This window comes from Tasmannia lanceolata, unplaced genomic scaffold (genome assembly GCF_043159265.1).
Source record: "Tasmannia lanceolata isolate RefF3 unplaced genomic scaffold, GAP_Taslan_0.1 ptg000013l, whole genome shotgun sequence".
Classification (NCBI taxonomy): domain Eukaryota; kingdom Viridiplantae; phylum Streptophyta; class Magnoliopsida; order Canellales; family Winteraceae; genus Tasmannia; species Tasmannia lanceolata.
In genome coordinates this window covers 28275981-28420159 of record NW_027518690.1, presented here as the reverse complement: position 1 = coordinate 28420159, position 144179 = coordinate 28275981, and the positions used below count along the sequence as shown (strand labels likewise).

At 38.7% G+C, this 144179-nt stretch overlaps 5 protein-coding genes and 1 long non-coding RNA gene across 40 annotated transcripts in view; 2 read left to right on the top strand and 4 right to left on the bottom strand.

Moving 5' to 3' along the window:
• Positions 1 to 5169: 5169 nt before the first annotated feature.
• On the top strand, positions 5170 to 32297 carry LOC143889993 (paramyosin). The gene is made up of 6 exons (XM_077394458.1): positions 5170 to 5708; positions 6727 to 7944; positions 8058 to 8134; positions 24925 to 25036; positions 25225 to 25341; positions 31825 to 32297. Exons 1-6 carry the CDS (start codon positions 5523 to 5525, stop codon positions 32167 to 32169), a joined length of 2055 nt encoding a protein of 684 aa, XP_077250573.1. The 5' UTR covers positions 5170 to 5522; the 3' UTR covers positions 32170 to 32297.
• A 4345-nt stretch (positions 32298 to 36642) lies between these two features.
• Positions 36643 to 96957, top strand: LOC143889992 (Rhodanese/Cell cycle control phosphatase superfamily protein). The gene is made up of 10 exons (XM_077394457.1): positions 36643 to 36958; positions 37063 to 37158; positions 53085 to 53192; positions 53783 to 53879; positions 81527 to 81566; positions 81667 to 81741; positions 92489 to 92576; positions 92697 to 92764; positions 93518 to 93590; positions 96561 to 96957. The coding sequence occupies exons 1-10, from the start codon at positions 36800 to 36802 to the stop codon at positions 96642 to 96644; spliced, it is 888 nt and encodes a 295-aa protein (XP_077250572.1). The 5' UTR covers positions 36643 to 36799; the 3' UTR covers positions 96645 to 96957.
• On the bottom strand, positions 73172 to 76571 carry LOC143889989 (uncharacterized). Its single transcript, XM_077394433.1, has 2 exons — positions 76204 to 76571; positions 73172 to 75869 (listed from the first exon to the last, which is right to left on the bottom strand). Exon 2 carries the CDS (start codon positions 74606 to 74608, stop codon positions 73403 to 73405), a length of 1206 nt encoding a protein of 401 aa, XP_077250548.1. The 5' UTR covers positions 74609 to 75869; positions 76204 to 76571; the 3' UTR covers positions 73172 to 73402.
• Positions 96958 to 98228: 1271 nt separating the features above from the next.
• LOC143889990 (uncharacterized) lies at positions 98229 to 105970 on the bottom strand. 22 transcript variants are annotated; one of them, XM_077394449.1, is made up of 13 exons: positions 105633 to 105968; positions 105403 to 105446; positions 102865 to 102977; positions 101979 to 102498; positions 101687 to 101872; positions 101513 to 101605; positions 101330 to 101431; positions 100902 to 101243; positions 100745 to 100819; positions 100421 to 100608; positions 100211 to 100336; positions 100057 to 100096; positions 98231 to 98611 (listed from the first exon to the last, which is right to left on the bottom strand). In XM_077394449.1, the coding sequence occupies exons 4-10, from the start codon at positions 102090 to 102092 to the stop codon at positions 100588 to 100590; spliced, it is 933 nt and encodes a 310-aa protein (XP_077250564.1). In that variant the 5' UTR covers positions 102093 to 102498; positions 102865 to 102977; positions 105403 to 105446; positions 105633 to 105968; the 3' UTR covers positions 98231 to 98611; positions 100057 to 100096; positions 100211 to 100336; positions 100421 to 100587. The 22 variants fall into 22 exon arrangements, with proteins under 22 accessions (XP_077250567.1, XP_077250568.1, XP_077250564.1 ...); XM_077394448.1 differs by lacking the exon at positions 98231 to 98611 and adding an exon at positions 98818 to 99921; XM_077394452.1 differs by lacking the exon at positions 100057 to 100096 and having other exon boundaries at positions 98229 to 98611; positions 100211 to 100287.
• A 678-nt stretch (positions 105971 to 106648) lies between these two features.
• On the bottom strand, positions 106649 to 111199 carry LOC143891388 (cytochrome P450 71A9-like). The gene is made up of 2 exons (XM_077395962.1): positions 110327 to 111199; positions 106649 to 107568 (listed from the first exon to the last, which is right to left on the bottom strand). The coding sequence occupies exons 1-2, from the start codon at positions 111197 to 111199 to the stop codon at positions 106933 to 106935; spliced, it is 1509 nt and encodes a 502-aa protein (XP_077252077.1). The 3' UTR covers positions 106649 to 106932.
• A 28192-nt stretch (positions 111200 to 139391) lies between these two features.
• Positions 139392 to 144179, bottom strand: part of LOC143889987 (uncharacterized) — a 7558-nt gene continuing 2770 nt past the window's right edge. For 3 of the 14 annotated variants that reach the window (XR_013255079.1, XR_013255076.1, XR_013255088.1), the window contains 7 exons: positions 143972 to 144084; positions 142801 to 143605; positions 142627 to 142719; positions 142444 to 142545; positions 142016 to 142357; positions 141535 to 141933; positions 141045 to 141450 (listed from right to left, as the gene is read on the bottom strand). This is a non-coding gene — a long non-coding RNA (uncharacterized LOC143889987). The other 11 variants (XR_013255089.1, XR_013255085.1, XR_013255087.1 and 8 more) reach the window with 9 other exon arrangements.

Below are 144179 nucleotides of genomic sequence, written 5' to 3'. Positions count from 1 at the left end.
CGAAGAATCAAGGGAACCACAAGTTCGAGATCAACTTTGAAGACTATCTCAAGACTAGAAGAAAACCATGCAAGCAATAAAAAAGATTGAAGCAAGAGAAGACTCAAAGGTTTATATAATTTAGATTGCTTTGGAGTCCTCTTGGCATTTAGTGTTTGCATCCGTTAGTGTTTCCAAATTCCATAGAAAATCATTTTTACATATCCTAAATGATATTTGAAAACATATATCTAAAGCCTAAAGACCTTGGCCCAAAGTCCCTTAGATTAAACTTTTAAAACCATGTTTTTAACACAGGGCCGGTTGACCGGGATATGCCGGGCGACCTCGAGATGATACCTGGAATTCCAAGATCAACCGAATTTAAGCGGCCCGGTCGACCGGGGCATGCCATTCGACCTCGAATGGAGTCTCTGAAAAGTCAGAAACCATCCAGGGAGGTCTTGGCGGGCGACCCTATAGGTTCGGTCGACCGCGTAAGCTCGGTCGACCGCGCCATGTTTTTAAGCTTAAATGTTAATCGGACAGGTAGCCCTCTACTGGCGACCGCAGACACCTCGGTAGACCGTGGATGTTCGAAATTCAAAAATAAAAAGGAGCGCCCGATAAGGGCGGGCGACCGCTTTAGCCCGGTCGACCTCCCCGGTCTGGTAAAAGAGCCGTTGGGGCCTGCGCAGGCTAGGTGCACGTAACACAGAAATTACAGTTTTGCCCGCAGACGGTCATAAACTTGTTAAGGCTCTATAAACCCCATTAAAGACCTTCAATATAACCTTTTAAAACATCATTTATCAAATCCAAGTGCTTTAATCTTCAAAAATCAAAAGGAATCATCTTCTACCACTTGTGCATTTGAACTTGCATTCATTACTTGTCAAGATGATCTCCATGAGCTTTTAGTTTTAATCATTTGAAAACTTTGTGAGCTTGAGAGTTGTTTTTGCCTATCAAGAGGCTTGAGAGTGTTTATTTATTTCTTCCTTCCATTTTTGTAAAAACGGTTTTACGCTTCAACCCTATAGAAAAAGAAGCTTGCTTGTAGAAGGGGTTTCACGCTTCGGCCCTTGAGAAAGGAGAAGCTCGTGTGTAAGGGGTTTTAGCCTTCGGCCCTTGAGAAAGGAGAAGCTTGGCTGTAAAGGGTCTTACACTTCGGCCCAAGAAAGCATAAGCTTGATCATTGTAATCGGCTATTGATTCAGCCAGTTGAAGGAGGATCGGGATAGTGGAACTTGCGTGCTGACGTGAAGAGTGGAGTAGGTCTTGTGATGGACTGAACCACTATAAATCTCGTGTTCATTGTCTCTCTCTCCTTTGTGCAACAATTGTGGTAATATATTTCACTTGTTTATTTATTAATTAACAAGGTCTAGTTGCACTTTAAATTTCTAGGGCTTAAACAAATTGCATTGTAGAGATTTTTAAATTAGACCCAATTCACCCCCCCTTGGTTTGCCCATTGGGATTTCAGTGAGAATTGTAAAAAGAAGGGATAAAATTGTACGAAATTGGAGAGAATAAGGTGGAAGAAAATTGGTAGAGAGAAGAAAAATAAAAAGTGAAAATAAGAGGAGGGAATAGATGGACGAAAATTTAAAAGACAGGAGAGATTCTTGGCAAAAAAATTGGAGAGAAGACTCATCTTTATTACCAAGCCCTAGTCTTTGTATATATGCCAATTCCAAGAAAATTTCCAAAATTTCCATGCATAGAGAAAAGAGGTATTGCTGAATGGTTTCCCTTTAAAACATGGAAACCTTCCAAATTCGTGAGAGAAATTCTAATTGTAGTGTTGCCAAAACGTTTTTCCATGTCCAAATAGGAAAGAAATCCCATTAAACTTTTGTATATTCTAGAAGTGGGTCCCATCTTCTAGAATATAAGAGATATATGTATACGATATCTTGCATGGTTTCTTTGTTTCAAGAATGGCATATACGCTTTTATTCTTAGACGCCCCATACAATTACTATTCTTGATGAGCATTTCCTAATATATAATCCCATATGGATTGGGCTAACACAATGTGGACGCATGGTGGGTCCAGTAAATTGCTGCAATTTACTTTTCGTGGAATTTGAGAGAGAGAGAGAGAGAGAGAGAACATTCTGAGATGATCCAACCGTCCATATAATTGCCCAAAATTTGAATATTTTCTTCTCCTTTAGATATTGCCAACGAAATAGGAAAGATACCAATAAAATAAGATACAGGGCCATCGAAGTAGGAAAAGCAAGTTTCCAAACCAAAAATTTTGCCCAATCCAATTGGATAAAAGAGAGGAGGGAGTCGGTTAGCCATCATGGGGTGATCCAACCCATCCATATGATAGTCTATCACACACCCATCGAAATAGGAAATTTCCTACAAATTAAGTACTAAAATGGAGAGACAACCATCGAATTAGGGAAGCTCCCATCAAACCGATTCTATAAGGTGATCCAAACCGGTCATACGATTGGGCCACAATATCCAACGAAATAGGAAAAAGGGTTGGGCGGCTAAAATTTTGGAGACTAAAATATGGATTTTGCTATTTTGGTGGAAGTTGAAGACGAATTAGGAGAGAGAGAGAGAGAGAGAGAGAGAGAGAGAGAGAGAGAGAAACATCCAAGGGAGAGAGGGAGAGACGGTTTAGGGGGTGTAAGAGAGAAAATCAAAATAGGGGGAGAGATGATCGGTTGTGCTTTCTTCCCATATTTTTCCTCTTTATTGCTTCGTGAAACGACCAAGTTATCCCCACTTTTTCAATGAATTACAACCATGTCACATATTTTCGCAAATGACAAATCTACCATTCTTTTGTAGTGCACATAAAACAACTAATAATCTCCTTCTCCCCTCTTGATCTCCAAGGAACGATACAAGCCGTCCAATTGACGGTCCATCATGTAATATAATTGCACCACTAAACCATTCCGAGGAGATGATCCGAACCGTTGAATTAATGGATTCCAATGTGAATTTTGACTTTACCAATGGTCGCACCTCTTGCATCATTTTTGTGGGCTGATCTTAACCATTCAATTGATGGTCAACAAATGTGAAGTAATTGCACCTCGCAATCCACTGCCACAGGTTGATCTAGGTTGTTCAATCGATGGGCAATAATACAAATTAGTTGTACTCCACAAATTATTTCTCAAAGCTTATCCGAACCAACCAATTGGTGAGCCATAGATGATCTAAACCCTTCAAATGATGGGCCACAATGGTGGTGATCTCATAGTTGTTCTCACACTTGAATTTTTCCTTGGAATTTCATCTCTTTAGCTCCATTTTCCATGAAAATTCAAAAATATCCCTGAAACACCAAAAACAAGCAAAATACCTTACTACTATCGCTTTAAATATGAAATATGCATGTTTTCCCTACCTGTAATTCACACATAAATAAGCATACAACTTATCTATGATGCCAATATGAGGCAAAAATAAAGAGAAATCATGTGGATTTTCATGGTTCACTTCTAAAGGAAGCTATGCAAGATGAAGCTAAGAAATTGAATTGTGAGAAAATTGTCCACAACAAATCGACGTAGAAAATTTGAATTGGAAGAATCAGTCTAGGGTTGATTGTGACGTTATTTTCGAAATTTTATTAGAAGGGGAGAAATCAGGAGATGAGCTGAGGGCTTTGCGAACTGGAGTAAAATAAAATAAAAATCTTTTGGGTTCATTGGATTTGCCTTAGAAAGTTGAGTAAAAATATAAATTCTTTTGGGTTCATTTTGGATGTGGTTTGCAAAGTCAGATAAAAATAAATAAATTCTTTTGGGTTCATTCCAAACAGATGTTCAAGTCCTAGGGTTTTAGAGATTTGTATGGGTTTTCTAGGGTTTGCAAAGCACACACAAATCTCTCATTTTGGATGTGCTTTGCAAAGTCTCCCGTTTTTGGAGACTCATTGGATTTTCAGAAACCCCATTTGTTTTTCAGAAATACCGTGCTTTAACTAAAAAATTAGAGAAATAAGAAAGGAGGAAATAATGGAGGAGTAAACAAACCTTTGAAGAGGTAGAAAATCATAAATCTACTCATCTTTCCATCAGTTCATTCTCTTCTCATTTCCCCTTCTTAGTGCCCTTTCCATTCTAAAACCCTAACTCTATTTGACATGTTATCGGGAAAAAAATGAGAGAATGAGAGAGGGACCACTTTAGTAGGTAAAAATTAAAAGGAAATGTGCTGTGTACGTCACTTTAACGTTTTTCATTACGGCTTCGTCAGGGGGATAGCCTAGGGGGGATATCAGCGCCTTAAAATTTTCCTTCGAAACCCTACCAAAGATCACCAAACTGCCCCCTTTTTTTCCTTGATCAAGAAACCATCTACCCTCTTTAAACACAATTAAAATCTTAGTATAAAAAAATGAGTTAGGGCACTTACTTGAAGACGAAAACCCAATTCGACGAAAACCCTAGATCTTTCTTTCCTTTTCTCTTTTTATATTCTTCTTCATCTCCTCTTCCTCTTTCTTACCCTCTTTCCCTCTTCCTCTTTTTCTCTTCTTTCTTTTATTTTGTGTTTTCCTAGTTTATTTCAAATTAGAAGCACGTTTCCAATTCTAAGTCTAAAAGATTTTGTGTTTTCCTAGTTTATTTCAAATTAGAAGTACGTTTCCAATTCTAAGTCTAAAAGATTTTGTGTTTTCCTAGTTTATTTCAAATTAGAAGCACGTTTTCAATTCTAAGTCTAAAAGAATTGGTAAGTGTCACTTCTATTTAAGTCTCTTAGTTCTTATCTTTTATTTAAGTGAAATAAAAGAGAAAATTCAATTTGAGTCAACATGCGGCCCACTTACTATTTGTAGTAAAAACATAATTTACTATTTATAGTAAGTTCAAACTTACTATTCATAGTAAGTGCAAATCCGACGGTCCAAAAGACTCCAATCGAAGATCTAAACAGTTGATTGGGGAATCTACAACTGAGATTTAGTTAAAATTATTCACTTTTCCCGACCCTCGGTGTGGTCGGGTGTTACAGAGAGATACCGGCTCCACCGGTTCCGGCTTTCGAGAGAGAGAGAGAGTAGCAGCTCGTAGTCGTACCGGTTCCGGCACCACTTTCGTCTTTAAAAGGGGCTGAATTTCTCGTGGGAGGGCCCTTTCGTAAAATACGAGTGTACCATTTGTTCCAGGATATAAGGGTTAATTTGTTCATTTTCTTATAATACGGGCACGGGTACGAACGGACCCTACTCTAACTCGTTTTTATCGTAAGGGGAGAGAGACTGGTAGGTAAGTCGTCTCTCGATTTGCCGTGCCCGTTCGTTCTCCTTTTATCAATCGCAATTGGATTTCTCAAATTGGTTACATCAATTTTCATTTCTTCTCCTTCAATCAATCGTCTTTTTCACAAGAGAAACTGTCAATCTCTTCTCTCAGGCTTTCTATTTCCTCTCAAAAACAAATTCTAGGGTTTCTATTCTAATACGCGCCCTCTCCCATCATACAAACATAGAGAATCAGATTTAATGGAAAGGGTTTTGATCGGTGTTTAAAACCAGTCAGGTTTGCGTAATGGATGAAGACACAGAGGCTGTTCTCAGTGACGTGGAAGACGAAGATCCTGTTGTTCCAATTGTGATAGGAAATTCCTCTTCTCAAGAAGAAATCTCCATTGACAGATTCCATGAAATTCTCGCCGAGCTAGAACGGGAGCGAAAAGCCCGAGAAACGGCCGAGACGGCAAAATCAGACCTCCAGGTTGTTACAATTATGTTTTTCTTATTTAGATGATTTCCATATAACTAGATTTCCATATTGCAGTAGGGTTAGGTTTCCGTTTGGAAAATGATATCAGCACAACCATGTCTTGATATTTGTACTAACTACAGTTCCCAAGAGCTCTCACATTATAGAGTTGGGCTGGCATTTTCTTGGGTTGAGATTGCATTTTCTAGGGTTGGGAAAAGCCAACCCTTTTCCTAACCCGATTTAATTTCAGGTTGGGCTAGGGTTGAGGCCTTGGCAACCTGACCCGAACCCGACCTCTGTCCTCTAGTTTTCTCATGTTTTGCTAGGATTATGCTTTTTTTCCTTATATTTTTCTATTTGGCCCGAGATGTACCCGAACCCAACCCGACCCGATTTGGAAGCGGGTTGGGTTAGGATTGACCATCCTCAACCCGAGGTTTGGGTTGGGTTGGGTTAGGGTTGAGAGAATGCAATCTTGGGTTGGGTTAGGGTTGGCCTCAACGCTACCCAATCCGACCTGAGTTGCACCCCTATCTCAAAACCAATTAAAAAAAGAAATGACAACCTGGTTTTGTGCAAGTAGGAAAACATGCTTGTGTTGATATCATTTCCTTCAATTTTCTCTTTTTCCTGCTGATTTATGTTTTCTATTTGTGCTCCCTATTTTCTATAACTTGTAGATGCCGTATGGCTATTCGGCAAGTAATAATTACGTTTAGTTTGGAGGTTGAGTTTCCTCGAATTAACTCACTGTTTTCTCCATTTTTCTCCTACTCTATTTTTCTTCTTCTTCTTCGTCTTCTTTAATTTCTGTTTTGATAGAACCATGTTCTATTACGTTTTCTGTTCATTTTGAAATTACTGGGAAATTCCGATGGGAGTGGGTTTGATTGTTTTTAGGTTTTCCCGAGATGATGAAGGCTTTTGTAAGGTTGGAAATTGTTCTTTGTTTTCTGGTTTCTATGTAGCCTTTTCCTACTTTATTCTTCTTTATTTTTTGTTTTGATAGGACTGTGTTCTATCACAGGTTTCGTTTAATCGCCTGAAAGTGCTTGCACACGAGGCAATTAAGAAACGGGATGAGAGTGGGCGGCAACGAGACGAAGCATTGCGCGAGAAGGAAGAGGCTCTGAAATCAATTGAAAAGTTATCTGGGGAATTGGCGGAAGCTATTAAACTTAAGGATGATTTTTCGAACCAAAGGGAAGAGAATTCTCGGCAACTGGACGAACTGGTTAAGGCGAGGGATTCGTCTAGGTCAGAGATTGAATCTACAGCTCAAATGCTTGTGACGGGAATTGAGAAGATATCTGGTAAGGTCAGTAATTTCAAGAATTTTGGAGGGGGTCTTCCAAGATCTCAAAAGTACTCTGGATTGCCCGCCGTTGGTTATGGAATCATAAAGAGAACAAATGAAATTGTTGAAGAGCTTCTTAAGCAGATTGATATGGCAACAAAGTCTAGGAATGATGCAAGGGAACAGATGGAACAAAGGAATTATGAAATCGCCATCGAAGTTTCTCAGCTCGAAGCGACAATTAATGGGTTGAGGGAAGACGTCGCTAAGAAGACCTCGGAAGCTGAGAATTTGGAGAAAGCAGTTGCTGATAAAGACGCGAAGATTGCTGAGATGGATAGAGAGATGGCGGAGAAGAAAAAGGAATCGGATGAGCTGAGGCAAATTGGGGAGGAGTATGATGATAAGTTGAGGAGTTTGGAAGCGAAGGTGGATTCACAGAGGCCATTACTGATTGATCAGTTGAATTATATATCTAAAGCCCATGACCAGCTTTGTGAAATTATTAAGATGGTTGATGTTAACTACTTAGATCAGACGGACTTGTCGGATTGTTTGTTTCTGCCGAATGAAATGGATGTGGATGAGAATTTACGGACTTCCTTGGCGGGAATGATGTCTGTTTATGAGTTGTCAAAGGTTGCTGTGGAAAAAGTAAGTGTCGGATTGGAAGAAAGGGGCAATGAAGTGAAAGATCTAAATAACACAGTTGCTCGATTGGTGACGGAGAGACAACATATCGGTACCTTGCTTAGAAGTGCTCTGTTAGGAAAGATGACATCAGATACTTCATTTAAAACTAGTGAGGTCCTTCAAGTTGCAGAAAATGGCATAAGGAATGTGGGTATAGACTTCAGATTTGACAAACTTCTTGGGAATGGTGAAAATATGGCTGCCCATGATAAAACAGGTGTGGTGGAGATAGAGGAGGATGAAGTTTATACGTTGGTAAGTATTTCTTTTCATGGCGGTGCTTCTATTATTCTGAATGAATTTAGGTTTTGATTTGGCTTTTATTCCTCAAACATTTAATCTTATAAAGATTGTTGAATTTTACTTAGGCTGGTGCTTTGGAAAAGAATGTCAAGGCATCTCAGCTTGAGATCATTGAGCTCCAGCATTCTGTAGAAGCACTAAGGTATCTTCGTATTGTTTGGAAATATCTGTGCAAGATAACATACACACATGTTGAGACATTTATGATGCTAGCAATGGGTCACTTCCCTCATGTTGCTTTTGTTTTCTTTTCTTCTTTCTTGCTTTTATTCCTTAACTTGGTTAGTTTTTAACTGCCAGAATGGTTAGCGTTTTATCTTACCAAGGTAGGTATAGGTATGCCATGGTTATGCCAATATATAGAAAATAGGAGTATATGTGTAATGCCTAAATTTTTTTAGGTACTTATATGGTTCTTGTGTTAGATAGTGTTGATATTTGCATCCTTGTTTTGACATCTACGGGCCCTCTATTTATTTTAAACATCTTTGATTCATTAAAACAACTCATTGGAAATTGTTATAGTTGCAGCCATAGGAAGAGAAGAGAAGAGTTTATATGCTGGTCGATATTAGTCGACTGCCCACAATGAATCTCCACCTCTTATTTTCTTTATTTATTTTTGAGGCTCTATTTATAACAATGTGATTATGTAGTAAATCTAATGGTTGTGGTTATAGTTTCCTCACATACATGAATGAGAGGAAGTGAGAGAGTTCTATTGGGAATAAAAGAGAGTAGTGAGTGAGAAGGACTGTATGGGAGCTATAGAGAGGGATTTTGGGGATTGATTAGGTATTGGATTGGTCAGAAAATACATGGTAATCTTTAGGCTTTACCGTGGTCATGGTGGTACTTAGATTCTTTAGGCTTTACCATGGTCATGATACATATTGTATCGTGAGGGACAAATCGACCATTCATCATTGGAGATTGTTAGAATTAATGAAACTGCTACAGAAAATCCATTGTAATCTTGAGGCTTTACCATACTCATGGTGGTACTTAGATCTATATTGTATTGCGAGGGTCAAATCGACTATTCATCATGGGAAATTGTCAGAAATATAAAAAATGCTAAAAAACAAAGGGTTTCAAACATCTTTGACTGATTATAACGACTCATTGGAAATTGTTAGAATTAATGAAAAAACATTAAAATGAAAAGGAAGAGGGTGAGTATATAAGAAAAAGGTGTGAAAATACTAAGTTTGAAAATACTGTGTCCTATATTAGAGAACCTTAATATACTAAGTTTGAAAATATTTGAAAATTTTAATTATTCTTCTTAGTCGCTAAATGCTATAGGTTCGTCTTATGTGTTCTAAATCATTAGTCAAAAGCTTAAATTTAATCATCATGCTACAACTTAAGATAAAGTAAATACTAATCTTACTGTGAGTATTTTAAATTGATAATGTGCACTGCCTTTAGAACTTGTTTATTTACGGACAAGATTTTTTTTATATATTTATTTTATTTACTTAGGCCCATAGTTATCAATTCCGTTCCGTTCCGGCTGGAATGGATTGGAATTCCGGTTCCGGCTCGGAATCCGGAACAGTTTGGGCATATTTTCTGTCCCGGCAGGAATTCCGGTCCATTCCGGCCGGAATTCCGGACGAAACAGGCGGAATGCCCTGTTTCGCCCAGAATTGATTGAAAATGCACAAATTTTTCAAAAAAAAAATGGCAATGCCATTATAGCTGTTGGGATTGCTTTTTGACCCTTGTACCTTCATTTTATTATCGTTTATGACCATTTTATGGCCGTTGGAAGGGTATTTTTAATGAATATGCCTTTTGGGACACATATTTTGGACTATTTATTAGTTTTTTATCCTTTTCTATTGATTTTTGATTTTTTGGGATTTTTCGCATATTTTTTAATATTTTTTTGTGTGACCAAAAAGTTTCGACCGGAATGCACCGGAATGACCAAAATCCCACCGAAATTTCGTTTCGGTGACCAAAACGGCCAAAACGGAATGGCCACCGAAACGGAATTTACAACTATGCTTAGGCCTTATTTAGGGTTATAATTCATATGTCCGCTGGAGCATATGACCCTCCTTTCTCACCATTTTCTTCCAAAGACCTACCATCACTTAAACCCTTTTAAAACCTTTCAAAACCCTTTCTTTATTCCTATTGGCCAGCCCCTTAGGCCCACAACTGATCCCATTTAAACTAATACTCCCTACTTATAGATATCCCTTGCTCCATTTAGAAACCCTAATTTTTGGAAATTGAATAATACAAACCCTCTTGCAATTGCTTTCCGGTCTCCTCTTCCCCCATCTCGACTTCTCTCTCTCAACAGCTTTTTCTTGCCCCCGTCTCACCTCTTCCTCTCCATTCTTTCTCGTTCCTCATCTTTTCTTGGTCCTATCCCCTCACCTTCCTCACTGCTCTCCTTATCCTTCTCCTTTCTCACATGCTTTTCACTTCTCTTTCTCATCACCTGACTCTCACCCCCCATGTTCGGGTTTATAAGCCACCCCTTTCTACCACTATCTGTCTCCTTGATCTTGATTCCTTTCTTGATCTTGACTTCTTTCTTGATCTTGATTCATTTCTTGATCTTGATTTATCCCCTATGATATATCCCCTATCTATCTTCTCACCTCCACGGTTGGGTTTCTAAGCCACCCCTTTCTACCCCTAACAGTCTCCTTGATCTTGATACCTTTCTTCCTTTCTTGATCTTGACGCCTTTCTTGATCTTGAATCATTTCTTGATCTTGATTCTCTATTTTTTTTTCTCTCTTCATCTTGGCTGTGAACAACCCTTCTTTCCCTCTTTCTCTTCTCCGACACTGCCTGTAGCAGATGATCAAGGCACGAAGCTCGGCACACCCTCCCAGGTATTGATTCTATTTCCCCTTTACATCTTATAACCTATTACACTGCCAATCTCACCCTTTGAACTGCTTCCTTTCTTTTCCGCGTATCCAAATCTTTTTCCATCAGTACATCCCAATTTAACCCAATTGTCTTATCATTGCGATCCATATACTCTTTCCTGATCCTTTCATCACCCCCTTATTTTCGTACCCTATAAGCACTGTTTGGTCCTTTGTTAGGTATTTTCTTTACTGATATGATTTTCTAGGAAAGATTTGACTGAGATCCCGATTTTGATTCACTAGATAGCAGTTTCTCTTTCGGCTCCTTATATTCCCTACCTCTTTCCCTTCTCCTCTCTCATATCCTTATCACTTCTCTTTCTCACCTCCTCTCTCTCACCCATGGTTGGGTTTATAAGCTACCCCCCTTCTACCCCTATCTGTCTTCTTGATCTTGATTCCTTCCTTGATCTTGATTTCTTTCTTGATCTTGATCCCTCTTGATTTTGACTTTTTTTTATCTTGATTCTCTATTCTTTTCTCTCTCTTTATCTTGGCTGTGAACAACTGTTCTTGCTTCTCTTTCTGTTTGTTTTGGATTTTGAGAACCGATTGTGAGTTAAAAACTGATTATTGGTGACTCACTATTGGTTCCCAAAATCCAAAACAACCCGGCTTGAGTTGAGGTGGTCAACAATTGGTGCCATGTCAAATTGGGTCAACCCGACCCAACCCAGCCCGAATTGGAAATCGGGTTGGGTCGGGTTGAGGAAATTGCAAATCGGGTTGGGTTGGGTTGAACCCAGCCAGGTTGGAAATCGGGTTGGGTCGGGTTGGGTTGGAAAAATGGGTTCCTCGGGTTGGCCTCAACCCGACCCGAGTTACACCCCTAACGATGACGAAAAAACTACTTTTCCTTATTCACTATGTGAGGGTCAAATTACGGAAAGTTTGATATTACGAATGCAGGACACCTGTAAAAATATTGACGAATTCCGGGCACCTTAAGAGGAACAACAATTATGGAAACCTCTATAGATTGAAGGGCTAGGATCAGCCTATGGAAATGATTTTACGGGCACAACCTATTTATGTTGTGTGTTCCATCACATGGACGGTTTGGATCAACCTATGATGTGGTCTGTACAATTCTTTGTCAGCCCGTGCATCGCACGGGGCCCTTGCCTTCAATGCTGCAATGCCCCTACCATTTCACTAAGTCGGATTTGTCTAGGGTACTTTCGCCATTTCACTGCTGCAATGTCCCTGCCATTTGCCATGTTATTTGTGGGAATTCTTATTTCTGTATATTTTTTTATTTCTCAGTCGGAAATCCTGATCAAGTGCCTATGGTTTTCAAAAGAAAATCCGTATAGACTGTATAAAATCTATTCTAAATTGATTTACATTTTATTTTTATCAATCTTAGTAGGTAAAATTGTTACTAAGAGCCCAGTCTCTCCGATGGATCAAAAGCTTCGGGAAGAGTTGTGCGTGTTCTGCTGATGTTTTGAAATATATGGTTTGGAGATTTTTATCATGCTTTTTGTTCTTTAGTTCTTAGAAACCGCTAGATAGCGAGATCTTGTTCGGTGGTGGAAGCTGGCAATTGGAGAATTGCATGTTGATAGGTTGCTGAAATGATAGAATTAGGCTCTGCTGGAACTATCATTATGATTTGATTTTTTATAGATTCGAAACTTGATGTAGATTTGCTTAGGTTTGTGATATGTATATGATACGTTTACAGTCTTATCTCTCTGCCTCTCAAACACTCTCTCCTCCTTGCAAAAAAATATCCCTTTTCTTTCAAGAAGAATGCTGAATTGAAGGGAGCCTCTGGAAAAACTCAGTTTCAGGCAAACATTCGATCCATGCCACCCCACAACATTTATTTCTTCCTCCAATAAATCAGAGAAGTTTATTTGTTCTTTCAAAGAAATTTTTTCCCTGTTTCTTCTACTAATTGATCATGTTGCCATTTCTTTGATTATTCTAATATAAAATTTCTTCTGAAATTAACAATAATTACGTAGTAATATTGAACAATATTTGAACAATATTTTTAAAAAGTTATACTAATTCATTAATAAATATTGAAATAAACAAATTGTAAAATACCTTAGTGGCACGTGCATATTTTACTAGTACAAGAAATCCAAATCAAAGTAATGTTGATCTCTTCGAAAGGGCAAGAGCTAAACCCAATGAGGCCATCCTACAGGAAGAGATTTTTTGAGGCAGAAATCAAAAGAAAAGTGGCTCAAAGAGGGGATTAAAACTCAAAATTCTCCAATGCTTCTAGGAAGTATGGAGGGATATGAAAGATATGGTAAGAGGATGAATGGGTTGGAGATCCTATGAACATAAGACCGATGGCAATGGACTTCTTTCAATGGATGAGGGAGTTGTTAAAGATGAAGAGATGCTAGATTTGATACCAAGCTTGATTTCAGAAGAGGAGAGCCACATGCTTTTAGAGTCTCCCTCTGAAGAGGAAGTTGAAAAAGCCATCTTTAGTAGTCTGACTGAGAGTGCTCCGGGGCCCGGATGGGTTTATTCTACCCTAGTTATTGGGAAACTATCAAGGAAGATGTGAGGGCTGCGGCAGAGGTTGTCTTCGAGGAGATAGTCTAACAAGACATTACTCTTCTACTTTTCTATCTATAATTCCAAAAGTGGGAAGTCCAAAAGACTTTTTCAAAAAAGGACTTATCAGAGTAAAGACCTATCAGCCTATGTAATTTTTGTTATAAAATTTTTCTAAGTTTGTTAGATCAAGACATGCAAAAGTCTCATCTAACCTGATTTCTCCAGAGCAAGATGCTTTTGTGAAGGACATGTTCATTACTGATAATATGATGGCAGGGTTGGGAAAGAAAGTGAGAGGTGGAACTACCATTCAAAAAAAAAAAGAAAAAAGAAAAAAGTGAGAGGTGGAACTGTGAGCTTTAGATCGATATGCCTAAAGGATATGAAAGGCTGAGCTTGGGATTTCTTCAACAAGTTATCCCTAGATTTGGATTTTCTTAGAAGTGGAGGAGTTTAGTCAGTGAAGCAACTCAGAAATGTTCTCTGTGATATTGAATGGGGAACCCTCTGCCAATTTCAAATCGTCGAGAAAGTTGAGGCAAGGAGACCACCTATCTCCTTGTCTATTCATAATAGCCGAAGAAGTTCTAATCAGAGGGATCTCCAATCTATTTCAATGAGGGAGTGCCACTTTGGGAGATCTGAGCCAGCATCTCTATTACTCATTGTCTCCATAAAGATGCTACAGTGATTTTTTCTAATGGGGGCGAAAACATCTTCTCAATCAGATTATGGGCTTCCTATTAAGATATGATAGCATGTCTTGCAACTTGTCAATAAAGGAAAGAGGAGTTCTACCACTTCAGAGAAAACACTTATTTTTCGTCTTTCTAATTTCTGGAAATGTTCCCTGGGTGGGTAGTCCAGAAGTTCCAGGCCTGTTGATACCCAGATCTGTCTTTAGCTTCGCAAGTCTACACTTCAGTTGCTTTTGACGCAGGGAACTGACATGCCAAGAAGGTTGTTTATTTCTTCTAGACCCTCTCTTAGTAGGTTCCGATATCGTGGGGAGGGGGCAGAGTAGACTAGGAAGATTTGACAATCCCAATGCCGTATCGCTTCATAGGAAGGGATAGAAAGGAGGGAGATGCAATACCCTGCAAGTGACCTGACGCTGCTGTCAGGTGATGAAATTTCAAATTTGAATTCGTGGGCTCCATAGGGTCAACGGTCTCCCTACCAGAGTTTTTGAGCAATGTGATAACATCGTCCCTGGCACCGTCGGTATCATTTCCGGATTTTGAGTACCAATCTTCGAGGGGTCAAATTCCAGAAGTGGAGGAGCCTTTCCAGATTGAGGATTTTGATTTACGGTTTCAGCACTCAACTGACATCTATTACTCCGAATTTCAACTCCAAAGTTAATCCATGTCGCCTCCATACCTTGGACATACTCTGTACTCCAGGTAGAGAGAGAATGCAATTTGCTATCCCACGCCTCCATTCCTTTGGCCAAGATCATAGCGGCTTCCTCCTCCGACTCAAACATAAACAAAACCTCATTCTTTGATAAGTCGCATGGACAGGAAAGAGAAGGGATATTCCAGGATCTCTTAGCCCACTGCCAAAGATCATCAAGGGATTCATATGTATTCTTCTTCTTCCCGATGAGGCAATTTTTAAGGGTATCCAGTCTTGTTTCCACTTCCTTTCCCGAGATGGTTAAGGACGGAGTACCCCCTTCAATCAGAGAAGAGATCGTCCCCGAATTAGGCCATCGATCGGCTTCCTTATTGGCATTATCCATAGTGGCATCCTGGTTGGTTTTTTTCTCACCAGAGGAGAGAGTACCCTCCATTCTAGTCAAATGGCACCTCCGGCATTTGTCCCTCCATCTGAAATTGAGATAGTTACAGGATGAACAATTCCAATCCCCGGATCTCCAGTTTGAATTCTCCTTGTTTCTTCTTTTCCTTAACCCTCTTCGTGGATATGGGATTGTACCTCTAGGTAGGTGGTCCCGATTGTTTTGCTTACACCATCGACAACAACGCCGCCATTTGAAGTTCCAGTAAGCACAGGCTAAGCAGAACTAATCCTCCGCCATATTTCCCAACAACTTCCCAACTTCTGGAGAAGATTCACTGTTCGGATTTGGCCGAGGGATGCCACCATTCACCAATGTACCTTTGCTGAGATTTCTGCTTGTTCGCAGCAGCTCGAATATAGATGCCGAAGCTTTGTGCAAGGAAAATGCTAGATGGATTTTGGGGGAATGAGATATCGGTGTTTTGACTGACATATGAATTAGCAATAGTCCTTTGATTGAACATACCGAAAACAGGAAGGCGCTAGAGGTGAACACTAGATTAAAACATATGACTCTTCCTGAGGGTGGTTGGAAGATGGATATGATCATGCAACACCTACCTGTGGCCCGGAAAGAGATTTTGAACAGCTTTCAAATAAGGCTGACACCGGTCAAAGACAAGCTTATTTGGAGTCCAACTACTTAGGTCTTTTTTCTTCTCTGTCAGAATGGAACTCTTGCAGAACCCGAAGTGAGAAGGTTGTTTGGGTTGTGAGGGCATATGGGGATCCACTCCAGCCAAGATAGGCTGTTTCTGATGGAAAATTTTCCAAAACATTGTGAGCGTGGATGACAAAGTGAAGACCGTGTCTATGCAGTGTGTGTATGTTGTGCAAACATTAAAGAGGAAATCATCAATCATCTGTTCGTAAACAACGACCTGAGCTAGAAGACTGTGGTCTGCCTTTACCAATATTTGGGATGTGAAGATGTATATCAATTTCAAGAAGGCAACAAAAAACTTTATCAAAAAAGATGTAAATCAATTTCAACGAGTGAAAGGCCAGATCCTTGCGTGGTTCGACTAAGGGTGCAAAAGGAGATCCCAATCAGGTTTTCTCTCAAGCATCGATACCTATGTTCATTGTATGGGAAATATAGAAGGAGCGATGCCCGTTCAGAATGGAGGGTTGGGCTAATACTAAGTGGCTGCTGAACTATGTTGTGGGGGGAATTAGAAATACAAGAGTTCTTTGCAGCCCGAAAAAGGATGCTGATTTGTTAAATCGCCTAGCTCTAGACAACTTGGGTATGAAAGCCTGTAGACCTAAAATACAATGAGCCATTTAGGTTTGGTGGAAAAGACATGAAAGAGGGATGCTAAAACTTAAAATGGACGGGGCATTCAAAAGAAATCCAGGTGAGTCCGGAGTAGGAGGCGTAATGAGAGATGTGAATTCGAGGGTGATTTTTGCATTTTCAAAACTGCTAATGTAAAAGTTCCAACATGATTGTGGAAACGAGGGATCTCCTAGATGGTATTCACTTATGCTTAGCCTACAAGGTGAGGCAAGTCGTCATTGAGTCGGACAGTAAGGTCTTAGTTGATTTACTATCAAGAAGAGCCGTTCATGGTTGATCAGCTATCATTGTCGGGAAATCGATGAGTTTCTTGCTTGCATCAATCTTCTATTACAACATCAGTAACACTGTGGCCGATGCTCTTGCAAACGGTGCAGTTTCCTCAAAGCCAATTCCATGTTCAGATCTTGGAGGGAAATGCCCAAAGCAGCTAGAGCGGCTGCGGGATGTGATGCGTTGAGCTTCTCCAATCTTCACTCGGACAAATGAGAGTTATATGTTTGTAGGGGGTGGGGGCTCTGGTGTTCTATCTAAGGGATTTATGATTTATCCCCTGTTTTGTTGCAGAGGCAAGGCAGTTAGTCCTCAGTTGGTTTTCTATATTTATATCATTTGTGGTCCACTCCGGGGCCGCATTCCTCTTCGGGTTAAAGAAACATGTGGATTGGACATTCGTAAGTACTTGATGGGTGGACGGAACTTTGGTTTGACATGAAGGGCATGGAAGAAGGAATTAGCCACCTTCAATTCGCGAGGACAAATTAATTTTCTGCAACGCAAACTGTGATCAGCTGAAAAAATTAAGGATAATTTCTTAATGGTTTGAAGTGACAACCAGTCTTAAGATCAACCTTGGAAAAGCCTCCCATTATTGGGTGCAATGTAGACGATGAGTGAACGTCTTCTTTCTCAATTATTATGGATGTAAACATGAGAACCTCCCAGTTACCTAAATTGGTCTCCCACTCAGATATGGCAACACCCAAAATCCCTTTGGTCTCCGATCTTAGATCGCATGGAGAGGGAATCAGCGGGATGGAAGAAGTCTTATCTCTCTTTTGGTGGAAGAATTGCACTGATTAAAGTGACTCTTGCCAATTTCCCAAACTATTATATGTTGCTGTTTAAAATCCCGGTTGAAGTGGCAAAAAGAATTGAAAGGCTCTGAAAAAACATTCTTTGATAAGACAACAAAGACAGGAAAGGCTTAAACACTTCGTGAATTGGAAGACAGTTTATAAAGATAAACTAAAGGGGTCATAGGTCTTGGAAATATCATGACGAGGAACAAAGCCTTGTTAGGAAAATGGCATTGGCTGTTTGGGACGAAAAAGAAGCCCTATGGAGAAAATTGAGGGGGCTGGGAGTACAAAGTAATGGGGGTAGAGAGCAAGGATTATATGTGTGAAAATCTCTCCCCAAATCAAAGAAGCCTTGCTTGGTATAAAGGGGTCATAGGTCATGGAAATATCATGACGAGGAACAAAGCCTTGTTAGGAAATTGGCATTGGCTGTTCGGGACGAAAAAAGAAGCCCTATGGAGAAAATTGAGGGGGCTGGGAGTACAAAGTAATGGGTAGAGACTAGAGAGCGAGGATTATGTGTGTGAAAATCTATCTCCCAAATCAAAGAAGCCTTGTTTGGTAATACAATTACGGTTTTGGTTTCTATATGCATTTTGGTTTTTGTATGCATTTCAGTGGGGATGAAAACATAAATATTTTAGTTGTTTCGTATCGATTTCAGTGGAAATTTAAAACAATGCTAGCCAAATGGTAGTGGAGACCAAGGTTACCGGAAACTCCCCCGGAAAGTGGGAAGTGCGCTTCCCCGAATTGCGTTTCGGAAGCGGGAAACTCGGCGCTTCCCCATAACTGGAGAAGCACGTTTCCGATTCGTGTGGGAAGCTAGTTCCCATGTCTTGGGAATTGTGATTCCCAAAATTTTATTTTCTTTTTTTGTTTGTTTGGTATTTTTTTCATCACTTTTTTTTTCTTTTCTGCTTATTTTTTGCCATTCTTTTTATATAATTTTTTTCTATTAAATCAATAATATTCATTTGTGAAAATTTGTAATTTCTTGATTGATTCATTTTTCGCTTCCCGCCCTGGCAACTATGGCGGAGACTGCTCTTCAACAATAAGGAGTTATGAGCTAGTATAATTCTTGAGGTATTATATGTCGTCTGGAAAATGCCTTAGATTAGACTAATGGATTGGTGATGGTTCTTCCATGTTGGATAATTTGAAACAAGTATATTACCTTTTAGAGTGTACATTAATCCAATTGTCTGTAATGGAGTAAATTTTTTTCCTTGCTCAATAAGTGGAGTGGGACTCCACTTTACCTTCAGATTTTCCAAATGTATATATTAAGGCATTGAATTCTTGGATTGTAATCTGACTAAACAGACCAAGTTGGACTTAATATTGCAATTAATCCAATATTATCATTGAGGGCATCAAATGAATTTATCCCTATCCCATAGGTTGAGGTCATTGTTCTTGTCAATGAAGGGATTCAATGTTGTAATTGAATCCATGAGCAAATAGGTCAATATTTGGTTAAATCCGAATATTCTCTGTAAATGCCATCTTCCTTGAAGACCAAGTTTCTTAATATCTTGAGTTCCCTTGCCTCTCCTTGAGCTGTTGGCCTGTTGCATTTTTAAGGGCTGGCATTGCATATAAAAATTCTTACTGGCAACCACATGTTTAAGGGGAAATTTTTTGACGGGTTTTGGTATGCATGCTTTGTGGTTCACAAAGCTTGGTCTGCCGTCTGCCCTAATCTAGAGCTATTTTTATTTATTTGATGTTTGTCAATAGTTTACTTAAAATTAGTGATTTTTGTTTCTAGTAGCATAGACCAATGTGCAATTGAAGGCTGATATGTTTGTGGAATCCTTTTCCCCCTAACGTTTTGGCTTCTATATAGAATGAGATATTGTGCTTTTATAGTAAAGCGGAAAAGCATAGGTAAGGTTGCATAATTATTGAAGCCTCATAATGAACTTCTAAATCCAGCTGATTTGCAAGGGTCCTGTTCAAGATTAATTTACTATTGGATCTTAATTTTCATAGATTTCAGTTCAACTATCAGATCCCTAGATGTTTGGCTAGCCCTCTCTAGTGGTTGGCTTAAATTCAATTTTGCCAAGAGCGAATAAGTACCATTTGTTGATTGATGAAATCCGTAATGATATTATAGGGGGGGATTGTTTCAGACACTATTGATAGGGTTGTTTTGGCTCTTATTGGCCTTTGTGGGGAGAGTGATGCTATTGAGGCTGAGGTTAAGGCTGCATGGTGCAAAATCAAGTAGTTGGCAATATTTGGCATCAACAAAGTTTGGTTTGAAGGCTACTCTGTCAGTACCATGAGATAGCTAAACAACGAAGATTCCTATCCTTCTTGACGATTGAGAAGATATTTTAGAGAGTTGAAAGGAATTTTGCTGAGTTTCTATACTGCTAACATCTTAGCTAATTTTGGAGTTCCTCCTACAAATTTTGTAGTTTGGTATTTTATACTAAAGTTTTTATTCTTTTTCGTCCTCCTGTTCTGTTTTTGTTTGCCTTTGGTCAACCATCATTTGTTTCAGCTTTTTTTAATGAATTATTTGTTCAAGAAAAAGAATTAGGTTTCCATGGAGACTTTTTTCTTTTTTCTTTTTTACGTCCGTTTGACACAGTAACCAATTATCAGTAGCTTCCAAAGCAATGTATACACAATTAGTTAGAACATCAGATGTCTCATATGTTGACTGTATTTTATTAATGGAAGCCTTACTTTACTAGTCTTTCCTTGAATCATTCTTAGAACGACATACTTCATTTTCACCTAATGTATCCACTTGCACTAATGGTTGCTTGTTCTGGACCAAAGGAAATTTTTTCCGGGTTTGATTTTGAGCAAGGGCTTGAAGTTTCCTCTATTTTAGGCCCTACTACCACAAAATTTTGGGTATCATGCCATTTTAAACTCTGAAATTCTTTGTAAAATCATAATACACAATATATGATGTATGGAAGAGAAGAAAAGGAGAATAGAGAAAGAAAGTTGTGGGAGAGCAATCTAACATCATTTCATTAAATCAGAATATGAGCCTTTTAATGTAATATAGCCTAATATGCAAAACTAAAAATTGTAGTAATACCCTTAATGAAGGGTATTCAACCCTATCTGACACTCCCCATCAAGCTGAAGCATTCCACGGAACATTCTCCGCTTTTCAATGGAACCAATATGTGGATCAGTACCAAGTCCCTTCGCAAACACATTTGCAATCTGATCACGGCTAGGTACATGAATGGGAAACACCTCACCACTCTCTACCTTCTCTTGAATGAAATGGTAGTCAATATCAATATGGTTGGTTCCAGAATTAAATACTGGATTTTGTGTCATCTTAATCGTACTTTGATTGCACAAAGTAGAGTGGTAGTGTTAAGATGTAAGCTGTTACTCCCGCAGTTAATGTCTAGTCAATGTTAGTTGACCTAGCTCTTTTATGGTTGAAGCCATAGCCCTTTTGTTTTTGAAATGGCGCGATATATTAAATAAAAAACGGAACCGAGATGGTCCACCAAGTACAGAGAAGCAAAGATAAAAATACAAATACAATATAAGATATAAATCAAGGTGGTAAATAGTCGAACCACTCCAAGCGCTGCCTATTCACTCCAGATTTTGCTAGAACATCAGCTTCTTCATTAGCTGATCTTCTAACATGATAGAAGGAGATCGATGAATCAGACACCCAATCAGCAATTTCGTTAAAAAAACTAAGAAATCTTCGACGGGGGGGTGGTGAACCAGCTAGCCATCTACAACATTCGAAGAGTCCCCATCCACTATCACCTTATCCAAAATATTTCTTTCCACATGAAGGATACCGAAATAAGCTGCTTTCACTTCAACCTCCAAAGAATCATATATTCCATTTGGTCCGGAAAAGGCCCACTTCACAACACCATCATGGTCTCTCATCAGACCACCAAAACCCGAGGAGCCAGGGTTTCCGAAGGAGGCCCCATCAACATTTAACTTACAGAATCCCTCAGGAGGCTGAACCCACTTTTGCATTACCTTGGACCTACACACCCCTTCCATACAGATTATTTCCCACCTCTCCCATAAATCATAAGCTGACACGAATCTCAACAATGGGGTGCTCTTTGCCCTTTGAATAGATAGAGCAATGATTCTCTGGAAGATGGAGAAAACAGAATTGGCTTTTCCTTCATAGACTCTTCCATTTCTTTCCTTCCAAACTGACCACCAAAGAGCTAGAAGGCAAATTCTCCACAATACCTTTCCTTTCTTCTTCCAAGGAACAAAATCCCAGCTTTCCAACAGAAGGGGGATCGACTGAGGAAAAACCCAATTAATGCCAAACCTCACAAAAATTAAACCCCAGATTTCCCTTACGATTTTACAATGAAGGAACAAATGATCTATGGATTCACCATCCTCTAAACAAAGAGGACAATGATCAATAGTTCTCGATCTATCAATGATTCTCTGGTTGAAGCCATAGCCCTGTACTAATCTTTTGTTCTCGATCTATCAATGATACACTACTTTTCACAGCTCCAAGATACTAACTAACCATTTACTAACATGCAAAATCCTGTTACTGATCTCCTGATGTAATGATCACCTTCCCAATCTCATCAATGTATCCTTCTACCTTAATGTACTAACCTCCTGGTATAATGATCACCTTCCCAATATACATCAGTGTGTCCCTATGTCAAAAAATTTCTCGGATATTTTCAAAACATACTGATTTTATCATGACATTTTGATAAAACGACAAAATCCCGAGATTTAAAAAAATTAGCGATATTTTCATTTTAATCATTTATCATGATATTTTTATTCTTAAATTATATATTTTTAAATATTTTTATTTTTATCATTGTTTTCTCAGCATAAACCTAGAAAAAAATTTAAAAAAAAAATATCCCGAGAGTTTCCCTTGCCGTGAAATACCCGAGAATGATATTTGTTACTTAGGTGTGTCTTTATGCCTTATTGTTTATCCCTTTGTTTTCCATAATAGAAGCCGTAATCAATAGTGCCCTTGATGTACCTCATCAATCTTTTGGCTGCGTGCAAGTATTCTTCTCTAGCGTCATAAAAGTGCTGGTGAACGTCATTTACTTCATATTTAATGTCATAGGTGAGAAATGTAAGGATTTTGAAGAGCCCAAGTTCGGAGCAGAAAGTTGCTATTTTCAGCAAGAGTTTGTAGTTGATTTGGTTTTGAAACCTGTTATCATTGTTTATTAACGAATTATATGCTAGTAAAGAGGTCATGCATACTGTTTCCATTTAAAGAAACCCTACTTTTATCAATTATACGCTAGTAAAGAGGTCTAACAATTGAGGAAGGTTGGTGGGGCATGCATTTTGTTTCCGTTTAAAGAAAACCAACTTTATCACCTAAATTTTCTGAGTTCAATTGATTTCTTCCCTCCATAGGCTGTATGAACAGCTCTAGCATTTATTCCCTCTTTTTTCTTCTTTTCTATAGGGTTTTCTGTTAGGACTTGCTTATTATATACCATTTGTTACATAAACATCTCAACTCGGGATCTAGTAACTGACACTTTTTCCAAGTTACTTATTGGAGCTTATCATAACTATTTTATTATTTTTAAAAATGATTATCTTCATAAATCTATTGGCAACCTGTCATTGTTTTATTGAAATATGTCATTTGAAGTGGTGTGTTAAAGGTAGATGACGTACGCTTCTATTATAACAATTTGTTTGCATTTTGACGTAGACACATAGTACATATATGTAGGTAATTGGATCATCATAATTAGCACTGGAAAGTTCTCTATTTCTTTTTTTTGTTGTTTAATGGCAGAAAATTCTCTATTTCTGTATTAAACTTGTTTCATCTTTCCACATAATCAAATACAAATTGGAAGGTCTTTCAAGAGTGTATAGTCCAGATAATCTCAAAGATAAATTGCGGTAATAAAGATAAAGATTTGGAATTGGTTGAGGAACTGGTATACTGAGTACAGCCTGCAGCATCACAAACCAAACTATAAATATTCTCACTTGCGCCCTGCAATAACCCAAATGAACTACTAATGAAGGATCTGATCTAGGAGTCAAATCAGAACAGAATACAAAATTACAAGGGCAGTAAAATAGTATTCAAGATTTTTTACTTAGCTTGTGGTCAATTTTTATTTTTTAACCAAATGACATGAACCACATCCGAAAATTGCCAGACTAGAAAGTGGAAACTCCTTCTAAAGCTCAAGATGTAACTGAAATCAGGAACTTAGATCAAAATAAAAGTGTAAAGGTTTCAATTTTTTGAATTTCATGTTGTGAGTCTGGTAACTCACATCAAACAATGTTGAAATTGCAACAAAAACATCATTAATCTTAATAAACCATGATGTATCATCATAGTTCAACAAATCCTGATTATATAGTTTGTAGGTAGTGTTGCACTGCTAATGTCAGCAGGAGGGCTGCAATACTGACATCAAATAGAAAAATTCCATTTGAACTGGAATATTTTTACCTCTGATCTCAAGTTCAACTAAGCAATGAAAATGATTCAATCAGTGAATTATATCACCCTAATGAATATCTCTGGTGCTAAAGCCTAGATTAGGCCTACCCATGAAAATTAGATTTCAATAATCCCTCAAAGGTTAAAACTGTATTTGTGGCTCGTTTTTGGTCAAGGAAAATTCACAAATATATAATGGATGAAACTTCTCATAATGATGACAAATGACCTAATTACTCTTGAGATAGGTGTAAATACTAAATGTGATGTGCTAATATAAATAAAAGCACAAAATCTATCGTATGCACAACAGTAGTACACTACTTAAAAAATACCTTGAAGTTTGGATGTAATGAAATCTCCAAGTCATGTTTTGTTAGGAATTTATATTCTTTTCTTTTTGGGAAGCGATATATTCTCCCCTTCTTCTTCCCTGGGCCAGCCCCATCTAGTGTATTTATGACTTCCGCTTTACACTACAAGCGGGTGGCCCAAGGAAGAAAAAAGGGCTAATATATCATTTCCCTTAGTAAATATATTTCCCGTGGTTTTTCTCCAATTCAGGAGAAACGGAAGCAGAGGAAAATCAGGTGGATACACCCTCTGCAGAGTCATATTGGCCAGAACCCACATGTTGGCAACTGTGCTGTCATATCTGTCATTTGGTTTTCCAGTTTTTTTTTATTATTATTATTTTATTTTTTGAATGGTACATTGTTCTGATTTGGTTTTCCAGTTGACCTCTGCTTGTTAGAGTTTGTTTTGCATATCGCTTTATTAACTTAAGGACCTCTGCTGAGCACTGTTTATTTTTACTGGATTAAGGGCAGAGTCAAATTTACTTAAAGCACATGTGGAGGCTCAAGCAAAAGACCTCAGCCAAAGAAAGCAGCACATTAAGGAACTTGAAGAGAAGGAGAGAGTGGCAAATGAAAATGTAATTTACTTTCCAAATCAATTTCTGGCTTTACAATGTGAATAAAATAATCTTTAAACTGTGTTCAAATTGCTTATATTAAAATTACTGGTTCTCCCTATCTATGAATTAATTGAGCACAACTTCATAGTTGGATGCATACGAATTTTACGCACTAAAGCACCGACTGGGTCTCTTTGTATTTAAAGGTGGAAGGCCTTATGCTGGACATAGCGGCTGCCGAAGAAGAAATTGTGAGATGGAAAGTGGCAGCAGAGCAAGAAGCTGCGGCAGGCAGAGCCATTGAGCAAGAGTTTGTATCTCAGGTATTCTCACTCAGTAGGCCTAAAACTGTGTATTTTTTTTGAATGGTCACCTGAAACTGTTTTTGACTTCTGCCTTTGAAAATGGAATTATTTTTTACTCTCTGATCTTATGTTGTTGTGTTTTACCTTTTTCAAATGAGTTTTTCAATGATGTAATTTTTTTTTATATTCGGAACAAGTCTTCACTGTTTAACTCGTTTAAATCACTGTTTAGAATCCTCGACTCTTTTACATTGACCAAGTTCTCTTCTAAGTCCGAATTTTGCCCTACCAAGTCAATCAAACTCGTTTGACTTGTATGAGCCTAATGAAAAATTGACAGTCAATCATTGACTCGGCCCAAGTCGACTCCTTTGTACCTTGGCCGAGCTCTCATCCGAGTCTGAATTTCAAAACACTAGTTTAAATGTCATATAATGCTGGTTAATAATGAGGTTGTGTAATTTTCAAAAAAAAAATAATGAGGTTGGGTAACAGAAATTTTCGTTACAGATTATAGAATATTTACATTTGAATCAATTTAAATCATTGAGAAAATAGGAAGACTCTGGCACAGTGTTTTGTAGACAGACATGAGTGTGTTGTCTGAGACGTCTTTGGAGCTTCTGAACAGCTCTATCATTTCGTTTTTTTATCACCATGGAACTGGAAAACACAAGTTATTTAACCCATAAGTGGCTCTATAGCATGTTTAATAGAAGAACTTTAAGAACAAATCAAAGGAAAGGCCAGAGAGGAAGTTTTTTTTGGAGCAAGAAACCAGGCCTATAATTTTCTTCGAAATTTAAGGGTCTAAAGGTTTGATTGTTTGAATTTCACTTATCAAAGTTTTGAAGTCTCAGAGTTTTGAAATGAAAGGATTTGGAGAAGGGTTCCAAATCCATTCCTTTTGTTTTCCAAAAACACACAAGGTTATTTCGCTTTCATGAGAGGCGGGTGAGGGAGGGTGATGTCTTTCTTCACATTTCTTCCTTTTTCATTTATTTACGTCATTGCTCAGAGAGGGAGGGATCTTTCTTCATATTTTTTCTTTTTTCCTTTGTTGCTCTTTATCTCGTTGTCCTTTTCTCAATATCATCTCTATTTGCGATAGATTTCTTTCTCTCATCGTTGTTCTTGCATTTTTCCTTTCTTCAGCGTGTTCTCTTCCTCTCTTCCAAGATCACATCTACGAGGGATTTTTTTTGTTTGGAATGTCCCTTTTGCCCATTTTAGGATAACAAAACGAGAAATAATGGTTACTGAGCCATGGTTCTAGATTAGTTGCTTCGATTGTAACTTTTATATCCACAAAGTGGGTTTTTTGTGTGTTTATGGTGCTAACATTGGATTTTTATGGTCTGCAACTAAGTTAAGCGTACATTTTAAATGGTAAACACTTACATACGGTGTGTTGGCCATTGCCTGTCATGTGGTGAGAGAGAGAGGGGGGGATTTCTTCTATATTTCTTCTTTTTTCTTTATCGTTGTTCTTCTGTTTTTTCTTCAGAGAGTTTCGTTTTTCTTTTTCTATTTTCTTCATTGATATTCTTGTCTGTGATATTTTTCAAAGATCGTCTGTTAAAAGACTCGGAATATCAGCTCTATGAGAGGACTACATGGCACCTCACTTGTAAATTTCGTTTTGTTTCGTCCGAAATGGACGAAACATTTCGGTTTCATTCTGAAAACGGAACGAAATCCCCAAAATTTCGTTCGGTTTAAATTTCTGTCAATTTTGGTGATTTCGAACGAAATTTACTGAAATCCGGAATTTCATCTGAAATGGACGAAATTCCAGATTTTGTCAGAAATTGTCCATACGGCTAGTTTTGACTTTTTCACAGAAATTACCACAATGCCCCTGTAACGGCTATTTTGGCCTTTTTAGTGTTTTAGCCCCAACTATTGGGAAGGTTATTTTCATCATTTTCACTTATAGAAGCCATTAAACCTCTTTAAATACCCCTTTCCCCACCAACTTCTCCTCCACCTTCACATACACTCTTCTACTAAGTCTTCTTCAACTATTATAATCTTTAATCTAAAATCCTATTTTGGAGCAAAGGGAAGGTTTACAACTGCAACCCCACTCTACAAATTTCCAAAGGCTTCAAGCTTCAAGTTAAGGCCAAGGTTTTAAATCTCGGTTTCGGTACGAAATTTAGGACGAAATCTTGTAAAAATTTCACCGAAATTTCGATGAAATTTCAGAAATTTCCGAAACGTTTCACCGAAATTTCGTGAAATTTTGTACTTCACCGAAACGTTTCACCGAAATTTCCATTTTACCGAAACAAAACGTTTCGGCCGAAATTTCCGAAACGTTTCGGCGAAATTTGGTACTTTTCCGACTCACTGTGAATTTCGTTTCGTTTTCCATCGAAACCGAAATATTTCGGCCGAAACGAAACGTTTCGGCCGAAATTTAAAACCATGGTTAAGGCTACTTTCTTCAACTCAAGTTCAAGTTCAAGGGCATCGATTCTCCTCTGAAGGCTTCAAGTTTCAGGAAAGTTAAAGCTTTTGTTTCCATTTCCTTTCTTTCATTTCAGTTTCATTTTGAACTTCATATCTCCCTTTCTTCTACTCTTCTTTCATTACAAAATGAGTGGTTCAAGACCTTCTAGAGGAGCATCTTCTATTGGTTCGTCACCTGCTAGATCGGATGACCCGGCATGGGCTTAGGGAACATTGGTTCCGGGTCAAAAAAACAAAGTTGCATATTTTGTGGGAAATTCATATCGGGTGGAGGTATAACCCGCTTGAAAGAACATCTAGCGATTGTTCCTAGTGAGGTATCAACATGTAAAAAAGTGTCTGAAGATGTAAAATACCGAATGAAGCAACTCCTAGATTCAAAGAGGAAAGAAGGGCTAGGAAGAACGTATTCAGAGCAGATGTTGGTGGTTTTTATGGCACACCAGAAGAAGACGAAGAAGAGGAGGATGAGGAAGAAGACATTGGCACTATACCAACTCAGCGAAAGGGAGAGGAAGTTGTTGTAGAACTAAGTGGTACAAAGAGGAAGAAGAAGGGAATCACATGGGGGATCAGGATTTTTTTTGGCACCACGAACAGCCCCCGGAGCCCAGCCAAGCATTAAAAGTGCTTTGGCAACCAAAGAAACCATAGCTAGGGCAAACATGGCGGTCAGCATGCTTTGCTATGATGCCAACCTCCCTTTCAATATTGCTAATTCACCTTTTTGGCAACCTATGTTCGATGTTGTGAATGACGTGGGTTCGATTTATAAGGCACCTGGTTATCATGATTTAGGGGGGACCATTTTAAAGAATACAGTGGATGAAATAAATAGCTACTTGGAGGAGATTAGGATGTCATGGTGATCCACTAGCTGTAGCATTATGGCTGATGGATGGACAGACACCAAACAACGTTCCCTAATCAACTTTTTGATGTACTGCCCTAAAGGAGTAATATTCCTAAAATCCGCTGATGTATCTGGCATAGTGAAGAATGCTGATGAACTATTCAATATCTTTGATCTGATTGTCGTAGAAGTTAATCCAGAAAATCTAGTGCAGTTTGTAACTGACAGTGAGCCGTTATAAAGCTGCTGGGAAAATATTAGAAGCAAAATATGGTACTTTCTTCTGGACTCCGTGTGCAGCTCATTGCTTAGATCTAATCTTGGAGCACCTGAGCAAACCGAGTGTATTTCCTCACATAGCAAGCACAATTGAGAGGGCTCGAACGATTATAAAGTTTATCTACAACCACGGAGGCCTCTTGAATTTGATAAGAAAGTTTACTGGTGGGAGGGAATTGTGTCGTCCTGCTTGGACCAGATTTGCTACAAATTTCATAAGCATACAAAGCCTGGTGTTGAATCGGAAAGCACTTCAACAAATGTTCGTGTCTGACGAGTATAGTACTAGTAGGTTTGTCCAACACTCATTGAGTGAAGAGGTAGTTAGTACTATGTTGGACAGATCTTTTTGGGACAATTGCAAGTACATTTTAAACGTCAGCGAGCCTTTAATAAAAGTGCTACGTTTGGTAGATCGGCAGGACAAACCGGCGATGGGTTACCTATATGAGGTCGTGGATAGGCCAAAGAGAATATCCAGGAGAGGTTGAAGAAAAAATCAGATTGTATGCCCATCTGAAGGGTTATAGACCAAAGATGGGATAGACAACTTCACAGTTCCCTCCATGCAGCAGGATACTTTCTTAACCATGCTCTCTTTTTTACTCTAACCTTCTCCAAGCATAGTGAAGTCACCAAAGGCTTGTTGGAATGCGTCACTCGATTAGTACATGATGAAGCTACACAAGACCTCATCAGCAATCAAATTGAGACTTATCGAGAGGCTACCAGTATGTTTGGAATAAAGCTTGCAATCCTCAACCGATCGAATTTCGGACCAAGTATATTTGATTGGTTGGTTTAATTAAGTTTATTTCATTTTAACTTTCAGTTTCTCAGCAAATAAATGCTTAGCTATTAGATACTTTACAGTTGTATGGTGGAATCAGTTTGGAGGTGACGTGGACGAATTACAGAGATTTGCCATCAGAATCCTTAGTAAGACCTGTAGTCAATCCTTAGTCAGACCTGTAGTGCGACTGGACATGAAAGGAACTGGAGCACATTCGAATACATCCACTCCACAAAGAGAAACAGGTTGGAGCATCTAAGATTGAATGACCTGGTGTTTGTCCATTACAACCTCAAGTTCTGGCAAAGGTATACAACTTAATTTAATGTTTTCAATGCTCACCTCATAACTTTAAACTTTAAGTTAAGTTTAAACTTAAACATTAATCTTAATGTTTTCAGGGACTTGATGAGGAAATCTTCCACCACTAGCGGCCCTTTGAGCATAGATCATCTGGATGTTACGATGGATTGGGTTGCGGAAGATGAAGATGTTAGTTTCACGCCGGAAGATATTGGTTGAGAAAATCTTGAAGCACCGACTATGGTTGGGGCCAACGACGATGACATACCTTTTGAAGAAGATGTTCCTCCTACTGGTGGTGGTGGTGGTGGTGCCGACGACGACAAAGACATTGAGTATGATCATTCGGGTTATGAATGATGCTCTTGAGACATGTGACTTCAGAGAGATGATCTCATGTATTTCCTTTTTTATGCTTTTCTATGTATCATTTGCACTTTTCCAAGAAAATTTCATGTTTAAGTAATAAAAATGCATGTTTTACATATTTTGATTCATTTACTTGTTTTTTTTATCTCTTTCTATCAATTTCTGATTTTTTGGGGTTTTTTTCATATTTTTTACTATTTTTTTTCCTTCGACCGAAAAGTTTCGAACGAAATTGACCGAAATGAAACAAAATTTTCCGAAATTTCTTTTCGGTGGCCAAAACAAAATGGCCACCGAAATGAAATTTACAACTAAGCATGGCACCTTCTCTACTTCATATTGGGAGATCTTTCTAAGACTGTCTGCCAGAGATCGGGAGTCAGAAGAGTGGCTTTTTGAATTTTCTGTTTCTGCATCCTTTGACTTCAATGTAATGGTGTTGCTGTTTATTTTGTGATGGCTTCATCTTATATAGAGCGTTGCTGTTTATTTTGTGATGGCTTCATCTTATAGAATGAATGATAAAATTTGTACCATGCACTTCCTGGAATGCTGTAGTTTTTTTTTCTTGTTATCTTTTATTATCACCTTTTATACGAGCAGAACTTTCCTTTCAAATACTCTGATGAAATCCTAAATAAATTAAACACAGTTTTACCAAACAAAATCAAATTGTCCATTTAACAGAGACAGGATCTCTTGTAATTGCAAACTCGGTTACTCTAGCCCTTGAATTGGGCTGTTCTAAAATTTCACTTGTCCTAGCAGAAACAACATGGTGCCATCATCCCATCTTTAAGAATAAAGGCACATTACATTTAAGTCACTTATATTGACATTAGTGTAACTGCATAATGTCTATTGAATGATGCTATGAAAACTGTTTAAATTTTTAGTCACAATATACCACATGTATTTAGTTATTTGGAGATTTTATATGCTGTGTGCGCGTGAAGCACGATATTTTTCAAAAGTACTGTGGGGCCCCTTCATAGGCTGATCCAAACCATTGTTTCTTGGTCCACAGTGTAAATAGGCTGTACCCTGTAAATCGTCTACATAGGATGGTCCTAACCCTCTAATCTGTAGAGGGACTGTACATTATAGAAACCTCTATAGATCGGAGGGTTAGGATCATCCTATGGAGATGATTTACGGGGTGTCGGGGTACAACCTATTTATATTGTGGGTCATGTTTTGGACTGTTTGGATCATCCTACTAAGTGGGCTCATTGTACTTTTTAAAAAATACTGGACTTCACGTGCACACACCATATAAAATCTCAGTTCTTTTCTTCTTCTCTTTTTCTTTTTCTTTTTTTTCTAAAAATGATATAAAATTTCAGTTATTTATCCTTTTCGTCATTTTAACTTGTCTCAAGGAGGTGTTGATCTGATTTATAATTGTTTTGATTGCAACACGCAGTTAAAATCCCTCAGGGAGGAATTAGAGGAGGCAAAACAAGCCATATTAGAGTCAGAGAGCAAGCTCAAATTCAAAGAAGAGACAGCAGCGGCAGCAATGGCTGCTCGAGACACGGCTGAGAAGTCATTGAGATTGGCGGACACAAGGGCCTCGAGATTGAGGGAAAGAGTGGAGGAACTGACACGTCAGATCGAAGAATTGGATAATCGGGAAGACTCGGGGAACCGAAACAGGCAGAGGTATGTGTGCTGGCCATGGCAGTGGCTAGGGTTAAACTTTGTAGGATCCCAGGCTGAGGCCCATCAGAGTTCCAATGAGATGGAGCTCTCAGAACCCCTTCTCTAAATTGATGTTATCGTGTGTAATTTCGTGTAATTTACACAAAATAAATGAAAAAAAAAAAGGTGATTAGAGTTTCTTTTGTCACATTAATTCATTTTACTCTTGTTTAATATAAATAGAGAGCATGTAGATATCTTATGTGTTGATTTGGCATATTTGGAATGAGAGAAATAACTTTACTTTTATAGTAAAAAAAGGACTGGAAAGTATAGGATTGGAGATATATATAGACCTCATTCTTTGGGAAGAAACGACAAGCATTTCACCAAGTATAGCATGGAAGACATTTTTAGAAATGTAGATAGACCTCATTCTCAGGTGAATTGGTCAAATTGAACTTTGATAAGATTTCTAATGGTAACAGTGTGTGCATTTGCTGCATATTTCATATTGCAGATGGACATTCTTTATTTACTTTTTCTGGCCCGATGGTGGGTGTGTGATTCCAAGAGCTCTTCTTTGAGGATTGAGATTGTATGCTAACTCTATGAGCGGTTTGAAGGTGATTCCTCAAATGTTATCGCTTGGGTGACCAAAAACAACGAGGATCCTAGGAAACTAGTAGCAGTTACCGCTGAAAATATTGATTACTTTTCCAAACTTACCAAATTAAGTCTGATATTTCAGCGTATTTTGAGTCTAGTAACAACTATCGGACAAACTTTCGAAAGGGACGGGAAAGGAAGAGTTGGTTATCCTCAACTGTTAACTTGCTGAAGGGGCGAAGGAAGAAATGGTTATCACCAACCCCAAACTAAAGTGTGTGTCTGCTATGTTCTTCTCTCGGTCGTTTTGTCCTTCTAGTAGGGGTGCAACTGGGGTCGGGTCAGGTTGAGCTTTTGTTAAAAAATGAATTGAAATCAACCTTCACTCCCAATTTTTAGGTAAAAGCTCAACCTGAATCTCCAAAATTCGTCCCGAGTTGCACCCCTACCTTTTAGAGTGTCGTGTAGATGTGTTCATCTATTCCTTACCATGGTTTTAAATTTCGTCCGAAATCCGAAATTTCGGTAAGCCCAAAACCGAAACATTCTGAAACCGAAATTGGCGAAACGTACCAAACTTTGTCAATTTCGGCGAAATTTGAAAATTTGAAGACATTTCGTGTGTCTTCACCGAATTTCGGCTGAAATTTCGGTTTCGGCTAGGTCCGAAATGAAACCGAAATTTATGCCGAAACCGAAATTTCAAACCATGTTCCTTACTAGCAATAAAGTTTATGAGAGAGAGAGCAGGTACAAGCACAACACTTGCATATGCATTTGAAAGTGGCTACTACACAGGAACTTTTTTTGTGCATTGTAAGCCCAACTGCTTCACACATATTTACACCCTCCCTTCTTCCTGCTAGCCTGCTAGTGGCAATTCATAGCGCAGAAGATTCGCAAGTTTAAGTTCAATTACTAGTGTTGTAAAATGGAGCCCGGGGCTGCCCTCCAAGCATTAAGGCCACCTTTGGCTACCCACAAGATCTAGATTTGGATTTATCACATTTGCAGTTGAGATTTTGACCCGGGTCAGATCCTCAGATTTCCAAATCATCTACAAGTGAAAAAAAATCCGATTTTCAGATCTGTTCTGCAAGACAATATTTGGAAATCAATATTTGTGGCAATTACCTTCACCTTCGTTGCTCCTCGACCTTCCTACAGCCGCAGCGAGACGTCCTTCCCTCTCTCCCTCTCTCCCTCTCTCGTACAACAAGAACATGAGGATGATTGATGTATTTTGTATCCCGAACTCAAATCCAAATCCAAATACAAAAACATGAGGTATGCAAACGTGGCCTAACGGTAATTTTTGTTAAATAAGTCCTACAATGGTGCTACTTATTCAATAATCCAAACCATTTATCTCCTAGGGTTTGCTATTGATGGAACATATATCGAAAGTCTCCCCCATTGGATGGTTCTTAGCTTTGTATTTTTCAAGCCTTTTTTTTTTATGAATGTATTTCAATACTTTTTAATAACCAAACAACTGAGCTGTACAAATTTGACATTTCCCAGGTGACAAATAGATTTCCCTAGTCTGTTTGGTTGCACACCAAGGCTCGGAGAGTAGTGGAAGTAGACAACAGGGAGGAGACAAACATTGGATTTGTCTGGAACTTACCTTGGAAAATGGTGGTCAAGCATTGGATGTGCTTGGAGAATAGCAGTAAATAGTGTTAAGTTTTTAACCTGTAGAGTAGCGGTGGGGGTGTCATTAAAAATATAGAGAGAGAGCAGCAAGAAAGAGAGAGAGAGAAAAACATTATTCTCAAGAAATTAAAGCAAAATTTTACCTTTTTCTTTAGGATTTTTTCTGGGCAGTGATAAATCGACTCCCAAATATCTTAAATCGACCCCCACATGTCTTTCTCTCTCTAACCACGAGGAGAGAACAGACACATGGGGAGTCGATTTAAGATATATGGGGGTCGATTTATCATTCTCCTTTTTTCTTAGATATCATAAGAAGAGGGGACATGAGTGACACATCACTATACATGTAATTATTGGTCAGATATATATTGGCATCCAAACAAGAGACTTTGCCAGCATTTCACCTAAATCCCAAGCAAAACCCTTTTGTGCACTCAACCAACCATCGCAATGCTTTGTTTTAATTAAACAGTTGGATTCCCCTTGTCGGTACCAGTTTTGAGTTGACTATTCAATGCCCGGAGAAGGCCCTAGAAAGAGCCGTTCCCATTCTATCCCCTGCCGACATGCGACGGATAAGATTATAAGAACGGGTGGTCCAGTGTGTATTCAGTCTGCAGCTATGTTTACGTTCTTAGGCAAACCAATTTTTTTTATGGGAATTGATATATCTGCCGCGTTCTTTTACATGGGACAGCCACTAGACCCGGCAAACGCGACCCGTGCCCGCAGGTCGACCCAACCCATGTGCAAATTTGTGGGCACGGGTCGGGGTTTTAGTGACCCGCCAAAACCGATCCACGGGTGACCCAACCCGCAAAAACACAGGTCGGGTCGGGTCAACCCGCGGGCACCCGCGATTTTTTGGATTTTTTTAACATTTTTTATTTTAAAATAGAAAATGAGATCAAGGGCTATGAGCATCTCACTTTTTGAGCTGGAATAGTGCACTTGTGTTTGGAAATCAGCCCTTCTAACAGCATCTCACTTTTTTGAGGACTCCCAACTTCCAGCAGCTCATGAGCATTACTAATTTACTATGCATGAAAACACTCCCTAGTTTTCAAAATGGATGAATGGAAGGTACAGCCCACACCATAGGATGATCCAAACCGTGCATTTGATGGGCCATAATGTAATTAGGTTATGCCCAAAAAATCATTAGCATAGGATGATTCTAACCCTCCGATCTAAAGAGGGACTGATAATATGGAAACTTCTATAAATCGAACGGTTGAGATCGTCCTATGGCAATGATTTTTGGGACACGATCTGTTTACGTTGTGGCCCATCAAATGGACGGTTTGGATCATCCTATGGTGTAGGCTGTACCGTCCATTTTGAAAATTAGGGAGTGAATTCATACATAGAAGGGGGTGAATTTATCACCATCCAATAAAAACTCTGTTTTGAAAAACATTCGGGTAACCCGACCCACCCGCACTGGGTACGGGTCATTTGGTTGCTGACCCGTAGGAATGCGGGTCATTTTGACCCGCTGGTCGACCCGACCCGACCCACCCGTTTGCCAGGTCTAACACCGACCTCTTCTGTATCTATGACTGGGGTCTCATTTACTTGATGTGATAAGGATTCGAAGGGCTGATTGCACTGTATACTGGGTAGGGCTGCAACTCGGGTCGGGTTTTGGAGAACCCAACCCTATCAGAGAAATATCTCGGGTCGGGTCAGGTCGGGTTTTTTTTCGGAAAACCCACGATTCCCAAACCCGGCCCTACCCATTATAAATCTCGGGTCGGGTCGGGTCGGGTCGCGTTTTTTCATGTTGACACAATTTTTTAAGGAGAATTCTTGTTTGGCAAGGCAACTCAACTCATAGAAGCAGAAATTACACTCACATTACACTTGAATCAAACAATGATGTAATTACACTCACATTACACTTGAATCAAACAATGTTGTAATTACAATCAAACAGTGCTGAATCAAACACTTGAATCAACTCAACTCATAGAAGCAGAAATTACACTCACATACAATAACAGTGGGTGCGTGGGTTTTCACTTTTAACTTTTAACTAACAATAGAAAAAAATGTACATACTATAACTTATGTAACTCGGGTCGGGTCGGGTCGGGCCCCTTCAAACCCGGCTCGACCCGAGATTCATGTGGGCTTTGGAATGCTTAACCCGGCTCGACCTGAAACCCATGAAACCTGAACCCAACCCAGGCTATTTTCGGGTCAGGTCGATGCGGGTCGGGTAAAACCCGGCTCGAGTTGCAGCCCTAATACTGGGGTTGGCTTTTCTTATCCATAAAAAGGCACGTCAGATAAAAAAGAAGCCATAAGCATTTCATGAGAGAAGTGCCGTTATCAAAACAAGGGGTACAGACAGTTATCATTCTTCAAAAGAAAATCCAAAGAAGATAAACAGACACCCAGGCCAGAAGGCTACATGTAGATTTCTATCTTCTTCCGTTTATTATCTCTTGCACTATCCATACCCTCTCCATTTTTTCACAATGGAAGCTTTGGGATTCCCATTTCTCAATGCTGGGATAATCTCCTCTCTCACTTCTCCGCAACAAAAGAGCAGGAAATTAAAAACAAGAACCAAACTCGTTAATGTTTCAAATCCATTTTCTCTGAAGCACGAGCCCGCTTACAGAACCCATTTCCATGTACAATTCTCTCTAATGTGTTTGTTTCCCTTCATTTAAAAAAAATGGGTATTTTTTATGGAAGTGATTTTATTATTTCCACACCCTTTTGTTGGTTGCTTCAGCCCTCGAGTGTTAGAATGCAATTAGATAACGGAGAAGAAGAACCAGTGAGACAGATGAAAGAGATGGCTGCAGCAAGGACGAGATGGGAAGCTCTGGTATATGACATCCCCAGTTTGAGATTGCTTGTTGTAAACATTTATTATGTTTTTAGAATTGGAAGTTGGCCTCTATTTTTTATTTTTTACTCACTTCGTTTCGAATTATGGTATTTAATGATTTTTCTATATTTGCTTCTAGCAATTAGGTTTTCAATTACCATTTTTTTGATAGGTAAGGTTGGGTTAGGCAGGACCCTCACCAGTGTATTAATATGCATAAAAAAAGATATTACAATCAAGAGGGTAAAGCACCAATCCTATGCCAAACCATATCTAATAGAGAGGGAAGAAACAAAGGATCTCAGGCGATCCAAATTCTTCAAACAATAACTAGATGAATTCCATGTAATCTAATATATATAACAAGATGAATTCCAAATGTTTCAATATATGTTGTGGTTTTCAATTTCTTGATGCGATATACAAGATATTTACTTTTGTTAATTATTGAAATGATGGTGCATTGATCTATTTTCCTCTGGTTTTTGTTTTTCTTTGCCTTTCTTATTTTCTTCTACCCGTCTGTATTATAGGGGTGGCTCTTCAATTGTTTAAAGGTGTTGAAGAGTTTTGTAGGGTAGTTTAGTCATTACTTGTATTGTGAGGGCTATTATAGTCTTTGTACACATGTTGCCCTAGTTGGGCCTGTTTATACATCATATTACATGGGAGCTCCTTAGTTGAGACTCATCATTTTCTCCATTCTTCTTCTTCTTCATCTTACCCTAATTCTAACATGGTATCAGAGCAAAGATCCTAGGTAAGGAAAGAAGAAGAGTCTCTTCATCCTCTATCCCTCACGCCATTTCTCCTATATCATTTGCCGTAAACACCCCCCCCTCTCTCTCTCTCTCCTTTTGCATAAAACACCCAAATCTCTCCCTAAATTCTCTCTTACCCTTATCTTCATTATTTAACAGAATAACCCCTCTCTCCCACTTCTCTCTCTCTCTCTCTCGTGCTTAAACCCCAACCCTAATCACTCTCTTGTATCTTTTTCTTCTGTGTTGCCGTGGAGCAAGAGGAAGGGAGATTCAAGATCTCTCGCACTCTCTCTCTCTCTCTCTCTCTCTCTCTGGATTCCCTGAAACCCCCTTTCACTTTACGGCAACCCTCAACCTTATCCCTAAAATCTCTCACTCACCCCTTTCTGTTTTGAGCAACCCATAGCCCTCTTCTTTTTTCCATAACCCAAAACCCAAACCCCCATCCATGCACTACCGCTCCCTCATTTGACGGCAAACCCAAACTGTAAACCCTACCCCATAACCCCATCTCGTTACCTCCCATCGCCGTGTACCCTTTGCTGTGAACTCTCACCCTCATCCTCACCCCTCAGACCTCTACCCTAATCCCTAATCCCAAATCCTCATATCCCCTTCCCATAACCACTGCCAGTAGAAGTTTCTCCATCCACAACCCCAAATCCCTTATTCCTTCCTTTCTTTCTCTTTTGAATTCCCATTTGAGAACGAAATCTTCTTTCCAAATCCATTTGGCATTCCCAAACCCTAAATCTACATCCCAAACCCCAAATCCTTACTCCCAAAACCTAAATCCCAAAACTCTAACCCATTCTTGTGAGTCCCTAAACCCGAACCTCTCTTGTAAATACCATTTGTAAATCCATCCATTTTCCAAAAAATAAGAAAACCCAAAAAAAAAAAGAACCATTCTTGTATATTCTTTTCCCTCTTTTCTCCATCCTTACCGTCCCTTGTTGTTCCGTCTTTTTCTTTCTTTATTACAAACCCATAAATCCCTTTTTCTTGGGTTCCCAAATCTATGTATCTCTTTCTTTTCTAAATCTTTGTCCCTTTTGAGAGTTCTTTCTCTTTTCCTACCCTCCTTTATGGTTTAAATCTTTTTTTCTCTCTTTTTGATTCTCATCCCCCCATCCACTCCATCCTAATCTTTGGTTTTCTCTCTCTATATTCCTTGTATTCTATGTTTTTTGTCTTGATGTCAAAGGTGCACACCAAGTGTCCGATGAACTATCTGATAGAGGTGTTGTGCCTTGATCGTCTTCTTTTTGTTGCAAGTTGAAGGCCTTGGGCCTCAACTTGAGGGGGAGGGTTGTCTTGTATTGTTTTCTTGTTGTTATCTTGTTGTTGTCTTGTTCTCGTCTTTGCATGATGTAGTTTCGTCCCCTTTGTTGGCAGTTTTCTTTTTGTTCTTCGTCCCTTTAGTTGTTGGTTGGCTGGTGGTTCTTCTTCCTCGTCTGTCTTGTTGTCTTCTTATTGTGTCTTCGTGTCTTGTTGTCGTCTCCGGGCTGATGTAGTCTCGCCCGAGGGGGCGTGTTGTTGGTGGTTTCCTTTTTTTTGTCTAGTTGATGTATTTCACCATTCGTCGTGTTGTTACTTGTTTCCTTCTATGGCTGGTCCCTTCTTCGTGTTGATGGCTTCTTCGCATTGTCAGTCCTTCGCATCGTTAGTTCCTTCTTCGTGTTCTTGGTCGTTTCCTTCTATACATGTGTAGTTGCTTTGCGTAGTTCTATGTGTTCATCGTGGTTTGTGTTGTAATCCACTTCTCATTGTCTGTCTATATGCCTGATTGTTAGTGTTGCTTTCGGCCTTATCCCTCTGGGCTATGGTATCCCTCGTCATTGGTCGGTTATATCTCCAGGCGACGGTGTCCCCGTCGTTGGCCGGTTGTCTCTCCAGGCGACGGTGTCCTCCATTGGCCTTGTCTCTTTGGGTGACGGTGTCCCCCGTTGCTGATCGGTTATATCTCCAAGGCGATGGTGTCTCTTGTCGGCGTTGTCTCTTCGGGCGACGGTGTCCCCCGTCGTTGGTCGGTTGTCTCTTCAGGCGATGGTGTCCCCCTGTTGGCCTTGTCTCTCCGGACGACGGTGTCCCCCGTCGTTGGTTGGTTATCTCTCTCTAAGCTACGGTGTCCCCCATTGTTGGTTCGTTCCTCTCACACTTTTGGTAGTGGGAGTTCTTCTCCTTCTATTGGCATTCTGCTGCTCAGCTGATGTCTTTGCTCATGGTACTTCGCCGTTGCTCGTGTTTGCACCTTTGGTGTGCCTATTTTGCTCGCTGTTCGTTGTTGTTTCCTTGCTGTGGTGCCTTAGTTCAATCGCTCGTGGTATGCAGATTAGTTCGTTGTGCTTCGATTCAGGGGGAGGCCCTGTTGTTATCGCTCTCGTCGTAGTGCTGCTTCAAGGGGAGCTGTTCTTTTCTCATGGCTGTTGATCTCGCTGCTGTACTCTTGTGACCATTGCTTTCTTTTTTTTTGTTATGTTTTTCATTATGTATTCACCATACTAGCTTGAGGGGGAGTGTTGTATCCATGGTTTAAAATTTCGGTTTCGGTAACCGTTTCGGACCCCACCGAAAACTGAAATTTTGGCGAAATCTGAAATTTCGTAATGGTTCGAAATTCCAGACCGAATTTTCGAAGTAACACTTTTTTTTTAGTTAAAGAAGGCATATATAATCGAAATTTCGGACTGAAATTACTGAAATTTGGTAAATGGCTAAATAATGAATTTCGGCATATTTCGGTTTCTGTCCCCACCGAAAGCCGAAATTTCGGATTTCGGTCGAAATTTAAAACCATGGTTGTACCAAGCTAGCTGTGTGTATGAGATTATTGTCCTTTTTGTTGTATTGGTATTTTAGTTGTTGTTGTAGTTGTCTTTATAGCAAGCTGGAGTTCCATATTATATACACTCTAGCTTGAGGGGGAGAGTTGAAAAGTGTTGTAGGGCAGTTTAGTCATTACTTGTATTGTGAGGGGTATTATAGTCTTTGTACACATGTTGCCCTAGTTGGGCCTATATATACATCATATTACATGGGAGCTCCTTAGTGGAGACTCACCATCTTCTCCATTTGTCTTCTTCTTCCTCTTACCCTAATTCTAACGGAACATTTATACACTCTGGCTCAATGTTTAAAAACTCCCATAGTCAGTCGTCGACGACTCACCCAAGTCGCTTCCCTTTAAAAACTCCCATAGTCAGTCGTCGGCGACCCACCCAAGTCGCTTCCCTTTTACCTTAACCAAGTTCATGTGCAACTCTGCATTTTATCCTTATAAGTAAATCAAAACTCGTTTAACTTGCCCTAGTATGACCACACCCATCATTGACTCGCCTGAGTCGACTCCCTTTTACCTTGGCCAAGTTTTTGTCTGAGTTTGAGTTTGAAACGCTGCTCTGATTTCTGTTACGAAACTGGAAAGCTGAATTCTAGCATGAGCTCACCATATTGGCATGGAATGACAACAATTATCAATTTGTAAGCATAAAAAAAGTGATCTGCCTATCTAAACCATTTGCTTTCACTTCCTCATTATCCATTTCTCTTTGTTTCATGTTTTTGATTGTGTTTACTTTGTCCATCTTCATCCTCTGTGCATCTGAGTGCGTCTTTGTAGGCTATAGAGATGGCAAAAAAGGGTTTTCATTGATCTAAACCACTTATGCGTGTCTCACGTCATGTTGTTTTTCTAGAAAATGTTTGGTCTTGCCAACTGCTTTTGCACCATACCCTTCACTTGTGCAAGGTAGTAATTCTTCTTCCCTTTGTTTCTGATTCATGCACTTTACGCCGTTTGTTGACCCTTTAACCCTCCTGATTGTCTTGGTTTTCCTTATGCTTTGTTTCGTAACCGTGATAACCATTCTATTTATTCTACCTATAAGCATGTGGCAAACCATGTCTATTGGAAAAGAGTTTTGATGAGAGTTTTAGGCTTACACGAGAATGATACATGGGATTTATTCGTGTGTCTTTAGGATGCATCTATGGATAGGAGCAAATGGGTCTATTCCTTAGAAGCACGAAGCGGGGGCGGGGGCGGAGCGTGGGGGTCTAGAAGAATCTAAGGTTGGGAGCGCCATGAGAGCGCCTGTGTAATATTTTCTTTGTAAAGGTTTAGAATGGTTGTGATAAGAAAATTGGTTTTTAAGTTAGACTAATCTCAGTCATTCACACAAAAGTGGGTGGCTGAGATTATAATAATAGATGTGATTCATTTACTTTAGTAATTCTCAATTGCCTTTAATACATTATTATTAGGTATGTTTAAAAAAATAATGAGTGCCCTTATCAAATTAATGGAGTCCCAAATATCATTCTTAAAGAGAAAAGATATTGGGAAATCAAGAAGGGAAGTGACATATTCGCCCCCTTTTTTATTAGGGACAACCTCCTCTAGTGCAAAAGTGTAGTCATAAATACACTGTAGGTGGCTGTTCCAGGTAAAAAAGGGGCTAATATATCATTTTCCAATCAAAGAATTAAAGAATAGTATTTCTGTTATAAACTTTTCCATAGATATTCCTACATCCCAAACAACCGTGCAATAAAAAAAATTCATAGAAACTTTCCAAACTTTATTTTTCCTTTCCAAACTTTTAAGACATTCCGATATACAAAGTTCCAAAAAACACTTTCAACGAGGGGGCTTTTTGTTTTTACCAAAACACCCTTTTCTAGAAATTTCTATTCTTCATTCTTGTAGAGGGTAAAATGTTATTATTAGATATTTAGCTGGCTTTTAAGGAAAAGTAAAAATGAAAGAATAAAAAAACCCTAAACTAAAAGGCCGACACCATTAACGTTGTTGGGAAGAGGTGAGAAATGGAAGGGCTCTTCGCATGCAGCGGGGAGAAATTGCCTTCGTGCAAGCTGTGTTTTGGAGCAAAACATTTGTTAGCCTGCAAAACATCTTAAAAGATCAGAGATTTTGACATCCATAAGGTTAGATTCTTCACAGATCATCTAAATCTTTTGTTATTAGTTGTTGTTTCTACTTTTTTTGAAAAATCTTTCATAATCTATCTTCTTTTTCTCTCTGTGTTTTTTTCTTTTCTTTTTTTATCATTTCTGTGTTTCTTTTATTTTTTGAGACTTTGGGGGCAAGATCCTTAGCCGATCCTTAGGGAGGAGCGCGGAATCGCGGTTCTCACATGGGAGCGGCACCCATGTGCATGATTCCTACTTCTAAGGTCTATTCTATCAGGCTTGAGTCTCACGGAAACTTCCATAGATATAAAGCTATCTTTGTTGCTAAAGGAGACCATGATGTGACCTACTCTTCTCCTCTACTTCTTTTCCCTTTCTCTCTTCTACCTTCTTTTCCTCTTCTTCCCCATCCCTTATCTCTCCTATCTTTTTCTCCTCTCTTTCTATCTCTATTTCTTCTTATTTCGCTCTCTTTTCTCATTCTTTTCTCTTTCCCCTCACCCTCCATATTTCGGTTTCCTTTCCCGTTTATTTTTTCTCTTCCTCCCTACTTTCTTTGTTATCCCTGCAATTTTTGGGGTGGTTACACCACAGATTTAGGGGCTGTTCCTCATAATAGCCCCATTGTCTCTATTTTTTGCATTTTCTTCCTTTCTTTGGATCCTCTTGTATCCCTTGCTGTCCAGGGATTGCAGGAGCATCTCCATACCACATTTCCCCCCTCTTGACTCCTATTTGGTGACAACTGCAGTTATTTTTGTCCGTCGGCTTCCCGGTTGTTCCACCACTTTTCTTGAGCTCTTTCATGCAAGATTTGAGGATGACATGCCTACTTACCGGGTGAGATCATTCCTTCATTGTTTTCAGCCATATCAGCCCGTGATATTGATTTCCTCAACACCCCTTGCTCACCCACACCATGCACATATTATCATTTGAGCTTTTACCTTAGATTGATGGCTATTTAGGCCTTAGATTAGCCATTCCTTGCTTTGTTTTAGATTGTGATGAGAACTTGTATTGTTGTTAACGTGATCTACTATTTGCAATTCCTGTTTAAATAGAATGTTAATTTCATTGTTGAACTATCTCAATGGTTAGCTTAAAGTAAACATCCTAGCACGATTGGTTTTCTTAATGAAAGCATAATATGTTTCCGGACTGGTTGTAATGCTTTTAAATTTGAGGGTTAACCCTTTGAGCTCCAAAAGGTTTTCTGGGAATCATTCGCGAACCTCTGGGTCTGCACCATACAAACAAGAGATAGAGGATTGATTATGAGAAGACATTTTCTTTAGTGACCAAGATGACCGCTGTCCATAGTCCTCATCTCCATTAGCTTTACATGTCATTGACCACTCTTTTAGTTAGGTGTCAAGAACACATTTCTACATGGTGATCTCCAAGAGACATTCTATATGGTTCCTCTTCGAGGTCTTCACCTTCATTTAAGTTCATCACTAGCGTGTCAGCTTAAGAAGTCTCTTTATGCACTTAAACATGCATTTGGCAAGTTTTAGACAACTAAAGTGGACAACAGATTTAAGTAGAGTCCCTCTGATTATTCTATCTTTACTAGATGTAGGTACGTAGGATCACTATGTGACTTATCTATGTTGATGATGTCATCATCTCTAGGGATGATTTCAAAGGTATTGATTAGCTGAAATCTTTTCTTCAGTCCACGTTTAGGATGAAGGAATAGGTACCATTGACATACTTTCTTAGATTAGAGGTGTCACTTTAGGAAACAGGTATTATTCAGTCAGGCACACATGCTGAATATACCAAGGATTTGGTATTTCATGAACATCTTACGGAACCCAAGAGGAACTCTCTGTTTTTTTTTTTGGTAGGCAAGCTGGGATTGAACCTTCGACCTCTAGGTTGAAGAACACATCCTTGACCATTGAGCTAGAGGCTCAATCCTTGACCGAGGTAACTCTTCTTGAGCTTAATGTGAAGTATCCTCAGTCAGATGGTATACCACCTCCGGATCCCACTACCAATGATCACCTAGTAGGGAGCTTGATCTATTTGACATGACGAGACCAACCATTGCTTATTATATTCAGATTGTCAGTCATTTTGTGTCCACTTCTCATATGCCCCACCTAGAAATTATGCATTGTATATTTACTATTTAGATACAGGGAGATTAGGAAGGGGTCTCCTCTCTCCGTCATTATCCTCACTTGATTTTGCTTACTATGCTTCACGGTATTTAGGTAATCTTCACTCTACTACAGAATGCTGTGTTTTCCTTTGAGATGCTTTGATATTCGGAAGTGCAAGTGACGGGATGTGGTTCCCAAGTCGTCAACGAACACAGAGTATTGATATCCTACCATAGCATCCAGTGAGGTTGTGTCTATCTGTTTGTTTCTCATTGGGTTTGGTATCATAATGCTACTACATTCGCCAATCTACTTTTTTCATGAGAGCACAAAGCATAATGCTACTACATTCGCCAATGTTACTCTAGAGAATTGATTTTACTTCTGTATGTTCAGTTTGTACTTAGCAGATATATTCACAAAGGCCATGCCTTGAGTATGGCATGATTTCTGATTTGCAAATTGGTGCTTTATGTATCACTTATATACACCATTGTATGGTGTATATAATTTGTGGAGTTAATTGCATTGTACATGTTATATACGGGTACGTGTCAATATATATGAGTCATTTATGTATTGTAATTTTTGCTTATGTTGCTCACCATGTTGAAATGGCGGAATGTATATATTAGAGGAAAAGGGGGAGTCAAATGAATAGTCTACGCATTTCTTTATGTATGAGAGATATATAGAGGAATACCCTTGGCAAGTCAATTTACCAGAGGTAGATGAAGTAGTTTGCAGCAACTAAGGTATAAAGGAATATCCAAAAAAAAAAAAAAAAAAAAAAGAAGAAGAAAGAGCTTATGTATATATTTATCGGCAAACAAGGATGAAAAAATTCGCTTATGTATATTATTATCGGCACCAACTATAAACATAAATGTAGCTTATTTAGCACTATGAAGAGAGCAACTGAAATCATACAACCAGGCTTTGCTGGTTCCAACCAAGGTTGCCAGGGTGGGATTCGAAAACGGGATTCGATTCGGGATTTGAAAGCGGGATTCGAAGGTTCCGGGGATGGTTGGGAGCGGGATTCGATTTTTCGCCGGAGATTCGCCGGAGAGTCACCGGGGAGTCGCCTGAGAGTCGTCGGAGAGCGATAAAAAATTAATAAAAGATAAAGTTTAAGGAAAAATACCTAAAAATCAATATCTAACCATTCAACTGTACACCATTAAACATAAACATGATTCTCCAAATATCGAAATTAATCAAATTATAACAGTTTTTCATTCAGGAGCCAGGAGGCCCAGGACTCCACCATTAAACAAAAAATTCAATTTCCAAAAAGAGAAATATCAAAATTATTACAGAATTTCTCCAGTATTTTCAAATAAAAAGAAATAAAGTTAGGCTTTTCTTTTTCCCTTTGAATAAATATGATCAGTTCGTCCTCTTCCTTCTACATTTTCTGTAAAAGAAAAGTTTAAATAAATGAATTAATATTTATAAGACTAATATCTTCATTGGGAAATTGAAAGTGTTAAAGATTTTGTACCTCCCCTTGTACGTTCTCCACACCCCAGGAAACTAGTAATATGACCTTGAGTGTTGGATGGTCGTCCAATTTCAAGTTTCGAGCTACTGACCACTCTTGTAGTCCCAGATCCTGCAGCTTCGTCATTGTCGTCTAAGTCACGAATAGTGAGTGAAGGACTTGAAGGTAATGACTGAGATGACGCACGAAATGTAGAAGGTCTAAGGAAATCATCATCAAGATCCTGCCATTGCATATCTTCCATTCTGATAGAGCAATCATCCATAATTGGGAGCTCTGGGTTGATGTCCCATTTTCTATTTGGTCATTCTTTGTATGCAGCTGCATTATATCTTAATAATAGATTCCAAATTAAATAAATAATCTGACATAAGTAATGAAAAACAATTATTACATGCAAAAACGAAACAAACTTAAACCTGGATAGGAGTCGAAGATTTGAGTGGATGTACACAAGGGTATCGGCACGGTGTTAATTTAAGCGATTACGCTTTACATTGTGAATGAAGCTATACGTGCTCCATACTCTCTCTGCAGAAGGTGAGAGATTTTTGATGGCCACTGACTGTAACTCTGGCACATGACTTCCATGAAAGTTCCACCATTTGGAAACACACATTGGGCTCTTTCGCATCCTCCCTGGCAAATTTACTGGAAAACCTTCCAACCCTTCCTATGAAATCATATAACTGACGTCTAATCGTACCACTCATCTCATCATCAGGGGAGAGATCCTTAATGGCTTCATATACAGCATCCATGATTTCAGGGTCTTTATCAGAAAATAAAATTGAATAATTGATCAGTTGGTAACATAAATGAAGATAATTACAATTACATTATGAAAATTCACAATATGAGAAACAATTACATACCTGGGGTGACTCGTTTACCACCGCTTGGTGCGGGAATATTGAGATATGCAGGGTCATAATATTTTGGAGTGAGTACATGAGCCAAGGCATGCATTCGAATATTCATCTTCCCCCATCGTCTCACCACAATAACATGAATATGATTGTACATGCCAGGCACATCTTTCAAGTTATCTTTTATTTGTCCTAACATATTGTCCATGCCTTCGTACACTTCTGATATCAGACAACCTTCTTGGTCAATGAACTTAATCATTTTATAGATGGGCTTCGTAATTAATAATGCCAATTTTATGTTCGTCCAAAAATCATCAGAGACTACACAAGTAGTTGTCATCTCGCCCCTCTCTATCATCACTTTGTCGGTGCAAGCATTCAACCAATCTTTCCAAGAATCTGTTAATACTGTCATCTGCAACGCCTCCCTTACATCAAGAAGTCTCTTAAGTGTAGTATAATGAGTTGCAAATCTAGTCTTCGCAACTTTCAGCAACTCAAACTTCGAATTGCTTCTAAATATAGCAAGAGCCTGCGAATGATTGGTAATATATTTGACGACATCCTTGCAGGAACGGTAAGTCTCTCCAATCCAACCTAGGTGGTTATGCTTGGTCAATTATTTGAATATCAAATTTAATGTGTGAACCACACAAGGAGACCAAAATATGTGGGGAAAAACTTTATTAACCTCTGTCTCAGCAAGCTTGGAATTGGTTGCATTATCTGTCAGCACTTGCACAACATTAAAAGGCCCTACTTCTTGAATGGCATCCAACAAAAACTTTGTAATGTTTTTCCCTGATTTCTCGACGGCAGAGAATTCGTGCGCATAGAGAAACATTGAACCGAACATATTCGATGCCAGTACATTAATCAGGGTTTTGTTCTTCACGTTTGTCCATCCATCAGAGACAATGGAAAGCCCATGTTCAGGCCATTTTTGTCTCAAAACACCTAGATCTCTTGTTACATTCTCTTTCTCATGGTCCAATAAAGTTGTTCTTGCTTTCTCATAAGAAGGCAACTTGTATCCAGGGACAAAATTGGCGGCAGTTATCATCTCTTAAAAATATGGAGATCGGAGGATGTTAAACGGAATCTCATTGGCGGCAAAAAATCGCAGCACTTTATGATCAACATCGTCTCTATCCTTTGCTCTAAAAGACTTGCCAATTGGTGATTCACAAACCTTACTTGAAGAAGTCGCACCAGAGCTGGAAGACTTGCCAAGCATGTCTAACCGTGATTTCTTCAGTGGCAGTCTCCCAGGTAAATTCTCTGCTCTTTGGACTTGGCTTCTGATGTGCTCTTGTAATTGTTTGTCTTTTGCAACTGCACTGCAATATGCTATTCCTTGACCTTGACCTCTTGGTGCTTTCATAAGGTGTGCGTGCACCCTTGTATAAGTCCTAGTGTAAACCTTCTTACAGTGCTTACATTTCCACTTTTTGGTTCCCCCATGTCCTTCGCCAGCTTTCTTTCCTTTGACTACGTGTGACCATAAAACTGTCGCTGACCTTGCGTTCGGACCCAACACTATGTCCTCATCATAATCTTCTTCCACATATTCTTCATCATAGTTGTATTCTAGGTCCCCTTCAAAAATTATGTCATCATCACCTACACCTTGGCCTTGAAATTCTTTGTCGACAGTCTCGTCCATCTTTCCTCAATTGCTTCTGACAAAATGAAATTGTAAAATATTTGAATAGTATGATAGATATTTTCTACTGTGAGTGTTTTACATGCATGCATGCAAGGGTATGCAGCGGTAGGCTCAGGGTTGGGTTTCCGTGGGAATTCCCGAGGGTATTCATTATTTTGCAGGGGTAGGGTCAGGGTTGGGTTTCCCGTGGCGCAGTGTCGAATCCATTGGATTTATATCCAACAGACCGTCTTACGTGGGACCTCCCAAGGGTATTCACTATTTTGCAGGGGTAGGGTTAGGGTTGGGTTTCCAGTGGCGTAACGTCGAATCCATTGGATTTATATTCAATAGACCGTCTTACGTGGGAATTCCCGGGGGTATCCAATAACATTAAGCAATAATTGAACAATAAAGTTAACTATCATTACATAAGTCCTATTTGAGAATACAAAATAGTAATCAACTAATTAGCTATTACATAGATCTGATACCCGTTCAACAAAATACATCATCAAAATACAAATAAATCACCCCCTTGCACCGCTCCTAGAAGCAGCACTTAACTCAGGAGCACCACTTGCCTCACCACTTGCCTCACCAGTCCCATACCATTCCCAAAAATAGTTGTTCACCTCTCCAGGGGTGGGGGTTGTTTTGAATGACAATGATGGTTCGCCAATTCCAGTCTCTATCAATTGCATTCATTGTCCTCATCTGCAAGGATTGAGGGTGAATAGAGTCCGGTACCGAAACATCCATCATCGCTATGTGATGTTGGGCTCCAAAGTACTGTCGGAGGATCCGCAAAGGCAAGTAAAAGAAAGTGGTCTGGAAACCCATTATCCGAACGCACTTCTGACCAGAAGTCTCGAGGACTGCAGAGGAAATGGGAGCCCATGGGAGAGTCCACTCAATGTCCTTACTTTCGCGACCCTCAAGCCATATAGCCCAACTGTCGCGATCATCGAATGAAACCAACACCTCCCGAGTATTAAAACTCCTCGTCCAGGCTCGTCTTGGCAAAGGTGGTGGAGCCAAAATTCGAAATCTCTCCACTAGCCAAACCTAAATAAAAAAAAGTTAGAAATAATAATTATCCATAACCAAGTACATCATTCAAGCATTTTTAATAAACCATCCAATACTTACATAAAGAATGACGGAACTTCCTGAGAAGTCAGATCCAGTAGATCGGCGAGCACTATCTAGGCTATCAAAAAGTTCCGCTAAGACAGTAGGAGCTAGATTTGCACCTTGGCGAACTTGATCAACCAAGTCTACAAAATATAATGGAATCAAGTCTGATGACTCTGATCGGCCCGGAAAGAGAAACATTGGATAAACACATAATGCTAATGCATTTTCACGGCAACGGCGATACTCCATATCCAGTTCTCTACTTGGTGAAAAGACTTGTACTAGCTTATGCACGAAGATACTACTTGCCTGACGGTAGTGACCTAGGGACTTCTGTGGCACGCCAATCAGACGGCTCAATGCCTTAGCATAGCCTTCCTTAAAGGAAGGCTTGAACATGGGACCAGCAGGAGAAATGTGGAGCATCATGCAAATATCTTCATGAGTCGGATAAAGCTTTTGCATTCCAAAATGAAACACATGCAAATCTAGATCCCAACAACTGATTGGGGCACGAATCAAACCCCAATCAACACGAACAGTGGCAATATTGCGTAAGCTGAATAGGCCCACCGTGCCAAGATTAACTCATTCCACTTGATGCAACCCATTGATCCATGCCAGTAAACCATTGTTGGAGACTTCAGCCATTTCGCTCGCCATCACTCGTAAAGGCCCCACGTAGGTTCGTATGTAGTCTCGTACTATTATCGAATGACAAATGATAAACAATATCTTATTAGCTCAAAAGATAAGCTAATAAGATAGGCCCACCGTAAGCTGCATTGAATATCAAAATATGGCTGGGCTAAAATCATTTCCCTTTAATAATTTCCTTCACATATCTAGGGAAATGACTGGGCTAAAATCACTGCCAAATGAATGGTTGTACAGAGACATTAAGTCAGAGAGAAATTGAGTTTGTACAACTTCAATGCTACAATCAGCAATTCAGCACATTCAATTTGAGTCGGAGACAAAAAATCAGCAAATCAGCACATTCAATCATAAACAATATTTGATAAAAATATTTTTGCACAATGCTACAATTAGGTCATTCAATCTAAATAATATTCAATTTTGAACTCAAACTCAATTCTCAAATTCTAAAATTAATTTGGCCTAAATGTAATTTTGAATCAGTAAACACTTTTGGAATCAAAATTCACATCTCATCTAAGGAATATCAATTTGCAACACCTTTAGTGCCACTAGCAAGATCATCCATCAGCCCCCTATTAGCCAAGTATAGTTTTTTTCAAAAAGGACAGTGGGGCAACTTCTTAGGATGTTCCAAAGACCAAAGTTCCAAAGTCCAAACCAAATGAATGATTTGGATCATCCTATCAAGTGGGCTCCACTGTACTTTTGAAAAATCACTCAGTTGTGCAATATTAAAACATGGTAGTGCTAACATCAGTAGCCAAAAGTCACTGCCAAACCCAAATGTTATCAGCACTACTGTATTTTGATGCGGGCACTCCTTACTTTATTAAAAATTTAAAAGTATGGTATGGCCTGCACTACAGGATGATCCAAACCGTCTATTAGATGGGCCACGGCCTAAATAGGTTGGGCCCCAAAAATCATTTCCATAGGTATCACTAACCCTCTGATCTGAATGTTTGAGGGTTGATCCTAACCCTCTATAGATCGGAGGGTTAGGATCAACCTATGGAAATGATTTTTGGGGCGAAACCTTTTTAGGTTGTGGCCCATCTAATGGACGGTTTGGATTATCCTGTGGTGCGGGCCATGCCATACTTTTTAATATAAAGTGAGGAGTGCCCTCATCAAAAATTCAAAATACAGTAGTGCTGATAATTTCCCACACAAACCGATAATTTCACAGAAACTGTGTGAGAATGGTTTCTCACAGAAACCATCCCTTTTTTAGTTTTTTTTTTAAAAAAATAGAAAAAAAATAGAAAATACATACCTTCTTCTTCTTCTTCTTCTTCTTCTTGTCGGCGGGAATCGCGGTGAGAGGGGCGGCAGTGAGAGAGGAGAAGGGGAGTGAGAGGGGCGGCAGTAAGAGAGGAGAAGAGATATAAAGAGAAGGAAGGGTTTTTTCCTTTTTTAGGGTTTGACTGCTTTTATTTAGCTTTTAAAATGAAATTACAAAAAAAAAACCCCACTGAAATACCACCCTTGCTGTTAAAAAGATGGCCATAAATGTAATTTCACGTCAAAAAGTTGGGATTCGTGATTCCCATCACTAAAAGAACGGATTTGATGTAATGGGAATCGCGGTTTTAACTTATGTGATTCCCGAATCCATATGACTAAAAACCGCGGATTTTATTTTCATAAAACGCGTATTTACCATTTCCGAATCGCGATTCCGGTGGAAACAGAATCGCGATTCCCAAATTAGGATTCGCGATTCCGATGGAATCGATTCGGGATTCCCCAGAATCGGGGAATCAAATCGAATCACGATTCCGATTCGCGATTCGGGGAATCACGAATCCCCACCTTCAGGTACGAATCCTGCTTCCTTGGTTCCAACATATTTGTGTACTTTTTCCCTAAGACCCATTGAATTTCTTGTGCTTCTCATGTCAGATGGATGTGCATCGTTTCTTTTTAATTAACAAACATGTTTAAGTCAGCCGTTGTGAGTTGAAGTTATGTTTGTGTGCAAACACAAGTAGCATCAATACCAACATATTTGGCTCTGAAGTTGTGTTTGTCGTGTGTTACTGCATTTGTGAGATTAGCTTGCAGATTGCTAATTTTGTTTAGCCAAGTACGTGAGTGTTTTGCAAATTTTACTTCATCCATTTTTACGGCATGCCTCTTCTAAGTGAGTCTTTGGTCTTTGTATCATCTATATCTAGACTGAGGTACTACTCATGGAAATGCTCCAAAGATTTCAAATTCTGTGATTTTGTCTTTCCAAAATATTTTCTTGCTTATATAGTTTTATGTATGTAGATCAGGGAAGAAAAAGTTAAGGTCCTGACACCCAAGGAAGCTGGGTATGCCATCCAACTGTCAAACAAAACTCTCCTTGATGTCCGTCCCTCAACAGAACACGAGAAGGTAATGATTTATATTTCTGAGACTCTGCTTCAACTCAAATTTGTTAAGCAGTGATATGGAGTTCTTACTTATCTGACCCACTGGATTCATTTGGAAAGTGAAGAAACCTTGTGCAACTACTTGTCTCACTCTATGATACAATATCATCTCAGCTATATTGTGCCACTTCTCTCAATGGTGCTGCTAATCATGTTCAGTATGTTGAAGGTTTTATAGGATGCTAGTGGTGTTGAAATTTACCAGTGATGATACTTTTTGAATGGTTGCTAGGGACCATCGCAGAAGGCATTTCATGGGCCGGTTGTTGCATGAGAGAGCAGCCACCTCAGATGAATTATATGAATAAGACAATCTGTTGAAAAGTGCACCTATGTAGCTGCTTTCATGTGACAGCCGGCCTGCGAAATGCCTTCTGCGATGGTCCCTAGCAAATCCCATAATAAAATAAAATATTTGATGCTATCTTTATCTATAACTTGATGCTACACAGGGATTCATTTCGATTCATGTGCAATAGGAACAATGTATACCTTATTTTTGCTCATATGAGATCAGTGGTCATTTTTTATCAATAGTATTTTTTTTGGCAGGCATGGGTTAAAGGCTCTTGCTGGATTCCCATCTTTGATGTTGATAACAGATTTGATGTTGGGACTGTTTCCAGAAAGATCACAAATTTTGTAATGGGTATATTAGATTACGCATACTTTCTTTTCTTTCAAGAGCTATTCAAAATCCATGTCAAGCACACATTCTGTTTTCCTCTTTCCCGTGAACAATGTAGAAATCTTCTGGTGAAAAATATTTCTGTTATTCTGAAAACTATCACTCTTAGGTCAAGTTAAGCTATTGTTTGTTATAAATCATGAAACACTAGGTGGCTCATCAGAAACATCAAGATCGTCTGGTATAACAGTAGATAGTAGTGAAATTATCTCTTAAAAAGCATCATTAGAAGCCATCTATAGCACCACATCCAGATCTAGAACCCAATATCCCCCCTTGATTTAAGCAGAAAAGTCCTTCCAAATGATTTTTTTTATCCTTGCACAATACCCAGGTTGTTACACACAAGGTTTTAAATTTCGGACTTCGGTCAAGACCGAAACCAAAACGTTCTGAAACCGAAATTGGTGAAATGTACCGGAAATTTCCAAAAATTTCGTCAATTTCGGCGAAATTTGAAAAAAATATTAATTTTTTATTCCTTTCCCGAATTTCAGCCGAAATTACCGAAATCTTAGCTCGAAATTTCGGAAATTTCGTGTCTTTACAAATTTCGTCAGAAATTTCGGTTTCGGCTAGGTCCGAAACTACCCTCGAAACCAAAATTTAAAACCTTGGTTACACATCTCTATACAGATATTTTGATCCTTTCACAATTGTAGGCTACTGTGCTTAACTTCTAGAAGATTTCGGCTCCTAGATGTAAATTCACCTACCAACAAAGCACCCATGATAGTCAAGATCGAACTTTCGCCCCACCTTAGCCCAAACATGGACGAGTTGAATGCGTAGAGGCAAATAGACTAGAAAGTAGTGGATGGTTCAAATTGTCTTTGGACTTGTAGTAAAAGATACGTTTTTTGGGATGTGCCAAGAGCAGTGTAAGAGATGATTCACAATGGGATTCTTGTCATTATCTGGAACCCAACAACAACAGACAATTGTAGGACTACGTTATGACCACAACCTACACGTGCGGGCTATCTTCTGTAACCCTTATTGATGCAGGAGCATCCCCTAGGCATTTTACGTCAGCCTCCTTGTCTCCCTGGTATAGGTTTTATTTTGGTTTCACTAGTATTAGTCATATTTGTATCTTCTTGTTTTCATGTGTCTTTAGTGGTCATTAGCTTACTAGGGATAGTTAAGTCATTTCATGTTATAATGGGCTAGTATATAAAGGCCCATGATCTCTCATTTTAGACACTTCTTAATGATTTGAAATTTGGGAGATAAATTTTCTCTTGCATCTCATTTGTCTTTCTTGGGAAATTGGAATTCGAAGCTATAGATTGTAGCCTTTTCAATTTCTCCCATCATTTCATCCCTTGTTGCATGCAAGGGTCGTTGCTGACGATTCCGTGCTTGATCCGATCTCGTGTGTCCCCCACGCTCGAAGTAAGATCAAGAACCCTATCTACTAAAAAAACAAAAAAATTTACAGATCTAACTAGCTTCTGCAGAGTTAGATCACAGGTTCATACCAAATGCAGAGTTATAAAAATAAGAAAAAAAACAGAGGAAGGAGAAGATGGAGAAGAAGAAGAAGAAGATCGATTGAGGAAAAAGAGAATATTATTCTTGTTATCCCCTTTGGTTGTGCCCAACCTTCTTAAAAAGGCTGTCACAACTAACGGTTTGGGGGACACCTGGCAGTCTCCCGTAACAAACTATATTCTTTTTCTTCTGTGTACATGTAAAGACAAAAGCTGGAAATTAAGTGCTGTGCTTCAACTAATCCTAATTACCCACATAATCTTTCAGCCAACCTGGCTTATTAGCAACCCTTTTCTCTCTTACTGGTTCTCTCTGTTCCTACTGTTTGCTGTTACTTTCGTCATTGACATGGGTTCTTAGCTCATCTCCCTTTTGAACCTGTGTACTATCATTGCTCACCCCTTCAAAATAAACCTTGTCCTCAAGGTTGAGATACGGGTATTCTTTCTGTAATTCTGAAATAGTCTCCCAAGAAGTATCTTCCGGTAATAATCCACTCCACTGAACTAGAACTTGATTAATGGGTTGATCATTGTGTAGAATTGTTCGCGAACCAACAATGGCGAATGGAGAAATCAGCGGTTGATTATCAGTGCTCTGGACTGGGAGGGTACAAGGTGCTTGAGGAAGTGGCCCATAAAACGGTTTTAGTAGGGAGATGTGAAAAACCGGATGAATTTTGCTGCCTTCTGGTAAGCTCAACTTGTAAGCGACCTTGCCGATCTTGGCTACTATCTGGTAAGGGCCATAGAAGCGTTTGCTCAATTTTTGGGAGGATCTATTATCGACAGACCTTTGACGATAAGGTTGAAGTTTTAAAAGGACCCATGACCTAACCTCTAATTGTTTATCTTGTCATTTTTGGTCTGCCATACATTTCATTCGAGACCTGGCATTTAGCAAATTGGTCCGGAGTCGATGCAACAGCACATCTCGCTGGCCTAACTCAGTATCCACTGCCTCAATTGATGACGATCCAGGAAGGTATGATGGAATGCTGGGTGGTGGGCACCCATAGACTGCTTCAAATGGTGTCATTTGAATAGCGGAATGAAAAGCCGTATTGTAAGAATACTCAGCCCAGGGAAGAAAGCCATGCCATTTTCTTGGATTGTCTTGGGAAAAGGCTCGTAAATACTGTTCCACACATCGGTTTAAAACCTCGGATTGACCATCCGTTTGAGGGTGGTAAGCTGAAGAAAGGTTGAGGGATGTACCACTGAGTTTGAAAAGTTCAGACCAGAATTTACTAATGAAAATGTGGTCTGTCAGAAACGATTGTCTTAGGCATACCATAAAGTTTAATCACCATATCAGTAAATAGTTGAGCCACTTTTACTGCATTGAAACTTGTTGGGAGGGCACCCAAATGAGCATATTTGGAATATCGATCAATCACCACGAAGATAGTTGTGCATCCATTGGAAGAGGAAGAACAGTGATGAAGTCCATGGCGATATCCTCCTAAATTCTGTTAGGAATTGATAATGGTTCAAGCAATCCCAATGGAGGAGTGGTACAGTACTTTGTTTGTTGACAAATAAGACAAGTCTGTACAAAGTGTTTGATATCCTTCCGCATCGTGACCCAATAAAAACTTGCAGATATGCGCTTCAGTGTCCTAAGACCCCCTTATGACCTCCCTGAATTGTATTATGAAACTCAAAAATGATTTTGGATTGTAATGAAGATTTAGAGCTTACAAATAGCCGCTGATTATGGAAGATAAGACCATCTCGTGTTGAAAATTCCGGAGGGGCAGTGCCTTTTGCAATTCTGTCTCGTATCTCCAACAATTCAGGGTCCGTTGCATTCTCCTGCTGAAGTTGAGTTGTTATCTCAAAAACAGGGGTCGACATGGTGAATTGCATTTGACAAGGGTTTGTGGAGTTCTCAGCAATGCGAGACAGAGCATCCGCAGCCTGATTATCTTTGCCAGCCTTATACATAATGGAGTAATTGTAACCCAATAGTTTGCAAAGGTACTGCTGTTGTGCAGGTGTTTGTATGACTTGATTCATCAAATTCTTCAAGCCACGATGATCTGTATGTATCACAAACCGGCGGCCGAGCAAATACTGACGCCACTTTTTCACAGCTTCAGTGATGGCATAGAGTTCCTTCACATAAGCAGACGCCAGACACATTGTAGGTGTCATTTTTTTGCTGAAATAAGCAATTGGGTGTCTGTTTTGCATAAGTACAGCACCAATTGCGACGCTGGACGCATCTGTTTCAACCACAAAATCTTGCAAAAAATTAGGCAAGGCTAAAACAGGGAGTTGTGTCATTAAGGTCTTTAGCTTGTCAAAGGCTAGCTGCGTTGCGGGGGACCAACTGAAAGCATCTTTTTTGAGAAGATTAGTAAGAGGAAAAGCAATAGTAGCATAATGTCGTACGAATCTTCTTTAGTATCCCGTGAGACCAAGAAATCCCCGTAGCTGTTTCAAGTTAGTAGGAGTTGGCCATGCCTGCATTGCTTGTATTTTATCCGGATCCGGTTGGACTCCTTCGCCGGACATGAGATGACCCAAATACGCTATTTTAGACTGACAGAATGCACATTTACTCATCTTCACAAACAAAGTGTTAGCAGCCAAACACTAAAACACAACTAAGATGAGAAACATGGGCAGTGAGGGAATTGCTGTAAATTAGTATATCATCGAAGAAGACAATGACGAATTTTCGAAGGAAAGGTTTGAAAATCAAATTCATGGTACTTTGAAAGGTTGAAGGTGCATTGGTGAGGCCAAACGGCATCACTAAGAATTCATAACAGCCTTCATGGGTACGGAATGCTGTTTTGGCACAATCTTCCTTCCTCATACGGATTTGGTGATAACCGAATCTTAAATCCAATTTGGAAAAAACAACGGCACCATGTAACTCATCCATCAGTTCGTCGATTGTGGGAATGGGAAATTGATCTTTGATTGTAATGGAATTGAGTGCTCTGTAATCCACACAAAAATGCCATGTGTGATCTATTTTTTTGACTAACAGAACAGGGGAAGAATAGGGGCTATGGCTTGGGACAATAATACCAGATCTAAGCATTTCCTGAACCAGTTTTTCAATCTCAGTCTTTTGAAAATGAGGATATCGATAGGGTTTCAAATTCACCGGCGTGGAACCAGGAATCAAATGAATTTGATGGTCTCTGTCCCTATGTGGTGGTAGCCTAGTTGGTTCTTGAAAAACGCTTGAGAATTGATGTAAAACTTGAGTAATTGGCAAGGGCAAATCAGTGGAAATTGGCATGGGAAAGCATCCAAGTGGAGAGGATTGGGTTGTGGAGCTATCAACACAAAGCAAGTGAAAATAAGTAGCTATGGAATCAGATTTGGAAAGACATTTTAGCTGGTTAGCTTTTAAGGGAGATGGATTTAATTCAGACTCTCCCACAAGCTTAATTGTTTTACCCTTCCAATTGAATTCCATGGTGGAAACCTTATAGTCCGTTAGAATGGGTCCTAACTCTGCTAACCATTGCACTCCCAATACAACATCTGCTCCCTTAATAGGTAGGACAAAAAGTTGCAATGGAAAATCATGTTTCTGAATCGAAATATTGACATTATTACAGATTTTGGTGCAAAGGAGGGAATCACCATTACCAATGAGGACTTTGAAGGGCTTGGTGGGGAGGATTGGCCAATGGAGGGATTGGGCTACCTTCTCTTTAACAAAGTTATGTGTAGATCCACTATCTATTAAGATATGAAGAGAGGTATTAGCAGCCCTACCTGTGACTCTAATAGTGCGAGGATTGAGTTGGCCTACCAGCGCGTGAAAACTAATTTCAGCGGAATTGGTAGTGGTTATTTCTTCAGATGGAGCGATTGGCTCATCAGTAGGGTCCTCATCACTCAACGAAGCTGTTTCATCATCAACCACAGCTAGATGATATAAACGTCGTCGACAGTCATGACCAGGGCTGTACCGCTCGTCACAAAAATAACACAGGCCTTTGTCCCGTTTCATTGTCATCTCTTCCTTGGTTAACTGTCTAGTTCTGATTGGTAATTGTTTTAGAGGAGAAGCAGGGAGTGGCTTAACAGAGGGTGGAGGAGGTAATGGAAGGAGGCCGGGCCACCCCCTGGTTTTGGCCATGAAGTTTTCCAGGATTTCCGCAGATCATCATACTTTTGTTCGTAGATTTTGGCTAATGAAATTGATTGTAAAAGGGAAGTGGGTTGTAAGACCATGAGTTCTCGTTTTAGATCTGGTTTTAAACCAGAAATAAAGATGCTAACAAGAAAGGATTCAGGTAAACCACTGACCTTGTTAGACATTTCTTCAAATCTGTTTTGGTAGTCCTCAACAGTTGATGTTTGGAGAATTTTAGCGAGAGCACCTTTGGGATCTTCATAAAGAGAAGGGCCAAATCTGAGATGAATTGCATCAAGAAATCCTTTCCAGGATTGGATCAAATTATTAGAGCGTGCCCATTGGAACCAGGCCAAAGCTGGCCCTTCCAGATGAAACGAAGTAATGGCAAGTCGTTGATCCTCTGGTGTGCCATAATAATCGAAAAACTGTGTAATCTTGAAGGTCCATCCAATCGGATTAGTGCCATCAAATTTGGGAACATCCATACGTATGAATTTGGTAAAATTCGATTGCAGCGGAACGGTTACCTCCGACGAACTACTGGAAGAATGGTCTGCACTGATGGTTTGTGGCAGTTGTATCTCCGGTGGTTTGATTTGGAGTTGTCGAATCATAGTGATGAGTTCCTCGTGTTGTTGCGATTGGAGGAGTCGGAGCTCATTGATTTGTTGCTGGTATTGACGAAATTGTTCGTCGATTTTCGCTTGAGAGCGTGTATTGTCTGCCATGGCCGATAGTGAAGGAGTCAATAAAAACACCAATGATACGACCTTAGATCTTAGATCACAGGTTCATACCAAATGCAGAGTTATAAAAATAAGAAAAAAAAACAGAGGAAGGAGAAGATGGAGAAGAAGAAGATAGACAGAGGAAAAAGAGAATATTATTCTTGTTATCCCTTTGGTTGTGCCCAACCTTCTTAAAAAGGCTGTCACAACTAACGGTTTGGGGGACACCTGGCAGTCTCCCGTAACAAACTATATTCTTTTTCTTCTGTGTACATGTAAAGACAAAAGCTGGAAATTAAGTGCTGTGCTTTAACTAATCCTAATTACCCATATAATCTTTCAGCCAACCTGGCTTATTAGCAACCCTTTTCTCTCTAACTGGTTCTCTCTGTTCCTACTGTTTGCTGTTACTTTCGTCATTGACATGGGTTCTTAGCTCATCTCCCTTTTGAACCTGTGTACTATCAGTTTCACTAGTATTAGTCATATTTGTATCTTCTTGTTTTCATGCGTCTTTAGTGGTCATTAGCTTACTAGGGATAGTTAAGTCATTTCATGTTATAATGGGCTAGTATATAAAGGCCCATGATCTCTCATTTTAGACACCTCTTAATGATTTGAAATTTGGGAGATAAATTTTCTCTTGTATCTCATTTGTCTTTCTTGGGAAATTGGAATTTGAAGCTATAGATTGTAGCCTTTACTCCCATAATTTCATCCCTTGTTGTGCAAGGGTTGTTGCCGACGATTCCGTGCTTGATCCGATCTCGTGTGTCCCCCACGCTCGAAGTAAGATCAAGAACCCTATCTTCTAAAAAAACAAAAAAATTTACAGATCTAACTAGCTTCTGCCTATTGTGCTCTACGTCAGTTTGGTATCAGAGCAATCAGTAGGAATTTCATAATTCTTGCTGATCTTGGGAAGAAAAGGATGAAAATCATCAAAGCCGGAGCCAATCCAAAGGTTTCTGCAGCATTCTCATCACAGACTGTGATTCGTGTCCAAGTTCATTGAATGAAGGGGGATTTCTGCCCTAATATTTTTGTTTTTCAGAGAAATAATGCAAGAGAAACCAGAAATCACTTGTTTGGATCGTCACCATATCTGAGATACAAGATCCCTGAGAAAAGAGAAGAATCCAATCACAAAACTCATCTCTTGCCGTTCATGAATCTCTGATCTTGCTGGAATTTCTACAAATCCGTGAGATTGCTTAGATCTGTTTGTAATCTTCATCCTCTCTTTATATTTCAGTTGTAGGGCAAGTATCCATGAACGGAATGTTCGAATCTGCCCTAGAACAGAAAATGACATCCAAAGAATCTTGATTGCAAGTTGCTTCTTTTCAGGGAGTCAAATTGGTGTTTTCACAAATCGAATCAATTTCTTAGTGCTTGCAAGTTGTTCTCTGGAATTCAGAAGGATAGAGACTTCATCATCTATTGCTTGCATGTTAGGAATTATGGTCATTTGAGTTTTTCTAGTGTGATTAAAACCGAAAGCTTCTTTAATTCTTTGAAGATTCTCTCTGAAGTAGAATTGACAAATTCTTAAGAAGCAATGGCTTGGATCTCCAACCTAAGCTGTGATTCAAGATACTTCTAGAACAATTTTCTTCATTTGTTGCTACTCTTCGTAACCTCAGTTGGTTTTGGAGACTGATATATCTCAGAAGAGGGTATCTATATGTCTGAGCTTGAATTCGTTTCAGCTTAAAGTTGGCACTACATGATTGCATTATCCTACTACGCACTTCAATTGTATGATGGAATGCTTCCAAAGAAACTGAGTAATAGAACTGATTGACCAAGTGAAGGTTATTCATGGCCATTCATCTTCAACGACTTGAGGAATTGGTTTTATCACATAGTTTAGAAATTGATACTTGAAATTTTGTTTTGAGTTTGGAAAAGAGACCCGGTCTTGTGAAAGGAATTGTAAATTTTTACCGAAGAGTTCAGTTTTATGACTTGAAACCATTAAAGGAAAAATCACGTTGGCATATTGTTTGCATTATTTCTTCACACACGCGCTTCGACAAATACTCAACTGATTCGTGTTTGATTGGCTACTAGCTCAAGCACTTGTGAACAAGACAATATATTTTCACTGCAGAAAAGTTGAACATGATGATAACTATTCCTAAGCTTCATCTCAAATGGAAGACTTCAGCCAACGATTGCTAGCAACAAACTGAGAATCCAGAAACAAGTGCCTTCATCAGGTTCTGGATATAAGGAGTTCAAATAGGGGAAATCACCTCTCAACTGAGTTAACAGGAATTACAGTGAGAATCAGTACCTACAAGAGGACATTTTATTGCTCGTTCACATCCTCAATTTTTCCTTTGTTGCTCGTTTGTTTGGCCCTATGCAGCTAGCTGACAATCAGGGTGCTATTGTTTACATTGTTGAAAGGCAGTTCTGTATTTCAAGCTTTACATATCACTAAGCATTCCGTTTAGTGCACCAGTACAACTGAGTTTCTGCTCATGAATGTTGTTTCAATTTCTTTTGAAGAGTCCAATTGCAAGCTGTGAGTTATCTCATCCTTGAGTGCGGTCCTCTTTTAATCAAGTGAAGCTTCTTGGTTGATGGAAGTTGGAAGAAGGCTTGTTAAACATGCTTACCATGGTGATTTTAAACAGGGACTGATCTTGTACTCATGTGTGGCAGTCTTGCGTTAGTGCTACCATGGAGTTCTGTTGAATGGTTGGGTGTTGGGATACTGAACTAAAATACTTTTGAGTTCTATAATTGGAGTGTTACAAGAGACTTCGAGCTTCAATTGCAATGCGGAAATGTGCAGGTTTACATGTAGATACGATTTTTGCTACTCCTAAAAACTAGCCCAGGACTGAGGATTCATTTGAACCAAAATGTTTTAAGCCAACAGAAGTACCAACCTAGCTGAAGTTTAGAATTCAATTTGGTAAGTGCAAGTTAAATAAATGGAGTTGCTGGTCCCCATTGAAGCTTGCTAAATTGCAGGACTTTGGGATATACACCCATTAAGCCTCAGTACCATTGACTGCTCCAGAGTTAAAGGACCATTCAAATAGCATCCAGATAGTGTATGTGGACCGTCATCCAGTGCCGGATCAGTTTGGGTTCGGACACAGTGACTTTCAACTCCAGCCACTAGCGAGACAAGCCTTATCCGCTTCTACATCTATGGTTATGGTGATGTCAAGACTGAGTGCATAATTTGGGCCAACACCCTCGATGCATATCACATTTACTATGGCTTCAACCATCATGAGACATTACGGCGTGCCAGAGAGACTGTCAGACTAAGTGCAGAGTCTATGTCGATGCTTATAGAAAGAGAGCGTCGTGACATGGGCAAACCTCCATTCCACCGATGGGAGCAGGTCCGTGATCGCTTGTTGAGGATTTATGCTCCGACAGAATATTAACGAAGACGTGATGATGAGAGAGCCCAAGAGGACCGATGGGAAAAGTTCTTGGCTCAGCATCGCCGAGAACGGGAAGCTCGCCATAAACAAAAATTTGATCTTGAATATTCCCTCACCATACTGCTGCAGAGACTTGAGAGACATGCACAAACATCTCGCTCTCCACCCCTAGAGGCCAATGATGAGGCTAGCGAACAAGAAGGAGAGGAAGAGGTTAGGGCGGATACTGATGATTTACATAGCCAGACAGGAGAGGTTGTTGACACCTTCATTTTAGAGTCAGACACTGATGGTGGAGAGCTTGACACTAGCGTTGTTGTTGATACTAGTGGTGAGCTCGTTATCCTTGATAGTGAGGCAGCTGATGAAGATGATATTGAGGTTACGACAGAGCATGCTGAGACAGAGTCTTCCGCACGATTGGTGAGCACAGTTGTAGAGGAGGTGCATATACACATAGACATTACAGATGGCTTTACCTTTGCCACATGCATAGATAAAGTCATGGCAGATGTTGTCCACAATGAGATAGCCGCTATACCTGACAGACCACTATACCACTCCTACTTTGGCATGACAGACCACTATACCACTCCTACTTTCAGGTGCTTATTTTGATATGGAGTACTATCCCTCTAGACTGCCACATTTGCAGGGTTGATCCATTCTTGATGAGACTCATAGGGTGGGCTGACTTATATGGATTACTACTCTCCCTAAGAGAGTGGATCATCTATATTTTTGACCCTGGCGGAGTCCTTACACTACGAGGCTGATGGGACTCGAGGATGAGTTCTTTCAAGAAGGGGAGTTTGATGCAGGAGCATCCCCTAGGCATTTTACGTCAGCCTCCTTGTCTCTCTAGTGTAGGTTTTATTTTGGTTTCACTAGTATTAGTCATATTTGTATCTTCTTGTTTTCATGCGTCTTTAGTGGTCATTTGCTTACTAGGGATAGTTAAGTCATTTCATGTTATAATGGGCTATATATAAAGCCCCATGATCTCTCATTTTAGACACCTCTTAATGATTTAAAATTTGGGAGATAAATTTTCTCTTGTATCTCATTTGTCTTTCTTGGGAAATTGGAATTCGAAGCTATTGACTGTAGCCTTTTCAATTACACCCATCATTTCATCCCTTGTTGCATGTAAGGGTCGTTGCCGACGATTCCGCGCTTGATCCGATCTCGTGTGTCCCCACGCTCGAAGTAAGATCAAGAACCCTATCTTCTAAAAAAACAAAAAAATTTACAGATCTAACTAGCTTATGCTGATTGTGCTCTACGTCACTTACAAACAAACATTAAAATGACCTTAAAAAATGTGAACGCCGTTCCACACCTATAATTGATATCTACTAACATACACCTAATAATATGTTGAAGGACTCTGCATCCCCACAAATATCCCATCAGCACTTGAACGGGCTAAACGCACAATACATTTGTACTCATGTCTAATCCCCAAAGCCTGCCCCATAGTTCTTTTCATAACTTGTTTCCATTAGTCATGTCTGAAATACAAGTGTGACAACCCAAGAGGAGGGGGGGGGGGGGGGGGTGAATTGGTCAATTAAAAATTTTGCCTTAAATTAGTTGGAAGATTAAAATCAATTTATCAATTTTAGGCTATTTATATTAAACCCTTGTTCAAGTAACAATATAACAAAGTTAGGGTTTAGATATTGCTTATCATTTATGTTCACTAACCCTTGTTCAATAAAACATAAAGACAAATGAGGGTTAGAATTTACCAATCACCACAAAGAGAAGAAGAAGAAAGAGGAGGCACGCCACAAGGAACACACGTTTTATAGTGGTTCGGTCTATCAACAAGACCTACTCAACTCTTCCAAGTTTATCTCCTTGGGAACTCCACTAAATATGAGATATCACAATCTCCAAAAGGTACAAACACCTTCTTCAACTTCAAGGGGGGGGGGGGAGGGTGAATTGGTCAATTAAAAATTTTGCCTTAAATTATTTGGAAGATTAAAATCAATTTATCAATTTTAGGCTATTTATATTAAACCCTTGTTCAAGTAACAATATAACAAAGTTAGGGTTTAGATATTGCTTATCATTTATGTTCGCTAACCCTTGTTCAATAAAACATAAAGACAAATGAGGGTTAGAATTTACCAATCACCACAAAGAGAAGAAGAAGAAAGAGGAGGCACGCCACAAGGAACACACGTTTTATAGTGGTTCGGTCTATCAACAAGACCTACTCCACTCTTCCAAGTTTATCTCCTTGGGAACTCCACTAAATATGAGATATCACAATCTCCAAAAGGTACAAACACCTTCTTCATCTCCAAGGGAATAAACCCTTTTCTGCACAAAGCCTTTGGCGAGGACACACCCTCTTACGCCGGATTCACCTTTGTTAACGGGCCGAATCGGAGACCCTCAAGAATAATGAAGAACTAAAAAGAACTCTCGTAGCCTCTTGATTAGGCTTGATACAAAACTTAAAGCTCACAAACTCTCCAAAGAAAAGATAAATTGTAGAAGCCCTATGGAGATCCTCTTGATTAAATGAAGAATATAAGTTCAAAGCATAGAAGAGGATTAAACCTTTGATATGAAAATTTGGGTTCAAAAAGATATGAAATAATCTTGCAAAATGTTGGTTAGAAAGGTTTGGATAGTGTATAGTAGCCCATCTCAAAATATGACCGTTTGGGGGTAAAACTGTAAAAAACTGGGTTGAAAAAGTCAAGCCCCGCAAGCCCCAATGACTAGTTTTCCAGGCCACGGCAGTTGACCGAGGTATGACGGTCGCCCGCCCTTATCGTGCCCTCTTTTTTATTTTCAAATTTCATAGCGTCGAGGTTGACCGGCGAGGGCTACCTGTTTGAATTAAAATTTTCGCACAAAACTATCCGCGGTTAACTGGCCCTATGGCGGTCGCCCGCCCAAACCATGCTGGATTGTTTCTGCTTTGACAGAAACATATCCGCGGTCGCCCGGGACACCTCGGTCGACCGGCCCGCTTTGTTCAAGCAAGTGCTGGATTTCCAGCTACCTTGCCGTGGTCGCCCGGGATACCCTGGTCAATCGGCCCTGCATAAAATTCCTTTTTAACTTATAAAAATCAAGGGCTTTGGACCATGGTTTTTGGGCTTTAGTCCTAGGTTTTCAAACACATTTTTGGGTGTGTGTATCAGTGTATGGTTTCCAAAGATGTAAAAATTGTTTTAAGAAAACCATTTGAAAACCTTTGAAAGTGCAATCTACATTCTAACAAGAGGACTCCAAATACAATCTAAAAATAGTAAACCCTTCAGTCTTCTTGATGTCTTGGCTCCTTTGGCACTTTCTTGGACTTCTTGACTTGTGAGCGAACTTCTTCAACTTGATTTGGTTCATGTGATTTCCTCCAGTCTTTGAAACATGTTGAGAGGTACATGAGGTGTCACCAAGGCTGGTTCATCTCCAAGCTTATACTTGACACTTTGCTAGGCAACTTGATGGATCTTCAATCTTGAGCTTCTTGATTTGAACATCTTCCATTGGTAATGTCTTCACTGTACGTACAAGCTCTTGGTTCTTTTGCATTTAGATCCTTAAGCCATGTGTTGTGTAATGGCTATATGATATGTGAAATTCCTGTATAGAGCACAACACCTCAAGGCAACACATTAATCCATAAATGCTAATCAATTTGAATTTGCTAGCATCAAAACAAGGAGGTAAGGTGAATGATTGAACTCATGGGAACCCTTAGGCTTACAATGTCCATTATATTCAAAATTCCACTAATGTTTGATACATTTCCCCGAGTCTTTGAATTCCCAAAACCCTGTTCTCTTTTTTTGTTACATACCTTCTAACTTGTGAAAAACACTTTGAAAAAGGGATTCCGTTTAAAAAATAAAAACAGGACTGAATTGGCCGTTGCTTTCACCCTTTTAATGTGTATTTATTACCTCTATCGGGATTGGAGCTGACTACATTTTGTCTTTTAGTGGATGTGGCTCCCATGTTTGATGCCCGTTTTTTTTCCCAAAACGGAATCCCGTTTTACTAGCAGGGCTCCTAACTTAGTTAAATGATATTTCGTACTGTCTCCATTATCTTTCCACAGGAATCCTTGCTGCCTATGACTATTGCATCGTACATTTCTTTACCAGATCACCTTCCACTCGAATCCACATCACAATCAATTCTTCCAACTTGATTTTTTCTCTTGACGGACCAATGGATAGTACAAAATCTTGCGCAAGTGGTTGGCTGTCTTGCCAGAACCTTTCTAGTTACCTATTTGGGATTACCGTTAGGATTTGGGATCCCGTCGATTGCTCAATGGGACCCGGTGGTGGAGAGAATAGAAAGGAAACTAGCAACGTGGAAGAAAAGATACATATCTCTTGGGGGAAGAATTACACTAATAAAAGCGGCACTTTCAAACATGCCGGTCTACTTTATGTCTCTCTTCAAAATTTCGGTGAAGGTAGTATTGACAATTGAAAGATTACTTCGGAATTTCTTGTGCGATGGAGATGGCCAAACAAAGAAGCTACGGCGTTTAATCAACTGGGAGAGGGTGACCAAATCAAAAAGAGATGGAGGTTTGGGGATTGGGAAACTAAGATTGCGAAACAAATCCTTGCTTGGCAAGTGGCTATGGAGATATGGCTTAGAGAAAATGGCATTTTGGCATCGGATAGTTGGATCAAAATATGGATCGGAATGGGGACTGGAATATTAAAAAACCATCGGGTGGGAAGGGATCAGGAGCTTAGAAGTCTATTTGCTCAGTTAAAGAAGACTTTAAACGAGAATTACGTTACAAAGTTAGCAAAGGCACGGATGTGAGATTCTGGTTAGACCTTTGGTGCGGTAAAACACTAGAGTGTGGAATTCCCACGACTATTTAGAATTGCAGTAAGGCCAGAAGCTATGGTGTCAGACTATCTGGTAAGAGAAGGGCAGAGAAGCAGAGGTTTCTGGGATATACGCCTACGCTGGGATCTGAAGGAGCAGGAAATTCATGATCTTCAAAGGCTTCTTTCCGTATTTGAGTCGACATATTGCTCACAGGCTAGGGAAGATGAGAGGGTATGGATCCCGGAATCCAATGGAGAATTCACGGCAAAATCCTTCTTTGCGGTCCTAAATGATGGCCAGCCAACAACGATCAGGCATATATGGAAATCCCTAGCACCCCCCAAGAGTGTTTGCCTTTGGATGGACGTTTGTACATAGGAAAATTAATACTTGTGACCGTATGAAGAAAAGACATTTTAGTCTGGCAAGCATGTGTGTCCTCTGCGAGAAGAATGAGGAAACATTGGATCACCTTATGCTGCATTGCCCGTATTCATACCATTTGTGGGTAAGGGCGGTAGGAGTATTTGGTATGTATTGGGTATGTCCTAGCTCAATTAGTTCTCTTCTTCTTAGTTGGGATAGCGGGCGTTTCAGTGATATAGGGAGAGCATTATGGTCGACCTTCCCCTATGCCATAACCTGGAATATCTGGAAAGAACGAAATAGGCGGATCTTTGAGGAAAAGAGCAAAACTTGTGTTCGCCTTGCATCGGATATTAAGGTAGAATTAGTCTCATGGGCCAAGGTTAAGAAACGAATTCCTTACGGGATGGGAGATCTCATTAGGGGAATTGGTGGTCAGTTATATGGAACAGAACAATCAGAACCAAGCCCAAACCCAAATGGGTAGCACCGCCAGACGGTGGTTGAAACTTAATTTTGACCGGTGCTTTCTCAGTAACCTAGGAAAGGTTGGTATAGGGGGACTTATTAGAAATATTATTGAATCCACAGTTATGATATTTTCCGGACCGGCTGGAATCTGCGATGCAAACGAAGCGAAAATCAGGGCACTCCTCTTTGGATTGAGGTGGGCATACGAGAACAATCAGCGTCCCTTAATTGTTGAGGGTGATTCCACAAACGCAGTGGCGTGGGCCTCTGGATCCTCGAAGGGACGTTGGAAACTGCAGGAACTGGTTGCGGAACTGCTGGACTTGATAAGACTCCTGGATCTTAGAATTGAGCATCGTAGGAGATCGGCGAATGAAGTGGCCGATAGTCTAGCAAAGGCAGGAGCCCAAAGGGAAGAAATAGTGATTGTATCTTTTTTGTAGGCCCTATTAGGGATAATGACTATAATCCTAGTTGTAATCTCGTGAGGACACCTTGTCCCAACCATATTATAATAAATTGTCATTTTTCAAATTTTTTTTTCTTCTCTTGACACCACCTTAGAACACCTTAATACTGCCTTTCGATGGAACAATTGTTCCTAGTAGCCACATCCACTTCTTAGGGTTGTGAACCTGCTGCCGAACCATAATGCTATGAGATGAGAGAGGATTCTTACAGGACTGCCATCTCATTCCCTTTCCCCTCCTCGTCGTCCTCCTCAAACTTCGATTCTTCCTTATTGATAGTTGATCCCACCCTTCTTGGGAACACCGTCCTTTCATATTTTGTATGGATTTCGTTACATCATATTAGAGGAAATATTCTGATGGTTATACTAATTATAATTATTTTAATCTGTTCGCTATATTATCTTACAATATTTAAACATGAATGAATGTTCAAAGAAATAACTAGAACATCAGAGAAATGGTATTGCCACCCACTTGTTTTGGTACCTTTCCACCCATTTCTTTATTTTGAATCTTTTTCATTGGTTCATGCAACTCACATCGCCCACATCTAAAATATATTATGATGGTTCACTATTAATGTAAAATAAAATTGTAATAGTTAGTTTTATGACCCTTTTTTGTTTGTGTTTCCATTAATGTAGTCAAATGGATTGCATGTAGGATATAATTTACTTGACTTTTTTCACTGAAGTGAGGAGAAGAAAATAAATAATAGAGGTTGAGAAGAGAAGAGAAGAGAAGAGAGAAGAGAAGACAAAGGGAAAGAAGAGACAAGGGGAAAGTCATGAGGCTGATGAATTGCATGAATCCTACCTCACATAATTTCTCATCTTCTTTGATGGATATTACTTAAATGCCACTCAAGTGCAAAAGCAGTGTGAAGTACCACAAGATACGAGAATGGATATCTTCAGGTGAAAATTGAAATACTTATACAAAAGATACAGAAAAAGATAATGTAGCAGACATGTTGACAGCACCAGTTCCTATAGAAATGTTCATATTTTTCTTGGTATTGATTACTCTAGAACTATGCTAAAGATCAGTGGAGCACCCATGTGCAGGGGTGCCAATCGAGTATCTTTAAGAGATTCATGGATGAATGTATCTATAGTGTAACGACCCGATTTCCAGAACCAAGCCGTTACACCTATTTGACAAATTCACCTGATGTTCTTTATGAGCAGCGGAAGTATTCTCAATAATGAAATCCATTTAAAATTTTTAAACTCACTCTGTTCTAAATTAAGGACCTAGCATCCCAAATAAAATTTATTACAGTCCGAAATTAAATACTTAAACTGAGTCTAAATACGACAGGTGACCCATCTGTCACTCCACCCTCTCTATTTATTTCCCATTCCCGCTTTATTTATATGTCTTCGTTTGCGAAGGCTCCCTCTTCTACTAATCCTGTGGAGGGAAATGTAGCAACGTAAGAGCAAGGAAAAAGGCTCACGACATAAAAGAAACAGTACAATAACCATAAAAATTTCAATGATCAACATTAGAATCCATTTTAAACTATACAATTTTTTTTTCTTTCAAATAAATCAATTTTGGAAATAAATCAAGTAATATGAACTCTCATCCTTACTGTGATTCCCAATATGTTCTCTCCCCCAATAGTCATACGGTCATTATGGCCATTATGGCAATTCCCCAATTACCCTGACTCTGGCCGTCAACTATTGACCATCAAGGAACCTCCGCCCCCTAATGAGACGTGCTCCTTTCTAGGATTTCCTTTGGGTCACCTTCCACCCGAGGATTTTCTTTGGGTCACCTTCCACCCGAAAATCTCCCCAATAGTCATACGGTCATTATGGTCATTATGGCAATTCTCAATTACCCTGACTCTGGCCGTCAACTATTCTCTCACCCTTCATTTCAACCTAGAATGGCATGCAGAATTTATGCAAATTTTGCTTTCTGAATGAATATGAAACTTTGCTTTCTGAAATGAAATTCTAAAGAAATATGGTATTGAAGATACTTTTACCTTCTAACACAGTCACATATCAAATAATCATAGGAATTACACTGAATTACCGTTATGAAGCGAGTCCATATTCACTTGCCTGAATGTACGTGGAAAGGATCGTGCAGATGAGAATTTCACGAAAGCAACGTGAGAAGTACCCTTTTCAAATTCTGATGTTTCCTGTGTTCAGTGTTCTTTCTATCAAATTCCTTTCTGATAATATTCCCTGTGTTCTTTCTATCAAATTTAAGATCATGTGGGCCCCGTATGTTACTATTCATGTGGGCCCCGCATGTTATTATTTATGTGGGCCCCGCATGTTACTATTCATGTGGGCCCCGCATGTTACTTATATAGGTGATAGAACCAACCATTGCTTTATCTATATAGGTGGTAAAACCAACCATTGCTAAAAAAATAATATAGGTAGGTGGTAGAACCAACCATTCTATATGAAAGAGATTATTGCTAATATAGGTGGTAGAACCAACCATTCTCTAAAAGAAAGACTTACTTGGTAGTGGATTTCCTTCTTCCCTCTCTTCTCTTTCTTCTCTTTCTTCCCTTTCTTCTCTTTCTTCCCTCTCTTCCCTTTCTTCCCTCTCTTTTCTTTCTCTCATTTTCTTCTTCTTCTCTTCGGCTATTTATAGCCTTTTCTCTCAACAGTATTTTGCACTGTTTACTATTAAATTATTATTCTCGTCAACTACGTAACAGTGAAATGAATATTAAATTTTACGTGTAACAGTATAATGAATATAAAATTTGTCGAGAATAGTAACGGTTGCTTGTGAATAGTATTAGGATAAATTTTTATTTTTGTGAACAGTGAGATGATTAATATTATTTAAGTATTATTTTCGTCCTGATTAATATTATTTAAGTATTATTTTCTTTCGGTGGAATATTTAATTATTTATTTTCGTTCGGTGGATTATTCTTTTCGTCGGTGGGACCTACTTGTGTGGGACCCGCTTGTGTGGGACCTACTTGTGTGGGACCCGCTTGTGTGGGACCCGCTGATGTGGGACCTACTTGTGAATAGTACTTGGTGGGTCCTACTGTGAATAGTAATTATGAATAGTCTTATTCTGAATAGTACTTATGAATAGTAATTTGCATAGTAATTTTGCATAGTATTTTTAATATATATTTTTACCGGTTATTACATTCTACCCCCCTTAATGAAAATTTCGTCCCCGAAATTTACTATTCTAGAAGAACAAGGAAATGGTGCGTCGCATAGGCTATCAATTATCATAGCTCACAAACTTGAGCTGAATATGGGATGTTCTTGGTCTCTGTGGTTTCACTCTCGGAGTCACTATCTTCTATTATGATGACCTAAAGTTCCTGCCTTTTTACCCTGAGTGACTCCTGAACAGATGTCCCAAAGATTTGCCTCCTATCACTTAACTAGCTTCTTTCCCCCCTTACAAATCCTACCATCTCATATCTAACTTTTCGCAGGCTTACTTTTCGCAGGCTTACTTTCAGTCATGCTCTATGAATTTTCATCCTAAGTCACCCATTCCAGAATGGAGGCCGTAAGTCTTATGATTCCCCATTCCAGAATGGAGGCCGTTCAGTACTATTTCAATACGAAGCATACCTTGAGTTTTATAATAAAATTGTAAGGAGAATAGTAATTAAAATCCTGACCTTTAGTTATCGCAGTAGATGCCTTAGCACTGTCGTTAACGAGTGCAAAGAAACGATTTCCTGACCCTCCTTGCGCTTTCTCATCTTGACTCAGAGGGCGATATTGGTTTCTCTTCTCTTGATTTTGCGACTGGTTCTGATTACCCCTCCACTGGTTCTGCTGAGGAGCAGACTGTCTTAGAGTTTGAGGCTGATGTTGGGATGGGGTCCCATTTTGCTGTCTGCCCAACCTAGGGCAGTTGTACTGTTTGTGGTTAGGGTCCCCACAGTAATAGCATACATCCCTGCCCCTCAAGCATTGACCCGTATGTCTCTTTCCGCAAGTTGGGCATACTGGAACAGTATAACTCACATTCTCATTCTCATTCTCCGACTTCTGCTTCTTTAGAGGTGGTGGTTGATTTCGGTTCGCAGAGGATTGTGCCCTTGCAGCCGAAACAATTCTTTCGCTTCTCTCTGCGACTTCCGCCTTCGCACAGGCCTCTGCTAAGGTCTGAGGATTAAGGATAATAATGCTGGCCATAAGGGTGGGGCGGAGCCCGTCCACAAACTTTCTTACCCTATCCTCCTCAGTAGCGGCATATCCTGGGGCATAGCGGAATAGAGTCCTGAATCTTGCCCCATACTGGGCCACCGACAACCTTTCTTGCTTCAGTGCTGCGAATTCTTCAGCCAGTGAGTCCTTTACATGTGCAGGAAAGAACTGGGCATTAAATCTCGTCTTAAATTGGCTCCAAGTCTCGGTGGTCGCCGTCGGGTAATTCTGTACAGTGGTTCTCCACCAGACTCCTGCCTCGCCAGTGAAAAGAAATGAGGCCAACCTAATTTTCTGTTCATCATCGCACGCCATGACATCAAAGATGCGTTCCACGCTCAAGATCCAGCTGTCGGCTACCATAGGATCTCCCACCCCAGTGAATTCAGGAGGGTGATAATCCCTGAACTGACGATGGAGTTTGGTAGGATCTTCCCTTGGCTGGTGCACGGCCAAATTTGCCGCAATACTTCGGAGAGCCTCTTGACTCGCTGCTTGGGACTGCACTTGACTCCTAAGTATCTCCGTAAGCATGTGCAGAGGGTCTTGCTCCTCTTCCTGCCCATCCCTCCTAGCTCCTTTTCTTTGGTAAGTATTCATCTTCTGCCAAGACAAGCCTACAATTAATTTACATTTTCAGGGTATGTTGGAAGATTTTAAACCCCTTCGTCCTAGCGACGATTTGTCGGTAATAGGAAGGTACCATAACTTTTAATTATTTAGATCTTCGTATCCCATCTTAAGACGTACCCAAGACTCGTTCACCAGGTTCCTCACAGCCTAAACCTGGCGCAGCTCTGATACCACAACTGTAACGACCCGATTTCCAGAACCAAGCCGTTACACCTATTTGACAAATTCACCTGATGTTCTTTATGAGCAGCGGAAGTATTCTCAATAATGAAATCCATTTAAAATTTTTAAACTCACTCTGTTCTAAATTAAGGACCTAGCATCCCAAATAAAATTTATTACAGTCCGAAATTAAATACTTAAACTGAGTCTAAATACGACAGGTGACCCATCTGTCACTCCACCCTCTCTATTTATTTCCCATTCCCGCTTTATTTATATGTCTTCGTTTGCGAAGGCTCCCTCTTCTACTAATCCTGTGGAGGGAAATGTAGCAACGTAAGAGCAAGGAAAAAGGCTCACGACATAAAAGAAACAGTACAATAACCATAAAAATTTCAATGATCAACATTAGAATCCATTTTAAACTATACAGTTTTTTTTTTCTTTCAAATAAATCAATTTTGGAAATAAATCAAGTAATATGAACTCTCATCCTTACTGTGATTCCCAATATGTTCTCTCCCCCAATAGTCATACGGTCATTATGGCCATTATGGCAATTCCCCAATTACCCTGACTCTGGCCGTCAACTATTGACCATCAAGGAACCTCCGCCCCCTAATGAGACGTGCTCCTTTCTAGGATTTCCTTTGGGTCACCTTCCACCCGAGGATTTTCTTTGGGTCACCTTCCACCCGAAAATCTCCCCAATAGTCATACGGTCATTATGGTCATTATGGCAATTCTCAATTACCCTGACTCTGGCCGTCAACTATTCTCTCACCCTTCATTTCAACCTAGAATGGCATGCAGAATTTATGCAAATTTTGCTTTCTGAATGAATATGAAACTTTGCTTTCTGAAATGAAATTCTAAAGAAATATGGTATTGAAGATACTTTTACCTTCTAACACAGTCACATATCAAATAATCATAGGAATTACACTGAATTACCGTTATGAAGCGAGTCCATATTCACTTGCCTGAATGTACGTGGAAAGGATCGTGCAGATGAGAATTTCACGAAAGCAACGTGAGAAGTACCCTTTTCAAATTCTGATGTTTCCTGTGTTCAGTGTTCTTTCTATCAAATTCCTTTCTGATAATATTCCCTGTGTTCTTTCTATCAAATTTAAGATCATGTGGGCCCCGTATGTTACTATTCATGTGGGCCCCGCATGTTATTATTTATGTGGGCCCCGCATGTTACTATTCATGTGGGCCCCGCATGTTACTTATATAGGTGATAGAACCAACCATTGCTTTATCTATATAGGTGGTAAAACCAACCATTGCTAAAAAAATAATATAGGTAGGTGGTAGAACCAACCATTCTATATGAAAGAGATTATTGCTAATATAGGTGGTAGAACCAACCATTCTCTAAAAGAAAGACTTACTTGGTAGTGGATTTCCTTCTTCCCTCTCTTCTCTTTCTTCTCTTTCTTCCCTTTCTTCTCTTTCTTCCCTCTCTTCCCTTTCTTCCCTCTCTTTTCTTTCTCTCATTTTCTTCTTCTTCTCTTCGGCTATTTATAGCCTTTTCTCTCAACAGTATTTTGCACTGTTTACTATTAAATTATTATTCTCGTCAACTACGTAACAGTGAAATGAATATTAAATTTTACGTGTAACAGTATAATGAATATAAAATTTGTCGAGAATAGTAACGGTTGCTTGTGAATAGTATTAGGATAAATTTTTATTTTTGTGAACAGTGAGATGATTAATATTATTTAAGTATTATTTTCGTCCTGATTAATATTATTTAAGTATTATTTTCTTTCGGTGGAATATTTAATTATTTATTTTCGTTCGGTGGATTATTCTTTTCGTCGGTGGGACCTACTTGTGTGGGACCCGCTTGTGTGGGACCTACTTGTGTGGGACCCGCTTGTGTGGGACCCGCTGATGTGGGACCTACTTGTGAATAGTACTTGGTGGGTCCTACTGTGAATAGTAATTATGAATAGTCTTATTCTGAATAGTACTTATGAATAGTAATTTGCATAGTAATTTTGCATAGTATTTTTAATATATATTTTTACCGGTTATTACATATAGGCTCAAAGGTAGCCTTTCAGAATACAAGCCAAGGTCGGGATTGTTGTGATCGATGTCTTGTATTATGTTGGGAGTGACTTTCGGGATAGTTGTGTACACTTTGAGTGACCTCAAGGATAGTACTAAAGACTTAACCCCAATTGTCAGGGCTTGAGTTTTTTTGGTAATTATACTGGGTACTTATATTCCCTATGGGGGGCTTCATTTTAGGGTTATGGGAAATAGTTCAGTTTCAGATTTTGAGAATGATGAGTGTGAGAAAAACTTAACCCTAATGCCATAGATAGTGGAAACCTTCTCATTTCCGTGGATGTAGGCACACTGCTAAACCATGTAGTTATTGCTATGTTTTGTGATTTTTTCTTTTTTCTTTTTTTGCTTTACTTCATTGTTTGATCTTGATTTGTGTTCTCAATGTACTTAAAGTTTACATATCCGAAACTAAAACAATCCCGATCCTTCGTAAGGATTTTGATTCTCAGCTCTCTCATCCTCTCGTGATGACACTTCATCCTACTTCAACTATCTGCTATTCTTCATCTTCCCACTCAATACTCTCACCATCCCTTATCTACTTCAGAAAATCCTATATTTGATTATCCTTGATATTGTTCATCATAGGCCTTAATGGGGATGGAAAATAATTAATTTCCATCTATCAACCAATACTGTTAATTAATTGATTATGTTCATGGTTTTTAATTTCAATTTTTCTCTGTGTTTCGGTTGTGATGAAATGGAAACATGTTGGTTTCAGATGGAAGTTTTGATGGAAATCCTATAAAATAACATAAACTTACGGAAACATATGCAAATAATGAATATTTAAGATGAAAGTTTAGGAAATGCTGGAATAATTACAAATACACTAAAAATGATCACATATGTAAACAACCCACTCATAATGGTTTAACAACATCGAACACCTCGTGATTATGTGTTGTTGTTCTTATAATTCATTTTTTTAAATAGCTGGTCTTATAATTTAGTTTATACCACTTTTCGCTCGTAATTCATACAAATATTTACACATAATACATACACCGCATTTCACATGAAATTCATATAAATATAACTATGTAACATGTACATGAATAGTATACTACTAATACACTTATATTGTTGGTTTCGATATGCGTTTTTGTTTCTATAGGCATTTCAGTTTCGATATACATTTCGGTGGGGATGAAAATGAAAATATTTCGGTTGTTTCGTGCTGGTTTCGGTGGAAATTTAAAACTATGATTATGATTAGCCATGCAAAGCTTCAAAATTTTGAATTCAAATTTATTTTTGAATGTGCATGACATAATGGGGTTGCACGTCTTCCTTGATGGTTATGACCCTAAGCATGTAAAGTTGACATCATGGTTCAATCCTTGCTTACTTACGAAAGCTATGAATGTTGTTTGCATAATAATCAAAACATTATGTTAGTTAGTTAAAGTTACGTTAACTCTACCTTTTTAGTTGCATAATTATATCAAGTGATGTCTATGAGAATCGACTATCAGGTTATAACTTTTAAATTGACTTTGAATCATTTTGTTGAGGGCAAATTTGCTCCTCGGATATGCTTGGAAAGATATGGAAGGTCAATTTTGTCTTATTCTTTTCTCAGTCTATGTCTAGTAACTAATGACCTTTTTTGTGGCTAAAGTTGGCGCAGAAGTTTTACTCTCTAATATTGCTATAGAAGTCATGCTTTCTCCTATAATTAGTTAGTCATTGATATATTTGCCAGCGAGATCCAACACTAGATCTTACTCTTGTTTCAATGCAGGCTTAGTAAAGACCCATTGGCTACATTGGGCTGAATTTTGTAAGCTGATGTCGGTGTAATACACACATTATCTTCCATGAGAAGCATGGTTTTAAATTTCGACCGAAATCCGAAATTTCGGATTTCGGTGAGGACCGAAACCGAAATGTACCGAAACTGAAAGTCGTTCGAAATTTCCAAAATTTCGAGGAAATTTTGGGAATTTTGTCGAAATTCTTAATAAAATAAATTTTTTTTATTCTGTTGAGAAATTTCAAACGAATTCGGTCGAAATTTCATCCCAAAAAAACGGAATTTCGTTCCCTGTATGGAATTTCGCTCGAAATTTCGGGATTTTGGCTAAAATTTCGGTTTCGGATAAGTCCGAAATTTTAGCCAAAACTGAAATTTAAAACCATGATGAGAAGTCCTGTGGTTATTGATTAGGATTTTTGTTGTTAGTTCTTAAACTGGCAGAAGTAAGTTGGAGTGTGCTTGAGGGATCCTTGGCTCCTTCGTTGCTCGAGGATTCTTCCTCTATTTAGTCTCTGCTTTAATTAGGGTTAAAGGACATATGCAAGGTTATAAATTTCGGTTTCAGCCACCACCGAAACCGAAATTTTGGCCGAAATCATGTAAAAATATGATTATGATTTTGTTTATTTTTTTTTAATTTCAACCGAAATGTCTAAAATTTCGGTGTCAATTTTGGTTATTTCGGTTGAAATTTCGGCTATTTCGGTGGAAATCATAACATTTCAGTATACATTTTTAAAATTTCGGTGGAAATTTTGTAAAAAAAGTCCAAAAATGAAATTTTAACATAAGTTTTGGCGACATTTGGGCGAAATTTCAGAATTTTGTTGAAATTTCGGTAAAATTTCGGTGAAATCTTGTAAAGAAATGACTTCATTTGAATTTCGTTTCGGCTTGTGCTGAAATCGAAATATTTTGGCCGAAATTTAAAACCATGGACATATGATATGATTTGCTTTAAGAAAGGTTCTTTCTTTGTGCTTTTGGGAAAAGCTTCAAGCGATTGATGATGGTTTTTGACAAGAATCGTATTTTCTGGGTCTTCATCGGATATGTTGAAGGGGATGAATTGTACTGATATCCGAGAGGTGCTTGAGGAACCTTGGTTCTTCGTTGCTCGTGATTTGTTTTGCCCTTGGATAGATAGCCTACGGTTGAATTGAAGGTTTGAGGTTTTAAATACCTGAGGGTATGGTATGTTGATCATGAAAGTCTCGTATCTGCTGACATTTGGGTTCTTGGGTATTGGGGGAAGTTGTAATTCTGTGTTTAATTCTGGCGGTGTTGCGTGGATCACCAACTGAAGTTTTTATGGATCTTTCTGATGATGTTCTTTCTTCTTTTCGTTGCTTTTTGCCTGTTGGAGAGTACTCCTCTGGCTGTTCATGATGTATATAATGGGGTGGGAGTACTTGTCCCCAATATTCGTACATCTTGTTATTATGAATATATATATGTCAATTTAAAAAAAAAATGAAACTGGCAGAAGTAGGTTACAGTCTTTGTTAAAATTGTGGCAGACTTTAGGTTTTTCTATTCATTAGAAACTTGAGGTGATGAAATAGGCAAGTTGTGCACACATTTTTGGCTATTCCTACTTTTAGAGCATATAGAAGTAACATATTATTGAGTGCTCTTTGAATTAGAATATGTTTTTTTTTGTTACAAGCGCAGTTGTAAATTTCGTTTCGTTTCGTCCAAAATGGACGAAACATTTCGGTTTCGGCCGAAAACCGGAACAAAATGACGAAAATTTCGTTTCGTTCCGGATTTCGGCCGAAATTGACCGAAATTTACCGAAATTGACCAAAAATTGACCGAAATTTACAGAAATTTGACGGAATTTTCCAAAATTTACCGAAAAGTTTCGAACGAAATTGTCCGAAATTTCATTTCGGTGGCCAAAACAAAATGGCCACCGAAACGAAATTTACATTTAAGGTTACAAGTATGTGCGGTAGCCGTTATGATCAGTCCATGTGATCAACGTTGGTTCCCATATGGTGACATATGATTGTAATTGGGACCTTTGACCTTGCAGACCATCATGAGGTGGCCTACATGGTCTTGGTCCCATTCCCGACAGATATCCATGTGTAAGATTATGCTTTCACTTGGAGAACAATAAAATGAGCCTCATAAGTGAATAGGCTAGGATCATCCAATCAAGTTGAGGCAATGGCAGTGCAGTGGTCTTGTGTTTGCGGGTCAAATCAATTGATCTGATCCATGTGGCACACATGGGTATCCTTTGTGGAAATAGAAAGTTAAGTTTTTATTTATTTTTAAGTTCTTTATCCTATAACTGAGGGTGGCAATCACCTTGTAGGCGAGAGTGAGTTGTGATGTTCCTTAAGTAAATTTCAAGCCCTTTGTATCTCACAGCTCTGGTGAGATTTTGGAGTGAATAATTTACAGTTGTGATCTAGTGTGTGATTACTTTTTTCATGGTTTTGTGTTAAGGCTTCAACTGTTCACTTTTTACTGAACCAAATGTCTTTTGTGTCTTTCTAGAGAGGATCATGATTGCAAAGAAGAACTCTGATTTAGAAATTTTTATGATAGATTTCTTCACCAAGATGTTTTTCCATTGTAAGTTTAAAAATTTTATTCGCCATATATGACATTTCTTTAATTATGTGAAGCACTTTTTTCTTTTCGTATTAGACTGTTCTTGTTCCCTTGCAGGGGTTGAGATGGTGGATTTTCTTTTCCCTTTGTATGTCATGATTAATTAGTTTGCCTTTTTGTGAAGATTATTTAGTTTCCGAAGTCATCTATTTCCTCTTTAAATTTTCATCTCTAGAATTTTTCCAATGGTTGAGAGAAAACTGTGATTCTTTAACTTAAATGAGTTTGTGTAGGAGGTTGGTGGAGTGGCATTCCTATGTTGGTCTATGATAAGTATGTTGCTAGTTACTCTTATTGCATTACTTGTTTTATGTAATTCCACGTTATGAAGAATAATATCTTGATTCATCCAGTTGCTACTACTTTGAAACAGCCAATTTATATCAAAGGTTGAGGAGAAGTTTCCAAAGGAAACTGACCTTATTGTTGCATGTCAAAAGGGATTGAGGTAAAAACCTGCACCTTCATTCCACATTTCACTAATATTTGCATGGATGAGCAACTGAGAAAAAGTAATCCCAGCAAAATGTCAACTCCAAACTAGGTGTAAAAGTGTAAAATTGAAATTCATTCAAATAACAAGAGTGTCCTTTGTATTTAATTTTCAGCAAATAGGTGAATACTGAGCACTATTACCTTGTCCGTGTTGATTTATTAATCAAATAAACAGCAATAAAATTACTTTATTAAAAAATGGAATGGCATTAAGCCATCCCAGCGTACAAAATCAAATCATACAAAACCTTGAGAATCACTCCGAAAGATCTTGGTCAGGTTCTTCCAAATTCCAAGATGATGAAGTCGTAGAAAGAGAACATTAAATATCAATTCAAATGTAGATTGAACTCTCATCTAATGCTACGACTTAATCAAAGACTCATAAAAGGCCAGTCTAGGTTTTTTTAAGGGGAAATTTTATTAATGAAAGGGACAAAGCCCACTGACCGAGGTGGTGAGGTACAGAACAGCTGACTGAGCAAAAAGAAGAGGGAAAATAAGATACAAAAGAAAGTCGGATATGTCATAGCGAATCGAAAAATAAGACAACTTCTGAAGGGCATCATCATCAGAATAGCTGTTTGCAAACATGAGTGAGCTCAACTCTATGACCTCTACTCTAGAATGTCATGGATCTTCTCGATCACATTCGCTATTCTCCATGGGTATCTGGCATCCTCTCTCAACCACCTGATCACATACATTGAGAGAATCTCCCTTAATTGTCATCTGATCCAACTATGTTTGCTTCAAAAGTTTCTCTATGTAGAACCGCCTTAACCTCCACATCAGAAAAGGTCAGTCTTTTATATAGGGAAAACACAGAAAAATCCTTTTCTCCATTCTTTGTATAGTAGCATAGTTCAAACGATAGGGTACACATTAAATCACTGAATTCTCATTATAAAATCCCAAAATAGCTATGATTTGTGGAAACGGACACGAGTGTTGCGTGTTGACACGGGCATGGAGTGTCGGACACGGCGAACTATCGAAATTTTTTAATGGGGACACGGCTAAAATAGAAAGTACATATAATCATGATATGTGGACACAGATTCGTGTGGTATCCTGACATGGAAACCCTTGAAAATCTAGAAATAGTGGCACGCTCATACATGTAAAAATACATATAAAGTTACTGACAATTCTAGTAGTACACTTAAAAAGTGTCTAAAGGAGTGTAGACACGTGTGGACACAGGTGTCTGATAGAAAATTAAAAGACCTCTAAGATTTCTCTTACTTCAAAGACTTCTAAAATTTCCCAAGTATTCCTTGCTGAAAGAAAATTATACAAAACCCAATTTAAAAATTAAGTACATCAAATATAATGGGGCCCAATTAAACTCATTTTACTCTTTTGGCATGCTTGGTTGACAAGAAAAAGGTTTTTTGATAGAAAAAGCTTTGGTAGGTAAACCTTTTCCTTTACGCCATTTTCCAAGAAAGTTTTTCAGCTTGAAAGGACAGCTTTTTCCTTTGAATATTTTTCATTTGTTTGTATGATAGTTGCTAAGAAAAGGAAAATGAGCAGGTTACTTCCCAAAACTTGCATGCGGACCTGGAGCGGACCTTTAGATTTTGTTAGAAGAAAATATAACAAACATACAAGAGGACATTCCGCCTTGCCTCAACACCCAAAAGAAGAACATCCAACTATTTTATCCACACATTTGGAACCCCCAAAGAATCACATTTGGAAGCTCCTCTCACAGAATAAGGGAGGTCCTCCTAAAGATGATAAATTCTATAACAATTAGATAGGTACATTTCCTTAGGCAAGCATCATCCACACCATTGCCTTCTCTGTACTAGTGAGAGTGTGAGACACTGTAGGAATCCCCCCATTTACAAGTTCCATCATATCTTGCCAGAAATAGGTAATGGACCAGGAATTTAGTAGGTACACTTCCTTAGCCAAGCATCATCCACACCATTGCCTTCTCTGTACTAGTGAGACAATGTAGGAATCTTCCCATTTCCAAGTTCCATCATATCTTACCAGAAGTAAGTAATGGACCAGGAGCGGCTTCCTTTGCTTTAGATGAAATCAAGGAAAACTTGATTGTCATTTCCAATTATCATATTCCGCATGTCCAAAGACTTGCAAAACCATCCATCTTAGAGTGCCTTGGCTTCTGTTTGCATATTGGAACTTATACTATAGAAATGCGTGAAGGTAAACACCACATTGGCATTTTCATCTCTTATGACACCTCCCACTCCTGCTATGCTTGGGTTCCCCTCAGCCTCTCAATCAACGTTATGTTTTATGAAGCACAACTTAGGCCTTGACCATCTAATCCACATGAGGAGCTTAAGACGAGGTTTTGGTCTTTGTCAGCAAGATATGCCACACTACATTGGAGTCTCCAAAACTATGCCGCACTACATTGATTTATAGGTGTCATCTTCGTCATTATGGTCTTTGTAAGCACTTGGTTTTCTTTTATTAATTTCAATTCTTTGAATAGACATATGAGCCAAAGATCTTCTATCAACAGTTTACCTCTCCTATATAAATCCCATTACTTTAATAGCCATCTGAACCTCGCACTGATTCCAAAATGATGTAGGATTTATAGGGAAGATGCTACTCGTTCTTGTTGAACTAATTATCCAATATTATTTCTTGTTGATCCAATACTAAATATGATTTAGGATTAAACGAGAAAATTCAATTCAATGTCAAACTGATAAATCTATCCGAGTCTATCATTGAATGTGACTTTTCACACACTTTGTAAAAAAAAATCATATCTAATCCTCCAAAACATTTATTAAATCTCACTCAGGGTTAGGATTGCAAATTCAAGTTGAATTCAGGTGGATGCAACTGTTGGATATTGAGATCAACTCAACTTAGAAATCCAATGGTTGAAATTTGATCAATCAAACCATATGATTTCTGATCAGATCCATTCAGATTATTTTCCTTGATGCTTTTAGTAAAACCCAAGTCTACTCGAGAACTTTGGTTAGTGAAATCTTTAAAACCGAGAAGTTCCATTGTTCAGTGGTTGAGATCAACCAATCCGGGTGTTGGATTCTAGACCTGTTTGGATAATTGTTTGTTGAACAAAACTCTTAAATAAAATTTGAACTTTTCTTGGTAAACGCAAAGATGTAACAAATATTCTCTTTTTCGACAAATATCGAAGTCAATGGTTTAGATATCTCATTGAGAGAATAGATGAGATACAACGAATAGATCTTAGTGCATCACACCACTGAACCTAGGGAATCTGTTTGTCGGGGTGATCAAGAAATTACTACAAGATATAAATAGTAGAAATCTCTTCACAAATTGTGAGTGGTGGTTCTTTCTTTCATACAACCTGTTAGAAGTGTATGTGTTAGCCTTAAGGGCATAGTGGTCATTTTGTATGTTCTCCCTTTATATAAATACATTAGTGAGGGGGAGCTCCCACTCACAACAATCTTTCCCATTCTCTTCTTCTTTTCCATAATCCAACATGGTATCAGAGCCCTAGGATTACCCTAGGGACCCATTGAGGACCATCATCCTCTTCCCTCTCCCCCCACCTTCTTCAAACCCTAACCCTACCTCTTCCCTTCAAAACCTCAACCCTAACCCTAGGTCCCTCATCTGCTCCCACACCCCGGCCCCTCTCTCCTTCCTCTTCCCTTCCCTTCTCCACCACCCTCCCCTCTCCCCACAACCCCTCCCTCGCACGCCGTCGCCTTCCCACCTCCCCAAAACCCCCATACACCCCTCCTCTCCTCTACCCGACACCCCCGCCTCTCTTAATCCCCACCGTACCCCCCCTCTCCCCTCTCTGACCCACACTCCCCCTCCTCGACGCCCCGTGTCACCTCTCCACCCCCCACCACCTCCCCTACCCGACACCCCCACCTCCCTCAATCCCCTCCGTATCCCCCCTCTTCCCTCTCGGACCTACACCCCACACCCGTCTCACCTCCCCAACCCCACCCTATCTTTCCCAGCCCCCGTAACCCACCCTCCCACCTCCCCGACCCCTTTTCCCCCCCTCAAAATCTCCCACTCCTCCTCCCTTTCCCTCTCTTTCTCTCTCTCTCTCTCTCTCTCCTCTCTATATTCATTCCCCCCCCCTTAATCTCTAGTTTTCCCTAAGTTTCTCGAAGCCTTTTGTTTATTATGGTCTAAATCCCCGCTTTGGGTATTCGCGCATCTCTCCGTGGCTCCGATTTTTCTTGTGTGACCTTCCCTGTCTTGGTATTCTCCTCTTTCATCGGAGCCGTGTTCTCTCTCTTGCGCCGGTCGTGTAGTCTCTGATCTTCTTGCCATTGGTGTCTGTGGGGTTCCCTATTCGTTTGTGTCTATGGATTCTCCCGTAATTGAGGATCCCTCTCTTGGACAGACTTCTACTGTTCATCCTCCCCCACCTCCTATGGCTTCTTCATCTAGCCACTCTTCCTCGGGGGATGCTTCATTCCCTCCGATGACTACCGTACCATTAGATGGGTCCAATTATGTCAATTGGAAGGTCGCGGTCAAAACTTATCTCATTGCTCGACACAAAATCTATATCGTCCATCGGGCTCCTCCCGCATCCAATGATTCCTCCTATGAGAAGTGGGAGCAAGACGACGCGCTCATTCGTACTCTCCTACTGCAGAGCATGACCTCTCAGATTTCTTGCACCATGATGCATCTTTCGACTGCCAAGCACATTTGGGGTGAGCATTTGGGATGAGACTGCAGTTCTCTTTTCTATGGTGGGCGACCTTGCTTGCATTTGTTCCACCTATTCCCAGTGGATGCATCTCCGTCGTGGTGATGCCCCTCTGTCTGCGTACTACAGTCAGTTTCTCTCCCACTGTCAGCAGCTGGATGTTTCCATGCTGCTCACGACCGACTTAGCTGTTGCTGCCCAACAGCGCGATCAGCTCCATGTGGTACACTTTCTTGAGACGCTTGGTCCTGAGTTCCTTCCTCTCAGGCAGCAGATTTTTGGCTCTGGGATTATGCCCTCCCACAGGAGGTCTATTTACGATCTCAACAGTGCATAGTTGGTACTTCTTTGTCCCCTCCGTATATTGGTGGCTCTGCGATCGCGGCTTATAGTATTGGTGATCGTGCTCCCCGTGGGGGTGGCACTTTTGACCGAGGCCGTAGACGTGATTCTGGCCATGGTGGACGTGGCTGTGGCAGAGATTTTACTGGTGGCAGTCGTACTAGTGGCTGTCCTCGTCCCTATTGTTCTCATTGCCGGCGGGAGGGACACTCTTTGGACACATGCTATGTCCTACATCCTGAGCGTCGTCCGTACCCTACTCCCAAGTTTGGCCGCTTTGCACATCTATCTACTACTGATACATCAGACTCAGTCCCTTCTTCCTCTGAGCCCAGCCATGCCGCGCCTCCTGATGGTGTCTTTCTTTCTCGTGCCAACTACGATGAGTTTCAGCGTCTCAGACTGACCAGTCACCCTCCAAGTGCCGGCTTTGCTCAGTCAGGTAGCTCTCCTGCTTCTCTTCTCACTAGCTCGAGCTCTTAGATCATTGATTCTGGAGCCTCGAACCACACAATATGTACTTCTTCATCCCTTCGTTCTTTTCGTCCTCTCTCCTCTCAGTTTATTACCTTTGCTGATGGGAGCACTACTCCCATCTTTGGTATTGGTACCACCTCTCCCTGCCCTGATCTTACCCTATCCTCTGTCTTATGTATTTCAAAATCTTCTTTTAGCTTACTTTCAGTTAGCCAGCTTACTAAACATCTTAATTTCTCTGTCTCACTTTATCCGTTTTATTGTTTATTTCATAATCTTTTGACTGGGAGGACAATTGGCTCGGGCCGTGAGGTGGATGGACTCTATCGTCTATACTGTGGCCCTTCTCGCACCATTTTGCATAGTTCCATTGATGTCTATCAGTGGCATTGCCGTCTTGGCCATCCATGTCTTGAGTGTTTACGATGCACTCCTATTGTTTCTTCTCCTGTTGAACTTGGAAAACACCATCATGTGTCATTTCCGTCTAGGCTTGTTAGTAGGGCCTCACATCCTTTTGATGTGGTGCACTCTGATGTATGGGGTCTCGCGGGGACTACCTCTATTTTTGGCTATAGATATTTTGTTGTCTTCATTGATGATTTTTCTTGCATGACTTGGGTTTATTTGCTTAAAGATAGGTCTGAGGTTTTCTCCACTTTTCGCCTTTTTCATGCTGAAGTTACAAACCAGTTTCAATGTACCCTCAAATGTTTGCGCACAGGCAACGCTAAGGAATATTTCTCCACCTCCAATGGCTTCCAGGAAGTCTTTTCCACTGGTGGCAAATTCCACCAATCTTCATGTGCTCACACCTCCACCAAATGATGCAGCTGAAAGGAAGATGCGCTCTTTACTTGATGGGGCCTATACTCTCCTTATTTAGATGCGGGTTTCCAAATCTTATTGGGGCGACGCTATCCTCACTGCATGCTACCTTGCCAACAGGCTTCCCTCTTCGGTCCTTGCTGGATCTCCCCCCTTTGCCTTATTGCATCCTCATCATTATCCTTTCCCTCTCACCCCTAGGATCTTTGGTTGTGTGTGCTTTGTCCACAACCTTGGTCCAGGCTTAGATAAGTTGGATCCTCGGGCTGAGCGATGCATCTTTCTTGGGTACTCCCGGACTCAGAAAGGTTATCGCTGCTATAGTCCTCGCTTGCGTCGGTCTTTTGTATCTGCCGATGTCACCTTTTTCGAGTCGGCCTCTTACCTTGATGCTTCTCATGTGGACTGTTCAGCTGTTCCTGATTCTGATATTCCTCTACCTTGTGTCATCCTCCCAGATCCTCTTCCTTCTCCTCTGTAGGTTGATGAGACGACCCCTGTGTGAGCCCTCTTCCTTAGTACCGGCTCCTACGGCAGTCCCACCCATTACTCGGAAGACATACCAGCGTAGACCAAAGTCTGGAGCCCTTCCTCCTCAGCCTGCGCCATCTCTTTCTCAGCCAGAGATCACGTCTTCTTCCTTACAGGTACCTATTCTTCCCTCTCCTACAGTTACTCCAGACTCTCCCATTGCTTCTCGTACTCGTTCTCACTGCACTGCTCATCCCATTTCCTCTGTTATTTCCTATGACTCTCTCACCCCTCTGTTTAGAGGTTTTGTCTCTTCCCTGTCTTCTGTCTCTTTGTTGCAGTCTTTGGCAGCTGCTCTTGATCATCAGGGTTGGCGTGTGGCTATGGATCTAGAGATGGAGGCCCTTCATTCTAATCATACATGAGATTTGGTTCCACTTCCTCCTGGGGCTCAACCAGTGGTTGTCGCTGGGTTTATGCAGTGGAATACTTACCCGACGGCACGGTTGAGCGCCTTAAGGCGCGGTTGGTTGCCAAAGGTTATACACAAACTTTTGGAGTTGATTATAATGAGACCTTCTCTCTCCTGTTGCCCAGATTCCTTCAGTTCGGGTTGTCATCTCTCTTGCCGTCAAACAAGGGTGGCATTTGCACCAATTAGATGTCAAGAATGCCTTCTTACATGGTGATCTTACTGAGGAGGTGTATATGGAGCACCTCTTAGGTATGTTGCTCAGGGGGAGAAGTCCTCCTCAGTATGTCGGTTGAGGAAATCTATATGTGGCCTCAAGCAGTCTCCCAGTGCTTGGTTTGGAAGTTTTAGTGAATGCTATCATGCGTCTTGGCATGAACCAATGTGCAGTGGATCACTCAAATTTCAGTTATCACTCCATTGCTGGTTGTGTGCTATTGATAGTATATGTTGATGACATTATCATTACAGGCAGTGATTCAGTGGGGATACAAAAGCTGAAGACCTTATAGAAAGAATTTTCAACCTAAGACCTGGGTCGTCTTAGGAATTTTCTTGGCAGTGAGGTTGCCTATTCGTCTAGAGGCATCTTGTAAGCCCAATGGTTCCCACCTTGGCATTCCCATCTTATTTTGATGATTCCAATACACAAGTGATTTATATCACTAATGTGTTTGAATGTCTAAGTTGTAGATTATAATTGCGCTAAGACATGATTGCTTGGATTAAGGCCAAGAAGCATTTATTTGACCACATTCGGAAGGCCAAAGACATCGGAGATCCAAGACGCATGAAGGCTTGAAGCATTGCAACTGAAGACCATTTTAAGTCTTTTTTAGAATGTATAAGATCCAATCCTAGCTTTAGATTTTAAGAGGCATAAATTAAGTAAATAAACACACACCCTAAATGTTTAAGTGATTGTCCTTGTGGTATTCCAACACCTTGGAACCCTCATAACAATCCCAACTTGGTGTAAAGTTGGAAGCCCAAAAACAGAATTGAAAATCTGCTGCATATAGGCTTCTCGGAACTCCGAGAGCTCCGAGATTTGGTCCAGTAGAATTTTTCCATCTTCTGTTTGTATTCCCGAAACTCCGAGAGAAATTCTCGGAACTCCGAGAAATTTCTCGGAACTCAGAGAATTCTCTCGGAACTCCGAGACCACTATAACGGGAAGAAATATATTCGTTGGTAACTTTGCTAGATTTACCACTATGCCCCTCAAACGGTCATATTTGGTTTTTCTATATATATGGGCATTCCAAACTTCCCAATTATCAAATCCTAACACTCTAAAAAACCTATTGAAATATCCTAAGAGTGAATCAAGCTTGTTTATGCCTCTCATCCTCTAGCATTAGGATTTGGATCATTAGGCTCAAATTGTACATCTTCTACAAACATTCTGTACCCTTGTGAGGGAATTTTTGTTTGTTCTTTCTTCTTATTCAAGAAGTTTGTATTGGGCGAGTGTTCGGAGAAGCGGAGCCCACTCTCCGTGGTGAAGATTGCCACCAAGGTTAAAGCAATTGGAATTGTAATCGGCACCGATCTTCGCCGAAGTTAAGAAGATCATATAGTGAAGCCATCAACGGGTTTGGTTGGTGGAGTGGAGTAGGCCTCGCGTTTTGAGGACCGAACCACTTTAAATCTCGGGTGCACTCTCTTTTCTCATGCTCTTTATTTGCATTGCACTTAGGATTTAACTTGTGTGCTTAATTTTCATCTCTGATCTCTTAATCTTCAAAATTGGGTTAGAAGTTTTCAAAAGGTTAAAACTTGTTAGCAACCTAATTTTTTCTCCTCATTAGTTGCCATACTCGGGACCACCCTTGGAATTTCACTTGGTATCATCTCCCTCTCACAAAGGAACATATGTGCTGGACCTTCTTGAGGAGACATGTCATCTCGGAGTGAAACCTATTTCTGTTCCCATAGACCCAAATAGAAAACTCCTTCCAGAAGGAGATTTATTAGAGGACCCTTGCACATGCAGGAGGCTAGTGGGTAAGCTCATGTATCTTACAGTCACTTGTCCAGATATATCATTTGATGTTGGTGTTGTCAACCAACATATGAGCTCTCTACGTACTTCACACTGGGCATCAGTGGTTCAGATTCTTCGCTACTTGAAAGGAGCGCTAGGTAAAGGCCACCGATTGAAGAAGCAAGGGCATATCAAGGTGGAAGGCTTCTATGATGCAGATTGGGCAGGATCTCCTGCAGATAGATGATCCACTACGTGATATTGTACCTTTGTTGGAGGCAATTTAGTATCATAGAAGAGTAAGAAACAAGACATCGTTTTCAAGTCCAATGCCGAAGCAGTGTACCGAGCCATGTCATATACCAGTGGTGAGCTTATATGGTTGTGTTCTCTCCTATCAGAGATTGGTTTTCCTCCATCCTCTCCAGCTCGGCTTTATTGTGATAATTAAGCTGCGATTTATATAGCTACCAATCGTGTCTTTCATGAGAGAACCAAGCAGATAGAGGTTGACTGCCCCTTCATTCACCAGAGAATACATAGAGGCGAGATTCATGTCTCCTTCACTCGATCCATGGACCAGCTTGTAGATGTTTTCACTAAGCCCTTAAGTAATGCTAAATTGAATGACAATTGTAACAAGCTTGGAATGTATGATATATACATTCCAGCTTGAGGGGGAGTGTTAGAAGTGTATGTGTTAGCCTTAAGGGCATAGTGGTCATTTTGTATGTTCTCCCTTTATATAAATACATTAGTGAGGGGGAGCTCCCACTCACAACAATCTTTCCCATTCTCTTCTTCTTTTCCATAATCCAACACAACCGTTCCCGTAAAAATGCGTACATTTATAAAGGAATCGGAGGGGTTCTATATAATTTCTAACCCTTTGCCCATGAAAACCTAGAAGATAAAAAATACACCTTCTAGAAAACATCTCGCAAAAACTCACTAAAACATTGTTGGAATAGTTTTTTGAATTGTGACATGAATAGTGTTATGAATAATGAAGTGAATTTTGTCTAGTGGAATGGCCTTCTTTCTGTTCAAACATCACTTAGTGACTTTAAGTGAATTTAAAGAAAAAAGCACTTCCACTTAAAACCTTGTGAGGACTTAATTAGAACCCTATAACTAAAATAAAAAAGATACTTTGGTACTAATGATGGGCTCCGTCATCGTAAAGTCTTTTTTGATTCTTGTGAAAGATGATCCCCATCAGATGTTTAGGATTTATTTCTCTTGGTATGACACTTTTTATTATATTTTTTATAAGTGGCTGGTATGACAATTTAGTTATCTTTAGATTCATTGATTGCACAGGTGAGGAACCTTATACCTTATAGGGCAACGTCATGCATTTCTAGAAATTTTCACATTCATCTTGATGCTTCAAACAGAATGTTTATTTTAGATGTCCACATTTAATTCTACAGATCCCTTGCTGCGTGCGAGCAACTTTACAATGCAGGCTACAGAAACCTCTTTTGGGTTCAAGGGGGTCTAGAGACGGCTGAAGAAGAGGTATATTGTACTTCCAACTCGAAGTGGACCTCTTTTTCTTGTTCCTTTTCTTTTTCTACTCAATTTGATACATATCGGGTTGAGCTGCTTGTTATGAATTCCATTTCTTCCTCGAAACAGGATTTAGAGAGGGAGGGTCCACAACCTTTTAAGCTTGCTGGAATTGGCGGATTTTCTGAGTTCCTCGGGTAACTTACATCTCATGTGTGGGGCCTATTTCCTGAACACATTTCCCAGTAAAATGATGAGCTTCTTCGTAGAACCACTAGCTTGATTCTCTCTCTCTCTCTCTCTCTTCTTTTTTTTGAAATGGGAACCACTAGCTAGCTGTTTTTTGTTTTTTTTTGGGGAGTGATAAATCGACTCCCAAATATGATAAATCGACTCCCCATGTGTCTTTCTCTCTCCTCTGGGTTAGAGAGAGAAAGAGGAGAGAGATAGACACATGGGGAGTCGATTTATCATTTTGGGGGGTCGATTTATCACTGCCCTTTTTCTTTTCTTTTTTGATACAATTACACCACTAGCTAGCGGTTAATCATGGTTTTATATTTGACTCACCATCTTTATCTTGATACCCATTCTCGCCTCTCCACCTTCCAAGTTTGCTGGAATTTGCACATTTTCTTAGTTCCTCGGGTAACTTATATCTCATGTTTGATGCCTATTTCCAGTAAACTTTTCCCAGTAAAATGATGAGCTGCTTTGTAGAACCACTAGCTTTCTGTTAATCATAGTTTTATCTTTGGCTCACTATCTTTATAGTTTATCCTGATATCCCTTCCGACCGAGCTTGACTAAGCAAAACTGCAGTGATATGAACTTCTTTTGTAAATAATTTTGGGAATCTTCACGAATTGTTCTTAATATTCCAGAAAGAATTTAGTCAACTTATTAACTTCATTTGCCATTGTCAACTGATTTTCTTTAATTGTTGGCAGTTGGACTGATCAACAGCGAGCTGCAGCTGCCAAGGAAGGCTGGGGTTATCGATTAGTCTTCTCAGCTCGTTTGGTATGTCTTCATTTTTTTCTGTTGAAACTTGAAACCAAGTTAATGATACCTAGGGGCTGTTTGGTAATGTGGATTTTAGAATCCACATTTTAGTTTGAAGGCAGTGCAAAAGAGGGACGAGAAATCAGAAAAGGACGGACGGTCTCCTTTAAAATCTTGGATATCAATTGTTTTCTTGGATTTTAAGTAAGAAATCTAGGTTTTAGAAATATCTCCCCCATCCTGAGATTTCTAAAACCTGGAAACACGTCTCCTACTCTCTCACTTGACAAAAAGAGGGGCGAGAAATCAGAAAACTACGGACGGTCTCCTTCTCTCGTCTCCCATCCAGGATTTTGAGGAAATCCAGGATTTTAAAATTGTTACATGCCTAGATAGATGGATCCCACTTAGAGTAGAATAAATCAGAATTTAGCAATATCTAAATTGGCTTTTGATATTAATATAGCTACCGGCAATATTTTAAGTATTTATCTATATTTAGTAGTATATGGAGATTTGATAAGACTCTTAGCATATTGGCTACCCTTAGAATAGTAAGTTATTATTTAATTAAGAAGTAGATTTGGGTAGGATTCTTATTAAGTAGGGAAGCTGCATAGGATCTATGAGTTATAAATAAGTTGTAATCTTTTGTTTCATCAATGAAGAAATCATCTTAGAATTGTGTCTTTTTGCACAATGGAGGACTGATCCTTCCCTCGAAGTGGATCAAGAGGCTGATCTTCCCTCTAAGAAGATCAATCACGTTACGAACCATTTGGGTTCGTAACATTTGGTATTAGAGCGGCATGATCCGTCATCATGTCGAAGAAAATCGAAGAAATAATGGATCGATGGGATGCATATATAAGAGAGATGAAAAGGTATCTAGCTTATATGAATGCCAATTTCAACAAGTTGGCATTATCGCTTGGTGTGAAGATAGAAGAGCCCCCATGTTTGAAGAAGTTGAATGAAGAGTTCAACGGGAGCAACATCGAGAAGGCTTGTGTGACGAAAAAGAAAAGAAGAAACAGGAAAATAGGAGAAAAGAAGAAGAGCGAAAAAAATCAGATAGAAAAAACGGCGAAAAAGCCACAAAGGAAAGGGTGTCGCCGAAGAGTCCATCGTTCCTCTCAAGCTGTCCGACGCCATCAAAAAGATTCTCATCCGCAGCCATCCGTACGTCAACATCCACATCATTCCAAAAAAGCACACCGAAGGAGTTTTGATGAACAATATGATAAGATCTGTTTCAAAATGGAGCTGCTGCGACATACGAAATGGTGACCAATGGCAAGACAAAGAGAAGAAGAAAGAGAGCGACAAAAAAGAAGAGAAGAGACAAGATTTTTGGAAAGTCATGCTCAAAATCTCATTTTTCACCAACTGTCGAGTGTATAATCTCCAACCTTGAGGACAATGTTGATTTCAAGGCGGGTGGAATGTTACGTGCCTAGATGGGTCCCGCTACAATAGAATAAATTAGTTTGGATTTAGGATATGTAAGATCCTAAAAGATCTATTTATTGGATTGCTTGTAAGGTAGAGTAGGTAGGTTGGATGGATTAAGTAACTAGAATTGATTTGGATACTAGCGAAAATTAGATAAATCTTTATTTAGTTATTTCCATTGTTATCATAAGATCTTTCTATGTTTATCCCTTGAGTGTTTTATTTAAACACTAATTTCCTTTTCTATAATTTAATGAAGAAATTATCTTAGAATTGTGTCTTTTTTCACAAAGGAGGATTGATCCTTCCCTCGAAGTGGATCAAGAGGCTGATCTTCCCTCTAAGAAGATCAATCACGTTACGAACCGTTCGGGTTCGTGACATTTGGTATCAGAGCAGTTCGATCCGGCCTCATGTCGAACAAAATCGAAGAAATAATGGATCGATGGGAAGAGGATATAAGAGAGTTCAAAAGGCATCTTGTGCGTATGAATGCCAATTTCAACAAGATGGCATTATTGCTTGGCGTGAAAATAGAAGAACCTCCATGTCTACAGAAGCTAATGGAAGAGTTTAACGAGAGTGTCGTCGAGAAGGCTTGCATGGTGGAAAAGAAAAGGCGAAACAGAAAAAGAGGAGAAAAGAAGAAAAGAGAAAGAAAGCAGATAAAAGAAAAAGTGGAGAAGCCACAACAGAAAGTCGTTGCTGATTTTCAATGTTGTCGAATTCGCAATCTAAAAATCCGTTGTTCCTCACAAACCGTTCAACACCATCAAGGAAATCCTCATCTTCAATCTTCCGTGCATCAAAATTACAAATATTTCAAGAAAACATGGCAAAAGAGCTTTGATAAACAACATGACGAAATCCATTTGAAGATGGAGCTGCTGCGACCCTTGGCGATGACATGCGAAATGATGACTAGTCGCAAGACAAAGAAGAAAAGGATGAAGACGAAAAAAGACTCTGGGAATTTGTGCAAGATATATTTTTCACCAATTGGTCCACAATCTCCAACATTGAGGACAAGGTTGATTTCAAGAGGGGTGGAATGTTACGTGCCTAGATAGATGGGTCCCACTTAGAGTGGAATAAATCAGAATTTAGCAATATCTAAATTAGCTTTTGATATTAATATAGCTACCGGCAATATTTTTAGTACTTATTTATATTTAGTAGTATATGGAGATTTGATAGGACTCTTAGCATATTGGCTACTCTTAGAATAGTAAGCTATTATTTAATTAAAAAGTAGATTTGGGTAGGATTCTTATTAAGTAAGGAAGTTGCATAGGATCTATGAGTTATAAATAAGTTGTAGTCTTTTATTTCATCAATGAAGAAATCATCTTAGAATTGTGTCGTTTTGCACAATGGAGGACTGATCCTTCCCTCGAAGTGGATCAAGAGGCTGATCTTCCCTCTAAGAAGATCAATCACGTTACGAACCGTTCGGGTTCGTGACAAAAATCCTTGTATCCAAACAGCCCCTTAATCTCTCAATGGTATTGATCATTAGCTTATTTGGCACAGGTTGGACTTGTCCTCCTCGCGGATGGAATGTTTATCGGGGCGCAAGAAGTCGGTCATTTTCTTCAAGACCTGAGATCTCATTGAGACCTGATTGCCATCCTAATAACACTGCATGATGCTGAACGTTGCCATAGTGGAAATCGCTTCTAGATCTCTTTACAAGTACCAGAGATCCTTGCCACTGGACGATGAAATGGAGTTTGGAATTTATTAACATTCTCTAAAAAGGTACTGTCAATATCCCGTCGGCACTGAAACCATTAAAAGAACACCCAATAACTTATTGGGTGAAATGTCAAATTTCTAATCAAATAAATCATGTAGTGGTTTGCCTGGTGGATATAAGTCTAAACCCCATCACAATTTCACCTTTGAAAGCATCTATTCTGTTGTTCCATTCCTGTTTAATTTGTTTGATTTTGTTTAATTTGTTTGATTTTGGTTGCCTAACCTAGCATGCATAATTGAGAGGGTTCATGTAATTTTGCAAGTCTTAAATGTTTTTTTTTTTCCTTCCAATGCCAGCTTCACTGGAATTGATCTTGCAGGATTTTTAGAACAATGCTGTTGCTGTATCACGATGTTAATAGTTTTGTATGATGAGGCTGAAGTTTCTTAATTGTTTTGTAACCGTCTTATTATGGAAGAGTGTTGTGAGCTTTTAGAGATGTATGAAAAGTATTTTAATCTGTAGCTTGACTTCAAGTAGATAAAAACATATGGTCAAATGTTGATTTAAAAATAAAAAATAAAAAATGGTCAAATGTATAAAATACCAGTCAAGTCTGTTAGAGTATAGAATTAAAGGTTGGGTGAAGAATCTTGAGTGATTTACCCTATTCAATTAATTTTCCTAATTCTTGAATAATTTACATATTCTCCCCTATTTAGTCTACCATTATGCTAAATAAAGGAGAAATGTAAAACACATCATAAATAGAAATTTACACTTCTACCCCTACTTTGGCACTCTCCTGGTTGGTGCATAGATGTAAGCCATTCCCAACTTTGTACATGTAAGATTTTTTGAAACGGAGTGTACATGTAAGATAATGCCAACTCTTTGCGAAAGACTTGGTGAAATTACATTGTAGTTTCTTATCCATTCATGCATAAGGGGTGAATATTTCTTTACCCACAATTCATTTTTGAACTCAGTAACAATCTACTTCTATGTGCTTTGTCCGCATCAAGGTTTTAAATTTCGGTTTCCGGGTAAATTTCAGACCTAGCCGAAATCCTGAAATTTCAGGTGAAATTTGGTAATGACAGACGAAATCCCATTTTTTTGGGCGGTAATTTCGGCTGAAATTTGGGAAAGGTTAAAATTTTGCTGAAATTGACGAAATTTCAAAAATTTCCACTGAGATTTTGGACGTTTCGTAGATTTCGGTTTTGGAACGTTTCGGTTTCGGTCTTGACCTCGGATTTTGGACGAAATTTTAAACGCTTGTCTGCATCAACGTTTTGAGGCTATATGATTAGCCTCTTTTTGATTTTCATGAATCACTAGTAGCAAACCCGTGCGTTGCACGGGTTGAGAGAAAAAAACTTTCATAGATAATGACTTCCAACCAAGGCTGCCTTAATGTTTCTTTAACAAAGCAGTGAGCAGTTAAAAAGATCAAGGGTTCAATGTTAATTTAGATCGAAAACAAACAAAAAAGTGAAAAAATAAAGAGTGCAATAAGTTATTGAATTACAATTCTTCCATATATGAAAAAGATTAATAAAAAATCACTAAATACAAATATAATACTCATTTACTTACTACACAAAAAATAAATCCATAGCAAAAGAACCGATGAAATTGAGCCTACCATAGAAGTTTTGAGATTTTATGTTCTTGCGCAACCCAAAGGGTAATCAAATTTTCACTCTCCATGGAGTACGCATTCGCGCCCCTTATAATGTGAATAGTGGGCAACTTTAACGCTTTTCGACTTCAATTCACGTTAAAAGGGGCACAAATGCGTACTGCAGGGGGAGTGAAAATATCATTGCCCAACCCAAAATGTATCTTCTTGTGCAATCCTAACCATTTCCTGGATCTGTCAAAACAAAATATAATTAGAAAATATTTTTGTTAGCGACCACTGATGGCGGATAAAAAACAACTACGAAATTGTAGCACACCAAATAAAAGAAAAAAATGAACCCTAAGATTAATTTTTGTGTTTTATTCACAATCAAGAATGTTAGTACCACCCAGGAAACCCAAAACCACCAATACATCAAATGAACAAACCCAAAACCACCAATACATCAAATGAACTGATTTGCAGGATTTAAATCAAATGAACACAAAATGAGACCCAAATAGATTAAAGATGTAAATGAGAACCCATAAGTTGCTACATAAAAATAGAAAAATAAAATGTAATAAGTAATAAAAACCTACAAATAACTCTACAAAGTAGAAATGGAACACATCACAAACAAGGTCTGTCTATCCAAATGATCACACTCATTAGATGATTAAATAATCGTAATTTTGGAAGTAGAAACAAAATATTGGAAAGAGACAAAAAAATTGCAAAACTGTAAAATTATAATTACTTGAGATAAAGATAAAACGTGAAAGCTTATCACTTTATCTATATTCGACTCTTTAAATACATGAAGTTGCTTGTTCGGTTATAATAACCACAACCTACTCTACATAAAATAGAACTCTTCCTTAATACAAAACACCTAGAGTCCTAGGATATAAAAACTCTATCCCAACATAAGATCTATCCACACAGTTCTATAGATAATAGAAAACTCAAACTATAGTTATCTTACAGTAAACTAAAAACAAAAAGGACTCTTCAACAAAAACGATTGACTTTGGTCAATTTTTTGCCATAGAGTATTTAGGCAAAAAATCAGCTACTTTTCTATTTTTTTCATAATCATGAATCATATGAGGAAAGGAAACCACGTGGCGCACTCACATCGTCCAGGATTCTTTTTTACATATATATACTAGTGGGACCAATCGTGCGATGCACAATGCAGGGGTGAAAGAATGGGGAAAGAAAGGTAGAGAAGACATGCGAGCAAATTGGTTTTAAAAAACAGTAGTTCTCAACTGATGGCATTATAGATTAAGAAAATAGTAAGGCAAAAAAAATTAATGATCAATAAAAGAAATAAAAGCAAACTTACATGAAAAAATTATGAAAAGAACCCAAATTCGGGGTTTTAATTCCAACAGAATGCATAACAATATAAGAAAGGAAAAGAAAAAAACATTGATAAACAGAGGAAAGGGAATGAAGAATAAAACAGTGTGCACTTGATATTAAGTTGACATAGTAATGATAACAAGGTAAGGTATCAGCTTGTCTGCAATTGTACCTGAACCATGCAAATCCTGAAAGAAGGATTTCAAGAATCAAGTGAAAGAAAAGCTAGTTTAAGCAAAGTTAGTTCAACTGGGAAGACAGTTCAACAGTAAAAGCCTTCAAGAAATGCAGTTTTGTCAGAGGGTCGTCTAAGGAGGGAATACCTTTGGCTTGGGAAAGTCTCATAGGTGATGATGGTTGGGCCTATTTCTCAGCAAGGCAAATCATTAAAATTCTGAATTTCCTTCTCAAATACGCATGTGTGTTCTTCTAAAAAGCAGCTTCCATAATATAAGAAAAGGATAGAGTGTATTTTACCTTAAATGAAGAGGGAACACGAATACTAATACACCTTTAATAAACAGAAGCACTAATCCAAGAAAGTATGACCGCATCTATACATAAACAAAAAAGCGCAGTTCGATGGCTAAGCGATTACTCCACCTACAATAATAAATAAATATACTACTTGTGAATAAATTTAGCATCAAGCTATAATAAACATGTCGTCGTAATAAAATAACTTACCCAGTTCGATGGCCAAGCGATTATTCCACCTACAGCGTCTCCAATCTCAGTGTAGAGATCGGTTTTTCTAATCAGAGGCTCTTTCGGCTCCAATGCAACCGTGATCTAAACCATAGCGAAATTACAGCCTAATGGCACCCCCTCGACTTCATGTGTCGGATCGACACTCAACCGAATACCACGGGCCACTTCAATCCCATCATTTTGAGTGCTCATTAAGGTAACTTTAGAAAAATCCAAATGATCATAAATAAAAAAATACAATTAAGCAGGAAAGTCACAAACCAATATATCATTTAAGCTAAAATTAAATAACAGTTATACCCGATCGCCATGGATATATCTATGGCTGCTTGAGGAGGTTGCATGCGATCGTGACTGAGTATGATTGTTGGGTGGCTAGCATACAACAAGATAGATACATATTAAGGTAATAGTGAACTAAAAGAACTATGTATTGAATAAAAAATTAATGTCGTACATTGCTATTTTGGACGCCTTGGAACTGTGCTACGAGTGCCACCAATTGGCGTTCCAAATGGGCCTGATTTTGTTGCATTGATTGTTCCATTTGGGCCTGCTTCCCTCTCAAACATCCCACCTCATATGTAAGTTCCTCGTTCTCCCTTTGAAGTGATGCAGCCCTCTCCTGTGATATCCCAATGCTGCGCGTAGAGCCAAATACGGAAGTAGGGGTAACCCCGGCACCCATCATGCGTACCCTACCACGTCTCTCCACACCAAGTACAATGCCGAGGCTGTCATTTGGGGCAACAGCGGGGCTGATATCTGGATGCTGAGACTCAATCTCTTTTATCTGATCCTGAAAAAAACAATATGTGATAGAATAAAATCTTTTACACGGTTCTATAACATTTTTTAAACAAGCATCAATGTTATGAAATGTACTATAATATTTTGCTCTACAACATCATAAGTCCCGTCTTTCTTGCGGTTAAGACGAATGAACATGTCACCTCGACTTATAGCATTCCCATCATTATTTTTAATCTGTCCTCAAATGAAGAATATCATTGATAGCTTGTCATAATCAAAAGTAAAGTAAATTAAAAAACTCAGTCACAACCCCACCTCCTCCTTCCAATATACTGGAATGGCCTTTGTTCCACCCCCGTGTTTGACTTTAAGTTTAGATCGATTGAGTTTATTTTGTGCGCATAGGTCCTACGCCATTACAGATAGTTAAGTTATTTTTATATATTTTTTCAAATTGAAAAAATGAGACATGAATTTTTAAAATCATACCTTTGATTCTTTCGTATTCCAGTGTCGACAAAGAGACATGTATTGCGACTCAATCGCTCTACGATCAGTACATGGGAGATTCAAATCAAAGTATTTGGTCTTTAGTTCACTCTTCCATTCCCTCCACTGCCTACCGATTCGTTCAATAGCCCATTTTTTACGCTCGTCATCAATGGCGCATTTTTCCTACATTACATGTAAGAATAGTACGACGGCCGTATGATATATTAAATTTATATGTGTGTGTGTGTGTGTGTGTGTGTGTTTCTGTGAAGAATTCAAATGGTCTTACCTTCGTAATAACCCATGCATCTTCTTTGTTTTGTTGCAGCATCTTTCTCCAGTCTGTACAATCAATGGGCAATTTATCACCCATTCTCGCGATGCTGCCAAATAAATTCATCATTTTACATGTGTTTTGTGTACACGGCTATCCAAGCGCATTAAATCTGACATTTATTATCTCATCAGAAGCCCACACGGATTTGCAATATGTCGGGCCTCGAACATGCTTCGATGAGGATGGAACGGAGGGATCCTGAGACGGCGAAGGAGGGAGCGTCTCTTGCGTATCCGAGGGTAGTACCGTCTCCTGTACATATGAAGGTGGGAGAGTCTCTTGTGACTCCCATGCCGGCCAAGGTGCATGGGAGTCGTGAGGGAGAGTGGAGGTGTCTGGCTGCCTCTGGGAAGAGGGTTGTGGCTCTCTAATATGATAATGATGGGGCTCTTGCCTGTGAGTGGAAGGCTGCGACTCATGGGTGTTCGGCATATTCTTTCTTTTTCTCATGGCTCAGACAAAATTATGTCACCTGTAGTACCCAAAAGGAAAGTTTACATCAGTGATTTAAAGAAAATAAGCATTACATGAAAAACTAACATATACATTAAGTACAAAATTTACACTATACTAGTAGAACTTCGCTATATATCCTTTTGGGTAAAATTTACACTATACTATCGAACTGCGCTCTTGCTATATATCCAATTCCACTTGTTGCCCCTAGTACCATAACATCAATCAACAATAATTTTCTTAATTATTCATAATCTTTTGATCAGAAAAAGAGGGAGAGGCTACTCCAAACACCAACTCTATCTTTTAGCTAGGGTCCATTTGGATGCATGTAATATACAAATAGAAGGAACATCATATAGATTCTGATTTCTTTACTTGCCTGTTTCTCCTTGTTTGAGAGGAAAGCCAAACAGTGTAAAAAAGCTTGAATTTGGAAAATCTACAGCTAAAGGACTGTGCAACAACACCTTTCTTAGAGTAGTAATCAATGACCTGCAAATCAAATGAATTTAAGCACTCAGGAAGGAGGAAGAAAGTGAAGGAACGGGTAAAAAGGTCTAGTACAATAAGCCTAGGACATCTTAAAGCAAATAGCAGCATTAGGTTTAGTAACAACCAAAACCAATGAGACAGGCATCACAACTAGTTCGGCGAAGTATTACAATATGTTTCCCAACTTATTATGCATTTTTAATTTATTCTAACTTAAGAATAGAACTTATCAATTGCTCTCTTTTACCTATGAAAAAAAAAGGAATAGAACTTTTCAAAGTTAGGCTCACCTCATATGGAAATCATATATGCTAGATCAAAAGCATCACCTGGTGCGATCCAACACATCTTTTGTTGCCAAATTTACATAACCTATCCAACAAGCACTATCATCACTCCCATCTGTTAGTTGTCTCTACCCTCAACTGCCCAAAACTCTTCCAATTGCCATCACGCCAGGTTCAGTCCCTGCCATATCGCTCCTGTCCCCACAACCCTCAACTGTCCAAATATGTAATTTGATCTTTGTTTATTGCAAAGCTCTTCCCACCGCCACCATCGAATGGCCAGTCCATGCCCTTATCGCTACTCTCCCTGCTACCCTAACTGTCCAAATCTATGATTTGATCTTTTTTTATTACTCTCGTAAAGAAGGTGAGATGGTTGCTTGATGCAGGACAGATCCACGAATTTCAAGAATAACGAAATTTGAATTTTTAGAATTAGAAAAATAGATAACTTTAGAAATTGGTTCGAGAAATGATCCAGCTGTTGGATTTCTTTCAAACTTTAGTACGAGACAGGAAATAACTTTAGAAGGAAATTATCAAAATCCAAGTTCAATCAGATCATAAAAACTCAATTCTTGGAGGTTTTTCTAAATTCGCACGATTTCAATTTTCAGATAAAATACTGATCATAAAACACACTCTGACTGATAAATCGAGTTGAAAATTGACTATGTTTGGTTGACTATAATCTGAGAAAATCCTCAAAATTTCACACAAATCCGACGGTTTAGATCAACAGCTCTGATCAATCTCAGAATTTTTCTATAGGACTGCCCTAACATATTTGCTCTTTCAATGTTGTGAAGAAAAAAATCAAATAAATACACAAATGAGGAGGAAATAATGAAGATTCAGGCTACTTATGGCCTAAACTAAGGGAAGAATTTTTTATCGCATAGGTAATATTCAAGAAAGAGGAGATAAAAGCAACATTGAATGAAATCAACCTATTGGGAGAAAATGGTTAGAAACGATTTGAAGATGAACACGACACATTCAGATGACATAATTCATTATTCTCAAATGAATTGAGATAGACTAGATCATGAATTTTGACAAAACAGTGAAATGAAACTATATATAGATTAGGTTGTGTCTTCTCTAGTTACAGTACCACAAGTTGAGGTTATGACAGACTTTGAGCATATAAATTGAAATAGTTGCCACAACCAACTTCTTGTGGAAGTACTAAGACGCTAGAATCTTGTTAACTCTCAGAGGATATTAAACAGACAGCATACATGCATTCCTTAATATTGCACTCCAATACAAAACAACTCTCAAAGACAGAACAGTAATGGCCTGTTAATGAATTTGGTTGTAACAACTTCTCCACAATTGTTCTTGCTTGAGGCTAATAGAAGTAATGGGCGTTGATGTACCAAATTAAATGTGAGGCTAATGGAGCTAATGTCCTTGGTAGCAAATGGAATTAATGCCCTTGGTTCACAGCTTGTTTGGCATACAAACTGACATTAATACAAATTCAAAATGTGACTAGCAACTATTTAATCATGGGCTCACTAATTAGAGTATTTGATTGGCTGATGGAACATGGCAAAGAGCACACACTCAACGGGTGTTCAGGTGGGTAAATAGGGCATTTACAACTTGAATAAAAGTGGTCTTCGTTGACAGCTTCCATGGCAATTGAATGGCATGAATTTCAGGTCTATTCGAAAGCTTTCTTAACCAAAGAAAAAAACACCTGACGGGACACAAAATAGGGCAGATTGAGTATGGATTTTTCACAACATCTGGACAACAATTTGGGGAATTAAAAAAAATACTCACTGTTGGAACTCCAAGGCATGTAATAACAACAACAACAATAACAATAATAAATAAAAGCCTAGATGGAAAAAAATCAAACAAAAGCAAAGCCCTAGGGCAAGGAGAAATATAAAATAGGAAGAAATCATGAACCTCCAGATACACTTCCTGCTATCACATAAACTCAAATCATAAATAAATATAAAATATGAAGAAATGGGAAGATAAAAGGAGTAAATCCTTTATACAAATTTTTAGGGCTTCAACGCAAACTCCAAATACTAGAAACTGGGAAATAAAAATCAATGAAAAAAAAATTTACATGGGTTATGTGCTAACAAAATGGATAAACCAAAGCTCACCTTTCAGATGATTGCCGATGTGGGTTTCCTCTTCTTGTTTGTGGCTGCTATATTGGCAATGAACAAAAAGAAGAATAGGGAAAACAAATGCACAGAAACCCAATAAGCAGAAAGTAAATGATCTATGAAAAAAGCCCAAAAACAGTATAAAATGAAAAAAAAAATAATGTAGAGAACTTACCCTAACAAGCGATTGGAAAGAGCTGGAGAGCATAATGTAGAGAACTTACCCTAACAAGCGATTGGAAAGAGCTGGAGAGCTACTTTGAGATGATTGTCAATTTTCCTCTTATTGTTTGTGGCTGCTATATGATATGCCCTACCCGTTTCAGATCAAGGGTTAGGACCATATATTCTATGAAGATGATTTGGAGAGGATGGAGATTATGGTTTTTTCTCCACGGAGATTAGGCTTTTTTTTGCAAGAAAGGGAGGTTTTGATTTAGAAGGGCGAAAATTAGTTTTTCTGGAGGATTTCTTGCCGAGATAAGGGAGAGAACGTTTTAGAAAGAGCGGGGTGGGAAAAGCTAGGGCGCGAGTTTATCTTTTAACACGTCACCGACGTTTGGGAAAAAAAGCCGGTAATTCTAATAATCAGAGACGGTTGTGAACGTCATAAAAAAAGGAAAGCATGTATCCAATTAATTACCGACGTTTAACATATAAAACATCGGTAAATAATTACTTTTATTGGCGTTCCTTAAATGTCGGTAAAGAAATACTACGCATGTTTTGGGCGGGATAAGTTACTTCCGGCGGGAACAATCCTTCACTGTCGGTAGTTTTACAAACATCGGTATATATAAAATATTAGTGCCGTTTTTTGTGAACGTCGGTAAAAGAACGTCGCTGAATGTCTTTTTTCTTGTAGTGTAATTTCATGTTTCCCTAGTGAAACAAAAATTTTCAATTACCATTGATCATGGTGGTGCTATTGTACATTATATTAAGGGATTTGCTTGCGGATGGTCTGTTGCATCCGACAGCAGCCAGAGAGGCTCACCTTTCAGCAGATTTTGTCTCCATTCACAGGGTGGCTGCTGTCGGATGAAACAGGCCATATGGGAAACTAATATTAATAATAATAATAAATTTAAAATCAAGTTAGAAATAATGATGAAAAAAAATCCATGTGCCCAGCTATTGGAACAGGCAACGAGTTCGATCAAAGTAGCCTCTTCTTCCAAAATTAATAGCAGATGCCATATGAATCTTGTTTACTTGCAATGATATCAAATACTTTCTACAAACTCTTTTAACTGTTAAATCTCAAGAGAAATATCAACAATAACAGAAGCAAATGCCAGTACAAGAAAACTAAAAACTAATTTCTCCATGGGGAAGTGATATATTCGCCCTCTTTTGTTCCATGGGCCAGCACCTTCTAGTGTATTTATGGCTACCCTTTTACACCATAAGTGGGTGGCCCAAGGAAGAAAAAGGGGCGAATATATCATTTCCATTCACCTTATTCTATTCATATATCTAATGTACAACCACATGAAAGCAAAAAGAGATATACAGTAACTTCTAGTCTTCTGCTTGCTCATTCCCAAAACTAATATATCTAATGGGCACTAGGCAAAGAGCATTTTTCTTGTTCACTGTAAGACCAGGTCCTTCATTCACGTCAATATCTTCCTTTTTCATCCCAGCAGGCAATTCCCAGTTAAAGCAGAAGAGAAGATTTGCAAGAACAAGCTCCACAACCAGTGTTCCCATATAAATTCCGGGGCAACCTCTTCGACCTCCCCCAAATGGTATGAACCCAAAATCTTGCCCTTTATAATCTACCGAGGTATTGAAAAATCGCTCTGGCAAGAATTCTTCTGGGCTCTCCCAGGAATCAGGGTCTCTTCCGATCGCCATTGCATTTACAAGCACCAAAGTTTTCGGAAAAATATCAAAGCCATCTATGTTTGAATGTTGCAATGTTTCTCGTGGAACCAGCAATGGACCTGGAGGGTGTAATCTGAGTGTTTCCTTCACTACTGACTTGAGATACGTAAGTTGGGGAAGATCACTTTCGTCTACCTTCTCTTTCGTTCCAACAATCCTTCTAACTTCATCTTGTGCTACCTTCATTGTTCTTGTGTTCCTTATAAGTTCTGTCATCCCCCATACTGTTGTTGTGGATACTGTGTCCGTTCCTGCAACCAAAATATTCTATAGCACGTATAGTAAGATGTCTGATAGACAAACTTTAGCTTATGGAGGAAACAAGTCAAATAGAAATGATTAGATGCTACTTATTACGATGCACAAAAGTAATCCGTTGTGGCAGTGTTTCAAAACATGGATGTGGATCAAAATGAGGCCAAAACAAATCCTAGTCGACTTGGCACTGTTAAAGTATAAAAGATTAAATAACACTTTCTCCAACAACTTAAGCTTTTAGAGTAATTGGTAGTTTCAAATGGTATTAAAGTGCCTGGGTTCAATCCTCGTCGATATTAAAAATCCACATGTAATGGACAACCCCAAAAAAAAGGGGTCACACGTGATTAAATAACACCTTCTCCAATAGGTTAATATTTTGGAGTAATTGGTTGTTTCACAGGCACAATGGTGTCGAGTACTCGGTTGATGCGGCTGAGTACTCAATTGGTGGGTTCATAACTCGGCAGAGTCGATGGATTTTTGATAGTTTTTTAGGGCAAAACATGGACAAGGACAAGAATGCAGACAAGGTAAAAAGGAGTCGACTCAAGGGAGTCCGCGATGACGCGGAGGAGTTTTGAAATTGTGCATCATGGGACACTTGCGTCAGATTGCTAATGGCAAAAGAATCAAGGGATTTTACTTCTGAATCTCTGACATAGAAGAAATACATTGATTGTCATCAAGAATTATGGCTAGCTAAAAATTGTTAATTTTTATAAATTATTTCTAATTAATCATTAAATGCTACTTTAGAAATCCTATCACACCCATAAGACACAAGAAAATAATAAGCATAAAGAAAACAGGAGTGTTTTACGTGGTTCGGCAGTGTTGGTACATCCACGGAGACGCAGAGAAAATTCATTATGAGTAGCACAAAAAGATAACAATGGTTTAACAATGGTTTCTTCCTGATCAATCTAAAATCAGATGGACCAATCCAGAAACCCTTTTAGGAATCCTCTTATAAACCTTCCCATTCTCCTCTATCATTTTCTACAAAAGAAACCTCTCCTCTCACCACTCCCACGTGGTCAGAGTGAACTTATATTATTATGTTTAATCCAAAAAGCATAACACCTCTCTCACTCTCCAAGTTAAAATATGGAACTACAAGTTAAACCTAATATAAGGTGGCAGCCAAACAATATCTACCTTGGCTTGTTATCACAACCACCTTGAAGATTTTTCATTGATGATTTCCACCTATTTGTTGCAACCAAAATTTTTCATTGGCCTTCGGAAGTACCACCTAGAGTCACCATCGAATTGTTCCGGTGCACTGACTCCATCTGACTTGATGGCCAATGTACATGTCTAGCTGACCTAAGTAAAACTCAGTCAGTGAACTCTATATAGAGACCTCGATATGTCATCTCCAACTGATCGTACTTTATCGTTTTTGGCTTGTCATTCTTTCCTTCTAATGCCTTCACATTGATAAACATCCTAGGGGTCAATCAGTGGTCCACCCACCTGTTGTCGCACTGATTGCGAAACACAAAACGAGTCAACACTTAGATCACACTATTTTACCATTGATCACAGAAGTCACATGATGATCTTAAAAAATTAATTAGCTAAAACTCGAGAGAGTTAACAGCTACGTTAACAGCTACTCAAACCCTGTTGATCGTTTGGCCAATGTCGATTTCCGGCAAGCAAAACTGCCGATTGCAACTGAAATGCTGATTGACGCGCTCTACTTATATATTTTCTAGACATCTGCAATCACTATTAGTTTTGATCAAAACAAGCTCCAAACTTCCTCTAACTGATTGGAACCTCCTTCAAATTGCTCCTCCTAATTAAAGAGACCCATAGTGAAAATAATGAACTCACCACTTTCAATCAAACTCTGCCTACATTTTGAAATGCAAAAAAAAAAAAAAAACATAAAAAAAAACATAAAAGAAAAAGTTAAATAAATAAATAAAATACTTGGTTCTTCCTCCTCCACTCATGCCTTTAACCTAGCCATTTCTGATGTCACTCTGTAGGAATCCAACGAGCCTATTCCAATCCTATCACATGCAAAAGAAATATAATAACAACAAGCAGAAAGATAAGAAACATATTTTACATGGTTCGGCAACGATGCCTAAGTCCACGTGCAGGACAGAAAATTCACTACAAGCAGGAAAAAGATTATTAGAATTGTTTCTCTCTAATCGCTCTAAAACGAAATCGACCTATCCTCAAACCCTTCCTCGAATTTACAGACACAGCTTTCTACACTCGTCTCTGGTCTTCCTACACAATAGACCTTACCATTCTTGACTCACACTTATATTATGTTTGACCTAAAAGGCCTCTCTCTCTCTCTCTCTCTCTCTCTCTCTCCTAGTCAAACTAAGAAATTACGTGACGTGGAAAACAAGACATTAAAATGTAACAATCCAACAACTACTTATGTTAACATAAAATGGATACTATACATTTATTTTTAGACAAACGTGGAAAGCATGAAGTCTTTGCGTGGAATTTTTTTATTTATGTATATATCCTTATGAAAATATAATGGTTTTTATTATGAGAACCACTAAGTCTAAATTTCTTGCAGGAAAAATATCATTACTATAGAGAAGATTGAATGGCAATTGGCAAAAAAAAACTCCCAGGTAATAATTAAGGATTTTTTTGAAATATTTTTCAAAATGTAACACACTCTAGCCATTTAACAATTTTAAATAACTAATTGAAATATATTGTAGATGGAGGATTTTTAGGTAAAAATCAATTAATAGAATAAGTCGATTACCATGAGGACTCCCTTCACGTGATCTCTAGTAAGATTCAGATCCTTTTGAACTCGGAGCAAGACATCAATCAAGTCTTCTTGCTCAATTCTTTCCCTCTTGGGATCAAGGTGATCCTCAATAGCCTGCTCAAAGAAAGTATCCAAATCAATGAAATTCTTATCAATCTTAGCTTGCTGCCCAGTAACCACATCAATCCACCACATCCATGGTAAGAAATCCGCAACCATGAAACTACTCAATAAAGTCCTTCCTTCATCAAGAACTCGAAGAAATTTACCTTTATCTCTTTCCAAAGTCTTACCAAAAGCACTCCTACAAATAATTTTGTTAGTGAGAGAAGGGAGCACTGCACTTAGATTCAGAGGGTCTGAAGATTCAGATATGGATTGGATCATTCTATCTATCTCCTCTTTCCTAACAGACCCAAATGATTGGACTCGCTTTGGGCTAAGTAGCTCAATAACACAGATTTTTCTCATCTCCTTCCAATTGTAGCCGTACGGGGCAAAAGCCACGTCTAGGAAATTATAAGATAGTTTCTGTAGGGAGGCGAAGGCGGGCCTATTGGAGAATTCATGGTCATGGGATTTGATGACTTCTTTTGCCATTCTGGCAGAGGAAACAACGAGCGTTGGAACGCGGCCGAGTTGAAGGTGCATGAGGGGGCCATATTTTTTGGAGAGTGACCAGAGGGATCGGTGGGGAAACTCACCGACTTGGTGCAAGTTTCCAAGGATGGGAAGGGAGAAGGGGCCTGGTGGGAGATTATAAGTTCTTCCTCTTTTGTTCTTGAGAAAGAAAAGTAAGAGAGGAAGCAAGGGAAGAATAAGTAGTAGGAAAGGAATCCAGCCAGATAAAGCATGGACAGCCATGTGAATGAGAGCTAGATAGTGTAGTTACGTTGGGGTTGGGTCTCCCTCTTAAGTAGCCTCCCTTGTTAGTGAATTAAAATTGCAATGGATGATTTAACAAATGGCCAATCGACACACGTGATAACTGTGTGTTTAGGTGATTTGAGACGCATGTAACATCTATCCAGAGAGAGAGAGAGAGAGAGAGAGAGAGAACGGCGCCCTGCAAACATGCTGCAATGGTGCCTCATTGGATCAATGTCACAACAGTAAACACAACTGTATTTTTAACTGCAAAAAATGCAAAATTGAACGAATGGTAAAAAAAAATTGGGTGACCTGGATCCACATGTGCCCCATTGAGCAAATCCCTATATATGGGATTTGTTAGGGACCATCGCAGAAGACATTTTGCGGGCCACCTGTTGCATGAGAGAGCAGTCACATAGGCTTAAATTTTGTCTTATTCATTTTATTTATCTGATCTGGCTGCTTTCTCATATATCCACATCATTACTGTAAACTGTTAACACTCAACTATATAAACGAATGCTACCCTCAAGAGATTAAATAGCCGCTTGAAGGTAGTCCGGTTTCTATTCGCAATTTAATCCATGCTGGCAGTGCCCTCTTTAACTACGATTACAAAATCGTCAAATTAATCGGCCAAAATTATAGGCGTTCCTTTTTGCAGTCAATGTTTTAAATTTGGGTTTCGGAATGCGTTTTGGTCCTCACCGAAACAAAAAATTTGGCAGAAATTTTGAAATTTCGTTCGAAATCCGACAAATTTTTTTTTTTGTTTTTATCCTGCCTGAAATTTTGGGAGAAATTACAGAAATTTCAGCCGGAATTTCTGTAATTTCACATGAAATTTCATGGAAATATTAAATAATGAATAAAATGAAATCTTTTCCTAAATTTCGGATCGAAATTTCAGGAAAACAAAATTTCGACCGAAATTTCAAAATTTCGGTTTTGGGTTCACCCAATTTCAATTTCGGTATCGACCGAAACCAGAAATTTCGGTCAAAATTTAAAACCTTGTTTTCAGTTACCCCTTAAATGAGGTTGAAATGCTCTATTCTAGTCACCCAAAAAAGTCTCTCTCTCTCTCACTCTCTCTCTCTCTCATATGATAGATAATGTAATCATGGATAACTTATATATGATGGGTGGCCATACAAACCCAAATTTTTCATAGTGCATGGTACTACCCAATCCATAGGATGATCCAAACATCCATTTGTTGGGCCACAGCGTAAACAGGTTGTGCCCCAAAAATCATGTCCATAGGATGATCCTAGCCATCGATCCGAACTATTGAATTTCCATAATGTGAAGTTCCTCTATAGATTGGAGGGTTGGGATCATCATATAGAGATACTTTTTGGAGCACAATCTATTTACGTTGTGGCCCAAGAAATGAACGGTTTCGATCAACCTATGGAGTGGACCGTACCATACTTTTCTGAAAAATACCGTACCATACTTTTCTGAAAAATACCGGTTTGTATGGTCACACTAGGGGTGCAAGTTTGGTCCTGTCAGCCCTGAGCCTGAATAGGGTCTGGACTGGATTTTCCAACCCTGAGGGCGGGTTAGGGTTCATTTTTTAGGCCCTGACTCAGGGTTGGATCGGGTTCAGGGTTAATACCTTGGGTCAGCTCGACCTGGCCCGACCCTAAGTTTTCTATTTTAGACTTGAACCATCTGTGCATGTTTCTTTTGCTAATGTTTTCTATTATCTTGGATTGATGTTTCTTTAGATACTATTGTCTCTGTTGCCCGTCATGTTGTTGAATTCATATTGTCTTATTTTGTTCCCTTTCTCTGTTTATTGATCATTTTGTTCTATATGATATGTGGTTGCTTTATTTTAATAACTCTTAACAGGTATTTGCACTAGGGTCAATCAGGGCCAGCCCGGTCCGGCCCGGCCCAATCAGGGCCAATTAGGGTGGGCTAGGACCACGCTGAGCCTTGTAGGGCGGGCAATGGGTTGAGGTTTTTCGGCCCTGACGTCAGGGCCGAGATGATGGGATCTAGGCTTGGGCTAGGGTTTTGAAAAACCCGACCCAACCCGACCTTGTTGTAGCCCTAGGTCACACATCATAATTTCTCATGTATATGTTGATTGAAGAGTTAATTTTATGGTCAAGGCTCATTTATGTTGACAAGAGGGGCCCACATTGATTGGGTGATCCAAACCGTTCTTTTGTTGGGTCATACGTAGATAAGAGTGTGCCCCAATGGAGATGACTTTATGGGCAAGGCTCATTTAAGTTGGGGTGCAACAAATGGGTGGTTTGGATCTTCCAACCAATTGAGCCCTGGTGATTTAAAAAAAAAAAAAAAAAACACTTTTTATGGCATCCACCTTCTTCAAGGATCTAGCTTTTTTGACCTTGTATATGGTGCAGCCTAGACGTATTAAAACTCCCTTTGGTTTGGTGAAGGATCTAGCCCATTTCTTTATGGAGGCCTAAACATTTATTAAGACCTGTTTTATCTTGTTCTTCAGCCTTCCATACAAACAGATCATAAATAAAATAGAGTGCATCTTAAGATACTTCATTGGGTTGGAACTCACAGAGAATCCCTTAAAATGTAGCAGTTCAAAAAGTAAGTTCAAAAAGTAAGCTCTTACAGAGAAATTCTGATCATGCCCATCATTGCTCCTTAAGTATCTAATCAAAATTATATACTTGATAAACCAAGAATGTAACAACAAGAAACAAAAAAGCATTTATTAGTAGAGAACATGAACATGTTTCAAGTCTATCAAGTCATAGCATTACTTGGAGCTTCTAAGACTTACAAATAAAAATAATGTGTAAGAGTCACATTAGGATGTATAATTGAAATCAAACTTGACATTTTTTATCTACGATTTAAGAAGACATTCACTAGACGTTCTTGCTTGAAACCTCCATTGCAGCCTTTTTCTTCTCTCTCTTAGTTCTTCAGTCATCCCATTTGATTCACATGCACAAAATTTTGGATCATATTTATCATATCATTGGGTGAAGTCACATTTATATTGACCTTGCAATAATAACCAATTTAACAAATACACCATCTCCATGTTCTTTCAGTCATCCAATTCATTCATTTTATAGGACCTCACGTAGATAGTGCGTTCCTAAGAAACCACCTGCATACCATAATCCTAACCATTCAATCTATAGAAGCACATTTTGTAGCCATCCATTTTCAACCTCCACAAATCATAACCATAACCATAACCATAACCTATAAACTGACTGAACTAGATAAGTCAAACAAGTATGGGATATATGATTTGTGGGCTCTAGCTTAGGTTGAGCTCTAGCGCACAAACCATATATCCTATATATATTGAGAAAAGAGTTGCTGCGCTCGAGCACAAAAACAGGGGGTGGGGCCATTGGAGGGGTGATCCTAACCATTCATTTGGAAGGCCCCATCATGGATGGAGAGCCTACCAAAAATCAGCTCCATTGGATCACCAATGGCTGTCCATTTGTGGAGCAAAAAATGGATAGATACTATTTGTCCACAAATCTGTCCATTTTTTACCCCACAAATGGACACCCTAAGGTGATCCAATGGAGCTGATTTTGGGTGGACACCCTACCCATGAAAGGGCCCATCAAATGAATGCTTTGGATCCCACCCAAACTGTGGCCCCACCCTGTTTCTGTGCTCGAGCGCAACAACTCTATCCTCTCTCTCTCTCTCTCTCTCTATATATATATATATATATATATATATATATATATATATATATATATATATATGTATGTAGGTGATGATATCTTCAAGTCCCCGCAATAAGCAGCACCCCTCTTTTTAATGTGATTTGATTTCGAAAAGCATTAAAGTTGCCAACTGTTCATGTCAAATCACGTTATAAGGGGGGGCACATGAGTATTGCAGGGGCTGAAATATCATCTCCCATATATATATTATGTGTGTGTGTATATATATATATATATACATATATACATATATGAGAATAGAGTTTCTAAGGTGTCACCTCATATATCTTATATGAGGTGGCGCTCACAAAACATAAGGAGCCCACATTTTTTGGGTGATCCAAACCACTCATTTGAAAGGCCCTTAGATGGATATGGTGCCTACAAAAAATCAGGTCCATAGGATCATCCTAACCCTTCCATTTATGGAGGTTAAAAATAGGCAAATTTATGAAATTTATACCCATCCATTTCAACCTCCACAAATGGAAGGGTTAGGATGATCCTATGAAGTTCATTTTTTGGGCACACCCTCTCTATGTGAGGGCCTATCAAATGAATGCTTTGGATCATCCAAACAAAGTGGGCCCCTTATGTTTTAAGCGCCACCTCATATAAGCTATATGAGGTGACACCTTAGGAACTCTATTCTCTACATATATATATATATATATATATATATATATATAGGGGGCATGGTTCGTGAGCTAGAGCTCACTAATACACCATCTCCATGTTCTTTGAGTCATCCAACCCATTCATTCTATAGGACCTCACATAGATAATGTGTTCCTAAGAAACCACCTCCATACCATAATCTTAACCATTCAATCTATAGAAGCACGTTTTTTAGCCATCCATTTTAAACCACCACAAATCATTACCATAGCCATAACCCATAACCATAACCTATAAACTGACTAGACTAGATAAGTCAAACAACTATGGGATATATGGTTTGTGAGCTCCAGCTCAGGCTGAGCTCTAGCACAAAAACCATATATATATATATATATATATATATATATATATATATATATATATATATATATATATATATATATATATGAGGAAAGTGTTCCTAAGCTATAGCTTAGATAGGCTTATCTAAGAGGAACACATGTGGCCCCACATTTTTTGGGGGATCCAAAGCATTCATTTGGAAGGCCCTTCCATGGATAGGGTGTGTACCAAAATCCAACCCTACAGGAACATCCTAAATCTGCCTTCTGTTGAGGGAAAAAATGGGCAGAAACATGGACACACATTGTTTGTCCATTACCTTTGATTGGGTTAGGATGATCCTATAGGGATGATTTTTGGTACACACCTGTAAGCCCAGGGTTCCCATGGGTTCAGTCATTCACCTTACCTTCTTGTTTTGATGCTAGGAAAATCAAATATGGGTCGATGGAGAAGCGATTAACAATGAGTAGGGCCCGCTCAAGAGGCTTTTAAATTTATCTACTTTAAGCGGAATTTGTGAAGAGGGTATAATTTGTTTGGGATCCGAACACATTATGTGGGACCCGCTTGGGTCGTGTTTTACCTTCCGTGTGAATGGCATGCTATAGGATTCTTTTGTTCAACATTAGTCTTTTTATTAATAGGAAGTTGATGATGGGGAAAGAGCTCTTTTGCAAGAAAGAAAAGAAGTTATAGAAAGATATCAACCGATCATCTCTCTCACAATAGCAAATTACTGTAGTATCCCTCCCATTTTAAGAAATCAAATCTTTTATAGCCACTTTGGATGGCAGCCCTTTTATATTCCTAGTGTTTAAAAAGGGCAAGCCAATTCTCTCTTTCTTAAATTGGAGACTCGTTACCCTTTTGGATTACTATTGGACGAGACCGGTTCATCACTATCATTGCTCCAGCCTTACCTCTTTCTAATTGTGAACGACCAACTTTCTTCTTCTTTTGATTAGAAAATTAATATACATAGAGTCACTTGGTTTGGACATATCCTTCTATCTCTAAATAACGGCAATTTTCTCTCCCCTAAATTTGGACAGACCTCTCATCTTCTAAATTGGAGTCGATCCTCCATCTCCAGAATTTGGCAAAACCAACTTTGTTTCTCCAATTATATAAAGAAGGATGCTTTTAGAAAAAGGGGGGAGAAAATAGACAAGGTGGGACGTCAATTTTTGGGTCTCCCACAGCTCACTTTTTTTTGTGGGTACTCATCCTTTTGACCCAAAAACTCTATATCATCTCTCATCTATTACTCACATCTCTTGCCTCTCTGGTCCCTCTACATCAACTCTCTCTCCCACACCCAAGACCAAGCAGCCCTTTCTCATCCTTGGTGGAACAAGAGATCAGCATCTCTCTCTTCTCTCTTAATCCTTGTGGCTGTGAATTTTTCTTTTCGATCTTGTAGGTTGAATTCGTACTGGTGGCTAAAATTAATACTTATTTTGGGAGGCTGAAGTATATTGTTCTCTTGGTGGTTCTCTTAATTGGTGGAAATCTTCTTCAAGGTATGTATTTGATTAAAGTTTTCTTTAGCCTCCTTTGGTCCCCCATTGCAAGATTTATGTTTTTTGCATGTTTTTATCACCAATTGCATATTCTGATCTTTTCAAAATCTAGTACTCAATTTTAGTTCGAAACTATGTTATAGTTAGTTGCATGATTATGTTACAAGTCGCCAAGTGTCTTATTGCCTGTTGCATGTTGATTAGATGAATGGGTAACAATTTTTAATTAATATTGTCATGACTAATTAGAGTTTAATTTGGGTTTCTCAATTCGGACCTACTTAAGGTGGAATTTTGAAATCCTAAGCTTTATTAGGAATTTTGAATTTATTTTGGAAAAAAAAGAATCAAATAATTAAAATCCACAAACAGTACGTTAAAAAATAAAAACGACATAATAGAACTTCATTTAATTTCTCACACAACCCATTTCAATTTGATCTTAACAATCACTTTTCAATGTAAAAAAATTTCTAGAAATCATTTTCTAGTATAGTTTTCATGCTGGAAATTATTTTTAAATGTAGGAAAACATATTGGAAATCATTTTCCAATATAGATAAAAACCAGAATTCAAAATCCTGGAAAAATAAATCCATTGATCAACAACCCAATTCCATTTAAAATCTACAGCCCCCATTCCGTCTTGATATTTGCACTCCCCACTTTCTAATTGATGTTCACAGCCCATTTTTAGTTCATCCCACTTCAATTGATATTCGAACCCCAACTCACCTTCATGCGACCATCAGAGCTTGAAACCCATGTTTACTCTTCATCTACATGAATCCCATTCGATACCTGCACATGCAAAACAAAACAGAAAAGGTTGGGTTGAAGTAAAAACAAGCTAAGAGCATATACAATTATAAGGGATTTGTGATGGACCATCACAAAGGGTATTTCACGGGTTAGCTGTTGTGTTGGAAGGCAGCCACACATGTTCCCATTTCAACAAATTTATCTTATTCAGGAGGTGGTTGCAATCACATGCAAATGTCAGCTCGTAAAATACCGTTGGCGATATTCGCTAGCAAATCTAAAGAAAGAAAAATTAATAACAAAGAAAAGGCTAAGGATATCAAAGTATGGATGTGTTTATAAAAAGCCTTAGCAACTTAAAGATGACTTAAAAGCTCTTAACAAATTAAAGATAACTCAAAAGCCATTAGCAACTTAAAAATACATTAAAAGCCATTGAAATCCGAGGATTGACTCGGATTGGCAACTTAGAGGGGGGTGAATAGAATGTTTATAAAACCTTTGCCTTTTAAAAAACTTTTCCTAAAATTTCACCCAAGACTTATCCCTTAAGAAATTAAGTTTCAAATAGTTGAACTTAAACAATATTATAAATTTATATAAGTTCAAAAATCCTTTTGATTAGCAAACTTAATTGGGTGATTTATAGCCTAGTTAGTAAGGTACAATTATTCAATCAAAAATAAAATGCTAACTACTCACTCAATTCTAGCTATGTAAAAATGCAAGCACAAATGATAGAGTGAGATGGTAAGAGAGAAAAGAAAAATACCAACACAAGTGACACAATGATTTATAGTTGTTCGGCAAACGGCCTACTCCACTTTTCTCAAGGTCGCACTTGACGATTTCCACTATTGAGAGCTCCACAACGCCCGGCTCCGAGGCTTTTACAATCCAAGAGAATTAAACGAGGATGCCCTTGGCACCTTTACAATGTCTCTCCTAGAAATATCCTCGGAGTTCCGAGAAAACTGCCAGATAGAGGAGTTTCATTCCCAGGACCATTTCTCGGAGTTCCGAGAAAATTCTCGGAGTTCAGAGAAAATTGACAGAGTATGACATTATACTCCTGGACCATTTCTCAGAGTTCCGAGATGACTCTCGGTGTTTGTAGCTCAGAGCTCCGAGAATAATTCTCGGAGTTCCAAGAAGCCTATGAATCAGCAGATTTTTTCTATTTTTGTTGCTGATTTCTTTTGGGCTTTTGGAACTCACTTTCTATGTATATTGGAATGTCGTGAGGGTTCCACAATGATGGAACACCACACGGTCTTTGACTAATCCATTTAGGCTCTCAGGGTGTGTTGTAATCTCTTTGAAAAACATTATTTTTCACTAGTTTTAGGGGTTTAAAATAATGTGCCTTGACAAGAGAAAACGCAAGAGAGATAGGAATACATTTTACCCTTTCTATCACTCTCTTGAACTCTTATCTTGAGCTGGGATCTTCCATGGTTGAGCTCCATGCTTGACATCTTCAAGTTGTGGTACAAGCTCCTTGGTCTTTTGCATTGGTTCTTGATCCCCCAGCTTTGGCCTTTATGATGTTCACCGTATGTTCAATGCTTTGAGATGATTGCTGAGCTTCTCCTTGGTAGATCCCTCCAAGATGTGGTTTGTCCAAGTATGCTCTAGCTCCTTTGTCCATTGGTTGGTTCATCTTCAAGCATAGGCCAACAGGGTGTGTGCTAGAGTGATTTGACTTGTGTAGGACTTGTCTCAAGCACAACACTCACGGCAAATGATCAGTCCATAAACAACTAATCAATTTACGTTTGTTAATCATCAAAACAAGGTGAATGAATGAACCCAAGGGTTCCCCATGGGCTTACAGCCATTCACTTTAACATATGTTAAAAGCTATTTCATTCCCGAAAAGCCACTATAATATATTTTCCATTCCCAAACAGTCACTTGAATCACAAAATCCATTTCCCAAACATCCCATTACAATCCAATCTCAACAACAAGCCCATTCAATCCACTTTTGATAATAACCTCCCATTAATCACAACAAAGACAAGATGAGTTATTACAAATAATAGGACAAAACGTGATAGTGCCAATATCATTCCCGCTATAGTGCTGGCTGCCCGTCTTGTGACCCGATTTCGAACCTCTAAACCATAGGTTCACAGAAAATGATAAACTACAAAGTTGTAGCCCTTTGAAAGATCTTTCCAACACATATTTATGCTCAAAATATGGCCAAACTGTTAAAGAGTTATGACAGTTTTAGTGGGCTGGGTTTGTTAGATCTTTAAATGGTCAAGGTTTTGTTGAGATTGTGCAATTGTCGAAACAAGATTGTGTTAATGACATTCTCCATACCAAAATCAAAAGACACTAATCTAAAATACATCCAACCTAAAAGTCACAAATCTAAAATTCACCCATTTAAAATCCACCGATCTAAATTCGTTAAAAGCCATTAACCAAAAGACCACTAAAAGTTGCAAGTGAAACTAAAGCCTTATAAATAAACAACCTAAAAGACACCAAACACACATAAGAACTCTCAAATAATTAAAAGCTTCAAGAAAACTCTAAAAGACTCAACAAACCCAAAAAGAACTCAAAATTCCTAAGAGCTTTTGGATTCAAAACTCCTTTAGGAACCTTTAGAGCCCCCTTTAGGAGCACTTAGGTCACATCGAGTTTTAGGTCTTAGGGAGTCTTAGAGTTAGGAGTCTAGGAAGCCCCAATCACAGCCGGTTGCTCATAATTAGCAACTGAGCTTTAGATTATGTTTCACATAGTTAACCCCTCTTCCCCTATAGGACATGCCTAGTCAACCTAGGATGTAGGGCCCACCTGCATTAGTCTAGGGAGTGTCTTATATTTAGATAGGATCATATAACATCTTAGATGGAGTCCTAGGATACTAAAATGTAATCAACTTGAATTAATTAATCTCTCATAAACTGCTGAAACAGTCTGTCAAGTCTAGATCGGTGTGCTAGATGAGTTAGGCATGTAGCTTAGTTTAGGTCACAGAACTACGTCGACTTTGATCCCAGTGAGGCTTGGGAACGTAGGCAGCTTGGATGCTTGGATGACATTCCAAGCACGAGTCGGCTCTGCAAACATTCCAGTAGGGTTTTAGGGTTGTTTTCTTTATTTCTTGATCATTTTTCAAGCCCTAAATCAAATTGATTAAATCACTTAGGATTTTTTCCAAAATTAGATTTTAGGAGAACTTTCACATGGATCGAATCAAACCAATCAAGAAAATCAAGATACACATTTTGGAATTACATTGAAATTAGATTTTAGGATGCATGTCACATAGTATGCATATCAAAAGAGTTTAAATGAGTCATGTAAAAGAAATTCAAGAGAGTTAACTTTTGGTATTGAAGACCGGATTATCGGGCAAGAATGGTGCATGTGGTGGTAATTTTCCATACCTTCCATTCTCGTAATCAGGTAACGAATCTAGATTTATGGTCATTTATGGGTCCTAGGTCTCCTACCTAGGTGGCGACTCTGATTATCCTCTTTTGCATGAAATTCAGATTGCTTCAGTGATCCCAAGTTCACAGAAAAGATGATTTAAATTAATAATAAAAAGTACACGCCATTCGCGTGGGTACGAGAGACCAAGAGACGGAGGCGGTTCGCGCCCCCCATCGCGGGATCGAGTCCCACTATTTATCATTTGAAACATATTTATGCACTTAGTATCACCCCTTGTATGTTATTAGCTATATGTGCCTTGAATTGATATATATATATATATATATATATATATATATATATATATATATATATATATATATATATATATATATATATGCACATAGTTAGGAGAGCATGTGTTGCCAAGATGTCTCATCACCTTAGCTGATATCATTTGAGTATCTTTAGCAAACATGTAAATGTAGCCCAAGTGTTGTTTTTCAATTATTCACCTCTCAAACCCTTGAAGTCTCTTTGATTGGACATCCCTTTAATCTCATACCATAAATGAGTGATTCACAAAGGGGGAGCAACTTGTCATTTGTCCAATCCTAGCTTGTCATATGATATTTGATTTGTATACTCCTTTGCATATGATGAGTGTCCTCATTTGAAGCTCTATTGCTTCAACGAACCTGTCGGGCTTGTCTTAAAGCTTATATGTTGAGATTATCTCTCACCTACATTTGAATACAAATGCCCTTAGCCTAAGCTTAAATGTCATACCATTCTTAGGCTTTGGTCTTATCTTGGTTGGCCTCATATCTTTCATCACCTTGGCCATCGATAAGTACCTAGTACCGAATCTTACATATCTTCAAGGTTTGGTATCTCCTTCATAGGATCATGTTCTCACTTGATCATCCTATCTCCTATGAATGGTGTCTCTTATCATGTGCTTGTAAATTCATTATCACTCATTAACCATGATAAGATTATCTAGATATGCATTCACTCTTATATCCCTTGCTATCTAGTTCTGTCATGCCTTATCCATTGTGTTTAACCTATGGCCAATGGCAAAAACTTAGGGGAAGAGCCCAATAGTATCATACTCATGATTATATAGATCATAGTAACGTGCTCACAAGATCTATTGCTTGATTGTTGTGACTAATCTTGCAAATCTGTAGATTAAAAAAAAATTGGTTTATCATGCATTTACTTTGTTTTCTCTTTGATAAGCATCATATAAACTTAAATGTAATATCATATACTAGGTACATAGCTTAGATAAGCTATTATTCACATTGACACTCCATTTGCACTTTCACTTTCAAATCCTTCATTTTTGCTCTTGCCAAAAGGGGGAGAATTTTGGGAATTGATTAGGTAGTCCATAGTTATATGCACCACATGTTTTACATTAACGTATTCTACTTGTGCATATAGTGAGGGGGAGCATTGCTCTATTGTTATTGATATTTCTAGATATCTTCTGCCTCCCTAATCAGTTTGTTTGCCATCATAAAAAATGGGCAGAATGTAAGCCCAAGGGTTCCCATGGGTTCAATCATTCACCATACCTTCTTGTTTTGATGCTAGCAAACTCAAATTGATTAGCATTTATGGACTAATGTGTTGCTTTGAAGTGTTGAGCCTTATACAGGAATTTCACATGTCATATCGCCATTACACAACTCATCTCAACACATGGCTTGCGGATCCACACACACAATTATCAAAGAGCTTGCACTCACAGTGAAGACATCATCATTTGAAGATGTTCAACTCAAGAAGCTCAAGATGAAGATCCCACAAGCTGGCTTAGCAAGTGTCAAGTAGAAGCTTAGATATGAACCTGCCTTGGAGGAAGTCACAAGAACCAGATCAAGTTGAAGATGTTCACTCGCAAGTCAAAAAGGTCCAAGAAAGTGCCAAGGAGCCAACACAATCCAAGAAGACTCAAGGTTTATATTTTTAGATTGTATTTAGAGTCCTCTTGATTTTATGTAGATTGCACTTTCAAAAGGTTTTTCAAATGGTTTTCATAATTAATTTTCATATCATTGGACACCATCCACACACCATAAAATGTGTTTGAAAACCTTGGACTAAAGCCCAAAGACTATGGCCAAAGCCCTTGATTTTTATATGTTAAAATACAATTTTATACAGGGTTGACCGCTTGGGGTCTCCCGGGCGACCGCGGCAAGGAAGTTGGAAATCCAACACTTGCAAGAACAAAGCGAGCTGGTTGATCGAGGAGTCCCGGGCGACCGCGGATATGTTTCTGTAGAAACAGAAATAATCCAATTTGGTTTGGGCGGGCGACCGCCATAGGGCCGGTCGACCGCGGATAGTGTTTGAGCTTAAATTTAAATTAAAAAGATTGCCCTCGCCGGGCGACCGCTAGTGGCTCGGTCGACCGCGACAGTATGAAATTTAAAAATAAAAAAGAGAGCCCGATAAGGACGGGCGACTGCCGTACCTCGGTCGACTGCCATGGTCTAGAAAACTAGCCGTTGGGGCTTCTGCGGCTTGACTTTTTTAACACATTTATTTACTATTTTGCCCCCAAGCGGTCATATTTTCAAATGGGCTTTATATACACCATTAAAATCTATCTATACAACCTTTTGGAAGATCATTTTTAAATCTCTTTGAGCTTACACCTTCATATCTAAAGTTTTTAATTTCCCTCTTCTATGCTTTGATTTGCAATCTACATTTATCAAGAGGACCTCCATAGGCTTTACATTTGTTATCTTTTGGAGAGTTGAGAGAGCTATTATCTTTGCATCAAGCCTATTAACAAGCTAAGAGAGTTTTTCCTTTTCTTTGTTCTTCATTTGTATTGAGGGTCTTTGATTCGGCCCGGTAAGAAAGGAGATCGCCTTTGTGAGAGAGGTTTTCGCTTCGGCCTCAAAAGGAGAAGCTTGAGTGTAAGAGGGTCTCCGATTCGGCCCGATAAGAAAGGTGAATCTGGAGCTAGAGGGTTTGTTCCCTTGGAGGAGGAGGAGTTCTTGTAACGCTTGGAGATTCGGCATATAGAATCTCAACATTAGTGGAGTACCCAAGGAGTTAAACTTGGAAGAGTAGAGTAGGTCTTGTTGATAGACCGAACCACTATAAACCTTGGTGTCTCTTCTTCTCTTGCTTGCCCTCTTCTCTACATTGGTGATTGGTAACATCTTTTCCTTTGCATTTTTTTTAATCTATATTAACAAGGGTTAGATATAAATTACTTGAACTTGTAAATTGATTTTAATATCACACTTAATTAAAGCAAAATTTTTAATTAACCAATTCACCCCCCCTCTTGGGTTGCCACACTTGCATTTCAACACCCTATCCATGGAAGGGCCTTCCAAATAAATGCTTGAGCTATAGGTTAGATAAGCTTCGATAAGCTATAGCTTAGGAACACTTTCCTCTATGTATACATATACATATATATATATATATATATAGGGAAAAGGTTTCTCAGGCTACACGATAGCTCAGAAACCTCACCCCCTATAGATATAGCTTATCTACGCTTATCTAAGCTATAGCTATAGCTTAAAAACACATGTGGCCCCACATTTTTTGGGGGATCCAAAGCATTCATTTGGAAGACCCTTCCATGGATAGGGTGTGTACCAAAAATCAGCCCGACAGGATCATCCTAACCCAATCAAAGGTGGAGTGGAAAATGGACAAACAACGTGTGTCCATGTTTCTGCCCATTTTTTCCTTCAACAGATGGCAGGGTTAGGATGATCCTATAGGGATGATTTTTGGTACACACTCTATCCATGAAAGGGCCTTCCAAATGAATGATTTGGATCCCCAAAAAATGTGGGGCCACATGTGTTTTTGAGCTATAGCTTAGATAAGCTTATCTAAGCTATAGCTTAGGAACACTTTCCTCATATATATATTTTCAAGTCCCTGCAATAAGTAGCGCCCTCCTTTTTAACTTGATTTGACGTCAAAAAGCGTTAAAGTTGCCCACTGTTCATATCAAATCATGTTATATGGGGGGCACATGCGTACTGCGGGGGTGAAAATATCATCTCCCATATATATATATATGTGTGTGTGTGTGTGTGTGTGTGTGTGTGTGTGTGTGTGTGTGTGTGTCAATGTGGGAAAACTGTTTTTGAGCTTGAGCTCATATAGGTTATATGGGCGAGAGTACCACAATCACATGGGCCCACATTTTTTGGGGTGATCCAAACTATTCATTTGGAAGGCCTTTACATAGATAGGTTGTGTAAAAAAAATCAGGTCCATAAAATTTCTTCCTTTACCAGTTGTTGTTTTGTAAAGGTTGTTGGGGCAAAGGCAACCTCACAGAAGTCATACGATTATGAGCTTATTTTAGATTCTAGTTTCTATTTTGATTTATCTCTTCTTATTACCAAGGATTTATGTAGGCTGTAATGGACGAATGAAGGTTTTGGTTTTTTTAGGATTGAATAAAAGTTCTGTTGGTGAAGAAAGTTTCACCTTCTTTGAGTTCTTGGTGTTTTCCTCCAAAACATGGGTGGCTTTCGAGCACCATGAATATTCGTTTTCATATTCTCTTTGCACAAATCCCATATTTGTTAGTTTTACGTGGTCCCGACGTTAGTCACGCATGGCGTTGATCAAATCTTCTGTTTTTTATTTCCTATTTTCATCATTTTTTTGTAGTATGTTTTTGGGGCGTCAAAACTTGTATATTAAGCTTGATTTGGTATTTTTATAAATATTTTTCGATTACCAATCTAAAGAGCCCTAGATTACGCGATTTGGGGTTGATTTGGCTAAGTTATAGGTAGTTTTAGGATATGGTAAGTGTCTATTATGGGATTACAATTTTAGGATTATCTTAGTCATATTTCTTGCTTTTATTTTTGTTGCTTTCGATAGAAGATGAAAAATAATTGTTCGGCAAGTTTTTAGGGTTGCTATTCTTAGATTTTCACTCTCTATATTATGTAATGTCATGAGGAAAGAAAGATAGATTGAATAAAGTTTATTTTTAGGACATCACTTGTGTAGAGAGCATTGGCTCTTTCACATGGGCTTGGCTCCTTTCACGTGTTACATTGGAGTTTTTCACCCCCTGTTGAAAGAAACTCGACCTCGAGTTTGTGTTCTCTCTATCCAATGAATCGCCCTTGTGTTCTATGAGATCTTTGACATTGAAAACATCTGATGTATTTAAATGGCTCTGTAAATTTAGGCGATAAGCATTGTCATTGATCTTTTTGATGATCTCACAAGGACCAACTTGTAAGCCCAAGGGCTCATCCTCTTACCTTGTTTTGATGATTCTCAAACTATATTGATTATGTTTTTGAATACTAATCAATTTGCCTTGAAGTGTTGTTTTAGGACAGGACAATCATTGAAGGAACCAACACACCACTTGGTCGTGCTTGAAGATGTACCACACAGGAGTCAAAGGAGCTCAAGATCACATGGCCAAACTTACCTTGGAAGAACGTTCAATGTGGAGCTCACCTCATCACACTCAAGCAAAGCAAGCACAAAATGGAAGATCTATGAAGACCAAGACCAAAGAGAAGCGTAGCTATACTTAGACTTGTTGTAAATCTTTTCTCCTTGGATTTCTATGTCAAGGGAAGCTTTTCAAAATATGTTTTTCAAAAGTGAATGTTTGTGTGGTGGACCAACATGTTGGGACCCTCATAACATTCCAAATTATCATAAAAATAGAGTTCCAAAAGCCGAAAAGAAAATCAACTCAAATAACTTAAAATCTGCTGAAATTAGGCTTCTCGGAACTCCGAGAGTTTTCTCGGAGCTCCGAGCGCGGAACTTCGTGAGTTCCCTCGGAACTCTGAGAAATGGTCTAGGGAGTATAATTTATACTCTGGACATTTTCTCGGAACTTCGAGAAATGGTTCAAGAAGTATTATGCTATACTCTGGTCATTTTCTTGGAACTCCGAGAGTTTTTATCGGAACTCCACGAATGGTTCTCGAAATTCCGAGAATGTCGCGACAGCCAAAAAAATATAGCCGTTGTGTTTCAAACGACCAGTTGATTTTTGGGGTGTTTTTGTTACGTCCACCCCCAAACGGTTATATATTGATGAGGGTTTATAAATACACATTCAAGAGGTTCTTTTAATACTCTTGAATGATTGAAAAACTATCTTAAGCATTTACAAATACTAGCAACCCATTTGGCTTAAGTTCTTTTTTTCTCCACCAAACTTGCCTTACACTTGCAATCTTTTGAGTTTGGGATTAGGATTCAATTTATATTATCTTGGAGAGTATTCAAGGGGACTTCATTGTGCATCAAGCCTTAAAGAAAGGCATAGCTTTCTTCTTCTTCTTTGTAAAGGTGGCTAGGGCATCCTATTCTTAATACCCTAGGGAGAAGCGTTTAGAACTCGGCAAAGAAGGAGAGTCGGTGTAAAGATGGCAAGGCCATCCTCATTTAATACCCTTTGGATTGTAATCGCCTCGGAGCCGGGCATCGTGGAGGTCTCATATAGTGGAAATCCTTGAGGACGATCTCAAGAAGAGTGGAGTAGGGCTTTGCCCGAACCACTATACATCGGTATGTTCTTCTCTTATTCTTGCAATCTCATTTTTATTTTTGGTTTGGCATTTCCTTTTATTTTGACATTATTTGAACTAACCAAATACTAAGCAAGAGAAGAAAAATTGAATTAGGTTAAAATTTGATTTCAAAAAGGGATAAATTTTTGATAAAACCAATTCACCCCCCTGTTGGTTCCCTAGACATATATTTCAATTGGTATTAAAGCCTCATCTATATTTTTTCAGAACCCTAACCAGTTTAGAGAAAAGATCTTAAAATGGCAAACTTCCCTCAACACCATGAATGTTACTCAAATACTAGGCCACCTTATTTTGATAGAACAAATTTTGGATATTGAAAAACCAAAATGAAAATCGTTTTAAGCCAAGACTTCCAAATTTGGAGAGCCGTTCAAAATGGATATACCTTGCCCACTAGAAATTTAAATGAATGGACCGAAGCCGAACAAGAAGCCTCAAACTATAATGCCAAAGCCATGAATTCTTTAATTTGTGCTTTGTCACCCGGAGAATTTAATAGAGTCTCAAACATGAATTCGGCTAAAGAAATTTGGAACACCTTAGAAGTTACCCAGAAGGAACTACCAAGTTAAGGAATCTAAAATGAATAATCTATTTAGGCAATTTGAACTTTTTCAAATGACACCCGATGAGACCATTGCCGATATGTACACTAGATTCACTAACTTAGTCAATGGGATAAGGGGACTTGGGAAACAATTTTCAAACAGAGATTTAGTAACCAAAATCCTTAGATACCTACCTCTATGATGGGAATCCAAAACCTCCGTAATCACTGAAGCCAAGGACATGAACACATTGAATCTAGATGAATTAATAGGGTCCTTGATAACTCATGAAATGATTTTCAAAACAAAAGCACCCGAAATTGAAAATAAAATGAAAAAAGGAAAAGGTGTTGCTTTTACTTGTAATGTAGGTGATGATAAAGAAGTGAAAGGAGATATGGAAGATGAGGTAGCCTTCCTAACAAGAAGAATCAAGTTCTTGCAAAGGAATATGGGAAACATGAAGAATAGAAAGGCCAATCCTCCATTCAAGAAGAAAGAAGAGCTCGGTGACGTGTCATCTCAACCCCGATGCTACGGATGCAAGAAACTTGGACACATCCGTCCGGATTGTCCATTCAACAATGAGCCTACTTCAAACAATCGATTCAAGAGGAGAGAAGACAAGAAAGGAATGACCACCACATGGGATGAAGACAATGAAAGCGAATGTGAGCCGGATGATGGAGAAGATTGCATGGTCGCAAGAAACGTGTGCTTCGTGGCTTCAACAAATGACAATCAAGAAGTAAGTAAGTTAAATGATGTTATTACTTTAAAAGAAGTTCTTGATTCTTTACAAAGTGCACATGATCAACTAGAAATTGAACTTGATAAGAATGCATCTCTTGAAAACTCTCTTTCTAGTTTGACAAAAGAATTTGGTTGGTTAAAAAAGATCATGATTTTCTAGAAGAAGAAAATGAGAAATTTAAACTTGAAATTCATGATTTGAATGCTACCATCAAGAATTTGAATAAAAGTAGACAAGAACTATCTATTGAAAACAACAAACTAAAGCATGAAAATAGTGAACTATCTCACAAATATGATGATTTGAAGAAACTATTTGAAAGGTTTGAGAATGATTCACTAAAATTAAATAAAGTTGTTAACATTCAAAGAATGTCGTATGATAAAAGTGGACTTGGATGTAAATAGGATACTACAATTTCAAATTATAAGAACAAATTTGTGAAAGCTTCCTTTAGTGGTACTAAAACTTATTTTAATTGTGTACTAGAAGGACATTATAAGGTTGCTTGCATGTATGCTAAAGAAGACAAAACCAAATTAAATGCAAAGGTGAAAACAAATTAACTTAGCAAGATAAGGAAGATTTTGGTACCTAAGGAATCTCATTTGCCTATTCGTATGTAGGTATGTCTTAGAAGCCACAACAAGAAGAATATATGGTACCTTGATAGTGAATGCTCTAGGCACATGACCGGAGACCTCACTCAATTTGCTTCCCTCTCACTCAAGGATGGTGGAGAAGTTACCTTTGGAGATGACAAGAAGGGAAAGGTTAAAGGAGAAGGCACCATAGGTAACTCTACCTCACCCATTCATGGTGTATTTTATGTTGATGGCTTATCTCATAATCTTATTAGCATTAGTCAACTATGTGATAATGGGTTTGAAGTAGTCTTCAACCCTGGCAAATGCAATGTTAAAAATAAGATAGATGGAAAGGTGCAATTCATAGGTTTTAGAGACAATAACATTTTCACAATTGGGCTAGATGATCTTAGATTGCAAAATGTAACATGTCTCAATGCCATTAGTGAAGATTCTTAACTATGGCGTACGAGATTGGGTCATGCCGGAATGGATCTCATTTCAACCCTCTCCTCAATAGACATAGTTAGAGGTTTGCCTAAGCTTAAGTACACCAAAGATCACATTTGTAGAACTTGTCAGTTAGGCAAACAATTAAAGAGTTCATCTGCCCTTAAAAATATGATCTCTACCAGTTACCCCTTGCAACTACTTCATATGGATCTCTTTGGACCAATGAAGACAAGTAGTTTAGGTGGAAAGAGGTATGTACTTGTTATTGTGGATGACTATTCACTATTTACATGGGTCATATTTCAAGCACATAAAGATGAAACTTATGAAAATTTCTCTAAGTTGTGTAATCAAGTCCAAAATGAAAAGGGTATAGCCATATCTTACATTAGAAGTGACAATGGAACGGAATTTAAAAATATACACTTTGACACTTTCTGTAATGACCATGGCAAAAAGCACAACTTCTCGGCACCTAGGACACCTCAATAAAATGGGGTTGTAGAAAGAAAGAACCGAACCCTTCAAGAAATTGCTAGATCAATGTTACATGAGAATGATCTCCCTAGATACTTTTGGGTGGAAGCTGTTAGCACCGCTTGTTATATCATAAATAGGGTGTATATGAGACCAATTTCTAAGAAAACACCTTATGAGCTTTGGAAAAACGTGAAACCCAATATAACCTACTTTAGGGTGTTTGGTTATAGATGCTACATCTTGTATATCAAAGACAACTTGCATAAAGTTGATAAGAAGTCGGATAATGGCATATTCTTAGGGTATTCTACACATAGCAAAGCATATAGAGTGTTAAATAGAAGAACCCTAATTGGAGAAGAATCCATGCATGTTACATTTGATGAGAGAGAGCCAACACCTCAAGAAATGCCGCATGATGAGGATGAACACATTGAACACCTCTTACCTAAGATAAATGTTCCTCCCCAAGAGTCTACAAGTGATACATTACCTAGTGAGGAAGTTGACAATGGAGAGGATAACTCATTACCTAGGGATAGGAGAATATTGGTAGATCATCCGGAATCTCAAATCTTAGGTGATGCCACATCGCCGGTGAGAAATAGATCATACTATAGAAGTGTGAGTAACAATTTAACATTCCTATCCGAATTGGAACCTAAGTCCATCAAGGAAGCTGAAAAGGATGAATATTGGTTGATGGCTATGCAAGAGGAATTGAATCAATTCGAAAGGAACAAGGTGTGGAGGGTAGTGCCTAGGCCTAGTGATCATCCAGTTATTGGCACAAGATGGGTGTATAGAAACAAAATTGGTGAAAATAGAATAATCACTAGAAATAAAGTTAGGCTTGTAGCCCAAGGGTACAATCAGGAGGAAGGGATAGACTACGATGAGACATTTGCTCCTGATGCCCATATGGAAGCTATGAGGATACTTTTGACATATTCATCTCATAAAGGATTTAACTTATATCAAATGGATGTCAAAAGTGCCTTCCTAAATGGCTATATCCAAGAAGAAGTATATGTTGAGCAACCTCCAGGTTTTGAAGACTACAAACATCCAAGTCATGTCTTCAAGCTTGATAAAGTTTTATATGGATTGAAGCAAGCTCCTAGAGCTTGGTATGAGAGGCTTTGTACTGTCCTAATAGAGAAAGGTTTTGAGATGAGCAAAGTGGATAAAACATTGTTTATCAAAAGAGAAAATCAAGATATCCTCCTTGTTCAGATTTATGTAGATGACACCATCTGTGGCTCGACTAATCAAAGAATGTGTGATGAATTTGCAACCCTAACGAAAAATGAATTTGAAATGAGCATGATGGGTGAGTTAACTTACTTCTTAGGACTCCAAATCAAACAACACCAAAATTGGATATTTATAAATCAAGAAAAATATACAAAGGAAGTATGGGTTGGATAGCAGCAAGACATCAAGAATTCCAATGAGTACAGCTAGTAAGTTAGAAAAGGATGAATTTGGAAAGTCGGTGGACCAAAAAATGTATATGGGTATGATAGGTAGTCTCCTCTATTTGACATCCAGTAGACCAGCCATTATGTTTACTGTCTGTCTCTGTACTCGTTTTCAATCGGATCCAAAGGAGTCCCATCTATCTGCTGTCAAGAAGATCTTTAAGTACTTAAGAGGAACCCAAAGTCTGGGACTATGGTATGAAAGATCTAATGACTTTACTCTCACTGGATATTCAGATGCGGATTTTGCTGGATGTAGAGTGGATAGGAAAAGCACAAGTGGGACTTGTCAATTCTTGGGCAAATCACTTGTCTCATGGTTTAGTAAGAAACAAAATTCAGTAGCCCAGTCCACAACAGAAGCAGAAAATATTCCCATCCAATGTGACAACACTAGTGCTATAAACTTGACAAAGAACCCCATACAATACTCTAGAACCAAACATATTGAGATTAGCCACCACTTCATTAGAGATCACTCTTGCCTAAAGTATATCAATACTGAGGAACAATTGGCTGACATCTTTACAAAACCCCTTAGTGATGATAGAATATGTTATATCAGAAGTGCCTTAAACATTTGGAGTGCAGATCAAGTCAAAGAAATTGCTAGATAAATACTTCATGCCTTTCACCTGCTTATCTATATAGTATATATGTATCATCTTTGTTCGGTAGTATCTGCATATATGAGATGTCAAACCTAAATCTTAAAAGTCACTCAATTGGTACTCTTAGCCTTCTTAGTTCTCTAAGAGGGAGAGGTACTTTCACCTTAATTAAAATACCTAACAATTTGGCATTGTGCCATCATCTTATCATGAACAGGTATATGTACATTAATTGGCTATATACTCATATCATATGCATTTCTTCAGGGGGAGTTTAAAATGTATGCATTACTTGCTTATCATGATATGTTTACTTATTTGCTTTTTCAAAAAGAAAAAAACATAAAAAAATTGATGGTTGGAGGCTTAGTTTACTAACACTTGCTCTATACGTTTTTGTTTGCCTCATTCAAAATCTTAAGGGGGAGTTTTATAGCTAATCATCATGAATCACTTATTAGATATATCCTTGTTCATGTATGCGCTTCAACTTGATAAATTCTTCTTTTTGTCGATGAGAAAAGGGGGAGAATTTTAGAAATTGATTATCTATTCATGTTCCATATGCACTATTTGCTTTCACTTGTTATTTTTCATTTGTCCATATGTTGAGGGGGAGTATGTGAATTCACTTGCTTATTATGTCACTCCACACACAACTCGTAATCAATTCTATTTGTCATCATAAAAAGGGGGAGATTGTAAGCCCAAGGGCTCATCTTCTTACCTTGTTTTGATGATTCTCAAACTAAATTGATTATGTTTTTTAATACAAATCAATTTGCCTTGAAGTGTTGTTTTAAGACAGGACAATCATTGAAGGAACCAACACACCACTTGGTCGTGCTTGAAGATGTACCACACAGGAGTCAAAGGAGCTCAAGATCACATGGGCAAACTTTCCTTGGAAGAACATTCAATGTGGAGCTCGCCTCAACACACTCAAGCAAAGCAAGCACACAATGGAAGATCTATGAAGACCAAGACCAAAGAGAAGTGGAGCTATACTTAGACTTGTTGTACATCCTTTCTCCTTGGATTTCTATGTCAAGGCAAGCTTTTCAAAATATGTATTTCAAAAAGACTAACACTCCCCGTATTAAACTTAATTGGTTAAGTGAATGTTTGTGTGGTGGATCGACATGTTGGGACCCTCAAAACATTCCAAATTACCATAAAAATAGAGTTCCAAAAGCCCAAAAGAAAATCAGCTCAAAGAACTTAAAATCTGCTAAAATTAGGCTTCTCAGAACTCTGAGAGTTTTCTCGCAGCTCCGAGAGCGAAACTCCGAGAAATGGTCCAGGGAGTATAATTTATACTCTTGACATTTTATCTGAATTCCGAGAATTTTCTCGGAACTCCGAGAAATGGTCCAGGGAGTATTATGCTATACTCTGGTCATTTTCTCGGAACTTCGAGAATGGTTCTCGGAATTTTGAGAATGTCGCTACAGCAAAAAACATATAGCCGTTGTGTTTCAAACGGCTAGTTGATTTTTGGGGTGTTTTTATTACCTCCGCTCCCAAACAGTCATATATTGATGAGGGTTTATAAATACACATTCAAGAGGTTCTTTTAATACTCTTGAATGATTGAAAAACTATCTTAAGCATTTACAAATACTTGCAACCCATTTGGCTTAAGTTTTTATTTTCTCCACCAAACTTGCCTTGCACTTGCAATCTTTTGAGTTTGGGTGTAGGATTCAATTTGTATTATCTTGGAGAGTATTCATGGGAAGTTCATTGTGCATCAAGCCTTAAAGGAAGACATAGCATTCTTCTTCTTCATTGTAAAGGTGGCTAGGGCATCCTATTCTTAATACCCTAGAGAGAAGCGCTTAGAACTCGGCGACGAAGGAGAATCGGTGTAAAGGTGGCAAAGGCATCCTCATTTAATACCCTTTGGATTGTAATCGCCTCGGAGACGGGCATCGTGGAGGTCTCAAATAGTGAAAATCCTTGAGGACGATCTCAAGAAGAGTGGAGTAGGGCTTTGCCTGAACCACTATACATCGGTGTGTTCTTCTCTTATTCTTGCAATCTCATTTTAATTTTTGGTTTGGCATTTCCTTTTATTTTGACATTATTTGAACTAACCAAATACTAACTAAGAGAAGAGAAATTGAATTAGGTTAAAATTTGATTTCAAAAAGGGATAAATTTTTGATAAAACCAATTCACCCCCTCTTGGTTCCCTAGACCTATATTTCACAACTTTTCTGGGGCTAAGCTTGTTATGTTCTCGTGCCAGATAGCGCTCTTTGGAAATAACGGCCCAAACATAAGCGACGAGATCAAACACTACCTTCTGTGGATGTAAATCAGCTGCGCTTTTATATTATGCGTTGCTCTTCTCAATCTGAAGTCGTACTTGCTTATGCAATGATTTGATATGATTGGCCATTTATTCTGCTTTCGCATGTATCCTCCGCTGATTAGGGATACGAGGAAGATCAAGTACAGTAGTCGGATTAGTACCATGTACTACCTCAAATGGACTATGGTTGGTCTTTTGATTTGGTGAGCTATTGTACGCAAACTCCACCTGAGGAAGTACAAAATCCCAATGTTTTGGCTTATCTCCCACTAAGCATTGTAGCAGGTTGCCTAGGCTTCGATTGACTACTTTAGTCTGTCCGTCTGTTTGAGGGTGATATGCACTGCTGAAACATAATTTAGTGCCCATGAGCATTGAATTTCCACTTAGCAACCCAAGATGGGGGTGAATTGGGTGTCTTTTCAAATTTTACGGATTTTGTAAACTTGGTTTGCACTAGTTTTAGATTAATTAGAAAATTAAAATTAAGATTCAATGCAAGAGTAAAAGCTTACCACAAGAGAAGAGCCGAAGAGACAAGATAGAGAGACACAAGGATTTTTATAGTAGTTCGGTCTTATCCAAGACCTACTCCACTCTTCTCAAGTTGCTCTCCTTGAGGATTCCACTATCTTCTCTGAGGAACTTAAATACGGTGTTCCTTCCGCCTTGTACAAACCGAGCTTCGCACTCCAAGGGTCTTCTACGGTGCCCTTTATATCAAATACAAAGAAGGAAAAAGGGTTTAGCTTGCTTGCCTCTAGATAGGCTAATTACATGTAAAGCTCACTCACTCTCACAATAAAAAGATCAACAAATGAAAACCCTAAAGTCTCTCAAGTATAAACTAAGGTCAAGGCACAAGAGAGAGAGAGAGAGTGAAAATCTAAAAAAAATTGAGTGTGAATGCCTTTGAAAGCACTTAGAATATTAGGTGAACTCCTTAGATGATTTTTCAATGATCCCAAGGTTCAAATATATAGGAGAGCACAAGAAATACCTTTTTAAAACACTCCAACGGTCGTCTCGGACTCCAGACTCGGAGCTTCGAGCGCACTGTAGTTCTATATATTTTTTTAACCTGGAACTATTCTCGGAGCTCCGAGAATATTCTCGGAGTTCCGAGAAGCCTACAACCAGCAGGTTTTCTTGTTTTCATTGCTGATTTTGTTTGGGCTTTTGGAACTCAATCTAAACATGATAATTGGAATGTCATGTGGGTCCAAATATGTGAGGACACCGCCATGATCATTCACTAACCATTTAAGCTCAATTTTAGGTTGATTTTAATTTTCTTTTGTGCCTTTGACCTAGATTATACATGATGGACAGTATACATTCTAAATTTGCTTGGTCTTCACTCTTGTTGGCACTTTGTAATGGCTTTGACTTGTCTTCAATCATCTCCTTTAATGCTTGAGTCTTGCTTGAGCTTTTGAGTTGATTTTCATCATTGTAGAGCTTGAATTCAACCTTTTTCTTGAATGACCTTGTCTTGCTTTGTGTTGGTCTTCACTTGCTTGATTCGCCATTGTGTTAATGATGCCTTCTTCAAGAATTTGATCTCACTTTGAGCTTGAATGATTTTGCCATTTCTTGTGCAATCTTGAATGTACTAAAGTTATGACCACAATAACTTAGCCAATTGAAATTATTAGTACATAAAACCCTTTTATATAAAATTGAGTTTGTTAATCATCAGAACATGTCAATGGGAGTACTTGTTGAACCCTTGGGCTAACAATCTCCTCCTTTTTTATGATGACAAACACAATTTGCTTTAGGGTAGGAGCTCCCCCTTGAGGGATGAAGGTTGATTTCAAGAGGGGTGGAATGTTACGTGCCTAGATAGATGGGTCCCACTTAGAGTGGAATAAATCAGAATTTAGCAATATCTAAATTAGCTTTTGATATTAATATAGCTACCGGCAATATTTTTAGTACTTATCTATATTTAGTAGTATATGGAGATTTGATAGGACTCTTAGCATATTGGCTACTCTTAGAATAGTAAGCTATTATTTAATTAAAAAGTAGATTTGGGTAGGATTCTTATTAAGTAGGGAAGTTGCATAGGATCTATGAGTTATAAATAAGTTGTAGTCTTTTATTTCATCAATGAAGAAATCATCTTAGAATTGTGTCTTTTTGCACAATGGAGGACTGATCCTTCCCTCGAAGTGGATCAAGAGGCTGATCTTCCCTCTAAGAAGATCAATCACGTTACGAACCGTTCGGGTTCGTGACAAAAATCCTTGTATCCAAACAGCCCCTTAATCTCTCAATGGTATTGATCATTAGCTTATTTGGCACAGGTTGGACTTGTCCTCCTCGCGGATGGAATGTTTATCGGGGCGCAAGAAGTCGGTCATTTTCTTCAAGACCTGAGATCTCATTGAGACCTGATTGCCATCCTAATAACACTGCATGATACTGAACGTTGCCATAGTGGAAATCGCTTCTAGATCTCTTTACAAGTACCAGAGATCCTTGCCACTGGACGACGAAATGGAGTTTGGAATTTATTAACATTCTCTAAAAAGGTACTGTCAATATCCCGTCGGCACTGAAACCATTAAAAGAACACCCAATAACTTATTGGGTGAAAGGTCAAATTTCTAATCAAATAAATCATGAAGTGGTTTGCCTGGTGGATATAAGTCTAAACCCCATCACAATTTCACCTTTGAAAGCATCTATTCTGTTGTTCCATTCCTGTTTAATTTGTTTGATTTTGGTTGCCTAACCTAGCATGCATAATTGAGAGGGTTCATGTAATTTTGCAAGTCTTAAATGTTTTTTTTTCCTTCCAATGCCAGCTTCACTGGAATTGATCCTGCAGGATTTTTAGAACAATGCTGTTGCTGTATCATGATGTTAATAGTTTTGTATGATGAGGCTGAAGTTTCTTAATTGTTTTGTAACCGTCTTATTATGGAAGAGTGTTGTGAGCTTTTAGAGATGTATGAAAAGTATTTTAATCTGTAGCTTGACTTCAAGTAGATAAAAACATATGGTCAAATGTTGATTTAAAAATAAAAAATAAAAAATGGTCAAATGTATAAAATAACAGTCAAGTCTGTTAGAGTATAGAATTAAAGGTTGGGTGAAGAATCTTGAGTGATTTACCCTATTCAATTAATTTTCCTAATTCTTGAATAATTTACATATTCTCCCCTATTTAGTCTACCATTATGCTAAATAAAGGAGAAATGTAAAACACATCATAAATAGAAATTTACACTTCTACCCCTACTTTGGCACTCTCCTGGTTGGTGCATAGATGTAAGCCATTCCCAACTTTGTACATGTAAGATTTTTTGAAACGGAGTGTACATGTAAGATAATGCCAACTCTTTGCGAAAGACTTGGTGAAATTACATTGTAGTTTCTTATCCATTCATGCATAAGGGGTGAATATTTCTTTACCCACAATTCATTTTTGAACTCAGTAACAATCTACTTCTATGTGCTTTGTCCGCATCAAGGTTTTAAATTTCGGTTTCCGGGTAAATTTCAGACCTAGCCGAAATCCTGAAATTTCAGGTGAAATTTGGTAATCACAGAGGAAATCCCATTTTTTTGGGCGGTAATTTCGGCTGAAATTTGGGAAAGGTTAAAATTTTGCTGAAATTGACGAAATTTCAAAAATTTCCACTGAGATTTTGGACGTTTCGCAGATTTCGGGTTTGGAACGTTTCGGTTTCGGTCTTGACCTCGGATTTTGGACGAAATTTTAAACGCTTGTCTGCATCAACGTTTTGAGGCTATATGATTAGCCTCTTTTTGATTTTCATGAATCACTAGTAGCAAACCCGTGTGTTGCACGGGTTGAGAGAAAAAAACTTTCATAGATAATGACTTCCAACCAAGGCTGCCTTAATGTTTCTTTAACAAAGCAGTGAGCAGTTAAAAAGATCAAGGGTTCAATGTTAATTTAGATCGAAAACAAACAAAAAAGTGAAAAAATAAAGAGTGCAATAAGTTATTGAATTACAATTCTTCCATATATGAAAAAGATTAATAAAAAATCACTAAATACAAATATAATACTCATTTACTTACTACACAAAAAATAAATCCATAGCAAAAGAACCGATGAAATTGAGCCTACCATAGAAGTTTTGAGATTTTATGTTCTTGCGCAACCCAAAGGGTAATGAAATTTTCACTCCCCCTGGAGTACGCATTCGCGCCCCTTATAATGTGAATAGTGGGCAACTTTAACGCTTTTCGACTTCAAATCACGTTAAAAGGGGCACAAATGCGTGCTGCAGGGGGAGTGAAAATATCATTGCCCAACCCAAAATGTATCTTCTTGTGCAATCCTAACCATTTCCTGGATCTGTCAAAACAAAATATAATTAGAAAATATTTTTGTTAGCGACCACTGATGGCGGATAAAAAACAACTACGAAATTGTAGCACACCAAATAAAAGAAAAAATTGAACCCTAAGATTAATTTTTGTGTTTTATTCACAATCAAGAATGTTACTACCACCCAGGAAACCCAAAACCACCAATACATCAAATGAACAGATTTGCAGGATTTAAATCAAATGAACACAAAATGAGACCCAAATAGATTAAAGATGTAAATGAGAACCCATAAGTTGCTACATAAAAATAGAAAAATAAAATGTAATAAGTAATAAAAACCTACAAATAACTCTACAAAGTAGAAATGGAACACATCACAAACAAGGTCTGTCTATCCAAATGATCACACTCATTAGATGATTAAATAATCGTAATTTTGGAAGTAGAAACAAAATATTGGAAAGAGACAAAAAAATTGCAAAACTGTAAAATTACAATTACTTGAGATAAAGATAAAACGTGAAAGCTTATCACTTTATCTATATTCGACTGTTTAAATACATGAAGTTGCTTGTTCGGTTATAATAACCACAACCTACTCTACATAAAATAGAACTCTTCCTTAATACAAAACACCTAGAGTCCTAGGATATAAAAACTCTATCCCAACATAAGATCTATCCACACAGTTCTATAGATAATAGAAAACTCAAACTATAGTTATCTTACAGTAAACTAAAAACAAAAAGGACTCTTCAACAAAAACGATTGACTTTGGTCAATTTTTTGCCATAGAGTATTTAGGCAAAAAATCAGCTACTTTTCTATTTTTTTCATAATCATGAATCATATGAGGAAAGAAAACCACGTGGCGCACTCACATCGTCCAGGATTCTTTTTTACATATATATACTAGTGGGACCAATCGTGCGATGCACAATGCAGGGGTGAAAGAATGGGGAAAGAAAGGTAGAGAAGACATGCGAGCAAATTGGTTTTAAAAAACAGTAGTTCTCAACTGGTGGCATTATAGATTAAGAAAATAGTAAGGCAAAAAAAATTAATGATCAATAAAAGAAATAAAAGCAAACTTACATGAAAAAATTATGAAAAGAACCCAAATTCAGGGTTTTAATTCCAAACAGAATGCATAACAATATAAGAAAGGAAAAGAAAAAAACATTGATAAACAGAGGAAAGGGAATGAAGAATAAAATAGTGTGCACTTGATATTAAGTTGACATAGTAATGATAACAAGGTAAGGTATCAGCTTGTCTGCAATTGTACTTGAACCATGCAAATCCTGAAAGAAGGATTTCAAAAATCAAGTGAAAGAAAAGCTAGTTTAAGCAAAGTCAGTTCAACTGGGAAGACAGTTCAACAGTAAAAGCCTTCAAGAAATGCAGTTTTGTCAGAGGGTCGTCTAAGGAGGGAATACCTTTGGCTTGGGAAAGTCTCATAGGTGATGATGGTTGGGCCTATTTCTCAGCAAGGCAAATCATTAAAATTCTGAATTTCCTTCTCAAATACGCATGTGTGTTCTTCTAAAAAGCAGCTTCCATAATATAAGAAAAGGATAGAGTGTATTTTACCTTAAATGAAGAGGGAACACGAATACTAATACACCTTTAATAAACAGAAGCACTAATCCAAGAAAGTATGACCGCATCTATACATAAACAAAAAAGCGCAGTTCGATGGCTAAGCGATTACTCCACCTACAATAATAAATAAATATACTACTTGTGAATAAATTTAGCATCAAGCTATAATAAACATGTCGTCATAATAAAATAACTTACCCAGTTCGATGGCCAAGCGATTATTCCACCTACAGCGTCTCCAATCTCAGTGTAGAGATCGATTTTTCTAATCAGAGGCTCTTTCGGCTCCAATGCAACCGTGATCTAAACCATAGCGAAATTACGGCCTAATGGCACCCCCTCGACTTCATGTGTCGGATCGACACTCAACCGAATACCACGGGCCACTTCAATCCCATCATTTTGAGTGCTCATTAAGGTAACTTTAGAAAAATCCAAATGATCATAAATAAAAAAATACAATTAAGCAGGAAAGTCACAAACCAATATATCATTTAAGCTAAAATTAAATAACAGTTATACCCGATCGCCATGGATATATCTATGGCTGCTTGAGGAGGTTGCATGCGATCGTGACTGAGTATGTTTGTTGGGTGGCTAGCATACAACAAGATAGATACATATTAAGGTAATAGTGAACTAAAAGAACTATGTATTGAATAAAAAATTAATGTCGTACATTGCTATTTTGGACGCCTTGGAACTGTGCTACGAGTGCCACCAATTGGCGTTCCAAATGGGCCTGATTTTGTTGCATTGATTGTTCCATTTGGGCCTGCTTCCCTCTCAAACATCCCACCTCATATGTAAGTTCCTCGTTCTCCCTTTGAAGTGATGCAGCCCTCTCTTGTGATATCCCAATGCTGCGCGTAGAGCCAAATACGGAAGTAGGGGTAACCCCGGCACCCATCATGCGTACCCTACCACGTCTCTCCACACCAAGTACAATGCCGAGGCTGTCATTTGGGGCAACAGCGGGGCTGATATCTGGATGCTGAGACTCAATCTCTTTTATCTAATCCTGAAAAAAACAATATGTGATAGAATAAAATCTTTTACACGGTTCTATAACATTTTTTAAACAAGCATCAATGTTATGAAACGTACTATAATATTTTGCTCTACAACATCATAAGTCCCGTCTTTCTTGTGGTTAAGACGAATGAACATGTCACCTCGACTTATAGTATTCCCATCATTATTTTTAATCTGTCCTCAAATGAAGAATATCATTGATAGCTTGTCATAATCAAAAGTAAAGTAAATTAAAAAACTCAGTCACAACCCCACCTCCTCCTTCCAATATACTGGAATGGCCTTTGTTCCACCCCTGTGTTTGATTTTAAGTTTAGATCGATTGAGTTTATTTTGTGCGCATAGGTCCTACGCCATTACAGATAGTTAAGTTATTTTTATATATTTTTTCGAATTGAAAAAATGAGACATGAATTTTTAAAATCATACCTTTGATTCTTTCGTATTCCAGTGTCGACAAAGAGACATGTATTGCGACTCAATCGCTCTACGATCAGTACATGGGAGATTCAGATCAAAGTATTTGGTCTTTAGTTCACTCTTCCATTCCCTCCACTGCCTACCGATTCGTTCAATAGCCCATTTTTTACGCTCATCATCAATGGCGCATTTTTCCTACATTACATGTAAGAATAGTACGACGGCCGTATGATATATTAAATTTATATGTGTGTGTGTGTGTATGTGTTTCTGTGAAGAATTCAAATGGTCTTACCTTGTAATAACCCATGCATCTTCTTTGTTTTGTTGCAGCATCTTTCTCCAGTCTGTACAATCAATGGGCAATTTATCACCCATTCTCGCGATGCTGCCAAATAAATTCAGCATTTTACATGTGTTTTGTGTACACGGCTATCCAAGCGCATTAAATCTGACATTTATCATCTCATCAGAAGCCCACACGGATTTGCAATATGTCGGGCCTCGAACATGCTTCGATGAGGATGGAACGGAGGGATCCTGAGACGGCGAAGGAGGGAGCGTCTCTTGCGTATCCGAGGGTAGTACCGTCTCCTGTACATATGAAGGTGGGAGAGTCTCTTGTGACTCCCATGCCGGCCAAGGTGCATGGGAGTCGTGAGGGAGAGCGGAGGTGTCTGGCTGCCTCTGGGAAGAGGGTTGTGGCTCTCTCATATGATAATGATGGGGCTCTTGCCTGTGAGTGGAAGGCTGTGACTCATGGGTGTTCGGCATATTCTTTCTTTTTCTCATGGCTCAGACAAAATTATGTCACCTGTAGTACCCAAAAGGAAAGTTTACATCAGTGATTTAAAGAAAATAAGCATTACATGAAAAACTAACATATACATTAAGTACAAAATTTACACTATACTAGTAGAACTTCGCTATATATCCTTTTGGGTAAAATTTACACTATACTATCGAACTGCGTTCTTGCTATATATCCAATTCCACTTGTTGCCCCTAGTACCATAACATCAATCAACAATAATTTTCTTAATTATTCATAATCTTTTGATCAGAAAAAGAGGGAGAGGCTACTCCAAACACCAACTCTATCTTTTAGCTAGGGTCCATTTGGATGCATGTAATATACAAATAGAAGGAACATCATATAGATTCTGATTTCTTTACTTGCCTGTTTCTCCTTGTTTGAGAGGAAAGCCAAACAGTGTAAAAAAGCTTGAATTTGGAAAATCTACAGCTAAAGGACTGTGCAACAACACCTTTCTTAGAGTAGTAATCAATGACCTGCAAATCAAATGAATTTAAGCACTCAGGAAGGAGGAAGAAAGTGAAGGAACGGGTAAAAAGGTCTAGTACAATAAGCCTAGGACACCTTAAAG

Excerpts from the sequence above, each read along its gene's own strand:
- LOC143891388 (XM_077395962.1), bottom strand. The coding sequence starts at position 111,199 with ATGGCTGTCCATGCTTTATCTGGCTGGATTCCTTTCCTACTACTTATT. Across the intron at positions 107,569-110,326 it reads ACGTGAAGGGAGTCCTCATG|AATATTTTGGTTGCAGGAAC; the intron begins GTAATCGACTTA and ends TACGTGCTATAG.
- LOC143889989 (XM_077394433.1), bottom strand. The coding sequence starts at position 74,608 with ATGAATACTTACCAAAGAAAAGGAGCTAGGAGGGATGGGCAGGAAGAG.
- LOC143889993 (XM_077394458.1), top strand. The coding sequence starts at position 5,523 with ATGGATGAAGACACAGAGGCTGTTCTCAGTGACGTGGAAGACGAAGAT. Across the intron at positions 5,709-6,726 it reads CGGCAAAATCAGACCTCCAG|GTTTCGTTTAATCGCCTGAA; the intron begins GTTGTTACAATT and ends GTTCTATCACAG. Across the intron at positions 8,135-24,924 it reads CATTCTGTAGAAGCACTAAG|GGCAGAGTCAAATTTACTTA; the intron begins GTATCTTCGTAT and ends TACTGGATTAAG.
- LOC143889990 (XM_077394452.1), bottom strand. The coding sequence starts at position 102,092 with ATGATGAATTTATTTGGCAGCATCGCGAGAATGGGTGATAAATTGCCC. Across the intron at positions 101,873-101,978 it reads ATGCATGGGTTATTACGAAG|GAAAAATGCGCCATTGATGA; the intron begins GTAAGACCATTT and ends CATGTAATGTAG. Across the intron at positions 101,244-101,329 it reads TTGTAGAGCAAAATATTATA|GATCAGATAAAAGAGATTGA; the intron begins GTACATTTCATA and ends TGTTTTTTTCAG.
- LOC143889992 (XM_077394457.1), top strand. The coding sequence starts at position 36,800 with ATGGAAGCTTTGGGATTCCCATTTCTCAATGCTGGGATAATCTCCTCT. Across the intron at positions 37,159-53,084 it reads GGACGAGATGGGAAGCTCTG|ATCAGGGAAGAAAAAGTTAA; the intron begins GTATATGACATC and ends TTATGTATGTAG. Across the intron at positions 81,742-92,488 it reads GCATGTCAAAAGGGATTGAG|ATCCCTTGCTGCGTGCGAGC; the intron begins GTAAAAACCTGC and ends TTAATTCTACAG.